The sequence below is a fragment of the Castor canadensis genome, chromosome 16 (genome assembly GCF_047511655.1).
Source record: "Castor canadensis chromosome 16, mCasCan1.hap1v2, whole genome shotgun sequence".
Taxonomy (NCBI): Eukaryota; Metazoa; Chordata; class Mammalia; order Rodentia; family Castoridae; genus Castor; species Castor canadensis.
The window spans coordinates 70,152,375-70,296,553 of record NC_133401.1 but is presented as its reverse complement, the minus strand read 5'-3'; the positions used below and the strand labels follow the sequence as shown (position 1 = coordinate 70,296,553).

Here is a 144,179-nt window from a genome sequence, read left to right as displayed (position 1 = left end):
GCACCCAGGCCAGAGGGGAACAATTTCCTTAGTGGCCCAGAAGAAGGCCTGTGATTAGTGCAAACAATCTTATTTGCATGAAGGACTATGCTATGATTGGTGCAAACACAGTCCTTCTTTTGCACAAAGGACTGTGCTGTGATTGGTGCAAACATGCTTGCTATACCCCCTTTCTGGCTTCATAAAAAGGCTGTTTGGCTCAACTTTCTAGTCGTATGGGTGGCACTCTATTGTGCTTTCCAATAGGCCCAATAAGGCCAAAAAGGCTTCTGTCAAGTCTTACTCAAGTGGTCTATACTTGTGTACTTTTGATCTTTATCATTGGTAGAGTGGACTAAGCTGGTTACATGAAAGAAGACAGAAAAATTGGCAGTACCAGCAGTGAAGGTGTTCATCACCCTGGTGATAGTAGCAGCAGCCATAGTAGTATCAAGAGGGCAGATGAAGAGTGCCATAAAGTGATTGGGGCAGAAATGATGAGTGGTAACAGAAAAAATGAGGTATGGTGAAATTACAGAGGAGGCAAAAGAGGACAGAGAACTGGGGTCGAAGACAGATGGAAGGCTATATAGAGCCAGAGATGCAAAACTTCTTGTCACTGGAAGAGTTTAAGAGAGCTGCTAGTCCTTAAGGACCAAAGGTCCTGACACCCTAGGCCTAAGAGCTATAACACTAGGCACTGTAGATGCTGAAGGTCCCAACACCCAAGACACATTCAGGCATTGTAATACTATCAGGAACTGCCTGCTGCTGCTTACTGCTGCCACTCATTTCTACTGGACCCAAGGACTACAATAGCTGCCAAGTGCCAGGACTGGCAGTAGTGCAAACCCAGAAACATAGCTTCCAACATGAGTACCTGTCTTCTAAAACTGTCATAGTCTCAGATAGATAGATAGATAGATAGATAGATAGATAGATATGCTGTTAATATGCACTGTTTGTCTGAATAACCCTGACTAATAGCTGATTCTCATATCTAGAGTGGCTTTTAGAAAAGCACAAAAATTAAGGATGATTATTCTGGACTTGTTTTTAATATGAATTGATTAAAAAATTTTATTGATTCTATTTCTAGTATTAAGAAAGCATTGTTAGTTCATGGCATGATCTGGCACTAGAGATTCATAAACTATTTGCATTGGAAGATCCTAATCAGCCACTTATAAGAAGGGACCCACATAACTCTGTTCATGATATTTTTGAAAATGGCATTAACTGGTTGCCCCTAATGTTGTTGGAAAAAGTAGTGGAAGACAAAGAAAAGATTAGGGGTTCAAATTCCCAGCTCAAGCATTGTATAAATGGTCTAAAAGCTTTTATATGTGCCCCCATGGACAGAAACTCATCCCATGATTGACTTAACTATATTGAAAATTGAACTCCCAGTCTTATACAATATCTACTGTTAAAGTGAGGACATTAATTGGGAAAGAATAGGAATGGGAATGTATGGGGAGACCCTGATGAAGCTGGGGACATTCAGCTATTAAATTCTGATGAATTTTCTTCTCCAGTGAAAGAATTTTCCATTCCCCTTACAAAAGAGGCTTCCCCTACCCCAGTGGTAGCAGCATCCCACACCTAGTGGCAGTGGTCTCCTCATCTCCACTGCTGTCAAACCCACCCACAGTGATGTAAGCCTATACCCATCACCATTTATATTGCTTGAGGAAACTGTAATGGTCTTAGAATGTTTCCATTCAAAACAATGCTGATTCTCCTTAGCACCCATCCCTGCCACTCTTCTTTACTTGTAGCGATATAATTATATTCAAGTCCTAGTGTTTACTGGAGCCAGGTTCTTGGGTCCAGAAATGATAGAGATGAGCCTGTACCTAAATTTATATAGGCAAGACTATTAGGACATCCACTGTAGATAGGTGGGAGATGCACTTCTGACCAACAGCAAATCAGGCCCATGACTTCCCAGGCAAAGGAAAAAAGGTACTATACACAGGAAAAATTGCCAGTAGTTCTTATCCAGGTTATCTCTTGCAAATGAGGGATTCAAACTTGTAGAGAGTATCTAGTCCTGACTGATCAGTGTCAGGTCCTTCATGCAAAAGTGGGATGGAAACTTGCAGAGGGTGTTTGCCCTGATGTGAACTGAACTGAGCTCAGTTGGTCAGCTTTTGTTAATGGCAATGGTACAGTCTGTGATCAGAAGATTTCCAAAGTCTGTGTCCCACATGGAAGAATCCATAGCAGTACACACAGGTGTAACTGAATTTTATTAAAAGTTAAGGAAGGGAAATACAAAAGGGAGCATGGTGGTTCAGGTGGAATCTGGAGGCAGAGAGAGTATGTTTCTCTTACCAGGTGCTTTTAAAACTACCCAAACCTATGGGAAGGGAAGAACCAGGTGATTCCCATCCAATAATCAATGAGTGGGAGGACCACAAATGGTCCCCTGGCCAATTGAGGGGGTCCCTGAGCCAGGGCATGATTCATCTGAAATGCAGTTATTAAGTTATATATTTTCTAAGAGTCCTGAACTTTCCCTAACTCTAGCCTGCCTCAATTTCCCTCTGAGAGAAAAGATCCCAAAAAATCTTTTTGAGGTTGTTGAGGGGCTGGAGTTTGCTTTTTCTTCTGAATCTTTGAGCTGACAAGGGGCAGCAGACTCTACCTACAAGGGGAAATTGTCTCTCCTACTTCTATCCCTTGAGGCTCATTTGGACACAAGGTGTCTGAATTGTTGTCCAGCAAAGTCAAAGTTTCTCATGGAGCTCTAAGTTGTTCATGGAGACTTTGTTCATTGGTAGACACTGACAGCCCTTTTGCCTCCTAATTTGGGTCCTAAGGGCTTTTATCCTGGAAGACATAAATCTGGTTTAGAAGGCATGACCCGAACATGAACATTGATAGGAGCAGGAGGGGCCCTGACAGGTGTAACAGGAAGGATAAAGAATCTAATTTTTTATTTTGAAAAGTGACAACCAGAATCTATTGGTTATTTTTTCAATAGGTGTCTATAACTGTAACTATTTATGACTCTTGGATGGCCCTCTGTTTGGATTATCCAGTAGCGGGCAGTTAAGGACTGATTATTTGGGGCAATATCTACATTAGGGGCCAGGTATACCGGGGACAGGTGCCAGTACAATTAGAGGATAAGCATCAATGAGCCAGTCTGTACAGAAAGAAGACTCTCAGTGTCCCCAAGCAGAAGTTAGGTACCATTGAAAGTAGAGTACAAGAGAGTATAAACAACTCTGAGTACTATTAAAAGGACAGATCTGGAGCTAGTAGAAATGGTAATACCATCTTTGCTTAAACAGAAGGCATTGGCCAAAGACATGATTTTGCCTTTTTTCCAGAAGCCAATAAGACTTAAATATTAAGAGCATACATAGGAGCCCCTTTTTAAAATCTCTCGGCTTTGGTTACTATTAGAAATCTGGCATAATTGACTCATTTTTATAGTCCTTTTGAACTATAGTCCTTTTAACCTGTTTCTCTGGACAGTTATCTCTGAAGATTTTGCCAATTTGGCAGTTTTGTCCCTTAGAACCAGAAATAGCTTCTCCTGGAAAGGCAGACTTTTCCCATGGTGGAGGGAAAGTAACACATCAGAAAGATTAGAAGTCAGTGCCAATGTGACATTTTTTTGGCCAAATTAAGCAGCAAAGAGATTTATTAAAAATGGATCTTAGGCTGGGCTTAATTAAATCTAATTGTCTGTCCCATAGAGAATATGCGGACATGCTTCCTTTTATATTTCTATTCCTAACTTTTAATAAAATCCAATTACACCCACGTGTCCTGCTATGAATTCTTCCATGAGAGACACAAAGACTTTGGGAATCTGATCACAGACTGTACCATTGCTGCTAACACTTTGAGTAGCAGGGTAAGGCAGATTCACAGGAAGCTTACCCTAGCTTATATATGTGTGGGTAGGACAGTTGTGTTTTTAACTCTGGGACTGCATCTGTGAGACTTGGGTTCCCAGTTGTGCCCTTGTTTGGATTTTCTCTGAAAAAGCAGACTAGGGATGATTCCTGCAGGCCCCTTTCTTGTATCTGATCATTTTATTCCTCTTTTGGGTAGTTTATAACTATCTCACCAACAAGCCTCCAAAGGGAGGTAGAATGTGTGACCCATGAGGAAGAAGAGTATACTGCAAATGAATTATTTGAATTTTCTAATTTATATACATATGAATTTGGGGTTGTATGTGGGAATAAATACTAAAAGTACAGAGTAAAGGTAGAAGGAACATAAAGTTGGGAAGCTCAAATTTATTGACTAACTTGCTGTCTTTACACATTCCATCCATGTTTACAAGATCCCATTCTTTCCCAACTAATGCCCTCACTTTAACAGTAGACATTGTGTGAGGCTGAGAGTTCAACTTTTTATTGACCTATATTAAGTTGTACATATTAAAGGATTTCACCGACATTTCTATACAAGCAAATGAACTTTGATCATAATCACTCCCCTCTATTGCTGTTTCTTTTCTCTGTTCATCCCTCCCCTTTTTTATTTTCATGACCTGGGATTTTTTTCATTTTTCTTTTCAGTTTCGTTTCCCTGAGAAAAACTGTCTTTATGGAACTGGCTTATCTCACTTAACATGATGATCTTAGTTCCATCTGTCACTGGAACCATCATTCAAGTGTCCTTTATGGGCTACCTTTAAATGTTGCTAGAACAATAACCTGTTCAAACCCAAGGAAGTTCCCACAGGACATGAACCTCAGCTCAGGGTGCCGAGCTTGCGCCATGTTTGTGGTTCCCTTGCCAACAAATTTCTTGACATTATCACAGAAAAGAGTTTAAGAATGGGTTTAGTTAGGTGAGAAGTTTATAGAAGTTTTATTTAGCAAAGCAAAAAATCAGGAAACAAAGCACATCCAAATAGGCTGTTGATGTGGACATATAAGAAGCAGCCACGTCCTTTGTGAAAGGCATATTTATAAGACTCAAGTCAATCTATAATTATATAGGCACTTATCTCTGTGTGTGCTATTTCACTTCAACCATCTAGCATGTCAATCATTTGCTGTGACAATGCTCCTTTAATTGCATCTTATGTTTTTAAATGAATAAATTTGAGACTTTCAGACATCAAGTCTTTTCGATTAACAGAGATAATGTATGTTTGAGTATCTTCTAGTTACTTTCTATTAGAAGATATTATTTAGGACAGAAAAGTCCATTCTTAGGAGATACTTGTTTTCCTTTAACAAGGTCTCCTGGGTCCAAGGGTGAGTTTTACTATGTTTTTCTTGAGATATTTACTCAGGATATATTCATCTAGCTCAAATCATTAACACAAGATTAAAAGTATGATTAGCCTAATGAAGAGTGAGAGACTTCAAATTAGTTCTTAGTATAGTGCTTATTTTTAAGTCCTGGCTCTTAGCTCACTTCACATTGTTAATGCCCTGAATTTTAAACTGCTTTTGTTTTCATGCCTCAATGTCCCTAATTTAGCTAGTCTCATATCCATTTTCCAGCAAATGACATAACTTCTTAACGGTTGAGTAAAATCCCACTTTGTGTATATATGTATACATATGTATGTCACATTTTCTTTATCAATTAAACTCATTTTGGGCTTTGGACTCAAGGCTTCATGCGTATTTGGCTTTATTTTTCACATAGGATCTTGTGCCTTTGCCTGGGGCTGGCCTTAGACCATGATCCTCTTACCAATGCCTTCCATGAAGCTGGGATCACAGGTGCATGCCACTACACTTGACTTATTGGTTGAGATGTGATCTTCTGAACTTTTTACCTGGGCTTGCCTCAAACCACAGTCTTCCTGAACTCTACCTCCTGAGTAGCTGGAATTACAGGCATGAGCCACTATACTTGGCTTATCAATTCAAGTGTTCAAAAGCACTTAAGATAATTCTACTATTTGCTATTGCAAATAGGGCCATAATAAACACAGGCATATACGTATCTCTATGGTAAGCTGACTTTGGTACTTTTGGGTGTATTCCTAGAAGTGGGATGGCTGGATCATATGGGAATTCCAGTTTTTTTTTTGAGAAATTGGGAGTTTAGCTTTATAGTAAGGAAAGTTTCTGCACTTTCTGTCATAGCTTGAGGAGTTAGAAAGAGTTCTAAAATTTTGTGAGTTTGGCTTGCTGAAAATGGAACAACAGGTGGTGGGTGACTTGGAAATGCCAGACATGACTTGGTTTAACATAGTGGAGCACATTCAAAGGATAAAGAATGATGTCAGCAAGATGGTGGAATACGAGGAGACCTACTTGTATTCTCCATGGAAACAGAAACCTTCACTCAAACCACAGACCAAAGACTGTTTGAAGAAGGTTTGAGGTCAGGTAGGATGTAAAACTCAGTGTAGCCAAAGAGCTAAGAAACTCATGGTGACAGTGCAGACATGCAATCAGAGGGCAAACTTGCCTGTCGTGATCTTGAGCTCAAACATGGAAATAACTGATTCTCAAAAGGACTTGGTTTTAGCCCCACTTACTCTTGGGCAACTGCAACCATCTGATAAGGGGTCTGGGAGGAATCATTCACACAAGTGCCTCAACAGAAAGACCTGTCTGCCTCATTGGTCTTGACAGTGGACCTGAAAATTACCCTGTAACTTGGACCCAGCCCTATTTGGCTGTGGTACCAGCTTACACAAGATCCCAGAGGGAGACTGGTCCACTTGAACTTCTGGGACAGGTGATCCCATAGCAGATTCCAAAGGGTCTCTGCCTCAGAGTCAGTCTCTCTTACCACAGTCAAGAAACTATCCCAAGGTACATATGAGGCACTAGGACAGGCTTGACAACTTCCATTCTGCAGTAGATCCTGAAGGGACCCTATTAGCTTCATCCCCTCTCACTGCAGCTTGGGAGCAATCCTGCCCATATAGAAAACTGCAGAAAGACTAGCCAGTTTGAGCCACCAAGACAAGCTTATCAAGCCTCCTGAGTATCTCGGACTATAGGTGTGTAGTACCATGCCTGGCTTAATATAGATATTTAAATTTTATAAATTCCCTTTATGTACTGCTTTAATTTCTGTATTACAATATTAATAAACTGTCAGGGTTTCATTGTTATTCAGCAGTGGTAGTAACAAGGCATACAGGCAAAGTGCTCTACCCCTGAGGTACATCTCCAGCAAACTTGTTTGTTGTTATCATTCAATTAAAATAGTCTAAAATTTCAGAACAAAAATCCTGCATCATACTAGAAGTCCTAGTTAATGAAACAAGTAAACAAAAGGAAATAAACTATATACACTATGGGAAGGAAGAAATAAACTTTTTTTTGACGGAAAACATGATTGTCAATGTACAGAATCTCAAAACTCAGCAATACCACTCCTAGGGACATAACCAAAGGAATGTAAGTTTGTTTACAATAAAGGCACCTGCAAGCCCATGTTTATTACAGGAACTGGAGAACATCATCTTAAGTGAAGTTAAAGCCAAAAGCCACATTTTCTCTCATATGTGGAATATAGACCTAATACAAATACAAGCAGTATTATGAAAAACAGATCATGCTAAGGAGAGGTCAATAACAGGAGAGGGAGGGTAAAAGAAGGAAGTTAAGAAGGTGAATATGGTTTATGTACTTCCTATACAAGAATGAATATAGAATTTTTAAACCTGTTGAAATGACCATGAGAAGGGGACTAAGGCAGAAAGGAGAAAAATAGAGATGAACCAATTCAAGTTATAATACATGTGTAAGTGAATTGTCACAAGTAAACCAATGTATATCTATCTTACGCAAACAAAAATATCATTTTTTAAACACAAACAGAGAACAGGAGGGCAGAACAGGTCCTGTCTGGGGGTTTGGTACCCCTGGCAGTCAGGAGGATATGGGAAGAAGGTGTAAGAGGATTCATATGTTGCAAATATTGTGCAACATGTATGTTAATGGAAAAATGATATCTGTTGAAACTATTCCAGAAATGGGGAGATAAAGGAAAATGATGAAGGGGTTGAATTCAACTATAAGAACTTTTGTAAGTGTCACAATACACCCCTAGCACAACAATAATAAAAAAACAGAAAATCTCCCAGGATTAATAAGCAATTGTAGCAATAAGGTGACAATAAATACAATGCTGTACTGTACATTTCACAAAGCTAGGTGAAAGGATTTTGAAGGTCTTCACCATAAAGAAATGGTAAATGTTTATAGGCTGGGAACATGAATCAAGTGATTGAGTGCCTCCCTAGCAAGTGCAAGGCCTTGAGTTCAAACCACCACCACAAAAAAAGGATAAATATTTGAGGAGATAAATATTTAACCTGACTAAACATATAATGTAGATCATAAAAACATTGTACATTTTGTATGTTGACCCATAACATTTCCTTTCTTATGCATCAGTTAAAGACAGATTTATTAAAAATCCCAAATACCACATGGTTGGCACTTTTATGAGGTATGTAAAATAGTTGACCTCATAGAAATCCAGAGGGCCTGGGAGTGGGGTTGAGGAGATGTTTGTCAAAGGACATAAAATTCCAGTTAAATATCAGGAATGAGTTCAAGAGATCTATGGTACAACATGGTGACTATAGTTAATAACAATATGTTGTATTTTTGAAAATTGCCATAAGAAAAATTTAAGTGTTCTCACTACATACAAAAATGATACAAATGTAAAGTAATACATATGCTAATTAGCTTCATTTCGTTATTCCACAATTCCACATGTATGAATGTTTCAGAATAACATTTTGTACATGACAAATGTGTACAATATTTTTGTAATAAAAATGAAAGTTCAAAAATAAGTAATTATAGTAATGTTTCAGTATTAAAAATTAACACAAAAATCAATTGCTTCCCTATACGAGTAATGAGCAATTGGAATTTGAAATTAAACACACAATACCATTTACTCAGCACGAAAAATAAAAATGTTATGTATTTCTCAGAAAATATGTATTGGACCTAAATGAGGAAAAGTATAAAAGTCTGATGAAAGAAATCAAAGATAATTTAAATAAATGGAAAGATACTCCATGCTTAATGATAGGAAGTCTCAATATCATTAAGATGTCAGTTCTTTACAACTCTATAGATTCAATTAAATTCCAGTGAAAATTCCACGTTATTTTGTGACTATCAGGAACTTCTAATTCATTACTAGTGGAAATGCAAATTAGTACAGCCACATAAGTATACAGCATGGCAATTTCTTACTAAGCTTAACATATTCTTCCCAATAGTACAGCAATCTTGCCCCATGACACTTACCAAAATAAGTTGAGAATTTATGTCCACATAAAAATCTATGCATTAATATGTATAGCCATTTTGCACCAAAACTTGGAAGCAACTAAGAGTCCCTTCAATAAATGAATGGAAAAATAACATGGTTCATCCATACACTAGAGTATTATTCAGCAATATAAATGATCTATCATCACAAAAAGACATGGATGAAAATTTGATACATATTACTAAATGAAAGCAGTCAAACCAAAAAGAGTTACACTAAGTGATTCCAACTATATGACATGTCAGGAAAGGAAAAACTGTTGAGAAAGCAAAAATAACAGTGGTTGCTAGACTCTACAACAGGTAGAACACAAGTGATTTATAGGACAGTGAAACTATTCTGTACGAAGCAGTAGTACTAGTCACTTCATGAGGCAGGAACCTTTAGGTACAAACTCCTATATTAATATACCTTCAAAGTGTCCTTTCCCTTTTTCAGCCAAAACTTTATGATGCAAACTGAGTGGGCATTCTTTTCCATCATCTGTATGACGCAAGCTGAACATGCCCAAAAGTGTTCTTGTCTGCCATTTTAAACTTGTGAACATGTGCTCCATGACCTTAAGCTGAACATGCCCTGAAAATGTGTGCCCTATCTTTCCTTCCTAAACTACAACATTACCTGAGCATGTTTTAGAATCTACTCCTTAACTGAGCATGCTCAGGAATGTGCCCAACCCTAAATTGCTTTCCTAATACAAATACATACAGGCTCCCAGAATAAATTCCTTTGCTTTGTAAATAACTCATATACTTCCCTTATCTCTTATAGATAATAAATATTTCTTTACTCTTATTTCTTGACCTTGCTTGTTTTGGCTTTTCACTCACCAAGATATAAATCCTTTAAATTTGGTTATAGTAACGATAAATATATGTCAATAAACATTTGTCAAAAGTACATAGTACATAGGCAAACTATGTACTTTATTAATAATGTGTTAATTCTTAATATATTATTGTATTGATTTATATAACCACCAACATAATCAATTAATACATTATTGTATTAATATTAATACAGTGTTTTGGTCCATTGATTGCAACAAAAGTACTACACTAATACAAAACTAAATTTTTTATATACACATTATATGTACATAATTTTATAGTTATATTTCCTAATCAATTTTTCTGTAAATCTGGGCTGGTGGAGTGGCTCAGTGGTAGAATATCTGCCTAGCAAGCATGAGGCCCTAAGTTCAAACCCTATAATAAAATGAATAAATCCAAAGTAAATAAATCCAAAAAATTGATAAAAAATTGAATCTACTAGTATAAAAGACAAAAAACAAAAAGAAAGGGGTTTCTTAGCCCCAATCAGATCTTGAATGTTCAGTCAAGCTTTCTGTATTACTAGGCTTTCTTTTCAATATGAACAGAGAAAACCCAGAGAGGAACTCAAAAATCTTTTTCTATATTTCTGCCTCTCTCTTTCTCTCTTAATGATACACATTCATATTCACACAAAATAACTCTGAGCATTGCAAATGTATGTGTATGCATATGTGTAGCCAAGGTCTTCTCTGAATCTTTCTTTTCCTCCCAGGAGCTAAGCTTCTGGCATCTCTTTCCAAGCACCCCTTGAGCTATTGTCTCCCTAGACAACCCCATCCACCCCCACACCTCACTATGTCTCTCTCAACCATCCTCCTTATTTATTAATCCCTGCATTTGACCAAGTCCTACTGGACCCCGGACTTCCTCTAACTCCTGGACTCAGTCCATTCTTCAGAACCTGCTCTGCTTCCTCTGCTTGTGGCTGTTCAGGAACCCTGCCTATTTCCTGTGGCACAGTGGATGGACCTGACTTTGACTCAGCCCTATAGCACTATTGCTCACTGCTATTCTAGGGAGAGAAAGTTCAGAAGGATGCCTCAGGAGAAAAGGGTCTTCAGGGCTTCCAATAATCCAGGTCTGCAGTTTGATTCCAACATTGTCCTGGACCTAAGTAACAGCCCTTAGCCTGCAGTCCTGTAGCTCTGGCTATTTTGTTTTACTCTAATCATCTTTATTATGAAAAGCAACATGATGGTTGGAATGAAGGTATAACCATACAACTATATTATATTAACATGAACCTTTTCACTTATTCATACAAGACTTTTCATTAATTATCTTAAACCTCATGTATTGTGGATTTCACAGTGAGTGGCATCCTGTGGTTTCAATTTGTGGACAACCATTATTCTTTTTAATACATATATAAATTTGTTTAAGCACCAATATAATCAAGATGATATCTATCACCAAAAAAGAACTACCTCATGCTGCTCTCTTATACCCACACTTTACCACCCATTTCTCAACCTGGAAGCTACAAGCTATTCTTCATTACTGTAATTTTGTCATGTTGAGGATGTTATACAACATTCTTGAGTGAATGATTATTCTGATATTCTTTTTTAAAATTTACTTATTAGGTTTTGTTTGGTTTAATACAAGTTCTCACTATGTATCCTAGAATGCCTGTCTCAGATCGCTAAGTACGGAAATCTTCAAAAGCCTTCTACATAACTATTATTTCATGTGGGCCAACACTAGCCAAATCTCTGAAACTCTAACATACTCTTATTTTAATTGCCATACATATTGAACTGCTTCCCACTGAACCACCTTTGTATAATTAAAATTCCTAATTTGAGATAATTATAGATTCACAGCTGACTTTTACAATGTTTTATTTTGAAATAATTACAGACTCACAGGAAATTGCAAAAATAATAGTTTGTATACCTTATATCTATCTTTTTCTAATGGTAACAACTTACATAACTATAGCACACTGTTAAACCAATAAATTGACACTGCTAAACCAATAAATTGACACTGCTACGATACTCTTAATTAAAGAAGACATTGTCAATAAACACTATGTTATTAACAAAATGCAAATGTTTCACAATCATTTTCTTTAATCTTTAACATGGCTCCTGAGGTTGGAGTCATCATCCTATTGTAACAGATTCAGACCCATGTGGCTGTGGCTGGACAAAGTCTCTTAACTGGATGAAGTTTTCACAAACTAAATCCGCAACAACCTTCTTTCTTCTCCACCTCAGACCAGCATTGAACCCTGACTCTACATGGATGGGCTTTTCTCACCTCATGTAGCAGCCATCACTGTGGCTACTGTAGAACTCTCATTTAGGGGAAAAATTAATATCTTAAATGAGAATGAGAGGTGTGATTATTGCCTATGGAGAGATCCACTCACTTGTCTGTATCAGAGCATGGGAACCCTTTGAGAAAAAGCTTCTCTTATTTCGGGGGCACTGGACAGAATGATATAGGATTTAAAAGGTCCTCTCCATGTATCTGAAACTGGATGTATGGCCTCAATAAGCCTTCAAATTGATGCTTCAGGGTAGAAATTAAAGACTGATCATTTATGTTGAAGAAAGAGATGGACCCACCTTCATAGTCTAGAAAGACCCCCACTCTGCTAGGGGGAGTTTTTACAGATACACTTTCTCTATTAACACCGACTGTGAAATACTGTTGGGCTGTCCACAGTCCAAGGACCCAGTACCCACTGTTGGAAGACAATTTCACATTTGTCCCCTTCCTGTCCACATCATCCCTGCATACTCCCAGATACCATCTTTTGTTAAATCCCACATCTACTTCCCAATAATGTTTCCCGTTCTGGAAACCCTCAGAAGCCACCACACATGTCCTTCTGAATCTCTTCTCTGAGAAGGCCACTTCCTGGGCAATAGTCATAGATGATTCAACTTTCAGATCAGAAGTGTAGATGTGAGGGTGAGCCGAGTCAGGGTCCAGAGTCACTTTCTCTGGGGCATAGTAGGGAAGAGCGGGAGCATGAGTTATTGGACTTTGCCTGGGACAGTAGGTTGACCCCTTTCAATGTTGATTGTCTAAGGTTGGGATCATGTAAGTCCCAGAGCTGGAGTCTCCAATAGACAGTGCACTGGGACTCTTCCCTCATTATTTGTGTAACCTCATTAATTACTGGAAATGCCAACTGTGAGGTCATAACTCCTATCTATCACCCCAACCCTACATCTTTCTCTATACTTAATCTTGTCTTTGGTTTGTGAGACCCAAGGGACCCCACTATCCACCATCCTCTCATCTACCTAGTCTGCCCAAATGTACTTTCTTCCCCTTATCCCTACCTTCTATTTCTTGAAGCTTTGCTTATGATACCCACACTGTCCACTTGGGCCCTGCTTTTTCCCCTTCTAGACTTGAATCAAGAATGTGTCTGAGATAAGCTGCACTCTGGGGTTGATGAGGAACATCACAGATTTCTCATCTGTAGGTCATGTGTTTCCCAAATCTGTTACTGGCCCACTCCCTCTTTAATGCCCACTGGAAGCTCTGTCCTACTGTCATCTCCTCAGGTGCTGGTACCTGCATATTTCCGGGCATCTCTCCATTCTGAAAACAAGCAGACAGATTGGGCAGTTCAGTGCTCACATGATAAACAGGAGGAAGAAAGAGGAGAAAAGACCAAGGGTGATCTCCCTTCTTTTTCCCATTAATTTTTTATTAGGATATATTTGTTGTATAGGGGGGAATTCATTGTGACAATTACAAATAGGTACATCGATTAGATCACCTCCACTGTCTCTCCCCATTTACCCCTTCCCTGTCTCACTTAAAAGTACTGTAAGAGATTTTACTGTTCTAGTTTGTATATGAAATCAATCAATCATATTTCATCACCTTAATCTACTTCATTCACCCTCCTCCCCCACAAGTACCCCCCTTACTGTATACCTATATTACAGTCCTTTCTTCATTATTAATATCTAAGTTGATATTCAAAGGGTATCCCTGCTGTGAGAATACTTTACTTTGGTCCACTTGACCATTTCCATTACTTTCCCTTACCCCTTTACCTCCCACCCCTCATTTTGCGGCAGCTTTCAGTACATATCCTTATTTCCTCTATGTTCACAGATGTTATGCTTCACAATATTGTTGCTGCTCTATTGTTCTCTTTTCCTTTCCCTCCTTCCCCAAGTTCCATACAGTAGTTCCCCTATTACAAACTTGTTCTGCATATGAGTTTGTGTCTGATCATGTTTGTTTTTATGTACATTTCTATCTTTTGGATCTATCTTCCACATATGAGAGAAAACATGCAGCCTTTGTGTTCCTGAGCCTGGCTAACTTCACTTAATATGATGTCCTCCAATTGCATCTATTTCCCTTCAAACCGCATGTTGTCATTATTGCTTATGGCTGAGTAATACTCCATTGTGTATATATACCACATTTTCTTGATCCACTCATCAGTTGTAGGGCATCTGAGTTATTTCCATAGCTTGGCTATTGTGAATAGTGCTGCAATGAACACTGGTATACAGCTGTCTCTATACTGACTTACATTTCTTTGGATAGATGCCCAGGAGTGGTATACTGGATCATAAGACAGTTCTATATTTAGCTTTTTGAGACATCTCCATACTGCTTTCCATTGATTGCCCTTTTGGGGTATTCCAGATCCATAAGAATTCTGATGAAGATTACGGTGCATCTCTACAAAGTGCACCTACCCATGTCTGCAACAATTTCAGGATCCCCATCAGTAACTAGCATCTGCAGGGACCCATGGGCCTGTTGTTAGATTCCCTAAACTATGGATTTGGAAGGGAAAGGTAAGTGGGGAGTGAAGGAAGAATATATTTCCTTACCTGCCTGTGTATGTCTTCTTTTCTGATCTGAAACCAAAACACAGAGAAGGTTCAATCCTTGGAATTGGGGTCCAGGGCAAAGTGTGGGAGGAAAATTATGAATGTGCTCTTACCTAGACTTTCCTGGAGATTTACTGAAACAAAAAAAAGAATATTCAGAAGTGATACAGATCTGAATAAAAGTTCAAAGAATCAAGCCAGGGAAATGTCCTGCAGCATTTTTACCATCCTGAATTCACATACCCTTAAAAAAACTCATGAATGGAGAGTTCCCTCCATAAAATAGATCAGCAGGAATACTATAGACAATTGTAAGGAGCTTAGAGACCCTGTTGCCCATCTTAAGCCCAAAACTCCTATTTATCTGGTAATAAAATAATTAGTTAATTGATGCAGAGAGTGAGTCAGCTCTTTGCATTTTCTGCCCAAGTTTCCCATTTAGTCTGGAGCCACAACTGCATATAGATGGCTCAACCAGTGGAGCAGAGAGGAATCCAGAACAAGTGTGAATGGATGGCTCAAAACATGAAGCACTCACCTAAATCTGTCTGCATCTTCCCTGAAACAGAAGCAGAATGTTTAATGGTCAACACAGAAGTGTGAAAGACGTAAATACAACCATGGCACCTTCCTCAGGTGGGATAATCTGTGATCTAAAGGACAGGGATCCCTTAGTACTCTTTCTGTGCTCCACCCAAACCCCAATTCCTTTGCCAGTGTCTCTACATGGGGTAGACAAGATATAAGGAACATTCACTGTGAAGAGAGAAACTGCTATCTAGGATTCTGTGGAAGGGAAAATTGAGGTTAGGGAAGGAGAAGGTGTGTGAGTAAAAGATACAGAGTTATGATATGCGTTCTCAAAAGGCTGTGTCACACTCCAGGAGGAAGAAATTGTTTCTTGAGGATAAAAACTCTTATTGGAATATTATTTGGGGTTTTGGTTTTGGGGTTTTTGTTGTTGTTAGGGTGAGGCATTTTCTGAAGGAGTCAGAAAGACTGTGGTCCCTATGACCCAAGTGAAAAGTCCCAGGATCCAAGATCTGGAATAAAAGACAGGTGCCTAGCAGCATCTGTGACCCCAGCACTGCTACAAGCATGAATTAGCATGGGCCCACACATCTCTCTCCCTCACTTACACTGAATTTTGGAGGACGAAATTTTCTGCCAAATGGTAGCACCACATAAGACAAAGAAGAAGATCAGCAGTAAAATAGAAACGAGTCTCCAGGGTGAGGGCTGGAAAAACTTCTCTGAAAAACAGTCACATAAACCCTTTAGTGATTGTTGAACAGCAAAGATAATTTAATTTTCATTTAAGGGCTCTCCTTATACCCAAAGAAGAAATAGGTATTTAACTATAATTTCTTCTTCAGGTTTAAAACTTTGTATTTTTGTATAAGTTTTGTACCGTCTGGATTTTATTTTACATATAAAAAATGAGGTAGAATTGTAACAGAAAGTTAGAGGCTAATTTGGCTAAAGGCATTAACTCTTCATTTGAGCCTGTGGATACCTGCTGGATAATTAAAAACAGGATAAAAGGTTGGCATGTCTGCTTTCATTTGCATCTGTATCCTTTTGCTACCTTAAACTCTGAGTCCAATTCCTGTTCACCTCTGCCTGTAGACATGTTAATCATTTGAGGAGTGTTCTTCTAAAAGTGGTAATCATCCCTCTCCAGGCTATAAACACCAAGATAAGAATAATTAAGATACTTTCAAGATTTGCAGGGATGCTATAATCAACAGATTGTCAATTGCCAGCTTTTACAATGTCCTGTTCCAGACTATCAGAGCAGCAGTTAGACATTGTTAATCATTACCCTAAGCTCAAAGTGGGGCACAATCATTGACCTAACTGACTCCATCTTACCTTTATGACTTGTTCTTTTTATAAGTTATTCTTTCCTGCAGTCTCCTTGGACCAGGAACAACAGGTCTCATTGATAAACATCTTGTGATAAGAATTTAAACTACCTCCCTAAGCAGTAACAACTTTCTTATTGCCAACAACGAAATGACCAATCTTGAGATAATGATTAACAAGACCTCTCCTGACCAAGACCACCAGGTTTTCAAACCTCCAACACTTGCTTTTATTACTGTCCTATACACCAAAGCCCTTGTCAGTATTCCAAAGACAGGGTTTAGAATGTTAGTAGTCCCTGTTCCTTCCTGGTATGGCCATACTGAATAAATACCTTTCCTGTATTGACCTGCTTGGTCAATTGGGGTGAGTGACTAAGACTGATAGGTTGGGATCCCCTAGAATTGGGCCTCTGTCCTAGGACCCCAGTCACATAGTTTTGATTTTATTCTCTTCTGAATGAGTAACTGTGACAGCGTCATTTATTGAATGGACTGTCCTTTACATGTGCAATTTCACCTTTATGCTTATGTTTAGGATTGGATTTGGTTCCTGACTCTCTGTTCTGTGCATTGTTCCATTTGTCTATCTCTCTGGCAGTAATTGTTGACTGGCTTATTCATAACAGCTCAGAGATATGTCTTTATATATCATAGACTATATATAACTTGTTCTTGCAACTGTGTCTTCCTATCACTTGGTCACTTGCTTTGTTACATAAATTTTGCAACTGACTTGTCCAATTCCAAAAAGAGGTCCTCTGACATTTGTCTTGGTGGAGTTGTAGCCCAGGCTACATTGATCCTTCTCACTCAGTCTCTCAAGTGGTAGATTACAGACATGTGCCACTGTGCCCAGCTCCTCTGAGATTTTGAATGGAATTTTAATTTATAGATCAATTCTGGGAGAAATGATAACTTTAAAATATGCATTTCTTTAAAATGTTACATCTCTCTTCCTATATTAGTGTCTTTAATAAAGTTTTATAATGTTCTTTGATAAGGGTTTGTAAATTTTATCAGACTTATTCTTAGTTAAAATATTTATGTTGGTACTGCAAATGGCATGGTTGTTTTCCTGTGTTTACAGATGCAATTTATTATTAATCTTATACCACATGTCACGATGAACTATTATGAACTAAATAAATTTATTTGAATGTACTTTATCTGAATATTCCTTAAGTTTATATATGTATATATCATATAATCTGTGAATAATGGCCATATTATTCGCACACATATTACTTCTTTTCTAAAAGTTACAACCTTTTTTCATTTTTTCTCTGATTACAATGGCTAGTGTGTTCATGTTGAACAGAAATGTTTAATACAATCGATTTATTAAATTCCTTATTTTAAATAACATGATTCCTACTATAGCTATTTTTATATATCTTTTTCCTAAATACTTGAGATGTTTCTATTTGTTTGTTTTTCAGTGCTGGAGATTGAACCCAGGATCTCATGTATGCTAGGTGAGTGCTCTACCACTGACCTAAACCTCAAGCCCTCTTTTACTTTTGTGTTACTATGTTTTATGCCATAAATAGGTATTAAATTTTCTCCTTGTTTTATTTATAACAATTAAGAAAATTAATGGTCTCCTTTAAATCATTAAGTTAATAATTATATTAGTTTATATCCCAGTGCTGATCTAACATTTCATTCCAGAATAAACTCAATTCAGTCACTATTATGGTTTTTACGTACTTTTGATTTAACTTACGAAAGTTCCAAGAGACAACTACATTTTTGTTTCTGAGTAAGTTTTGTCAACACTGTTTCTTTTTTTATCCCTCCTTATTTATTTTGTTATTAAAATTATATTAATAAAATAAAATGGATTTAATATTTCCTATTCTGCTTCCTATCAGATTTAGTGTAAGACTGAAGTTTTCTTTGTCTTGAACATTTGATAGATTTTGTATGTAAAATAATAGAGCTTCATTGTCTTCTTTGTTTAGAGACTTTAAAATACTGATTCAATTTCTATTGTGGTGATATATTTTTCCTTGCATTAGATTTGTATTTTATATTTTTCTATGAAATTTTTATGTTGTCACACTCAAACAGGATTTCACAGTTATTCTATACAGTTTCTTTTAAATCTCTATTACATCTTGATTCTGCACCCTTATTATTTCCTGTATTGTCTAATTGTGCCAACTCTCTTATTTTTTATTAGTGTTTCCTGAAGCTTATATATATATATAAATAGTATTTTGAAGCATTAAACTTTAGCTTTGTTAACCTGAAGTACTTCTCAATTTATTTTTGTAGCTCTCTGTATGATTTCTACCTTTTTTTTCCTTTTCAACTTATTCTGAAAAATTTTCAGTATAAACTATAGTCTTTTCATTTAATGATATAATGAAATAATACTTAATAATATAATTTTGACTCAGAAAACTTTAACTCCATCTTATACATAGTGATATATTGTGATTTCACTATCATTCAATCCTAAGAAGTTTATTACAACTACTATGCTTTTAATGACTTTTATTATTTTAAATGTGTTTACACATTTTTCAAACATACAAGATTTTTATTATTGTCAGTTAGTGCAACTATGTGGTCATTAGAGAGCATTGCCTAAGTGACATTAATTCCTTGAAAGGTTCACCAGTCACTCTATGAGCTTGTACCTGGTGAAGGTTTATAAATATTCACATGTGTTTCAAAATAATTTTGAGGGCTACCCAGTCTTCTAAAAAGTTCCACTAGATTAAGCTTGCTAATTTGGAATTCAAATTTCCCATAATCTTACTAATTTTCTCTACCTTTTTAATGTTTTGGAATGCATCATATACATTTTCCTACCAATATTTGCATTATATGATTTAAAGATATAAATATGGACATATTTAAAATGTTAATATTTTCCTGGTGAATTAACTTTTTTATTAATGAAATAAGCAGTGCTTTTTCTCTTCTATTTTTTATATTCTAGACAGTGGCATGTATGTTATGGTTCTTCTCTGACTAATATGTGAAATTTTTCACTTTTTCAATAGCCAATATATTCCCTGTCTTCTCTTCTTCCCACTATCCATACTTACCTCCTACCCACACTCTGGATTCTACCTCTTGGCTCTGGTCAGGGAGCTGAACAGAGCATGACACACTCCCAGAATTATCTTGAACAGTAAGGGAGGTCTCCACATCAAACCGGCCATGCATGTCTTCCTTCACCTTGGTGTCTAAGGGTAAATTAGGACCCTCTGGACCTTTCCACCTCACTATGGGTTCCGGAAACCATCCTGAAGTTTGACAGAGTAGCTGGATGCCTCCATCAACATATTCCATGACAGAAATGAGAGGAGTGGAGCCCAGTTCTGGGAAGAAAACACAATGAAATGAATGACAGCGCTTTTTTTGTGGTTCTGAGGATTGAATCCAGGTCCATGCAGATGCTAAGCAAGCAATCTGTCACTTGAGCCATGCTTCCAGCCCTTATTTATTTTTATTTTGTTTTTGAAGTAGGGTCTTATTAAGTTTACCTGGGCTGACCTTGAACTCACTATCCTCCTGTTTCTGCCTCACAAGTAGCTGGGATTATAAGTATGTACCACTACATCCTGTTTGACAGAGCATCTTCTAATGAGGCACTCACTCACTAAACTGGAAGACAATCTAAAAATATATTCCACTGTAGAAAGACCATTAAGTTGGCACAAAGGAAAGAATGATTATTTGGTCATGGTGTCCTGGAAGTGACATTTGTGCCTTGCTATGTAAAATAAACAGAAGCTTTTTAGAAAGACAAATGAACAATAAGGAGAAGCATACCAGGAAGAGGGGCATACAAAACCATCATGGGAAGAGTAACCTTAACATGGTCATTTGTTATCATCACTATCCCATCCCAAAGAGGACTTACCCATCATGTGCTATTTCTTGATCTATATTAAAATCCTAACTGCTCCATTACAGAAACTATTAGAAGTAGATGTCATGGTACACAACTGTAACCCCAGTACCCAGGAGGCTGAGGCATAAGGATTTCTAATTCAAGGCTAGCCTGGGATATGTGGTGAGACACTGGCTCAAAAACAAAGCAACACAAAAAACGATTAGAGATGACAACAAATTCAGCAAATTTATATTACAAAAAGCCAGTCATATTTGTATAACCTACTATTTCCTACCAGAGGAGGAAATCAAGAAAACATTTTCATTTGCAGTATCATTAATGTAAATGTCATAATGTACTCCCACTACAACAATAATACATTAATGTAAAATAAAACAAAATTTCATTTTTGATTTACCATGTATGAATAATACAAGGAATTTTATTTTCATAATTCAATGTATGTGTACAGTGCACTTTGGAAAAATTTAACCCCTCCTTTATATTCCCATTCCCCTCTCCTTCTTCAGTGGAGCAAATCATAAGGCCCTGAGTTCAAACCCCAGTACCATAAAAAAAGTCATTTTCAAAAGTCATGGGCTAGTCATGAGAGTGGCTCAAGTGGTAGAATGCCTGCATTGCAAGGCCCTGAGTACAACCCCCAGTGTAGTCAAAAAATTCTTTAAAAACATTGAAATGCTCATAGTCTCCTTATTCCTAAATCCCTTCAAGGCTGGAGATATGAATCAAGTATTAGAGCACCTGCCTAGCAAGAAAGAAGCCCTAAGTTCAAACCCCAGTACTGCCAAAAAGTTTAAAAAATTTTAAATATCTTGAGAGAAGACCTCCTGATTGAGACTGAGGCACTGGTGTGGAGGGGCTGGTATAAAAACAAAGTGCAATCACAGTTCAAGGTATCTTGAGATACCTGGCCACAGTGTATGCAAGGAGATGGCCAGGAGAGGCTCATCAAGAGAGAGAAGGTTTGACTTGGAGTGAGCTGAGAAGGATAGGGAGCTCGAGAAGGGAAAGGCACAGTGTTCTATTGACTTTTGACAAGGATGACTATAAATATTCAACTGAGAAAAGAGAGTCTTTTTAAGACCCAGTGCTGGGAAATTGGATATACACATGCAAAACAAAGAAACTGAACCTTTCTTTTATAACACACACAAAAATTAACTAAAAATATATCAGAGACTAAGATGTAAGGCTAAAATTATAAAATGCTTAAAGAAAACATAGCAGGGAAATTTGATAATATTGGATTTAGAAATGATTTCTTGGATGTGACAACAAAAGCCCACAAAAGAGAATGAGTAAATAAATTGTTTTTGTCAAAATTAAAAACTTTTGTAAATCAAAGGACAGTATCAAGAGAACAAATGACACAGCAACCTGCAGAACGGGAGAAGACATTTGTATATCATACATTTTATAAGGGATATATAAAGAATTATAACTCAACAACAAGAAAACCTTAAAATGGGAAATACTTTAGTACATAGTTCTCCAAAGAAGATATACAAATGTCCAATAATCAGAAAAAGATATTAATATCACTATTCACTAGGAAAATGCACAACAAACCATTGTGAAATACTGCTTCACATCCATTAGGATGACTATTCTTTAAAAAAATCAACAAGTATTGGTAAGGATGCACACACATTAGAACCACTGTGCACTGCTGGTACAAATGTGAAGTGGAATAGCTGCTATAGAAAACAGAATGGTTCTTTCAAAAATTAAAACTACAATTATACCATGTGATCCTGAAAATCTACTTCTTGGTATATATCAAAGGAAGTAAAAGTGAGACTTGAATAAATATTTGCATGCCACTGATTATAACAGCGTTATTCACAACAGCCAAATGTTTTTAAATACTTAAGTGTATATTGGGAGATAAATAAATAAATAAAATGGGATATATATATATATATAGTTATATACAAATATATGACTATTAATCAGCTGTAAAAATGAATGAGATTATAATACATTCTACTATGCTGAATGAACCCTGAAAATAGTATGCTAGGTGAAATAAATCAGACACAAAAGAACAAATACATGATTCTATCTATGAGAGGTAAGTAGAAGAGCCAAATTATAGACCCAGAATATAGAACAGGTATTACCAGGCTTAGGGAAAGGAGAAATGAGCATTGTTGTTTGGTGGGTACAGAATTCATTTGGGGCTAGGTAAAAGTTCTAGTAATGGTTGCACAAAAGTGCCACTGAATTTTATACTTAAAACGATGAAATTGTTGATTTTTCACAAATGGTATATTTTACAGTAACAATCTTTCTTGTAAAAAGGAAATCTATTCTCATTAAAAAACTGTTCAATTACAGTATTGGTCAAAAACGTAAAGAGAGATTTCATTGACAAGAATATAATGATACCCATAAACCCAGAAAAAAAAGATATCAATAACACCAGCCACTAGTGAAATGAAAATTGTAGTAATGGAGAGCAGATCAGTGATTTCTAGGGACTGAGGATAGTAGTGAGAAAGGAGGAGAGTGTGTGTGACTATAAAAGTGCAGTAGAGAGAGGTTTTTGGTGGGACAGTTTAACGTTTTGATATAAATGTTCATAAACTTGGTGCTGGTTACAAGAATCTATACATGCAATAAAATGCATATACACAAGACAGAATGAACTGACAGTGTCAGATGTATCTTCTAATTGGCTTAATTTATTATTATTTATTCATTTATTTACCTGTGCATACATTGTTTGGGTCATTTCTCCCCGTCTCCCCTCCCCCTCCCTCTCCCCGCCACTCCCCTCGCATCCAGACAGAACCTGTTCTGCCCTTTTCTCCAGTTTTGTTAAAGAGAAGACATAAGCAATAATAAGAAAGACAAAGCATTTTCTCTAGTTGAGATAAGGATAGCTATACAGAGAGATTCCTAGCATTGCTTCCATGCACAAGTGTATTATAGCCTGAATTTGATTCATCTCTGCCTGACCTCTTCATTACTTCCGAGTCACCTTCCCATATTGACCTCTGTCGTTTTAAGCTTTCTGTAGCTCCTCTGCAGTGGGGACATCAAACACTTTCATGTTTAGGGTTTAATTTTTAATCCCCTCATTCAAAGTTCAGGATGGTTCCATGAGACACCTCAGTTACAAGTTCTCTGAAATCAGCAACTGACCTGTTACCTCAAGTTCCCAGAAGGCCTCCTCCTCTTGAGACTGGGAACTGAACCAGCACCCATACAAGCCTGCATCTGAGGGAGTGACCTTCTCCAGCCTCAAGATGGCACGTCCTTTGTCAAGGGAGTCCCTCACAAACTCAGTTCTTCTTTGGTACTGTGGCATCTTCATATTTTCCTGGTCTTTCCTATCTCTGTAGAGATGGACCACAGCATACAACTGATCCTTGAAGAACCGCACTTCCATGGCTTCTGCACTTGTCTCAGGAGACAGGAAGCAAGAGAATGTTGCAGTCTCTCCAGCCAAGACCCGGATGGACTTATTTGGCCCAATCACTTTCCACTGGCCTGTTGGAGGAAACATAACAGATAACTGAGCAAAATCTATTTGGAGTTTATTACTCATGGCTAGAGAGTGGAAGTGATGTACAGGAAGAGTGAACACTTACCGTGATCTTCTTAATAAACCAAGTGAATTGAATCTATATATTCCCTCACACGTGATAGAAAATATCCACATATCACAGACATCCTAGAGCTCTCTCCTCTCTCTCTCTCTCTCTCTCTCTCTCTCTCTCTCTGTCTCCACCAGAAGCAGGAGACAAAAGTGGGCATTTTGTAAGAATGATGGCATGTGAAAACACAAAATAATATCCAACAAGGCTAGCAACACAGTATCAGTTATTTATCCTTGTGACGTCATGAATGACTGGGAGCTGCGGCTCACTGTCACTGTCCAGCAATACAAGAGAGTATCATAACACAGAGAGCCAGCCAGAGGATAGGTACAAATTCAGAATTCAAAGTATGGTTTCTACTCAATGCATATGGCTTTCGCACCATCATAATGTTGAGAAATTTTAAGTTGAACTATCATAATTCAAAGGCCATTTTTATTAGTGGTAGCTCCGTTTTCGAGATGAGGAAACTATGTCTTAGAGAACCTAAGTATGTTATTCACAGGAGTAGTGAAAGGCATTTTTTCAAATGTAGACCCTATGACTGGAGGAGATTTTATACTGATATTCCCACCCCTTTGCTTCACCAAAAATGCTTTACTGTCTTTCTTGGTAAACACCAAAGCTGACCTGGTTTCAATGACCCAGGGGAAGTGTACGGCCATAAAATCTAGACTTTAGGTTTCCTTGAAGCTCAAGATGGTTTTATAAATAATTCAGGTATATCATCAAGGAAAATACATCCTCTGGCCATAGATTAAATGTTTTTGCTTCCTTATTTTTCCATCTACTTATTCTGCAAAAATCTGAAAGGCATGCCATACCATTGTGTAAGGAGATTTTGCAGTTTTATTTCAGAGACTTACTCCTTAGAGCAGTCATGTTGTGACATATCCTTTCCATGAAATGTATCTTTTATACTTTGGACGTAATTTTCCTTTTCCACTTTATAATTTGCCTTGGATAATGGCTGAAGGTTTTATCAACATGCCTTAATTTCATATTGGTACAGCTTTGTCCTCATTTTCTTTGTGAAACTTTCTTCATCCTCTTGTTTCAAGTGGGATAACTATTTACTTTGTGGGGCTGCCCTGCACAACTCTTGGCTCTATGGAAATGGAGCCTGTTTTGCTCAGCACTGTACTGTGTCTAGTACAGGGCCCACCCACAGACTGTGGGCTCCACAAGCAAGAACTACACTTATTAATGGTGAGCACCAAGCAAGGGTTACAATTATTAACAGTGAGCACCAATTTATTTTCTCACTGTTCATCTATTTAATTATCTTTTTAGTAATTTTCTTGGCATAAACCATTGTTCAAAATCTATAACAATTAGATTTTTTTTCTTATGGAGTCCATAAATGGTGGAAGCCTAGTCCTTTCAACTGCTATGTACACACTGTTATTAAAAACCTTTTTTTGGAGACAGGGTCCGCCTACAACTCATGATCCCCCTGCCTCAGCCTACCTAGTGCTAGAATTACAGACATGAAACTCTATGCCCAACAATATTTCTTGATTAATTCACTTGAGCTCATTTGTAATATATGCATATGTGTGTGAATATGGCATACCCTTGTACATCAGAGGTAAAGTTGGTTCCATTTGTGGATTTCTAAATAAGCAAGTTGAAAATTCTCTGTTCCAATTATTTCTTACTTCAAGTATATTTTATAAATCCTTCTAAAATGAATTTAATTTATGAATCTTCAAGGAAAGTATTATTAAAATGTAATGTGACTTTGCTGTGTGATCTTTGATCAGCTGCTGACCTAGCAGAACAGACACTGATGCCCTGTCTCTCCCCTCCTCACTGCTGAGTCCCCTTGCAGTGGGATGGACACTTGCCCTGTCCAATGACAGCTCCATCCCAAGTCCACTGTTGAGCATTTTCTCCTGCTCAGTCAGTTGCAGACATTTTAACAACCCTGGAGTACATCTCAGCCAGTAATGGACAGAGCAGTGGATGATGGGACGATTGTGAGCCCTATATACATGGTTCCTCAGAATGTCCCAGTGGGACTGAGTTCCAGTTGTCCACACCTGTTACCTGTTCATTAGAACACTCTCTTCTCTGGCCTCACTCTCCAAATCAACCCATATGACACCTGACATAGGCTCCTGATCTCCAGTTCTAGAGCATTTGTTACAAGTGGCTCAGAATTGTGAATCTTTCCTCTGTCCCTGTAAGAAGTGTTTGTGTGTGTATATCATGCATACATATGCATGCATCATATATATGTATGTATCTGCTAACAAGCATCACATGTATCCATATATCACACATATGTAATATACATGCACATATCACACACACACACACACACACACACACACACACGCACACACACACACACACACACACCCCTCAGGAGTATCTTTCCTAAAATATCTGAAAGCCATTCCTTTGACATAATCACCAGGAATGCAGTGCAACTGTCTCCATGGGGGGAGGCAGTGGAATGGATAGAACCCTAACTTCTATGATTGCCACCTAGAAAACACAGCTGACTAATCATGTTTATATTGGCTAACCCTTCTTAATTTTTCATTTCCCTAACTACCGAGCCAACACTCCATACCCTTACACCTTCATCCTCACTTAAAGAAATCCAGTCACCTTTGTACAAATCAGAGTTCAGCTCACACTGAACTGTCTTCTCTGTTTCATTAGTTCTATCCATCTTTACCTTTAATAGTTTCCCTGGGGACCAGCAGGAAGGCTGTCTGTAGTTGAACAGTTAATATGCACCAGTGGATCTGTATGCTACATTACATATATAAGTCCTCACTATGAGCCCTATCAGGAATGTGATATTACCTCCACAGCATGATAAGAAAACTGACACTTAGAGAAGTTATAAACCACAAAGCTCATAAGCAGAGGAAATCAGATTTTTTAAATGTTTTTCTTCTGAAGCCATTTCCATGGTTCCCTGTTGCCTCTCCCCCAAACAGAAAGTAAAGAAACTCATAATAAAATGGATGAAAACTTACCTTAAACGAGAGGCTCTCTTATGAATAATGCAAGAGATTTTTTTTGTGGTATTGGGGTTTGAACACAGGGCTTTGCACTTGCAAAGCAGGCACTCTACCACTTAAGCCAGGCCTCCAGCCCATTTTGCTCTGGTTATTTTGGAGTTGGGGGGGTCTCATGAACTACTTGCCAAGACTAGCCTCAAATCATGATCCTCCTGATCTCAGCCTCCCAAGTAGCTAGGATTATAGGCATGAGCCACTAGCACCAGGAAATGCAAAATTTTGATGTAACAACAGGAAGCATATTTTGAATTCCCCATTTCTTGACCTTGTTTAGCAAAACATACATTGGTAGACAAGTAGAAATGGAACCTGCACAAAAGATCCTTTATAGCTGAACACTGTTAGAGACTAGAGTTCTCTTCCAGCCTCCAGCTACCTTTGTGAGTTTTATTCAATTATTCAACATCCTAAGCATCAGGTTTGTGTTGATGGTAACTTGCAGGAGAAAGAAGAGTGGATTTCTGTTAGAATATGCCACATTCCGTCTTATTAATGAGCTGTATACTCTCTCCTCTCCCCTCAGAGTTCACACCCTAAGTGTGTCTAACTCAGCATGTCCATTGGTGGACCTATTACCTTTTACCAAAATGTTCTAAACAGTGTTTCCTTCCAGTTGGAAGGCACCCAAATCAGAAACTTGGGTATTCTACTAAAGAGCTTCCCTACAGCCCCATAACTCATCTGGGACAAACATTTAATTTATTCTCCATAACAACCTTATGTGCATCCTCTCTATTACCATTGCCTTTTGTCAGTTCCCTGTCCCTACTGTTTTTGTAGTACTGTAATAGCTTTAATGTTGACTCAATCCTTCACACTGCTCTGTACATTCCATAGCTGTGGCATTGGTAAATAGCAGGCAAGGACTAGAAGAGGACGGGGAAATGCAGAAAAGAAAGAGAAAAGAGAGAAAGAGAGGGGGAAGGAAGGGAGGAAGGAAGGGAGGAAGGAAGGAAAGAAGGAAGGGAAGGAGGGAGGGAGAGAGGAAGGGAGGGAGGAAATAAAGAAAGGAAAAATTTCCATTCCATCGTGTTGTGATCATGGTAGGTAAATAATTTAACCTGTTACCAAGTGGGAAGGAGACAAAAGCAGTCCAGCCTGGAAGCTTACCTGACACCACATTAAGCAGACTGAGAACCAGAAGAACATGAGGGCCATGGGTGTACCTGAAGATCATGCTCATACTACAGAAACAGATGACAGCAGGGATGCACGGACTATTTAGGTTGAGAGAAGAGACAATTAGTCCAGCTGTCCTGGGTGCAGAAGATATGGAGAGGCTCAACATGAACTGATGGCAGACTGTACTATTCTCAATCTCTCTCAAGTTGGCGTGGCTGTGTATCTTAGGAGTGTGAGACTCTGGACTTTGAACCACTGCATTTATTGGCAGGCCATAACCATCTATCTCAGACCAGGAAAATGAAGATAGAAAGAGTGGGAACTTTGTCCTGGGTCAAAACTATCCTGGGTCAGTAGTATGAAAATTCTAGATTCCAGGGTGTTTTAAAGTCCTATCTTTCAGGCAGACCTATATGGGTGGTAAGTATCTAGTCTTGAAAGAGAAGTTGTCCAGCATAAGTTAATGAAGTATCCAAAGAAATAGATGGCACTCTACCAGGAGTAATCAAGAGCAGCTGAGACTAGCTGGGTGCCGGTGGCTCACACCTGCAATCTTAGCTACTAAGAAGGATCATTGTTAGAAGCCAGCTCCAGGCAAAAAGTTCATGAGATCCTATTTTGAAAATACTAAACACAAAAAAATGCTGATGGGGTGGCTTAAGTGGTAGACTGCTTGCCTAGCAGTGTGAGGCCCTGAATTCAAACCCCAGTACCACAAAGAAAAGAAAAGGAAAAAAAAAAAGAAAAAAGAGCAACTTAGATTGACAATTCCTGGCACTGAATGAAGTAATCCCTGCTCCTGTCTCCATTGTTATGAGTGCAGAGCCAGTACTGTGAAGAACTTGCTAGATCAACACAGTGCCTTGGTCACCACGAAATCTAACAAATTGGGAACTGTATCACAGCAGTAATTAAGGCAAGGGGGAAAGAAAGACAGATTCATTCAGTCATTCATTAGATACAGTAAGCCACAGGGATTCAGATGGATGTGTGCCAGCATGACCTGGCTGGGTGAAACTGCTCCCAGATTATACCTGGTGTGAGTGAGTGTGTGTGTGTGTGTGTGTGTGTGTGTGTGTGTGTGTGGAGGGGTGGGAAACTGAATTTCAGTACTAATTCAGGAACTTCTGTGAAATTAATGTTGTCAAGCCATACCTAGTGGAACCAGAAAGACTCCCAGCAATTCCCTATATGGGAAAGCTTGCTCACAGACCATGGCTAAAAGGGGATGGAGATGACATTTATGGTCCTTTCACAAATAGCAAGGGATAGAGGCTGAAAAATCTCCCTGGGTGCCTCTCCCAAAAGTTTGCAGAACCAGCAGGGTAATTCTGGGGCTTTGGAGGAAAAGGACTTTAGCTGAGACAAGAGCCCCTACAGTATCTGCTGTGGTTTGGAGGCCAGCATAACTGTCCAGTTGGGCACAAACAAGCACATCACCCAAAAGTTTTATGTGCCATCAAAACTTATCCCAGTCTATATCCTAGAATAGAGTTGAGCTTCAGAGTCCCTTCAGGATTTTCTGTGGGATAGAGGCTAACAAGCCTGTTGGAAGGCATAGTCAGAGAAAACTCTTTCACTTCCTTGTTCCCGAAACAGAAACAAAGCCCATTCAGGATCTTCTGTGAAATGGAGACTGGCATATCAGTCCTGGTGTCTTCCTACATGGGTAGGATAGTTCCTGGTTGTGGCTAAAAAGAACTGGAGCTAAGAAAGCACCCCATCAGCATCTGCTGCGGAGAAGAGATTGGTAAGTCTGTCGTGGAGGCTCAAGTGAGAAGTCTCCCAGCAGCTCTCTCCATGGGTGGGGTATCTCTTCTTGTAGAGAGGGAGAAAGCCAAGACAGGACCCTTTAAATCAGATGGGGATGGAGGCCAGAGAGTCTGTCCTCATGGCACAGACAAATGAATCTCCATCTAAGCATACATATGTTATGTACACATATAAAGCCAGGACCACTGCTGAGGGGCCTAGAGCTGAGTTACAGAGTAACTTTCATGCCACCTGCCAAGACCCATGTCAATGAGCAAGAGAGGCCATCTTCCAAGTCATTACTCCTGGACCCCGAGGCAGATGGTTTTGCTAGTGGGTTCATGGTCAAATGGGGTTGTAACAAAGCCCATTGGGAAGCACTGCCATTTCTAGTTTTGAGATCTGTTGGACGATCACTAGGTCTGCCTCCAGTACAAATTTAGACTCTCAAGATGACCTAGCTAAGTGTTGGCCTCCATTAGACTCTCACAACCTCCTGCCTGAGTCTCATGGCTCCACAAAGAGACTTTCGTCTGCTGATGCATGTTGTGGGGGATATGATTGTGTGACCTTGTATTATACCATCTTGGGAAATAAATTCAATAATTATCCTAGGAACCTTAGTGAATTACAAGAGAACACTGACAGCTGACAACTATTTAAAACCAGGAAATGATACATGACCAAAATGAAAAAAATCAACAATGGGAATTAAGAAGTCTGAGGGGCCAGATTGATGGGAAAAGAAAGGAAGTTGGGCAGGAGCTGAGGATGAGAGATATGGAAGATATGTGTTACTCAAGATTTCACAAAGTCCAATAGTGGATTTATGCAGGGATACATTGGTACAGTTGGGGTAATATACAACAAGAACCACTATCTTAATGAAGAACCTGGGCACATTTGTGTGCTGTGATGCCCAATACAGTGTTAGTGTTTCCCAGCATTGTCCAATCATTGCAGATAGTAGGATATTTGAGGACCTCAGAATCCACCTTTCAAGGATTGTGCTCCTTAGAACAGATGGAGAGAGCAGTTGTTATGGCCCCTGGATTCAAAGTTATTTCTCTAGGGTGTGAGTCAGTCACAGCACTGACCAGGAGAACAAGCCAAAGAGGCTGTGGCAGTCAAGCTGGCCAACAGCACCTCAGGATCTGAAGAAAAAGGTGCTTCACAGAGTCTCCATGTGTCCATCAGGGAGTAATAAATACAGAATGCCTAGGAACTGCCAGAACATGGTATTGAACATGGTAATGGAGCACTGAGTGAGGCTGTCTAAAAACAAATCGCTCATCCCAAGAAGGCTATGGAAGTGAGGTCAGAAGCCTAACTCAGAGCTGGGCTGGTTCAAAACAGCTCTGGGGAGGAACAGTAAGCATCATGGAAATCTGATTTAATCAGAAGCAAACAGAAAAACAATTGCTTAAAGGCTGTTGGATAGCTCACAGTATCTCTATGGGTCTAGAGAACTTGAGGCTATACTTCAAGGGAAAATGCACACACGATCAGGTGTTAAGCCACAGCTGCTACTGATGGACAAGTCTCTCTTAGATTCACATTGCAAATCTTGTTACTGTAACCTTCTCTGCCACTGCTGTGCCATCTCTCACAAGGGAAGTTCTTGATGTCAGGGACTCAAAGTGTGGGCAGGACCATCTGTCCCTGACCAAGCTTAATGAATGTTGGGAAACTGGCATTTTCCTCTTTGCATATGGATGGTGGTCTCTGACTTCTAAAAGGTAGGGATCCCCAAAACACAGGAAAAGGAATCACAAATGTCCTTATGTTTAATGAGCAATATGGTGTCTACATCTTTAGAGAAACACAAAATGAATGTTAGAGTGCACTGAGGTTAGGTGTGAAGTGAGTTTATGGGAACTGAAGATTTGTGGCAGGTAAGTTTGAGGAAAAGAAGGATGAGTGATATCAGGGGCACCTCCTAGGGAAAGACAAAACTAAAATAGGCTCAGGAGAGAGAATAGTTTCTGTTTGGAACAAAGATCACAATGCCCTTATCAAATAATTTACAATGAGCAAAGTGAAAGATAAGGTTAGAGAGGGATGGAATGGATCAGAAGGTTTTGAATAGCATGATGGGTCAGGAGATATGGAGGAGAGGCCACACCACACAGGTAACGCATCAGGACTTCAGTCTCTGCCTTGCACTTATGCAGCTAATCCATGAGTCACAACCACCCTGAGCGCAGTTTCAATTCAAAGGTATGTCCTTTGCTGGGTTTTTGCTTGATGGTTGCACTCTGAGCTTTTCATGTATTCATTCAACAAATAGTCATCTGATAGGAATTCAAAGATGAATAACTCACTATTCTGATAGGAAAAATTGACATACAAACACAATCACAAAGCATGTGGCAGATTCTGTAGCAGAATACGAGACCACAGAGGAGGAAGCAATAGTAAAGAGTCATTAGTGATCTATATAGATGCATCAAGAGATGCAATACCAGTGCAAGAATTAAACTGGGACCCAACTTTAATGATGACAGACCCTTACTGGGTCACTATCATAAGTTTGTCCTGGGAGGTACCTAAGCCAAGAAGGTAAATATATCTTATTTAAGATACAATGACTACAGCAAGGGATGACTGAAAACCTCTTACCCTGGTTAGAAAGACTATGCTAAACCTAAAAGAAATATGCTGGGTTAAACCAAAGTCCCCCCAATCATATGGATGGTCAATTTGACCTTCCTTGGGTAGACTGCATATGACATTAGACAAAATTACAGAAAATTGAAGGGACGGTGGGTATGAGCCCTAGTCAGTTGGGGCAAATAGCCCATTAGGTCTATAATGACTGAGAAAATTGAAAGGTCAAACAAGCCAACATCTTCATCCAATATACCCAGAGCTGGAAACTAGACGCCATACCTTAAAAGGAAAGAGGCTCAAAGGGAAGAATCATTCTTTATACTGAAGTGAGGAAGGGCACTGGAAAAAGCACTACTCCAAACTCTTAAATAGAAAAGGACCAGCTTGAGTTGAAGCATCAGATGTCAGGTATCATTGTGGTTTTGTGGAGCAATGAGGAGGTCCTGGGGCTACCGTGATTCTTTCCACTCCAATCATTATGCTGCACAGGAGTCCCAGGTACAAATGACAGTGGGGAACAAGTGCATAAACTTCCTTATCTATACTGGAGCTATGTAGTCAGTTTTAGGACCCCTTTAGCAAAGAAAGGATGAATATAACTGTGCCTATCACAGGATTATCAGGAAAATCCCAAGAACAGCCTCCAATAAAGTGGAGCCTGGGTGACCTGCACCTAACTCACAGCTTCTTGTATGTACTGGAGTATCCATTTCCCCTGCTAGGTCAATTCTTGCTCTGCAAACTCAATGTGAAAGTGACATTTTTCCAAGTAAAGCAGCAAATGCCAGTAAAAGTGTCACCTGAACAGGCACTTTATCTTCAACTAATGTTAACTCAGGTAAGTCATCAGAGGGTGAGTCAATGCCCACCCTGAAATCCACCAAAGGGTCAATGCAACAATATAGGCTGATGGGGCTACTCACTTAGAGCAATACTCTTTGAGGCAGGAGGCATTTTAGGGAATCTCACCCATTCTTCAAGAATTTTTAAAGTGCAATTTGATTCAGCCCTGCCAGCCACCTTATAATACTCCTAATCTGCCAGGAAAGAAAGAAAGGAGAGAGAGAGAGGAAGAAAGGAAGGAAGGAAGGAAGGGAGAGAGAGGCAGTGTGGGGAGAGGTGGCCTAAACAATGTATACACATGTGAATAAATGTAAAATTGATAAAATAAAGTAAAATAAAAAGAGAGAGAGAGAAAGGAAGGAAGAAAGGAGGAAAGGAAGGAAGAAGGGAGGGAGGGAAGGAGGGAAGGAGGAAGGGAGGGAGGAAGGAAAGAAAGAAACAAACAAAGAAAGAAAGAATCTAAGTAATATAGCTTTATTCATGACCTATGGTCTGTTATTGCAATAGTCCAGGACATTTTCCCTACAGTACCTAATCCCTACACTCCTTTGACAGCCTTACCAATAAAGTGTAAGTGGTTCATAGTTCTTCATCTCAAAGATGCTTTCTTTTGCATTCCACCTGAAAAAGAGTCACAATTACTTTTTGCCTTCGAATGAATAGTCCCTCAATCAAAAATTACTCTTTAATACTATGGGCAGTACTCACTCCCTCAGGGATTCAAAACCTCTCCTACCATATTTGGGGAAATATTGGCTGGAGACCTGAGAATCTTGCAATTAACTCAGCAACCCTCCTGCAAACTGTAGATGACTTGTAGATGGCCAACCTACCTTATGTGCATTGCCTAGTAAACACCATTCAGACTCTTAATCGCCTTGCTGAATGTGGGTATAAGGTGTCTTCTAAAGAAAAAATTTGCAAACAACAGATTGTTTACCTTGGATTCCAATTGCAGCAATGTCAATGAGGTCAAGTGGCTGAGTGGAAAAATGCTATTGCCTGCATTCTGTATCCCTGGATCCACAGACATTTGCAAGGGTTTCTGGAAATGGCAGACTATTGCAGGAAATGGATATCTAATTTCGGACTTTTAGTAATGCCTCTATATGAGGCTTTAATTGTGACAGAGCTTGAGCTTTTACTTTGATTAATGGGAGGTGAAACTGCTTATAAAACTTATAAAACTTGAGAGAACCAATTGATGTCTGCCCCCAGTTGGGACTGCCTAACCTTAAAAAACATTTCAATTGTAAGTGCATGAGCAACAAGGAATTGGATTGGGAATTCTTATTAAATTACTGGGTTAAGTTTCCCACACTGCAACATAATTCTTAAAACAATTGAACCCCACAACCAAGGGATGGCCTCCTTGTCTCAGGCAGTAGCAACCAGTTGTGATGTTCTGAAGGAAGGTGAGAAATTCTATTACTGTGCATGTGCCACATCAGGTCTTATATCTGCTGGAGCAGAAGAGCAGATGCTGGCTAACTGCTGGGAGGCTGGGGAGATATCAGGTTATATTGCTAGATGATCTTAATGCAATCCTTCAAACAACATCAGCTTCAAACCCAGCCACCCTGCTGCCTGCAGGACCTAAGCTTCTACCCCCACACCACAAATACATGGAAGTTCTTGATGCTGTCTTTGCTGGAGCTGATGGGCCAATCACTTGATCACACAGATTGGAAACTCTTCCTCAATGAAAAAGGCTTTGTGGATCATGGAAAATACCATGCTATGTACTCAGTAATGACTCTACAAGAGGTCATGAAATCAAATGCTCTCCTAGAAGATATGTCATCCCAAAATGCTGAACTAGTAGCCTTCGCCAGTGTCATTAAGCTTTCATAAGAGAAGAAGGGTGACAATTATACTGACACAAAATATGTCTTCTTGATTATTCATGCCCATGGAGCTATATGGAGAGAAAGAAAATTTGTAGTCTGTAATAGTAAGGACAAAAAGCATCCTCAAGAGATATGAAAACTGTCCACACACCAAAAGGTGGCTATCATGCACTGCCCTGGGCATCAAAAGGGAAACTGTAACATCTCAAGGCAACCACCTGAATCATCAATCTGCCAAAGCAGCTGTGTGTAGAACTGTGGTTTTCTCCCCTCTGCTACCTAAAATTGACTTGCCTTCTTTCTGCCTGAATATTCAGAGCAAGTAAGAGAAGAGCCCAAGAATGGAGCTTAAAAGAATGGGACTCTTCCTCTCACTGGAAGGTAAATTCTCAAGGAGTCCTCTTGTTACCTGAGAAGTTTATGTTAGCAATAACTACCTTCTCTGAGGCTCTAATTATGGGCGTGATGCACTAACTGAATTTTTCAGGCCATACCTCCCAGGACCAGGATTGTGTCAAGCAATTCAAGAGGTGACCCAGAGATGCCAACTTTGTGCCAAAAACAACCTGAAAACAGAAAAACTTCCAAAAACTCAGGGGACCCAGTGTTGTGAGACATACCTTTGAAGACTAACAAGTGGACTTCCCACTGATTCTAAAGGCTGTCGGAAATTACAAATATGTACTAGTTTTTGTTGACACCTTTTCCCTCTTGCTTGTATGCTTACCCAGCAGCCACTGCTCTGTGTTTTGTGGTCTCTGAGTGACAATTGTGGGATAATTTCTCCAGGAGAACAAGCAACTTTGCAGGTGCTGAAAACAGAATACTTCAAAGATGTCAAAGATCCCAGCTTCAAACTGCCAATCTGTGTCCATGGGTAATTTGCTTACTTTCTTTGTCTACCCATCTGCAGAATGGGAATATATAGTTTCACACACACACACACAGCCCCATAAAAGTTCTTGCTGTTATTATTTTAGATGCAAGTTTCAATCAGGACTTGTAAAAACAAAAAAGACACAACTCCTTTTGCACAGTTTTCAGAAATGAGGACAGCAGGAGGCTACTTTTCCTCTAGACCTTTCCTCAGAATTGTGACTTAGCCTTCCAGAGCTGCTGATGACAACTTTCTCACATCCATCCCTCTCTCCATTTCAGCTCAAGCTCAACAGCGCCACCTGCCATACAGGTTTTGCACAGCAGTGTAAAGCTTCCAGTTGTGAAAGGAAATCCACACTGAAGGGAAAGCAGTAAAGAGAACAGTAATACTTCTGCAAATTAAAAAAGCTGCCACAAAGGATGTGAGAAAGACCATTGCTTGACCTACAGTCAGGACAGACAGCCCCAGAGCAGATCATTGAATTGTATAACAGCATATTAAACAATCTGCAAATTTAGAGAAGAAAGCAAGCTACGAAACCCAATTTCTGGGAAACTCTTTAGTGGTTTGGGGCCTCAGTTTAACAATATGATCCAATTTAGGTTTATTACATTTAAATTTTGTTTTTGAATACATGGTATCTGCCCCTGGTTCAAAATGCAAGGAATAGAGGTAGGATACACATTGCAAAATCTCCTGTATACCTTCCTTACCAGAAACCCAGGTACTTCCCACAGCCAGCTATATTAGCGGTCTGGTGCAAACTTTAAGGACTTTTTTTAAGGGACATGAATATTCACAATTAGTTCATGTTCTTTTCAGACTTTCTTACATAAATTATAAAATATTATTACTTGGAACATTGCTTTTGGTTTGTGTGTGTGTGTGTGGTGATACTGGGGTTTGAACTCAGGGCCTCACACTTGCTAAGCAGTCAGTTTTACCACTTGAGCCACTCTACCAGCCCTGAATATTGTTCTTTTGAGAAAGAGTCTGGCTATGCAACCAAAGCTGTCCTTGAACTCTTGATCCTCTTGCCTCAGCTCTCCAAGTGCTAGGAATATAGACATTTGCTACCATACTTAATATGCATCTCAGAAATTATCCTGTATTTTTTGAGGCCAGATCTCACTATGCTGCCCAGACTGGCCTCAAAACTCCTGGGCTCATGGGATCCTCCTGCCATAGCTTATAGCTGGGAATACAGACTGGCACCATAGCACCTGGCTCCTATCATTTCATAGAGAGCTCTTTCTTTTTTTATGGCTAAAAATAGTGGTATATGTTGTATTGTTTATCTTCAAAATATATATGTTGAAGTCCTAACTCCAAATACCCCAGAAAGTTACTTTATTTGGAAACAGAGTCAATTTAGACGTAATTGGAAGAATGGAAGTCCAAATTATGCTGCCAGTTCCAGCAATGCTCTGAATTAAAGCAACAGATAAAGCAGTCAGTCACTTGAGCTGCCCCTAAAGCAAGCCAGAACAATGAATACAGGGCCCATCTTTCATTTCCATCCCGACTGAGGATCCCCAATGTGTGGGACACAGCACTGTGCTGTGTTGTATGTAGGGCCCAGGTGGTTGTAAAGTGCTCTAAAGTTTTCATTTTAGTGGGATGTTTTCTTGGTTTCACATTGGTCTAGGTAATATAGATTTTTCAACTGTTCTCTAGAGCTCTCACAGGGTATTCTGTTTCATAAATTGTCAACTAGGTGTCTCTGTGTGAGCAAGAGCTTAAAGCTTCATAGACTACCACCACCCTGATACCACTTCATCTTTTCAGCAGTTTCTAAGCAATGCTGACCATCTTTTTGGCACTCCAAGTTAGGCAACACAGAAACCAATACCCTGGGCACCTCCTGGACTTGCTAGAATGTGGGATTCACCAAGTAATCTTTTGTTTCCATCATAATGGAGTATGTTCTGTGTGGCACTTCATCCCAGTTTCACTGCATGAGGATGGATTGAGAGAGGGACACAGGTGATGTGCAAAACATCATGAATTTTCCTGTCTCTCTCACTGAATCCTCTCCTGGTTTTATGATGACCTGCATGCTATATTTCTAAAATGGACTTGAGAGATCTCACAGAGGCATTCTGATCAACATATTCTTTTTATCTTGTTATCTCTGTGGGAGAAGGGATGGGGGCACATCCTACTCTTCCATCATGCCGACACCTCTGTTTTATTATTGTTTTATTGAGTTACACTAGTTAAATCTCTGAAATGGTTTACTAATGCTTGTTTAATTGCTTGTATCCCAATAGAATCACTTTTTCCAATAAGCATTTTATTTTCAGACAGTGTAGGGTTATAATCAAATTTTTTGTTTAAAAATAAATGGCACAGGGAGTTGCAAAAATAGTAATCCCAAATACCTTCCAATGATAACATTTTATATAACTATAGCACATTCTAAAAGCAGGAAAGTAAACTTGGCATAATATTTAGACAGACATCACAGCTTCTTCATCCACACAGTGTGTGTATGTGCATCTATGCAGTTCTCTGCAATTTATTGCATATATATTTCATATCCATCATTTTGATCAAAACATGGATCCATCACCATAAATGATCTCCATCTTGATTTCTCTTTATGTGGACACCCAGCCTCTACTTTCTCAACCTTTTTGTCAATCACTTATCTGTTCTCCATTTATGTATATTTTGAGAATATTTTATAACTAAAATCATGCATGTATAACCATTTGAAATAGCCATTTTTTTTCACTTACTACAATATCCTTAAAAGCTATTCACGTATTCTTTGTATGATGATGCTTGTCAGTGTGGTGAATTATATTGGCTGATAGTGAATATTACTATACCTATTCTGTATTAACAGGTAAGTCACGCTCAGTAGTGATTCATTGGCCTTGAACAGACTAGTCTTTCTTTTCCTTCATTTTCCTTTCCTTTCCTTCTTTGCCTTTCCTTTCCTTTCTCCTCTCCCTTTCCCCTCCATTCTTTTCTTCTTCCCTCCCTCCTTCTCTTCTTTCCTTCCTTCCTTTTTCCTTCCTTTCTTTATTTCATCTTTTTTGAGAAAGAGTCTTGCTATGCAGCCCAAGCTAGCCTCAAACTCATCATCCTCGTGCCTCAGCCTTCTAAGTGCTGGGAATCAGGTGTATACCACTGTAACTGCTAAATATAGTGTTAAATATAATTTGCTAAAATTTTGCCCAGTAATGAGGTATTAATGTTCATTGGGGACATGGTAGTTTTCTATTCCTATAATATCTTTGGCTAATTTTGGTATTGTTAATGTGGATTTGATTGAATGAGTTAGGAAATGCTCACTCCTCTTCAATTCTTCTGCCTAGCACAGAATAGGTACTTAATACCTACACAGGTTATTTGAAAATTGTGTTAATGTGAGATAGAGGTCATTTAGGGTAAATGTAGTCTATGAATACATCATTTGTAAACATTATGCCATTAACAGAATGTAAGCATGATGCACATTTATTTTCTCTTTATACCTCACCGTGATTTTTGAGGTGCAAATCACTGTCCCAACTAACAAGTAAGGAGCATGAGACTCATCCCAGATCTCACAGCTGAATGGAGTTTTCACGAACTAAATCCTATTTCTAACTTCTTCCTTCTACACCTCAGGACAGCCTTGATCCTTAACATGGATGGATCCTCTTTCCTAAAACCCATCTCTTCTGGCTGTGCAGGGTTCTGGGTCTGGGAAAGAAAACATAGCACCTAAAAGAGAGTGTGAAGTGTGACTCTTTCGCAGATGAAAGGAATGGAGGGTTCTGTTTTCTAGGTGGGAGGGTGTGGAGACATTTTGAAAATAGGCTTCTCTCTCTGAGACATTGGTCAGATGACAAGGGGAGTTACATTTTCCTCATCATATGGATTATGCTGGATGTAGGGCCTCAGTAACCCTTCAATCTGATGTGTCAGAGTACAAATGTGGGACTGATCATATCCCATCCTCATAGTCCAAGAAGATGCCCACTCATGTGGGGATGTTTCCTAGAGACAGAATCTATTGGATTATTTACAAAATACCAATTTTCTGTCTCTTGTCCAATGATCCAGTACCCATTTATTGGATTCAGATTTGCTTACTGCTTCTTCCAGTCCATACTTACCTTCGCACACTCCCAAGCATGATATTTTATTGTGTCCAGCCAACACTTCCCAGAAATATTTCCCTGCTTAGAAACCTGGAGAAGTCACTGCATAGGTTATCAAAAATCTCTTCTCCAAGTAGAAAACACGCTGAAGAATATCCTTATAGGATACAGCTTTCGGAGCTGAGATGTGGAGATGGAGGTGAGCCATGTCTAGGTCCAGAGGCAACTCCATTAGTCACAATAAGGAAAGGAGAGAGATAATATGTTACTGTGAGGGAAATTCCGTTTCTCTTGAGCTAGGTACAGAGGTCACCCTATCTCCTAGCACATACTCAGGATGGTATTAAGTGAGGTCTAGGATACAGACTCCACTAGACGCTGTCTTTCCAGTCCCTTCTCTCATCTTTAGTACAGCCTGATGCCTCACTAACTCTAGAAGTCTAACTGTGAGGTCACAATTTGTATACCACCCTGACCCCACCACTGTCCCTAAATATAAATCCATTATTTGTTTTGTGAGAGCTCAAATGACTCTACTATCCAATTTCTTTCCATCTATAATTCCTTCCTAACTTTGCTTACTTCTCCATCAGCTCAGCAACCTGTCCAGTCACTAGTGCCCTCAATTTCCTGAAACTTTGTGATCACCACCCTGACTTGCATACCAGATCTGGATGGAGAAGAATGTCTGGGGGGAGGTGTGCCATGGGGTGAATCACAGATTCATCACATGAAGATCATGTGACCCTCAGTATCACTCAGTGATCCCATATCTGTTACTCATCAGCTCCCTCTCCTATGCCCATCCAAGGCTCTGTCCCACGGCCATCCCATCATCTCTTGGTACTGGCATATTTGCAGTCATATGTATATTCTGAAAACAAGCAGATGGAGCAAGCATGTCATGTGAAGAGCAGGAAACAAGGAGAGGGGAGAGAATGAGGTGGTTGCCCTCTTTGGGACACAGATTCATCAGAAATTTCCTGTGGCCAAAAAAACCTCTTTTCAAAATGTGCCTCACCCAATATTCACCAACAGCTTCAGGTCTCAACAACTTTGAAGCCCATCACAAGGTTGCTCTTTAGGAATACATGGACCTCAGGTGTAAGAGTTCATAAACCTGAGGACATAAAAGGAGGAGACAAAGGAGGGTTGGTGGAATGGCTACTCTTACCTTCCTGTCTCTCCAATCTGAAACCAAAACCATAGAAGAGAAGCAAGTCACAGAACAGGACCACAGTGAGTGTATGGGAGGAAAGTTCTGCAGGTGACATTGCTCCTACCCGGTTTATCCTGGATTTCTCCTGAAAGACAGAACAGAATATCCTGTGGAATTCAGGCCTGGATAAAGAAAAGCTCAAATAATCAAGGATGTGAAGGGTGACACCCCACAGTTTTCTCAGTGTTCTGGGTCCACATACCCTCAGAGTGTTCAAGAAATCTACTGTTCTTCTACTGCATGAAATATAGCAACAGACAAAATTTGCAGGCAATTGTAGAATGTTTCCATACCCAGATTCCCATACTAAAGCCAAAATACTTTTTTCTTAGGTCTGGGAGAGATGAATCAATTAGGGTTGTAATACACGTGTGCATAGAAGCAATGCTAGGAATCTCTCTGTATAGCTATCCTTATCTCAACTAGCAAAAACGCTTTGTCTTTCTTATTATTGCTATGTCTTCTCTTCAACAAAATTGGAGAAGAGAGCAGAACAGGTTCTGCCTGGAAGGAAAGGAGTGGGGGGGGGCAGGAGAGGGGGTGAGAGATAACCCAAACAATGTATACACATATGAATAAATGAATAAAAATACTTTTTTCTCTTTAGATCATATAAATCTTAGGCCTTTTACAAATGCTCCCAGATATGTAAGGATTGGTTTCTTATTAGTGGATGGTGAAACAAAACCAACTGCTTGTCTTTATTCAACCTTTCTGTCTGATCTTAAACACAATAGGGTATAGATGGCTCAAACCACCTAGGCCTTGGGAGAACTATGTATGGAAGGGTCCAAATAAGATACTTAACGCTTCTTTTCCGAATGTTTCCTGAAACACAAACAGAACATTTAGTGTTCAGCAGAGTAATGTATAAGGTACTAACACAAACATGGCTCACAGCTCAGGTGACAAGCTGGGAGTGTGAATGACAGGGCCTCTCCTGGAACTCTCCTTCTGTGCCAACTCCCCAGTCCCTGTACTGAACGTCTCTCTCTCTCTCTCTCTCTCTCTGGAATCAGACAGTATCAGGATTACCCATACTGAAGAGATGAATTGGACTCTAGGATCCTGTGGTTGTGATGATGGGGATATCAGAGAGAAGTTGCTGAGTTGGGGAGGGGGGATTAAAGCATGCACCCTCAGGGGAAGTGTCACCTCCAAAGAGGAGAAAATTGACTCCTGAGGATGAAAACTATTCTTGAGGCTGAATATTACCTCATCTTGTTGTTCACTTTTACTTCTGTGTACAAACACACACAAACTACAGTGAAAATCTCTGATCCTGACTCTGTTGTACCAGCTAGAGCCCCATTCGCTCTCTCTCTCTCTCTCTCTCTCTCTCTCTCTCTCTCTCCCTTTCCTCCCTCCTTTCCAGTTTGCCTCCCTTCCTCCCTCCTTTACTTACCAGAGGATTTGGAGAATAAAACTCTCTTCCAAATGAAATAAACAGCAATGCCAGCAATGCAGAAGATCACCAGAACAACAGAAACCATTGAACAGTGTGAAGTCTGAAAAAATGCCTGTGAAAAAACAGAATGAGACCTCTTAATGTTTGTTTACTGCAAAGGCCATTTGATTCTCATTTAAGGAATCCTCTTGCATCACAAGGATGTTTTTCTATAATTTCTTTTATATGTTAAAGTTGGCATTTCTGGCCACACCTGTGATTCCTGTACTGGGAAGGCTGAGGCAGAAGGATTGCAAGTTCAAGGCCAGCCAGGACTACATAGCATGACCCTGTTGCAACAAACAAACAAAAACCAAAGAAATAAAAAGTCTTTGGATTTCTGAGTAAGTCGATCTATCTAGATTTTATTTTCCTATCTAGGCAGGCTCTCTATGACTTGAGCCACTACACCAGCCCCTGAAAACCATTTTATGTGCTTATACATGGTGAAATGTTGTAAATGTTCCCTCTGTGATTTAAATTAATGTTTTGGGGGCCAGTGTGTGTAGCTCAGTGGTAGAGTGCTTGCTTAGCATAACAGGGTCCTCGGTTTGATCCCCATCAGCACAAAAATTTTATTTGAGGTGTAGCCTTTTCATGATTATTAGTTCAGGCTGATTTATTTGCAACTCAAACTGTCAATGTTCCTGCTAACTTTGTTTACCTAATCACTTTTGGAAGACACAATTTGCAAATTTTCTTTCTATTTCCATGGATGTTTGCTTCAGATGGTTAAATACATGAGGTTAACTTATATGTAAAATGTTTATATTTCCCTGGTGAATTAACTTTTTATATTTATGAAATAATTCCATTTACACTAATTTTTCTTAAAACTTTTTGTGGCACTAATATATATATATATATATATATATATATATATATATATATATATATATTTCTTATGGTTTTTCTGTGAATAATATTTGTCTCAAATATTTGTTCCTTTTTATGTTTCAGAAATAACTCATGTGCTTTACTTTTTGTCTTATGGATTCAACAAATGGTAATTTTCATGCAGTCTGATAATTTTGTGTTTTAACTGGAAAACTGAGCCTCTTCAATTCTAATTCTGGAATATTTAGGTTAGCACTAATTGTTCTATTACTTACTAAATCATTCCTGAAATTATATTTTTATTCTATTCTGTGTCACAGACTAATGGCTTTTTATAAAAATGAGTAACCAATATTTTTCTTGATTCTAAATTTAATTTTCTTATGTTTTGTATATATTAAGTTTGGAGAAGTGTTCCATGGAGTGATTTTTTTAGTTAATTTAATTATGCAAAGTGATCACTGCATATCTCCATACATGTGTGTAATGTACTTTGGTCATATTTGCCAACCATTTTACCTCTGCCTTACTCTTTCTACCTTTCTTCCCCCTTTTTAAAACAATTTTAATTGATTTCTTTATTCTATTTTCATACATAAATATACATATACATAGACCATATTCTCACCCATAACACTCCCCTTTCTGCTAGTTTATCTCCTAAACAGTTCCCATGGGGATGATCTTCTGATGAAGAAAATACTTAATTCTAATCCTAAGAATGGTAAGTCATTCTGTTTCCACCTAATCAAATGTTTATGATTTTCTTTTTATGCCTCATTTACTTTGACTTTTCAAAATCATTAAAATAAAACAATACTAAACAATCCAGAGATAATCTTTTCCTCCAAAGTGCTATACAGTACCTTCCCATTTTTAACTGACTTTCTGTCAATATTCTGGATTTCATTTCTGGACTCTGGTCAGTAAGTAGCATGGAACATGATATGATCCCAGAATTTTCTTGAACCACAAGAGAGGTCTCCACATCAAAACAACCATATGGGTCTTTATTCACTTTGGAGTCTGCAGGTAGTTCAACTCCTTCTTAGTCTTTCCACTTCACTATGGGCTGGGATAACCAACCAGAGAACTGACAGAGTAGCTGGATGCCTCTACCAACATTCCTCATAATGGAAATGGGAAGAGTTGAGCCCATCTATGCAGAAAAAACAGGGAAGGAGTGAAAACAAAGGTCATATCCTAAGGTCACAGCTATCCTAAAGTGGGTTCATCAAGCCCATCCACAAAACAACTCTCCCACTGTTTCTTGTTCTCTCTCTTACTCTTACTTTTTATTTATTAAAAAGAATGAATAACATTTAGGGAAAGTCATCCCTTCCTTGAGGAGACATTTGTACCTTGCTGTATCACATAAATGTGGTTCTATATGTAGACAACTAGAGAGATAGAGAAGCATTCCAGGTAAAGGCGCAAGTACATACCATGTAATCAAGAGTGGATATGCCATAGTTCTTTTAAGAAATAGCTACTAGCATGTGGTATTTCTAGATTGTAGTGTGCAAGAAAAGACGGATGTGAAATAAGATTTGAGACTAGCACAGGATCAGACTATGAGGTGAATATACTGACCCAAGGAATGTGGAGCACATCTTGTAAGCATAGTAGGCACTGAAGTCACTATGGTCCTGTTGACTAGTTTCCATCAGGTGGTAGTTATGACCATTATCTTACAGAGCCATTCTGAAGCATCATGAAATAGGATTTCAGGGAATCCTAAAGTGAAGGTGACCAGCCAGACACATCAGTGTCTCACTCAGATGAGAGAAGAAAAGGGCAAGAGATGTGGGAGCCTCTAAGAAAGGAGAGATAGGCACAGGAATTGTTTGGGAGTTTGATTTGAAGGACTAGTTAGATCCAAGGAGGGATTAACCTAACTTCCATTTATAATTTGGACGTGTTACAGAGTTAACACCTATTTAATTATTTGTTATTACCCATCGCCCTACTCCAGACAGAAATGTTCCCTTCTGGGTATTACTCAATTCACACAGTCTTAGAAATGATAATTGAGGAAATGGATGAATGAACCGTGTAGGTTGTAAGGAAGGGGTCCGTATAATACAGTGTAGACTCAACTCTCTTTTATCTTCTAAGTAAAATTGTAAACCCTGAGGTAACACAAGAGGCAACCACAGAAAAACTCTGAGAGGGCAAACGGGGAAAGTGAGTGTCTAGAGTCCTAGGATTAAAGGAAAACACTGCAGCTAAGATCTTTATTACCAGTCCCCCATCTAGAAACAGAAGTTGTCTCAGGCAGCCTCACTCCTCCCCACATCACTGACAATAACAGGGGGGACCCAGTAGCACTGGGAGAAGAATTGAGTATCAGCCTCACTGACAAGAAAGCAGGTAAGCACTTTTTTCCCCTGTGGGCTCACTTAGAGATACAGGGGGTCTCACCTGGAGAAACAGGTTCTATTTCCACAGGCAGCACAGGAAGTACTCAGTAGGAACCACAGGATTTGCAAATTATCCAAATATATGGAAACAACAAAAGCTCTTTTAAAAATTGTAACCACAACTGACAAAAGAAGACCTGAATCTGAGTATTAGACCTATAAGGGTGATCAACTGATTAAACAAAGGCTTTACATAAGATCCAGAGTATCCTGACATAATATCTAAAATATTCACTTTTTACAAAAAAAATCCATCATTTGAAAAACCAGGAAAATAGCATCTTCATTGAGAATAGACAATCAACTAACACCAAAACAAAAATTAATCAGATGTTGGAAATTATCTGACAAAGAGTCTTACATAACTACCACAAAAATGCTTCAGTAAATGATTATAGACCAGGTATCCAAACCTATAGTCCCTGTTATTAGGGAGGTGGATGTAGGAGGATGGTGGTTCTAGGCTGTCCTGGGCAAAAGCATGAGACTCTAGGTGAAAAACAAACTAAAGGTAAATGTGTTGGGGGCATGGCCTCAGTGGTAGAGCACTTGCCTCGCAAGCACCAAGCCCTGAGTTCAATTCCAGGTAGAGCTGAATAATAATAATAATAATAATAATGCTGGTGCTTATAATATCTCTTGAAACATATGACAAGATCCATATAAAATCATATGGATATTATATAACTGAAATATAAAATGACAAATTAAAATGTACTGAATGGGAACAACAGTAAAGTAGATTATGATAGAGAACATAATCCATGAACCTGAGTATAGAGCAATAGAATTCACTGAATTTTAACAAGGAATCAAAAGCATTTTAAGAATACACCTTCAGGGTCCTGAAGGACAAAATCAAAGTATCTGACATTTTATCATCAGAACCCCAGAAAGACAGGACAAACAATAGGGATTAAAAAATTTGAAGAAGTTTTGCCTAATAAATTCTCAATTTGATGAAAAGACATAAAACTACAGACCAGAAAAGCTGAGTGAATGCTGAATAAGGAAAATCAAGATAAATTCACATCTGATGTTCTATAGTTCAACTGTCGAAAAACTAAAGACAAAGAAAAAGTCTGGAAAGTAACCAGAAAGAAACCATGCATTACATATGAAGAAACTTCCTTTAATGACAACAGGTTTCTCATCAGAAATCTTGGAGGCCTAAAAGAAGTGACCCAGTATCTTTCAATTGCTGAAAGAAAAGAACTGTCAGGACATTCTCCAGAAGTAAAAAGAAAAAAAAATGGAGAATTTGTTTCAACCAAGCCATGCCTTAAAGGATAAATAATGGAAATTTCTCAAACAAAAAGGAAATGAAAAGGCAGGAATCTTAGACCATCCCTAAGGGATAAAAACCAATGAAAGGAGCAAAAAATAAAGGTACCTACAATAGACCACCCTTCTATGGATTTCTTAAATCATATTTGATGACTGAAACATAAATTATAACTCTTATCTGATGTGACACTGAAAGAATTTACAAAAAATTGACAAAACAACGTTAATTCAATTGTGGAGAATGTAAAAGGAATCAAGGGAAAGTAAGGTTTCCACATTTATGCAAAATGAAACATTAATAAGGTCAGTATCAATGACCTTATTATGACATGTATATGCCATAATACCAAGAGCAACTGCTAAGAAAACTATGCAAAATGATATGCTCAGAAACATGACATAGGGCATGGAGACATGACTCAAGAAGCAGAGCTCCTGCTTAGCAAATGCAAAGCCCTGAGTTCAAACCCCAGTGTGTATATACACAATGCAGTATTATTCAGATATAAAGAAGAGTGAAATTATGACTTTTTCAGGTAAATCAATGGAAATGGGGATCATCATATTAAGCAAATAAGCCAGGTTCAGAAGGACAAAAGTTGAATGTTCTCCTTCATATGAAATAGACCTAAAAGATAAAGATAAATCTATACATAAATACAGACATGATTTTATATAAAACACACACACACACACACACACACTAAGGGAACTAAAGGGAACTTACAGAGGTGAGAAAGGAAAAGAGAAGATGGTGAGTGAATAAAATAAAATTCATTGCTTCTGTTATAAAAATGTCAGAAAAAACACATTGAAAGCTGTTGGATAACACAGTAGGGGTAGATAGAGAAGGAGATAATAATAGAGGAAAGAAACTAATAAAGATAAAAGCATAAATCAATGAAATTTAAAATAGGAAAGCAATAATGAAATTCAGTGAAAATGTGTTTCTTCTAAAATTAATAAAAATTGACAAGCCTCTAGCAATATGAACAAAAATAGAGACAAAGAATATAAAAATATCACTAAAGTCAGGAATTAAACAGGAGGTATCACTGCAGATCATGCAGCCATTAAAAGGATAAGTCATGCTAGGAACAATTACATGCTCATATATTTGACAACATGGAAGAAATACACTAATTCCTTGAAAACCACAAATGACCTAAGCTCAGTCATGATGAAAAAATATGTAATCTGAGTAGTTTTATAACCACTGAAAAATTTTTATTTAAACTTAAAATTTAATATTAGAGATATTAAAATTTCCAGAGGGTTTGACTGGCAAGTACTAGAAAACATTTAAAGAATAGTTGTAAGCTGGGGGTGTGGTGCAAATGGCAGAGTTTCTGCTTACCAAGTGTGAGGCCTGGAGTTCAAACCTCATTACTACCAAAAAACACTTTTCAAAAGAAGGAAAAGCCATAACTCTCAAATAATAGGAAATAAAATGAAGAACTATTATAGCCAGCTTTACACAATTTTCCTAGCAAATAGTAGTAAATGTTTGGAATTCATTCCATAATGTCAAAGACCTTTGAAAAATATGAGTAAATCAATTTAAGCAGTGTATATAAAGAATTATAAACCATAACCAATTGGGAGTTATTCTAGGTATGAAAGGTGATACAACAGTCAAAAATCAGTTTATATAATCCAACACATCACAGAGTACAAAATAAATAGCATACACTCATATATATATATATATATATATATATATATATATGCATTAAAAAGTATTTGACAAATCTAACATCTCTTCATGATGAAATGTGATATAATACAGCAAATAAAGAAAGTGGTTATCTCAACTGGTGCCAAAAAAGTCATTTGATAATATTCAATAAATTGTCATCATAAAAAATACTTGACAAATAATGGATAGAATGAAATGTTGTTAGCATAACTAAGGCCATATATGTCAAACTCACAGTGAACATCATACTCAATGGGAAAGGACTAAAATTTTTCCCACTAAGATCAACAGCAAGAGAAAGATGAGCACTTTTCTGTTCAACAGAGTACTGGAAGTTCCAGCCAAAGCAATTAAAAAAGAAAAAAAATATGAAGAACATCTAAACTAGAAAGGAAAAAGTAAAATTATAATATGGGAGTCTGACTAGGTCAGGAGATTGGAGCCCTCATGAATGGGAATTCCAGGGAGTATTTGGGTCATCCATAGGTTGCGACCCAAATAAGGGTCTTCACTAGTACCTAAATGTACTGCATCCTCATATTGGATTTCTAGACTGTGAGAAATAAAATTTCTGTTCTTTACTAACTACACAGGTTATGGTATTTTGTTATAGAAGTGCAACCTGACAAAGATACACTATGAAGTGAAAGGGAAAAAAACTAAACATACACTTATCATACATCCTAGCCATTGTACTCATGTCCATGTTTGTGAGAGAAATGAAAACTTATGTCCATGCAAAAACCAACCCATGATTATACCAGCAATTGAAAGGAATGAACTAATGATACAAGCAATGAGCTGAATGGATCTCAAAGTTATTATACTAAATGAAAAAGCCCATCTCTAAAGGCCACATATATGTGATTCCATTATTAAATAACATTCTTATATTGTGAAAATAACAGTGATGGAGAACAGACTAGTAATTTGTAGGGTCAGGGATAGTGGTAAGAGAGGAGGGTGTGACTATAAAAGGGCAGCAGAGAGAGATCTCATGGTGAGGAGACAATTCAACATGAATGTACACATATGATAAGATGATAAAATTCTACGCACAAGATATAACAAAGTGGTCATGTAGGATACTGTCTGCTAAGAAAATGACATAAGAAAAAAGTCTTCTCTTTCATACAACTGTTTATAAAGCCCACGATGATTCCACAAGACAAGGCAGGTATAAGTTTTCTGAAATCAGCAACTGACCTGTTACCTGCAGTACCCAGATGGCGTTCTGTTCATGAGTCTGGGAGCTGAACCAGAACCCATACAGGCCAGCATCTGAGGGAGTGACTTTCTGCAACCTCAGGATCACATGTCCATCCACAATGAAGTCCTTCACCAGCTCTGTTCTCCCTTGATAGGCTGGCATCTGAATGTCTTTCCTGTCTTTACCATCTTGGTACAGGTGGACTAAGTCAGAGAAGTGATCATTTAAAGAACCACACTTCCATGGCCTGGGCATTTGCCTCAGGAGAGAGGAAGCAGAACAAACTACCTCCTCTCCTATAAAGATCCGGATGGGCTTGTCAAGCCCAACAAACTGCCACTGACCTGTGTGAAGAAACACAAATGGTAACTGGTCAAACATGATCACCATGTCAGTGTGGCCTATGCAGGACTAGGGTGAGGAGGTAAAGTGCATGGGTTTAGAACACTCATCACGATCACCTTACTACACCAAGGGAGTGACATTTCTTACACTTGACAGAACATACCCACATGAGTTACCTCCCTCATGCCTCAAAGACATCCCTGGAGGTGTATCTTATTAATATTCCCATTTTCAAGGTGAAAAACTGTGTTTCACAAACAGTAAGAACATTATCCATATGAATGAGAGGCACTTTCCAATACAGTTCCACATTATTTCCATCTACATATCTGCTTCACTAAAATTCACAAAAGCCCCTTTTCCATCTTCTTTATGAAAAACCAAAGGGCCACTCCTCGTCCAAAAACCCAAGGGAGATTAATATGACCATAAATCCAAATTTGGGATGATTTGTTTCCTTCAAACACATGAGTATGTTTCATAAATATTTCAAGGATGCAAGGAGGATGTATATAATGTAAACTCTGACTGCAGGTCAGACATTCATTTGTGCTCTGTTGTTTTGCTTACTTTGTGAAAATATGAAAGACTCCCTATGACATTGTGACAAGGAAATTTTCCAGCTTTGTATTAACAGATTTCTCCTTTAGTGCATTCACATTGTGACACAATCTTTCTACTTACACACTTGTGTGATAATATTTTTCTAGTTCATGACTTTGGCCATTCATAGTGCCATTTCATTCTTTTTAACATGCCTTACTTTCATTTTGTTCATATTTTCTTGATACACCTTGGCCCTCTCCTCCAATTTGAAATTGTCATCATCATCTGCTTTCAAGTGTGATAATGATTTGTTTTCTGGGAGTTTCCCCTGAACATCTCTCAGCTCTATGTGGACAGGGTCTGTTGTGGTCAGCATTGCTTTCCATGTCCAGCCTTTAGAGATGTTCTGTTCAACAGAGTACTGGAAGTTTCAGCCAAAGCAATTAAAAAAGAAAAAAGTATGAAGAACATCTAAACTAGAAAGGAAAAAGTAAAATTATAATATGGGAGTCTGACTAGGTCAGGAGGTTGGAGCCCTCATGAAAGGGAATTCCAGGGAGTATTTGGGTCATCCATAGGTTGCGACCCAAATAAGTGTCTTCACTAGTACCTAAATGTACTGCATCCTCATATTGGATTTCTAGACTGTGAGAAATAAAATTTCTGTTCTTAACTAACTACACAGGTTATGGTATTTTGTTATAGAAGTGCAACCTGACAAAGGTACACTACAAGGGTAAATGAGGGCTACAAGGGTAAATGGTGAGCACCATTTTCTTTCCTTACTTGCTCATCTGTTTGATGATCACTTCTGCAATGTTCCTGATATAAATCACACTTACCACTTTGTAATAATTTCTTTTTAGAGTGCTCACACATTGTGGGATCCCAACCCTTCAACTTTTCTGTACACTGCTTATTTGACTAGAGACAATTTCTCTTGATTTATCCATAAGGATTCATTGATGAATTTATGCATCTAAGTGTAGAGGGTGCATATGAATAACAAGCAAGACAGGTTTTATGTGTGAATTCTAAAAGAAGTGAAATTTTTTATTTTAGCACCAATTATTTCTAACTCAAGTATATTTTAGATATCTTTCTGAAATGAATTTCACACATTCTTGAAGCAGACTGTTATTAGATGAACTGTGACTTTGTAGTGTGGTCTCTGACTCCGCTGGAATGTCAGAGGCTGAGGCCCTGTCCCTTTATATGCACTCAGCCTCTGAGTACCCTGTAATAGGATGGGCGAGCCCCACACCTGCTGATGGCTCTACCCTAGGAAACTGACTCTCCAATTCCTCTGCTGAGGGCCATCTCCAACATTTGGTGCTTAGTGATCACAGAGGTAGGGAAGTTCAGAAGTCCTGGCATTTTAACAACCTTGAAGACCTATCTGTGATGATGGGAGGCAACGGATGAATTCCCAATGTCTCTTCTTTCTCAGAAGATAATGCTGAGCCACAGTCTAAATGATTCCTATAAAGGTTCCCCAGAAAGTCCTAGTTGACCTGAGTCCCAGTTGCTGTCAGCAATAGCTTGCTCTTTAGCACATCCTCCATGGGTTCAGGCTTCACTCTCCCACCTGCTCATTTGGTTTCTCAGAATCATCTCTTAAACAAACCCCCTGGAGATCAGCCCTTGTAACTGGATCTGCTTTGGAGAACCAGGTCTAAGTCAGCTGGGCTGCTCTTGCTGCATCTGACATTTCTCTTGCCTGTAGCAGAATCTTCAATGCTTTTACTGTTTCTTTAACTGGGGAATACCGGAAATAAACTGGTGTTGAACACTGCACCCAGGGACTTTGTGTTACAACCTTGTTAAGCTCTCTAATGGCTCTGTCAGGAATGTGATTCTAGTTCCATGCCACAACAAGCAAACTAACACTTTGAGAAGTTATGACCACAAAGATCCAATGCAGAGGAAAAGGGAATGTTAAAAACAAAGTCTTTCTGTCTCTGTGGTCATTTCCATGCTGCGCCTCTCCCTAAACAGCACGGAAGCAGAGAAGCTCATTAGAAAATGGGTGAGAGTGAAGTTAGATGAGAGGCACAGTATAGATTTTGTTGTAGAAACAGATTGTATGCCTTTTAGAATTATTTTTATTTTTGGTAGTACTGGGGTTTAGAACTCAGGGCATCAAATCTGCTAGGCAAGTATTCTAACCCTTGAACCACATCCTCAACATGTATACCACATTTTTATAAGTGATCAACAGGTGAATAAAGAAAATGTGATATAATTCACAGTATATTTGAATTTAGCCATAAAGAATGAAATTGTGCTATTTGCAGGAAAATGGATAGAACTGGAAATTATCCTGGTAAGAGAAGCAATTCAGAATCACAAAGCAAATATCATGTTTTTCTTTCATATGTGGACCTTAGAGTGCAAAAGTACATGAAAGTAAAAGGGGGACAATTATGAATGTGCAAAAGAAAAAGGGAAAGGGGGAGGGGGAGAACAAAAGGTAATACAGGGAGTGAATAGCATCAAGGTATGTATATGCACATAGGAAAATGTCAAATGAAACCCATTACTTTGGAATAACTAATATAAGCTAATAAAACAGCATAAGTTTTAAAATTAATTATTAGAATTTTAATTGTATATTTTTGTGGGGTACTCTGTGAGGATTTAATACAATTATATGCTATAAATCAGGATAGTTAACATTTTCCTCATTAAATTACCTTGTGTTTGGAGATTTTGTGTTCTTCTCTTACACTTATTCATAAAATATGTAATAGGTTGTTGTGAAGTATAGTCATACTACTGTTATGTAGAGCAAGTTTTGAATGCTTTTTGTTCCTATTTTCTTACTGTTGTTTAGCAAAACAGATATAGGTAGATAGGCAATGTATGGATCCTGCATAGAGGGAAAGGAAGTCTCAGCTGAAGCTTGTACTGCTGAATAGTGATTGCTCAGATACCTATGTCTACTCCAACTTCCTCTGTTTTTTGTTGAACATTACTTTGTGCCTTATAAGGTAGGTTTTAATGAGAAAGAAGAATGAATTTCTGCCCCCCAAAAGCTAAAAGATTCTGTGTCATCTTCCTATCCTCTGTTTATATAACACTAGTGTTTCCATCTCAGCATACCCACAGGTTGAAAAATTGTCTTTTCCTCAAGTGTCTCCTTCCACCCAGGTACCCAAATCAGAAAGTCAAGTTCTAGAGACTTTCCTGTTTAAACCCTCAGATCTCATCACTGACAGCATCCAATATGTTCTACTCAAAGTTTCTGGTGGGTCCCGTCCACTGTACTGTGGCTTCTTTAACACTTCACACATAGCATTTCTTGGCTACTTTTATGATATATAACTTACCTGAGTACTTCCCACTTCCCCATGCCTCCCACAACCCCCTGATATTAGCAAATGCCAGACTTGCACTGAGAGAAGCCAGGGGAATATAAACAACAAAGATATACTTACCCCATTGTTCTGCAGGATCAAGTAAAGAAATCAAACTGCTATTCAACAAAACATGGACAGAAAGAGGCTGTCCTGGATAGCTTACCTGACTCCAGCTTGTGGAAATTAACAACCAACATGAGCACGAGGGCCCATGGATGTGTTCCAGCAGGTTGATTTCATATTATGGAAACCAGCATAAGAGAGTAGACGAACTAAGGCAGCTGTTCCAGGATCAGGATCCATGGAGGAGCTCATTGTGAACTGATGGTAAAATGTGCTATTCTTCTCACACTATTTTTCACATGGCTGTATGTGTTAAAAGAATGAGGACTCTGTACTTTGAATCCTTGCACTTATTGGCAAGCCATAAATATTTGTCCATCCGGAGAAATCAATATATAAGTGGATGGGACAAACTAATAGAGAATCTTATCTTTGGTTAGGTCTCTACTGTGGGTGGTGTCAGAGAAATACCAGATGTAGGGATATTTTCATGACTAGTCTGGCAGGGAGAGGTTTGTGAGGATGGAGGTAGAAATTTAGTTCTGAAGGAGAAGTCATGCTGGCAGAGGGTAGTAGAGTCTTAGACAAAATATGGTACTCTGTGAGGGTAGTGAGGTAGCCCTGCCCACTCATTTCTTGTCTTGAGTTCAGGGTCAGGACTCTGATCGTGAGACCAGACATCATAATGTAAAGAGACTCAGTATTAGAAAATAATCCAATACCAGATCAGACACAGGGAAAGGGAAAAGATGCATTCATTAGCCATTCATTTCATACAGCAAGCCAGGTTATCCACAAGTAGAAATGATATGGTCTTTTTACACACATGAAACTCAAAATGATAAATCATTTACTAGATTGGAAAGTTAATTTCCAGGATGACATTATACAGAACAGTCTTTTATTGCAAAGCAAACAAGGATAAAAACAACTTAAAAAGAGGAACCCTATCTACTAGGAAATCATTTGTTAATCAATTTAAATAACTCATGGGTCTAAAATAAATTATAAAAATACTAGAGAGTGTTTAGACTAACACAGGAATACAAATACTATATTTGGCTGAATTTCAGAACATTGGCAATTCCAACATCTGTCCTGGATGTGAAGAAACAGGAACTCTCATTCCTTGCTGATAGGAATAAAGGCTATAGTCACTTTGGAAGACAGTTTGGCCATTTCAAAAAAGCTAAACATGCCACATGATTCAGCAAACATAGTCTTTGGTATTTATTCAAATGAGCTGAAAATTTATACACACAAAAACCTTGTACATAGGTGCTTATAGCCAATTTATTCACAACTGCCAAAAATTCAAGCAACGAACATGTTCTTCAATAGAAAAATGGAGAAACAAATTGTGGCCATTCATATATTGGAATATATTCACCAATAAAAACAAAGGAGCTATCAAGTCACAAAAAGATACGGAGGAACATTAAGTATATAGTGTTAAGTGAAAGTAAATAGTGTGCAAATGTTGCATAGGGCATGATTCCAACTATATAACATCTAGAAGGGAAAACCATAGAGACACAGAGATTTTTAAAAAATCATAAATAGCCAAGAGTGTGAGGGATGAGAGAGGAAGAACAATAATGAGTACAGAAAATAATTTGCAGCACCATTATATATATGTTGTAATGCTGAGTTCATGACATTAGAAATTTGTTAAACCCCATGAATTTCACAACACAAAGAGTTGCTTAGTTAACAGAATAAATTAACATTGGTTCATCAATCATAATCAATGTATAACACCAGTAAAAGTTATTGCTCCAACTGCCAGGAGCCTCCCTATGGCCAAGACGAGGGACTGGTTCACCAGGCCTGGGAACATAGGCATCTATATGCATTTTCAGAAACCTTCCTCACTTCTTGCACCTGTGTGCACACCTGGACTGCATGTCTGACATCTGGGTGCTACACAACTGCATATATGTCTCAAGACATAATAGGTGCAACTAGTTCCACATAACTTTCTTCCTGCACTGCTTGTACAACCCACCATTGATGGAATCCCAGCTTGACCAAGGTGATGAAATGCCATGGGTCATCACCAAATAAAGTTTCATATCAAGGAAATTTGACACTCCCACAGTTCTTAGGGGCAAGGATAAGACAGATGAAATTATCTGATTCTTCCCAGGGGTGCCTGGCTAAGAGAAGAGCACTGTAAATACTGCCAAAGCACATTTAGATACCATTGACACACTGTTAATGTTAATAATTGGCCTTTATTGTAAGAACTCTTTTAAATATTTATTATTCCTTAAAATAAACTAAGATGTTGGGTTTGGAGGTGATTTGACTCCCTCGTTGACAGTCGTTAGGCCTTACCTTGGCACCCCTATCTGCCCTGAGCTGAGAGTTGTAAGCTAAGCACTCAGTCACACTGCCCTAATGGCTTCAGGCTGTGGAGTACCACAAACGCCTTGAGGAAGCTACACAGCAACCATAGCTGATTGCCGCTACAGCACAACTCTGGCCTAGAAGGCACTATTCCAGCCATAGATGTTTTTAATAGCTTGTGAAGGACTTTTGCTATCACAAGCCTTGGTAAACTCTAGCAGCTATTTTAACCCAGGTCAAAGGGGAGCCCTTCCCCTGGTGGCCCAGCAGAAGGATGTGATGGGTGAAATTGCAATCTTCCATTTACATGAAGGGCCGTGGTATGATTGGTGCAAACACCCTTGCTATACACCCTGTCTGGCTATATAAGCAGGCTGTTTGGCTCACTTTTCCAGTTAGCTGGAATACACCCTCTTTTGCCACAATGGCTCCAACATTAAGCCTAATAGAAGGCTTCTCTCAAGTAGTGTTTTCTTGATTACTTTTGATCTTTGTCATTAGGAGAGCAGGCTGAGTTGGTAACATGAAGAGGATAGAGTAGAAATTGCGGTGAAGCAGAAGTAACACTGAAGGTGGTCACAACCTCAGTGGCAGCAGCAGCATTAGGACAGCTGAAGAGTTCCATAGAGAAAATGGGATATAAATAATGGGGAAGAGTATACTATACTTCCAGTATAGAAGTGAAAAAGTGCCACCTTTAAGTGTATGCCCTCAGCCAAAGTGTATAAATGTTACCTAAAGAAAGATAGAAAGCTGTGAAGAGCCAGCTATGAAAATGCGTGTGCTGGTCACTGGAAGTATTAAAGGGAGCAATCAAAACTTCAGGGACAAGGGTAACATCATAATCCTGAGAGCTTTAACAACAGTGGCTATCAAGGGGTAAGGACCTTGACATCCTATGCTCACAAGCTGTAACACTAGGCACTCTAGGAGCTGAGGGTCCCAACATCCAAGACCCACTCAGGAGCTCTAACACTAGCAGAAGCACCTGCTGCTGCCACTCAGTACTGCTGGAGGTCAAGGACTACAATACAGTTTGCCAAGTGTCAGGTCTAGTAGTAGTTAAAGCCCTGAGTAATAAGCCACAATTATGTCTACATAGAGTCATTAAGTCTCTGGCTTCTATACCTGGAAAACAGGCCTCCAGCATCCAGATTTAGAGCTGTAAGCCTCTAGTTCTGCCAGTTCAGCCCTCAGGCCTTGGGCAATCAAGGGCCCAGGACTCCTAATACTGTAAGAGTCTCTCCTTACCCACCCATGATTCCTATTCAAATAGCACACACAAAAAAAAAACCCCAACCTAGCTGATTGGTAACAAGAAGACTTGAAAACTTTGCCTATCCTCTGCCTTGAACAAATTTTGTTTGAATCATGCATTAGGAGGGGGCTGAAAGATGACTGATGGTCACATTGTTAAACTATGGATAGGATACTCCAATACACCACTCCAATAATGAGGGATGACTAAACTTGCTTGGAACTTAAACTTTGTGCCTATACATGTTATAATGCATCATTTCTTACTTTAAGTGTATTTAGAAGCTCTCTTGCTTACTTTATTCTCTAAGTTGTATAAGTATAAAATCTATAAAGTATTAATTATCTTGTTACCAATTTAAAAATTTTTCACAATAGTTCCCTCTTCTCTATTGTTTTATTAGCTCAGAAGTTTAGATGAGAGGTTCACTTTTGCCATTCTTCTACCTGTCCTGTGATTAGCACTTTCTCTGATGTGCTTTGAGGGTTGATCCATGAATTTCTTAGACTTTCTGCTGGAATTCATTTAAGTGTGCATGAATGGATGGTTAACAATAAACTAAGACAACCTTCATGTGATAATGTCATTGTTTTCTTGCTATGTCATTAGCTTGATGGTTAAGGTACAAGTTTTGGGTTGAAGCCAAATAGCTTTCATTATGTTTTCCAATTATTTTAGTTAATAATTATTAAGGAAATATTTAAAGAAATGTGAGGTCATACAAAACTGAGTAGCATATATGCTGTGTAGTGGCAATTATTAAGCTAATGAAGTTTATTTTCATATGTTTAATGTGGGTAATTTTTATCTCCACTAAAAAGGAATATTAATTTATTGATTAAAGGTGAAAATGATAGCTAAGACACCAATTCTATTTCAACCCTTTGACTATGTGATGTGCTGCACAATGAGTTTCTTTTTTTATGAAAGTCTTAACATTCCTACTCATAAAAAATGTTGCTATTGATACAGAAGATTCGTGTCAATCTGAAAGCCTCCACTTAACCTTGCTGACTTAGGTGTTTATCCAGATGGAGGGAGGTCAGCATTTCAGGTTCATATCTCACAAAGTTAAAGAATGAACTTCATGGACAGTAAGAGTGAGTAATTGGGAGTTTATTGAGATAGAAAAGAAGGATACAGTAGAGCTCCCAAATCTGGGAGGAGTCTCAAGAGAGGGTGCCAGAGAAGTGACATGGTCTGAGGTGTTAATCCATTTCTCTGGGGCATTGCTCAACCTCTATAGTAATTAGGTGTATAGAAAGCAGAATTCTGGTTGTCTGTGACTGCAACGTTCTGATTGTCCATGCCCTAATCCTCATACCATCCTTATTCTGGTCCAGCCTGCTTTTCCTTCTTCCTTGTGACCCTTTAAGGTCACAGGGAGTCATAATGGAGGGTTCCAGGAGTCTTTCTGTCTTATTTTTCCCTCTGAAAAAGTAACCATAACTGCCTTTAGGGGAAAATGGGCAATGACCACTCTTCGACTGCTGTGAGTTAGAAAAGGTAGTGGACAGCAGTCAGGGTCTTCTCACAGAGGCCTATATAAGGGTCCCCCATAGATGGAGGCTTTTGTTTGAGGCTCCCATTTTTATTTTAAACTGAAGAGGTAACAAAGGAAATTTAGTTGGCAGGAAATTTAGTTCTCAGGAAATTTAGTTCATCATTAAAACATTAAGGAAAATGTATAAAGTCTACTGAAAACATCTGCCCTTCTTAGAAACAGCATAGTAGATTGATAGCTGCTAGTTTGCTATATTAATAGTTTGCTTTGCTTTAGGCCTTAGAACAGTTTGTCGCTGGTGGAGAAAGCTGTAGGGTCTCTAGAATGGATTTTAGCAGGGGTGGCATCAATTGTTCGGCCTATTTCACCTTGAGTGGCCCATACTTCTGAGCTCACATCTATCTCCATTAAGTGTAGACACAATAATTGCCCTGGTGCTGTGGGAATAGTAGTGTGCATATGAGCCAAAATGTCTCTCCCCAACAGTGGAATTGGGATTTTTGGCTTGATTAATAAGGTGTGTGTCAAAAGGAAGTCATCCCATTCACAACTGAGAGGCTGAGAGAAGTATCTGGTTAGAGGCTTTCCTGGTACACCTGTTATAGTTACTTGTAGAGAAGAGTCCAGGGTTTCGGAGAAAGACTGAATAACTGGCTCCTGTGTTAAGGAGTCAATTTAAAGGCATTCTCTCTATTTTTAAAATCACCCAAAGTTCCAGTTCAGAGATGTCAGTCCAAAGAATGAGAGCTAATTGATGATGTCTCAGGCTCCCTCAATCCTGTTGCTGAGCTATTTTGAGGAGTCTAGACCAGAGACCTTCATCACTGGGAACAGTGAGACCGCCAGTGTTCTCCCTTATAAATGCAACAGAGCTTTGGGGATTCCTTTGTCCAGGTACATTTTCACTGGAAACGATTTCCAGACTGCATTTAAAGCAGGCTCACCAGATCCTCCCTCCCTTTTGATAGTGGTATGTGTAGAGGGTGCTGCCATTTATATTAGCCTCTCTCAGGGCAACTAGGGTCTGCCTTTTTTCTTTTTGATGGCATTCACTCTCAGAACCTTGTTTCTCATCCATGTTATAAAATATTTCTGTAGCAATTTTTTAAAGACTGTTTAAGATATTTTCAGGTACTAATGGAATCTTTTGAAGTTTCATCCACGTATCCAGAGCAGAGTGCATTATGAACTTATCTCTCTCAGTATTAATTGTCCCTCATAGGTGTCAGAGGTCATGCCAGTATATTTAATCAAAGCTTCTCTCAGTCTTTCCAAAAAAGACAATAAAAGACACACACACATCCACACAATAACACACAAAAACACTATATTAATTTCAGTGCATTCTCAGACATTGTCTTTTTCTCTTTTAGTAGACTAGTCAGCTAGAATTCCCTAGTGGGCAATATGAATTTAGTGCTTTTCATTCTTAAACAGGGACTTCTAACACAAACACTCTGTGTTTTCTGTTATCTTCCTTGACAATTGCTAACACAAAATTCTCAAATGACCACAAATACTCAGAGAAGGCTAGAAGAAGATATCCAAAATTCCTCATCAGATGAACAGCAAATTTCCAAAGTGTTCATATGAACCCCAAATGTCTCAGAAGAGCCTCTGGACAACAAGGAAAAAGAAGGTGAAGCCCCAAGGTATACAGATTGAGGAGAACTCACCAAGGTCAGACATCAGAGCTTCATAAGTACAGAGGTTCATGTTTGTGTCTCACCAGTTCATGATAAAAAGCAGTCAATACTGACCAGTGTAGAAAGATAAGAAAAGAGGTCCTTGGAATAAAAGCAATTTCATCAACTGTGGGGAACTGAATTCATCTTTCCTCTCTGTCTAGGATTGACTATTTGAGGGTGGCCAAGTGATAACGTCATTGTTTTCTTGCTATGTCTTTAACTTGATGATTAAGATACAATTTTTGGTGTAAAATCAAATAGTATTCATTATTATGCTTTCCAATTATCGTAGTTAATAATTATTAAGGCAGTATTTAAAGAAATGTGAAACATACAAAACTCTCAAGCTTTTATGCTATGAAGTGGCAGTTATTAAATTAATGAGGTTTATTTACATTATGCTTAATATGGGTAATTTTTCACCTTTATTAAAAAGAAATATTCATTTATTTATTAAAGGCAAGAAATGATAGGACACCAATTCTATATCAAGATCTTTGACTAGATGATGTATTGCATGCATAATGAATTTCTTTTTTCTTGAAATATTTAAATTTTCCCTCTCATAAAATAAAGGCAGCTATTTTTAAAAAAAGAAATAGGAAGAAAGGGAGAGGTTTATTAGTTAGTGTAGACTCGGCAGTTATGTAGCTGCTTTATGTATGGAGATATTTACTTTTGTTTCCCAAGGAGTCTTGAGAAGGTCATCAGTTTGGCATGAATAGCTTTTGATCACGTACACAGGCTGACAGAACTCTGTCTTTTTTAACAATTGCATTCTGTGATGACTAATTTTATGTGTCAACTTGATTGCACCACAAGGTACCCAGATTAAGCGTTAGTTCTGTGTCTGTCTTTGAGTGTATTTCCAGATGATAGCATTTGAATCTGTGGACTCAGTAAAGATTTCTCTTTCTTGTGTGAGAATCATTTGATCTATTGAAGGTTGAATAGAACAAAAGACAAAGGAATAAGGACTCCCCCCCCTTTTACTTCCTGTCTAGCTGGAACATCAACCTTCTCTTTTGGAATGGGATTTACAATTTTAGTGTCTATTCTAGTTCATATGCTTTCCAGACTCAGACTGGAATTATACCACTGGATACTCTGAGTCTTCCATTTATAGTGGATAGATCATGGGGCATTTCAGCCTCTGTAACATCATGAACCATTTCTCATAGATATGCTGTTTATATATAGTGCTTCTCTACAGAACGCTGACTTATACAGATTTCAGTACCAAGAGTGGTTCTAGAAGAACAGAAAATTAAGGATATTTTCTGAATTGTTTCTAGTGTTTTGGAACTCTCTAATATAACTTGATTTTAAAATGATATCGAGTCTATTTCCAGTAGTAAAAAAAGCACTGATGTTCATGGCATGATCTATCAATAGAGATTTGCAAAGTGTTTGCATTGACTGATTCTAATCAAGTTTTGTTAAGAGAAGATCTGAATGACTTTCTGATCTTTAAAATTTTTTGAAAAAAACCAAGAAGGTAGGACTGGAGCTGTGGTTCAATTAGTAGAGTGCCTGCTTTGCAAGAATGAAGCCCTGAGTTCCAACCCCAGTACGACCACAAAAAATTGTGAGAAATAGCAAAGAAAATGACATTGGATGCTTGAAAAAGTAGTGCAAGAAAGACTCAGTGGTTCAAATCAATCATTATATAAATGACCTGAGAGCTTTTATATGTGCTCTGAAGAACAGAAATTCCTTCCATGATCAAGTTAATTACAATGTAAGATAAACTCCCAGCCTCACATAATGTCTACTGTTAAAGTGAGGGGGCATTGATTGGGAAAGAATGGGACCTTATCATTAGGGATGGGAATGTATAGGAAGACGCTGATTAAGCTGGGGACATTGAGTTCCTAAACTCTGATAAATCTTTTTCCCCAGTGGAAGAAGTTTCCACCTCCCCAGTGGCAGCAGCATCCCACCTTTAGTGGTGGTGTCCTCCTCATCCCTAGTGCTATCAACCTCCCAACACAGTCACACAAGTATATACTCACCTCTTTCTGCATTGCCTGAGGAAATGGTAATGACCTCCCCTCAGGCATTTACCATGAAACACAGCACTGAGTCTCCTTGGCACTACTCCTCATTCCATTACTCTTCTTTACTTTTAGACCCATAACTGTTACTGGATGGGTAGTCTCTGGAAAGCTGCAGTCAGAAGATGTCTAGCCTCTTATGTCCTGTGTGGAAAGAATCCAAACATGACACATAAATGTAGTAAAGTTTATTAGAAGTAAGGGAAATTTATCACAGAGAAATCAGTGATGGACTCTGGCCAGGTGGGATAGAAGCTTGAGCTGTTCTTTGTCCAAAACACCTTTTATAAATTCAAAAGACAAATGGTGGGGAAAATCTGGGTGGTCTCTGTGAGAAGTGCTATGGTGATTGACAATTTTGATTTACTCTGTCCATGCACTCAAACTAACTCTCAAGTATTTAAATTACATGAATGAGGTGCAATCAGTGTTCATGTTTCAAGCAAAATGCTTTTACCTGAGAGGTAAAGGACAGTGGGGAAGAATGGCCTTAAGGTATTCTGTCTTATAATCTTTAGAATTTACAACTGTAAGGGATATCATTGGGCTGAGAGCATGAAATGCACTGGGAAAAGCCATGCCTCATGGCACAGCAGACCAGAGTCCCAAAAAATCTCTATAGCCAACCTGCCTCAACGAGACTCAAGAGCCAGTGTTACCAGAGCCAGGTTCTTAGATCTAGAAATGGAAGAAACAAGATTATACCCAAATGTATACAGGCAAGGCTTTTCTTAGGATATCTATTGGAGCTAAGAGGAAGGTTAACTTCTGACCAAGAGCAATTCAGGCCTGTTCCTGAATAAAGGAAAAGGGATATCCTCTATAGGAAAAATTCTGACCAATGGTTCCCATCCAGATTATCTCATGCAAATAAACTTACAGAGAGTGTCTGGTCCTGACTAGTCAGTGCCAGGTCTTCTATGCAAAAGAGAGACTGAAACTTTCAGAGGTTGTGTGGCCTTGATTAGTCAATATCTGAGCTCAATTCTGGGCAGGTCATTGGTCAGCTTTGACTTGGAGTGTGTTGTAGGCTCATGCATTCTCTGATCAGAAGATTCCAAAAATTGTTTGTGTTTTGCATGGAAGTGTGAGGGAGAGAAATAACATAAGTGACTTTACCTTAGGTAAGGGAGACAGGAAGGCATCTTCAAAGGTACGCATCTAAGGAGACATGGGAAGGAGGCTCCTCAAAGAAGTAAAACTTCTGGCCTCTCACCCAGATAATAAAATGCAGCTGCCATTATCTTAGATAAGGAGACAGGGAGGCATCTTTGAAAACAAACATCTAATGAGACATGAGAAGCAGGTTCACAAATAAGTAAAACAGCAAATCTCTCACCAAGATAACAAAAGGTAACTATAAAATTTAAACGGTGGCACTCACAGCCAGGAAGAGCTGACCAGACTCTCCTGGAATTTCCAGTTAGATAAGGACGGGAATCAAATTTTTCCAATAAGCATTTTATTTTCAGACAATATAGGTTTACAAGAAACAAAATATTTTTTATTTAAAAAACAATGTCACAGGGAGTTGCAAAAATACCCCCCACTGGTAATATTTTACATAATTGTAGTACATTATTCAAAGCAGGAAATTAACATTGGCACAATACTTAGACAGTATTACAGTTCTATGCAATTTTATTATTGTATAGTCCATAGCCATCATCTTAATCAAAATATGGATCCATCATCATAAAAGAACTCCTTCATGATTCCTCTTTATGTGGATACCCACCGTTTACTTTCCCAACATTTGTCAACCACTTATCTGTTCTCCATTTCTGTATATTTTTAGAATATTTTATAAATAAGACCATGCCATGTATAATCATTTGAGATAACTATTTTTTTCACTCAATACAATAACCTTAAAAGCCATTCAAGTGTTCTTTGTATCATGGTGCTTGTGAATGTGATGAGTTATACTGCCTGATATTGATTATTACTGTTCCAATTCTGTATTAACAGGATAAATTAACTCAATAGTAATTCATTGTCCTTGAATAGATTGGGTTTTCCTTCCTTCCTTTCTCTCTTTCTTATTTTTTTAGAAAGAATCTTGCTGTAGAGCCTAGGCTGACCTCAAATTCATCATCTTCATGCCTCAGTCTTCCAACTGCTGGGAATCAGGTGTGTCCCACAGTAACTGGTGAATATATCCTTAAATATGATTTACTCAAATTTCATTTAGTAATGTTCTATTCATGTTCTTTGGGGACATGAATCTGTAGTTTTGTTTTCTATTTCTATAATGTCTTTGGCTATTTTGGTATTGTTCATGTGGATCTTGTAGAATGAGTTAGGAAATGCTCACTCCTCTTGAACTCTTCTGCCTGGCACAGAAATAAGTGCTTAATACTTACACCATAAGTTATTTGAAAATTATTTTAATGTGAGATAGAGGTCATTTAGGGTGAATGCACTTTATGAATACATCATTGGCAAACACTATGCCATTGAAAAAATGCAAGTATAATTCACATTCATTTTCTCTTTATACTTCATTGTGATTCTTACTGTCTCCAACTAACAAGGAAGAGGTATGAGAAGTTGTGACTCATCCAAGATCTCTTAGGTGGATGGAGTTTTCACAAACTAAAACCAATGTCTAACATCTTCACTATACAGTTCAAGAAAGACATGATCCCTGACATCGATGGACCAGTCCTCTTTCCTAAAACCCATCTCTGTAAGCTGTGCAGGGTTCTGGGTCTGGGAAAGAAACCTTAGTACCTAAAGGAGAGTGTGAAGTGTGACTCTTTTGGGACATATTCCTGCAGATGAAAGGAATGGATGTTTTGATAGAAGGTTTGATTTTCCATGTGGGAGGGTCTGGAGACAATTTGAAAAAAAGGTTATTTCTCTGAGACACTGGACATATGACAATGGGAGCTACATTTTCCACCTCATATGCATTATGCTGGATGTAGGGCCTGAGTAACCCTTCAGACTGATGTGTCAGAGTGTAAATGACTGACTGATCATCTGTATTAAAGAGTGAGAGTGTCCCACCTCATAGTCCAGGAAGACACCTACTTGTACGGGATTGACACTTAGGGAGAGATGGATTCTCTTGGGATTGTTTACAAGATACTAATTTTCTGTTTCTTGTCCAAGGATCCAGTACCCATTGATTGGATTCAAATTCATATACTGCTTCTTCCTGTGTGTGCTTATCCTCACACACTTCCCCGCATGACATTTTACTGTGTCCAACCATCACTTAGCAGGTATGCTTCCCTACTCAGAAACCCCAAGAAGCCACCACACATTCTCAAAGGTCTCTTCTCCAAGTAGGAAACACACGGAGGAATATCCTTATAAGATACAGTTTTCACATCAGAAATGTGGAGCTGGAGTGGAGCTGTGTCTGGGGTCAGCTTTGACTCCACTAGTCACATTAGGGAAAGGAGAAAGGGAATATGTTACTGTGAGGGACAGGAACTTGAACTAGGCCCAGAGGTTACTCTGCCTTCTAGAACATACTCAGGATGGTATTAGGTGAGGTCTAGGAGATGTGTCCATTACAAACTATCTTTCCAGATCCTTTCCTCATCTGTAGTACAACCTGGAGCCTCATTAACACTGAAAGTCTGGGAGGTCATGCTTGTGTATCACCCTAACCCCACCATGCTCCCTAAATATACATTCATTATTTGTTTCGTGATACCTCAAAGGACTATTCAGTTTCTTCCCATCTATCCATTCCTGTCCACTTTACTTAATTTTCCATCAGTTCAGCACCCTGTCTAGTCACTAGTGCCCTTAATTTCCTATAACTTTGTCTGTGATCTCCACCCTGAATGATCTTGCATACTAGATCTGGACTGAGAATTATGTCTGGGGGGAGGTGCACCATGGGGGTGAATCACAGATTCATCATATGCAGATCATGTAGCCTTCAATGTCACTCAGAAACCCCACATCTGTCACTCATCAGCTCCCTCTCCTATGCCCATCCAAGGCTCTGTTCCACTGCCACCCTGTCATCCCTTGGTACTTGCATGTTTGCAGGCTCTGTCCATTCTGAAAACAAGCAGACAGAGCAGGCATGTCATTACTTATGTGGAGAGCAGGAGACAGGGAGAGGAGAGAAACCAAGGTGACTGCACTTTTGGGGACACAGATTCACGAGAAATCTGCTGAGACCAATAAGACCTCTTTTCAAAACATGCCTCACCCAGTATTTACTGAGAACTTCAGAGTCTCAACAACTTTGAAGCCCATCACAAGGTTGCCATTTTAGGGATCCATGGGCCTCAGGTGAATTCATAAACTCAGGGATATAAAAGAAAGATAAATGGAGGGTGAGGAAGAATGGGTTTACTTACTTTCCTGCCTGTGATAGTCTTTCCAATCTGAAACCAAAAACAGAAGAGAAGCAAATCACAGAACAGGGCCTCTGGAAGTAAGTGAGAGGAAAGTTCTGCAAGTGACAATGCTCTTACCAAGTTTTTCCTTGATTTTCTCTGAAAGAGAAAGCAGAATATTCAGTAGTGATTCAAGCCTGGATAAGGGCTCAACTAATCAAGGGAGAGGGGAGAGATACCCCATAGGTTCCTCAGCATTCTGGGTCCACATGCCCTCAGAGTTCTCACCAAATCTACTGTTCTACTGCATGAAATGTAACAATAGGCAAAATTTATAGACAGCTGTAGAATATTTCCATACCTAGATTCCCATCCTAAAGCCAAAATACTTTTGTTTCTCTTTCTCTGTCATGTCTCAACCTTTCTCTCCAGGGTTAAACACAGTCGGGAACATATGGCCAAACCACCTAGGCCTCAGGAGAACTGTGTGTGGAAGGGTCAAAACATAAGATACTTACACTTTTTTTCCAAATATTTCCTGAAACACAAACAGAGCATTCAGGGTTCAACATAGTAATGTATAAGCTACAAACACAAACATGCCTCACAACTGAGGTGGGACAAGCTGGGAGTCTGAATGACAGGGTTTCTCCTAGAACTCTCCTGTGCCAAATTCCCAGTCCCTGTACTGAGCAATTCTATCTGGAATCAAACAAAATATGAGAATCATTCACACTGCAGAGATGCATGGACCTCTCGAATCTTGTGGTTGTAGTAATGGAGGATATCAGGGAGAAGTAGACTGAGTTGGGGAGGTGGGATTATGGCATGCACCCTCAGAGGGGAATATAGCCTTCAAAAAGGAGAAAATTGACTCTTGGGGATGAAAACTATTCTTGAGGCTGAATATTACCTCATCTTGTCCACTTTAACTTCTACGCACCTACACATACACATTCTTTTCAAATATAGTGAACTCTTTTTTAAGAAGACTTGGTGTCATCCTCAGAAATATTTATCAGCCTTGTAGCTTCTGAAAAATCATTCTTTCCTTACATCTGGAAAACGCAGGAAAAGCCTGGTAATACACAGAAGAGGATAACTAATCTCTGTGGTCAAGATGATGCAACTCTTGAGCCCAAAGCTGTCACCTTCCTTTCTTCCTCCCTCCCTCACTTACCTAAGGATTTGCAGAATGGAATCCTCTTCCTATTCATATAAATAACTACAGCAAAGGCAGCAATGGAGTTCTCCAGTATAATAAATGTCACTAAACTGTGTGAAGTCTGGAGAAATGCCTCTGAAAAACAGTGTGAGAACTCTTAATGTGTGTTTAACCACAAAGGGCATTTGACTGACATTTAAGGAAACCTCTTACATCCCAAAATATTTTTCTATAATTTTTATATTATTATATATTTTATATGTTAAAAGTTTGCATTCTGGCCACCCCTCAGCACTCAGAAGGATTGCAAGTTCAAGGCCAGTCTAAGCTAAATGGCCAGTCCCTGTTGCAACAAACAAAAAGCAAAGAAATAAAAACCTTTGGATTTCTGAGTAAGTCTTGAACTACCTGGATTTTCTTTTTCTATCTAAATAAGATAGAGGATCTATTTCATTCTCTCCTAAATGAACAACTGTGCCAGCATCATTTATTAATGGACTTACACACTGTGTCAATCTGTCTACATCAAGTTTCTGTTTAGGCTCGCACATGTGTTCTGTGCCACTGGTCCATGTGTCTGTCACTTTTTCCATAATTGTGACAGGCTCTTTCATCACAGCCATAGAGTGTGTCTTGATATATACTAAACAAAAAATCTCATATTTTTCTTATTTGGCTGAGTCTAGGAAATTCTTGAACAACTTCTATGTCACATAAATTCTTTATTTGTGGTGGGGTTGTAGGTCAGTGGTATGCACTTGCGTAACCTGACCAGTGCATTCTCTGCTGTATCTCTGCATTTAGTTTTACCTCTTCCAAGTTATTTTTTATGCTAGTTAATGAACAATACTTTGAGACATCTAACTTTAACTGTTAGTCTGCACTGTCCTTTTGTTTCTGTAAATCATTCTCCTTATCATTTCCATCTTTCTGTTCTTTTACAGTTTGTTCTGGGTTAAACATCAAAACCTAAAAGATAAAAATTCAGCCTTTTCATTTCTAATATGAACATTTCATAATATAATTTTGACTCAGAAAACTACTTTAGCTGTACACATTATAGATGCAATTGAATTACCATTTAGTTCTTAGAGTTTTCTAATTACCTTCATGATGTATCCAATGATCCTCTTTTATAACTACATTTAAATTTTTACAAACACATATTAATTTTATTGCAATTTAACTTATTTTTACTAATTGTAATTAGAGAGCACCGTCTCAATGTCAGTATATACAGGAAAATTGGTGAAAATCATTGTTTTGGTAGTACTAAGGTTTGAACTCCAGACCTCACACTTTCTAGGCAGGCACTCTACCACTTGAGCCACTCCACCAGCCTCTGAAAACTATTTTATGTGCCTATACCTGGTGAAATTTTGTAAATGTTCCCTCTGGGCTTTAATGTTTTGGGGCCTTGGGGTGTACTCCACGGTACAGTGGATGCTTAGCATACACAGGGCTCAGGGTTTGATCCTCAACAGTGCAAAAAACTTTTTTGAGGTACAGTCTTTTAATGATTATTAGTTAAGGCTGATTCATATGCAATTCAAATTGTCAACACTTTACTAACTTTATGTTTTCCTAATCACTTTTGGAACACAAAATTTGCCAATTTTCCTTCTATTTCCATGGATGTTTGTTTTATATGTGTTAAATATCTGAGATTAACTTACAATTAAAATGTTTACATTTCCCTGGTGAATTAACTTTTTATATTTATGAAATAATTCTATTTATAGAAATTTTTCTTAAAATTTTTTGTGGCACTAACATATCTCTTATGGTTTTTCTTTGAATAATATTTGTCTCAAATATTTATTTTCATTTTATGATTCAATAAATAATTCAAATGTTTTACCATTTCTCTTATGAATGAAACAATTAGTAATTTTCATCCACTCTGACAATTTTGTGTTTTAAAGGGCAAACTAAGCTTTTCCACATTGATTGTAATTACTGAAATAGTTCAGTTAGCGTTAATTGTTCTATTACTTTCAAAATCATTCCTCAAATTATGTTTTTATTCTATTCTGTTTTATAGACTAATGACTTTTTATAAAAACAAGTAAGTAATATATTTTTAAGTTAAATTTAGTTTTATTAAGTTTTGTACATATTAAGTTTGGAGACATGTCCCATGGAGTGATATTTTTAGTGTATATTAATTATAAAAAGTGTTCACTGTGTATCTGTATACATGTGTATAATGTACTTTGATCATATTCACCACCTCTGTTAACTTTGTGTCTTACTCTTTCTCATTCCTCTCTCTCCTTTTAAAAACCATTTTAATTGATTTCTTTGTTATATTTTCATACATGCACATAATATATTTAGATCATATTCCCACCCATCACCCTCTTCTTTCATCCCCCCCACCCACTTTTCTGCTAGTTTCCATACCAAACAGCTCCCATGGGAACTTATGGTGAAGAAAATATGTAAATCGAATCCTAAGAGTGGTAAGCCATTCTGTTTCCAACTAATCGAATGTCTATGATTTTCTTTTTACACCTCATTTACTTTGACTTTCAAAACTTAGGATTGAGTTTAGACAACTGTCTAAACAATACTAAACAATCCTGAGTCGAAGACTTTTTTCCTCAAAAGTGCTACATGTATCTGCCTCTTTCTACTCACTTCCTATCAATATTCTAGATTTCACTTCTGGACTCTGGTCAATGAGTTGCATGGAACATGGTATGATCCCCAAATCTTGAACTGTCAGGGAAGTCTCCACATCAAACAGACCATGTACATCTTTCTTCACTTTGGAGTCTGCAGGTAATTCAAGTCCTTCTGGTCCTTTCCACTTCACTATGGGCTGGGATAACCAAACAGAGGACTGACAGAGTAGCTGGATGCCTCCTCCAACATATCCCACAATGGAAATGAGAGGAGTTGAGCCCATCTCTGCAGAATAAACAGAGAAAGAGTGAAAACAATGGTCCTATCCCAAGGCCACAGGTGTCATAAACCAGGTTCATCAAGCCATCCACAAAACAACTTAGCCTCTATTTGTTTTTCTCTCTCTTGCACACATGAAGCAAATGAATGACTATTAGAGTACATCATAGTATCTTTGAGGTGACATTTGTACCCTGCTGTATCACATATATGTTGTTCTCTAGATGGAAAAGAAGAAGAGATAGAGAAGCATTCCAGGAAAGTAGCAAGTATTCACCATGGAATCAACAGTGAATATGCTAAAGTGTTTTCAAGAAATACTTATTAGCATTTTGTATTTCTTGACTGAAGTGTGCAGGAAGAGAAGGATTTGAAATGATATCTGAGGCTAGCACAGAATCATACTAAAGCATGGAATGAATGCACTGACCCAAGGAATGTGGAGCATACCTTTTAAGCACTACTATAGGCCTATTGACTCATTTCCATCAGGTGGTAGTTATGACTTGATCATTATCTTAGAGAGCTACTCTGAAGCATCATGAAATAGGTTTCAGGGATTCCTAAAGAGAAGGATGGCCAGCCAGCCATGTCATTGTCTCACTCAGATGAGAGATGAAAAGGGCAAGAGATGTGGAAGACTATTAGAAAGGAGAGATGGGCACAGGAATTGTTTAGGAGTTTAATTCAAAGGACTAGTTAAATACAGTGAGGGTTTAGCTTAACTTCCATTTCTTATTTGGACATTAAGGATAGCACTCGTTATAGAATTAAAACCTATTTGATTATTTGTTATTATCCATCTCCCCGCACCAGACAGAAGTTTGCCATTTTAGGCAATTCCCTATGACTTGCACAATTCACACAGTCTTGTAAATGTTAATAGAAGGAATGGATGAAGGAGTCATGTAGATTGTAAGGAAGGGGTCCATTTAACACAGTGTAGACTCCTCTCTCTGATCATTTAAGTAAAATTGTAAACCCTGGAAATAACACAAAGGGCAACCATAGGGCAACTATGAGAAGGGAAAGAGGAAGGTGAATGGCAGGTGTCCAAGGATGGAAGGAACAATACTGCAACTGAGAGCTTATTATCTGCTCCCTACACAAGAGTTGTCTCAGGCAGTCTCACTTCTCCCCAACAGGACTCACCTAGAGATACAGGAAGTCTCACCTGGAGTAGCAGATCCTATTTCTAAGGGCAGCAATAGAAGTACTCAGTAAGAATCCCAGGCTTTGCAAATTATCCAAGTATATGGAAACAACAAAAGCTGTTTAAAAATTGTCTTTACATGATCCTATACCTCAAAGACCCAATAAACTCTACCCAAAAAATCCTACACACCATAAACAGCTTCAGCAATGTAGCAGGATACAAAATCAACTTACAAAAGTAAGTAGCCTTTCTACACACTAACAATGAACAAATTGAGAAAGAATATAGAAAACAATTCCATTTACAATAGCTTCAAAAAAATCAAATACTTAGGAATAAACTTAACAAAAGATATGAATGACCTCTATAAGGAGAACTACAAACCTCTGAAGAAAGAGATTGAGGAGGACTACAGAAGGTGGAAAGATCTCCCATGCTCATGGATTGGTAGAATCAACATAGTAAAAATGGCTAGAGTACCAAAAGCAATCTACATGTTTAATGCAATTTCCATCAAAATCCCAATGACTTTCATCACAGAGATTGAAAAATCTACTCTAAAGTTCATTTGGAAACACAAGAGACCACAAATATCCAAGGCAATATTCAGCAAAAAGAGCAATGCTGGAGGTATCACAATATCCAACATCAAATTATATTACAGAGCCATAGCAGCAAAAACAGCATGGTAATGGCACAGAAACAGATATGAAGACCAGTGGAACACAAGCAGGACCCGGATATGAATTCACACAGCTATGCCCACCTTATTTTTGACAAAGGCACCAAAAACATACGATGGAGAATAGACAGCATCTTCAATAAATGTCACTGGGAAAAGTGGTTATCTGCCTGCAGAAAACTGAAATTAGATCCATGCCTATCACCCCATACTGGTATCAACTCAAAATTGATTAAAGACCTTAATATCATACCTGAAACTCTGAAGTTAGTACAGGAAAGATCAGGGAATACTCTGGAAGCAATGGATATAGGAAAGGACTTCCTCAATAGACTCCAGCAGCCCAGAAACTAAGAGAAAAGATGGAAAAAAGTGGGACTACATAGAATTTAAAAGCTTCTGTACAACAAAAGAAATAGTCTCTAAATTGAGGATACCACCCACAGAGTGGGAGAAAATATTTGCTAGCTATACATCACAGAAAGTTCTGATAACCAGAATATACAGAGAGCTCTGAAAACTAAGCTCCCCAAAAATCAATGAACCAATAAAGAAGTGGGCAACTGAACTATACAGAACTTTTTCTAAGGAAGATATCTAAATGGCCAAAAAACACTTGAAAAAATGCTCACTATCCCTGACCTTAAAGGAAATGCAAATGAAAACTGCACTAAGATTCCACCTCATTCCTGTTAGCATAGCTATCATCAAAAACACCCAAACATGAAAGTGTTTGATGTCCCCACTCCAAAGGAACTAATACAGACACCTTAAAGCAACAGAGGTCAACACGAGAAGGGGATTAGGAACCAGTATAAAGATCAGTTAGAGATGAATCAACTTGGGTTGTAACATATTTGTACATGGATCAATGCTAGGAATCTCTCTGTGCAGTTATCCTTAACTCAACTAGCAAAAATGCTTTGTCTTTCTTATTATGCTTATGTCTTTTCTTCAACAAAATTAGAGATAAGGGACGAACAGGTTCTGCCTTGAAGCAAAGGGGAGGGGGGAGAGAGTTGGGGGGGGAAGGGGGAGAAATGACCCAAATAATGTATGCACATGTGAATAAATAAATAAATAAAAACACCTCCAACACACATATTGGCAAGGCTTCTGGGAAAAAGGACCACTCATACACTGCTTGTGGGAATGCAAGCTAGTGCAACCACCCTGGAAAACAATATGGAGGCTTCTTAAAAATCTGAACATAGATCTGCCATATGATCCAGCAATCCCACTCCTGAGGATACACCCTAAGGAATGTGACTCAGGTTACTCCAGAGGCACCTGCACACCCATGTTTATTGCAGCACTATTCACAATAGCCAACTTATGGAAACAGCCAAGTGCCCCACTACCAACAAATGAATTAAGAAAATGTGATATCTATACACAATGGAATTTTACTCAGCCACAAAGAAGCATGAAGTTTTCTCATTTGCAAGCAAATGAATGGAATTGGAAAACATCATCTTAAGCAAAGTTAATCAGGCTCAGAAGGCCAAAAAAATCACATGTTCTCTCTCATTTGCAGATTACAGACATAAAACAAATGCAGAAATATTATTGGATATGGTCACAAACTAAGGGGAGAGCACACACACACACACACACACACACACACACATGGGAGGAACAGGGTAAGGAAAGGAAACATAAAGCTTGAAAGTGTTTGATGTGCCCACTGTAGAGGAGCTCATACAGTAATCTTAAACTGGCCGAGGCCACTATGGGAAGATGACCAGGAAGTAGTGAAGAGGTCTAGTAGAGATGAACCAATGTGGGTTGTAATACACATGTGCATGAAAGCAATGCTAGGAATCTCTCTGTATAGCTATGTTTATCTCAAACTAGCAAAAACTCTATTTATTTCTTATTATCTCTTATGTTTTATCTTCAACAAAATTGGAGAGGAGGGTAAAACACGTGCTGCCTGGAAGTGAGGGGGGCTGGGGTGGGGGCGGGGGGCAGGGAGAAGAAACGGCCCAAACAATGTATACACATATGAATAAATGTATAAACAAGTAACAAAAAAATTGTCTTTGAACCACATCTGATAAAAGGAAAGATCAGAATCTAAGTACTAAACCTAAAACAGTCATTTGCTGATTAAATAAAAGCTTTAAATAAGATCTAGCGTATTTTGCAAATACCCCTATGCACCCCCCACCCAGTATAACAATAATAATAATAATAAATCCAGTGTATCATGACATAATATCTAAAATGTCCACCTTTCAAAAGATATCATCCATTGTTCTAAAAACCAGAAAAATATCAACTTCATTGAGAATACACAATAAACTGATACCAAAACAAAATTATTCCAATGCCAGAAATTATCTGACAAAGAGTTTAAGTAACAACAAAAATGCTTCAGTAAACGATTATAGACCAGGTGTGGTGGTGCATGCATGCAGTCCCAGCTATTTGGGGGTGGATGTAGGATTTTGGTCCTTGGCTATCCTAGGCAAAAGCATGAGACTCTATCTGAAAAACAAGTGAAAGCTAAAAGGGCTGAAGACATGGCTTCAGTGGTAGAGCAATTGCCTAGCAAACACTAGGTCCTGAGTACAAAACATACTAAGAATTATTATTATTGTAATTATTAAATAGTAATCATAATTATAATTATTATATTAGTAGATAAATGTATTGATGATTATAATAGCTCTTGAAATATGAAAATTTAGAAGAGCTTACATAAATATTAAAATAAAAATCATGATATTCTATAACTAAAAAATAAAATAACAAATTAAAATGTGCTGATTGGGATCCATGGTAAAGTAGATCTGATAGAGGAAATAATCTGTGAACTTGAATATAGAGCAATAAAATTTACTGAATTTTAACAACAAGGAATCAAAACATCTTTAAAAATATGCCCTCAGGGGACTGTAGGGAAATATCAAAGTATTCAACATTATATCATCAGAATCCCAGAGGACAGAACATACAATGAAGAATTCTAAAAAAAAAAAAAAAAAAAAAAAAAAAAAGCAATTATTGAAATTGTGCCTGACAAATTTTTAATTTGGTGAAAATGCATAAACTACAGCTCAAAAAAGCTAAGTGAATACTGAATAAGAAAAATCAAAATTAATTCACACCTGGACTTAGTATAGTTCTACTATGAAAAACTAAAGATAAGGAAAAAGTCTGGAAAGCAACCAGAAAGAAACTGAATTATATGTAAAGAAATTTCCTATGGAATGACAGAAATCTTGGAGGCCTAAAAAAAAAACAGCCCAATATTTTTAAACTGCTGAAAGAAGAGAACTGTCAGGACATTCACCTGTTGGAGAAAAAGAGAATTTGTTTCAATCAAACAAGCCTTAAAGGAGACTAAAGGAAATTTCTCAAATTGAAAGGAAATGAAAAAGAAAGGAATTTTAGAATATCCTTAAGGAATAAAAACCAATGAAAGCAAGAAAAATAAAGGTACATACAATAGATCACCTTGAATTTCTTATGATTTTGATGAATCTGATACTGAATGTATGTATATCTGATGTGATACTGAATGTATATATAAGAAATTGTCAATACAACATTAATTCAAAGGTAGAGAACATAAAGGAATCAAGAAAAAGTAAGGCTTCCACATTAACACAAAGTAAAATATTGATAAAGTCAGTATCAATAAATTGTGATAAATTTTATGTACCATAATATTCAGAGAAACTGCTAAGAAAACTGTACAAAGTGATATGCTCAAAAACATGGCATAGGGGATGGATATATGATTCAAGAAGTGGAACTCTCGCTTAGCAAATGTGAAGCCCTGAGTTCAAACTCCAGTATATATATATATATATATATATATATATATAATGCAGTATTCAGATATAAAGAAGAATGAAAGTGTGACTTTTGCAGGTAAATAGATAGAACTGAGGATCCTCATATTAACAAAATAAACCAGGTTCAGAAGCACAAATGTTGAATGTTCTCCCTCAAATGTTGAATTTAGACATGAAAGACAAAGATAAATTTGTACACAAATAAATATTTGATCATATATATGCATATATATATATATATAGTGGAACTGTTTGCAGAACTTAGGGATGTGGGAGAGGAAAAGAGAATGATAGTGAATAATATCCAAATGTACTGCTCCAATGTATAAAGATGGCACAGTGAACACACTGAAAGCTCTTGAATAATACAGTGGAGGTAGAGAGACACAGGGATAATAATAGAGGAAAGAAACTAATAAATATAAAAGCAGAAATCAACAAAATTTCAAATAGGGTAAAAATAAGAAAGTAAGTAGAAAAATATGGTTCTTCTTAAAATCAGTAAGATTGGTAAGCCTCTAGGAAAAGTGACAAAGATGAAAACAAGACTATAAACATTGCAAATGTCAGAAATAAAACAGGAAACTTCACTACAGATCATGCAGTCATTGAAAGTATAATAAGATATACTAGGAAAGATTTTATACTCATATATTTGACAACTTGGAAGAAATACACTAATTCCTTGAAAACCACAAACCACCAAAACTTAGTCATGTTGACACATGTAATCTCAATAGTTGTATAACCACTGAAAATGTCTGATTTATAACTTGAAATGTCATTTTAAAGATTTTTAAATTTCAAGATTGTTTCAGTGGCAAGGACAAGAAAACATTTAAAGAACAGTTATGTGTTCAGGACATTGCTCAGATGGTAGAGTCTTGAGGCAGTCTTGAAGTCTTGAGTTTAAACCCCAATACTGTCTAAAACTAAAAAACAGTTTTCAAAACAAAGAAAACTCATAACACTCAAAGACAATAAGAGGTAAAATAAAGAACAGCTATTGACAAATTTACACAATATTTCCTAACAAGTAGAAGAGAAGAAAATGCTTGCAGATTCATTTTGGAAGGCAAAGTCTTTGAAAAATATTAATAAATCAATTTAAGCAGTCCATATAAAAATTATGTAACATAACCAATTGGGAGTTACTCTAGGTATGAAAGGTGATGCAACATTCAAAAATCAATTTATATAATCCAACATATCACAAAACTAAAGAATAAAATGTATACAATCATTTTATGCATTATAAGTATTTTTCAAACTTCAATACCTACTCATGATTCAATGTAAGATAATACAGCACATTAACAGAAAAAAGGAAGAAAAACAAGTGGTTATCTTATCTGGTGCAAAAGAAGTCATTTGATAATATTCAATACATTGTCATCTTAAAAATACTCAACAAACTAGGAAGAGAAGGAATGTTTCTTAACATAATTCGGGCCATATGTGTCAAACCCACAGTGAACATCATGCTCAATGGGAAAGAGCTAAAATTTTCCCTCTAAATCAGGATATTGATAATGATGAACACTTTTTGAAATTTCTGTGCAAGAGAACACTGGAAGTTTCAGCCAGAGCAATTAAATGAGGGAAAAATATGAAGGACATCTAAAATATAATGGAAAGCTTAAAATTATAACATTGGAAGTTAACTAGGTCATGAGGTTGGAACATTCATAAATGGGGATTCCAGGGACTTAGTGCCTTATAAAATTACAATGGAAAGTCCATAGGTTGCAACCTGAAATAAGGGTTCGCACCATAATCCAACCTTACTGCATTTTCAACTTTTAGACTGTGAGAAATAAAATTTCTGTTCTTTACTAACCACACAGCCTATAGTATTTTGTTCTGTAATCTCAAAGTTGCAAAGATATGCTTTGAATTAAAAGGAAAAAATCTTAAACATACACTTATCATACTTCCCAGTAATTCACACTTGGCCATTTTTCTGAGAAAAATGAAAATTTATGTTCACGGAAAATCCTACTCATGATTGTATTCAGCATCTAAAGGGTGAAGTATTGATATAAGCAACAATTTTGATGGATCTCAAAGTCACTAAGCTGAATGAAGAAGCCAGTCTCAAGAGGTCACATGCAGTATGACTCCATCATTAATAACATTCTTGAACTGTCAAAATTACACTGATGAGCAGATTACTGATTTGTGGGGTAGAGGATGGTGGTGATTGAGGAGGGTGTGACTATAAAAGGGCACCAGAGAGAGAAACTGTGGTGAAAATTTGTTCAATGATGTGATGTGGTAGGTACATGAATTTACACACATGATAAAATGATAGATCTCTACATACAAGACATAAGAAAGGGCTCACAAAGTATACTGTCTGCTAAGGGAATGATATAGAAATCATCTCTTTCTGAAAACTGTTTATAAATTCCAGGATGATTCTACAAGACAAGGAAGGTATGAGTTTTCTGAAATCAGCAACTGACTTGTTACCTGCAGTTCCCAGATGGCCTCCTGCTCATGACTCTGGGAGCTGAACCAGCACCCATACAGGCCAGCATCTGAGGGAGTGACTTTCTGCAGCCTCAGGAACACACGCCCATCCACAATGAAGTCCTTCACCAGCTCTGTTCTCACTTGATAGGCTGGCATCTACATATATTCCTTGTCTTCCCCATCCTGATAGAGGTGAACTATGTCAGAGAAGTGATCTTTGAAGAACTGCACTTCCATGGCCTCAGCATTTGTCTCAGGAGACAGGAAGCAGGAGAACACTACATCCTCTCCCAGAGAGACCCTGATGGGCTTCTCTGGTCCATTTACCTGCCACTGTCCTGTGGAAAGAAACACAAATGGTAACTGAGCAAAACCCATGTCAGTGTGTCCTGTGCAGGACTGGGGGAGGAGGTGACATGTAAGGGGTAGAACACTAATCTTGATCTCCTTACCACACTGCAGAACTTGTACCAGAGTATGTCTTTACACTTGACAGAACATATCCACACGAGCTACCTCACTTAGTCCTCAAAGATCTCCCTAGACGTGTATCATATTAATATTCCCATTTTCAAGATGAAAAACTATGCTTCAGTAAAACTGTCATGCAGATGAATGAAGGCAGTTTGCAAATGCAGACCCACTGACTAGAGGAGATTCTGTTCCCACATTCTCTTCCTCCTAATATCTGCCTCATTAAAATTCACAACAGCCCATTTTCCATCTTTACTTAAAACTAACAACCATCCCTCTTCTAATGATGCAATGAGGTTTGGTATGACCATAAATCTCCAGTTTTGGGCAATTAGTTTCCTTCAAATGTGAGTATGTTTTGTAAATATTTTATAGATACAAGGAGAATGTATATAATGTACATCCTACTCTGACTGTAAGTCAAACATGCATTGATGCTTCCTTGTTTTGTTGTTTACTTGGTCTGTCAACATCTGAAAGCTGTACTATACACTATGTCAAGGAAATTTTCCAATATTTATTTCAGAAATATTTCTTTTGGTGCTTTCAAACTGTGACATAAACTTCCTATAGCATGCACTTTTACACGTGTGTAATAAGAGCTTTCTAGTTCGTTATTTTTGTCTAATAGTGCTTGATTTAATCCTTTACTGACATGCCTTACCTTCGTTTTGCCCATATTTTCTTGACACATCTTGTATATCATCTCCAGTTTTAAACTTTCCTCATCATCTGGTGTCAAGAGTGATGATGATTTGTTTTCTGAGAGTTTCCCTGCACATCTTTCATCTCCATGTGGACAGGGTCTGTTTTGCTCATCATTGATCCCATATGCAACACAGAGTATGAGTTTCACAAACAAGGGCTACAAGTGTGAACAGTGAGTGCCGTTTTCCTTTTTCACTTGCTCATTTGTTTGTTGATCATTTTAGCAAGTTTCCTGATTTAAATTATACTTACTGCTCTGTAATAAATTCCTTTTTAGAGAGCTCACATATGGTGGGGGCCCACAGCCTTCAACTTCTTTGTACACAATCTCTTTGACTTGAGACATTTTTCTCATTTTAATTCTCAAGTATTTATTGACTAATTTATGCATCTAAGTGTAGGTGGTGCATATGAACAGGAAGCAAGACAGATTTTATATGTGAATACAAAATAAGTGAAATTTTTTATTTTACCACCAATTATTTCTAATTTAAACATTTTATATATCTTTCTGGAATGTATTTCACACATTTTTAAAGCATCAAAATCAACTTATTAGATCAACGTTGGCCTTGTAGGGTGGTCTCTCCCAACTAACCTGAAATAGAGGAGGCTGAGTCCTGACTCTTAATATGCACTCAGCCTCTGATTTCCCTGAACTGGGATGGACAAGCCTCATACCTGCTAACAGATTCATCCTAGGAAACTCGCCTCTCCCCTCACTCTGCTGAGGGCATCCTCTCCTATTTGGAACATATTGATTCCAGGGGTAGAAAAGTTCACAAGTCCTGAGATTTTAACAACCTTGAGGGCACATTTATTATAATGAGAGGCTGTAGATGATGCTGAGCTGCTGTCTAAATGAGTCCTCTAAAGGTTCCTCAGAAAGTCCCCAGTGGGCCTGAGTCCCAGTTGCTGTCAGTAGTAGCTTGCCTTTCAGCACATCCTCCATTGCTTGAGGCTTCATGCTCCCACCCTTTCATTTGGTTTCTCAGAATCACCTCCTAAACAAACTGCCTGCAGATCAGCCCTTGTCATTGCATCTGCTTTGGAGACATCACACGTGGTGTGGGCCCATACCTGTCAACTTCTATGCGCACAATCTCTTTGACTTGAGACATTTTTCTCTTTTTAATTCACCAGGATTTGTTGACTAATTTATGCTGGGCTGCCCTTGCTGCACTTGACATTTCTCTTGACTGTGGCAGCATTCTCAAGTCTTTTACTGTTTCTTTAACTGAGGAGCTCTGAAAAACACTGATGTTGAACACTGAACCGAGGGAGTTTTGTGTTACAAAGTCATGTAATTCTCTAACTTTCCTGTTGGGAATGTGATACTAGCTCCATGTCATAACAAGCAAACTAACACTTTGAAAAGTTCTGAGCCACAATGTGGAAATGTGGTCGTTTCTATGCAGTGCCTGAACTGAAAACAGCAAGGAAGCAGAGAAGCTCATTAGAAAATGGGTGAGAATGAAGGTAAATGAGAGGCACCCTTAAGAGTAACATGTAGATTTTGTTGTGAAAACCTATAAATTGTTATAGCATTATTATTATTTTTGGTTTTCTTGGGGTGTAGAACTCAGTTCCAAGCCTGACAGGCAAGCATTCTCACACTCAAACCACATCCCCAACATTTACACCAAATTTTTTAATTGAAGCCCACCAACAGGTTAATAGATAAAGAAAATGTGATGTATATTCACAATATATTTGGGTTTACTCATAAAGAATGAAGTTATATTTTTTGCAGGAAAATGGAACTGGAGATATAATGTTAAAAGAAGTAACAGAATCAAAAAGGCAAATATCATGTTTTTCTCTCATATGTGGAACTTAGAGAGGAAAAGAACATGAAAGCAAAATGGGGAGAATTTTTAATGTAGAAAGGGAAAAGGAAGAGGGAGAGTGGGAGAAAATTGGTAATAAAGGAAGTGAATATGATCAAAGTATGTTATGTGCAAGTATGAAAATGTCATAATGAAATCCATTATTTTACATAATTAGCATAGGCTAATCAATCAGCATGTGTTTTAAAATTAATTTTTAGAATTTTAATTGTATATCTTTATGGGGTACCATGTGACAATTAGGCTGTACATCAGAATAATTAATATTCCTCTCTGTAAAATTACCTTGTGTTTGGAGACTCTGGGTCCTTTTTTATAGTTATTCATAAAATATGTAATGGGTTATTGTGGATTGTAATTACACTATTGTTATGTAAATTAAGTTTTGAATGCCTTTGTTCCCATTTTCTTACTCTTATTTAGTAAAAGAGACACAGGTAGACAGTCAATGGATGGATCCTGCATAGAGGGAAGGGTAGACTCAGCTGAACCTTATACAGCTGAACACTGACTGCCCAGAGTCCTGTGGCTACTCTAACTCCTCTTTTTTTTTAATCAACTACTTAGTATTTCATCAAGTAGATTTTATTTTGAATGGTGACAGGGAAGAGAAAGAAGACTGGATTTCTGCCCCAAATAAGACACATTGAGTCAAATTCTAGACGTCTTTCCTACCTGCAGGTTACATATCACAAGAGTTTCTATCTAAGCATGCCCAGTTTAACCATTGTCACTTTTCCTCAAGTGTTTTCTTCTACCATGGCACTCAAATTAGAAAGCTAGGTATTCTAGAGAACCTTCTTGCTTAAACTCTTAGACTTCATCATTGACAAGATCTAATTTGTTCAACTCCAAGTACCTGGTGGGTTCCCACTACAGTGACCTCTTTTCAACACTCTACACATAGCATTTTTCAGATACTTTAATGGTGTCTACAGTGCCTAAATCCTTCCCACTGCCCCATGCCTCCCACAGCCCCAGGCATTGGTAAATTCCAGGCTTGAACTAAGAGAAGCCAGAGAAATATAAACAACAAAAAATGCATCTACCCCATTGTTCTGCAGTATCAAGTAAAGAACTCAAAATGGACAAAAAGAGGTTGTCCTGGATAGCTTACCTGGCACCTGCCTGAGAGACTGACAATGAGCATGAGCACAAGTGCCATGGATGTGTTCCAGTGATATGATTTCATGTTTTGGAAACCAGACACAGCAGGGACGGATGAAAAATTTAGTTATAAAACAGTTCAGGTGTACACACCTGAACTGCCAATAAATGTTACAATGTAGTATTTCTTAATTCAAGCATATTTTGAAACTCTCTTGTTTACTTTATTCTTTAAGCTGTACAAGTATAAAATCCATAAAGTATCAACAATCTTATTAATGATCTTTTAAAATTTTTCACAATGGCTCCCTCTTCTCTATTGTTTTATTAGCTTGAAGTTTAGATGAGAGGTTCATTTGCCGTTCTTCTAGCTGTCCTGTGCATTAGCACTCTCTCTTATGTGCTTGTTTGATCAATGAATTTCTTAGACTTTCTGCTGGAATTAACTTAAGAGTGCGCGATTATTGTCATCAGTAAACTAAGTCAATCTTCAAGTGGTAATGTCATTGTTTTCTTGCTATGTCATTAGCTTGATGATTAAAGTACAAGTTTGGGTTAAAACCAAATTGGCTTTCATTATTAGGTTTTCCAATTATTTTAGTTAATAATTTAAAGAGCTATTTAGAGAAATGTGAGGTCATACAAAACTCACTAACTTTTATGCTCTTAAGTGACAATTACCGAATTAGTGAAGTTTATTTTCATTATGCTTAATATGGCAATTTTTCACTTCTATTAAAAAGGAATATTCATTTACTAATTAAAGGTAAATGACAGATAAGACACCAATTCTATTTCAAGAATTTTGACTAAGTGATATGTTGCACAATGAGTTTCTTTTTTAATGGAAGTCTTAATTTACTTACCTTTTTTTTAAAAAAAAGGCTGGTATTGATATGGAAGATTTGTGTAGGTCTGAAATCCCCCACTCAACCTTGCTTGCTTAGGTGATTAGCCAGAGGGAGGATTAGTATTCATGAAGCCAAAGAATAAACTTCATGGACAACAAGGGTGAGCAAAGTGGGAGAGTTTACTGAGATAAAAAAGTCGGAAATAGTAGAGCCTCCAGGTCTGGGAGAAATCTGAAGATAGGGTGCCAGAAAAGTGATGTGGTGTCAGGTGTTTGTTCATTTTTTCCGGGGCATTGCTCAATCTCTATGCTAACTGAGTGTATAGGAAGCAGCATTCTGGTTGGCTGTGCCTGCAATGTTCTGACTGGCCATGCCCTAATCCTCATACTGTCCTTATTCTGGTCAGTTCTGCTTTTCCTTCTTTCCACTCTTTAAAGTCACAGGGAGGTCATAATGGAGGGTTCCAAGGGTCTTTCTGTCTCATTGCCCCCTCTGAAAAAGTAACTCTAACTGCCTTTATAGAAAAAGGACAATGACCACTCTTTGGTTGCTTTGAGCTAGAAAGGGGCACTGGTAGGGGACAGTAGTCAGGGTCTTCTCACAGAGGCCTATCTAAGGGTCCCCAGTAGATAAAGGTATTTATTTTAGGCTCCATTTTAATCTCAAACTGAAAAGCTGAAAAGGAAATTTAATCATTAAAACATTAAGAAAAATGTATAATGTCTACTGAAAGCATCTGCCATTCATAGAAACAGTATAGTAGATTGATAGCTGCTAGTTTGTAATCCTTGCTTTGCTTTAGAACAGTTGCTTTTGCCTTAGAACAGTTTGTCACTGGTGGAGAAAGCTGTAGGGTCTTTAAAGTGGATTTTAGCAGGGGTGGCATCAATTGTTCAGCCTATTTCACTTTGAGTGGTCCATACTTCTGAACCCTCATCTATCTCCATTAAGCGTAGACACAATAATTGCCCTGGTGCTGTGGGAATAGTAGTGTGCATATGAGCCAGAATGTCTCTCCCCAACAGCGGAATTGGGATTTTTGGCTTGATTAATAAGGTGTGTGTCAAAAGGAAGTCATCCCATTCACAACTGAGAGGCAGAGAGAAGTATCTGGTTAGAGGCTTTCCTGATACACCCTTTATAATTACTTGGTGGATAGAGAGGAATCCAGGGTTTGAGTGAATGACTGTATAACTAGCTCCTGTGTTGAGGAGGAAATTTAAAGGCATTTCCTCCAAATTTAAAATCACCTAAGGTTCCAGTTCAGAGATGTCAGTTCAAAGAATGGGAGGTAAATGACAATGTCTTGTGTCCCTTCAACCCTGTTGCTGAGCCGTTGTGAGGAGTTTAGACCCAGAGACCTTCATCACTGGGAGCAGCCAGACCTCCAGTGGACTGCCCTGTAAATGTGACAAGGCTTTGGGGGTTCTTTTGTCCAGGTACATTTTCACTGGAAACGTCCTTCTGGACCACATTTAAAGTAGACTGTACTGGATCATCTCCTCCTGTTGGGAGCGGGGGAGTGCCAATTTATATTAGCCTCTCTCAGAGTGGCCTCTAGGGCTGCCATATTTTTTATGGCATTCTCTCTCAGAAGCTTGTTACTCATTCATGTTATAAAATATTTCTGTAGCCATTTTTTAAAAAACTGTCTATTTTCAGGTCCTAATGGAATCTTAAAGTTTCTTCCAGATATCCAGAGCATATTGGGTTATGAACTTGTATTTCAGTACTAATTGTCCCTCATAGGAGTAAGAGGTCATTCTAGTAAGTTTGGTTAAAGCTTCTCTCAGTCTTTCTAAAAAGGACAATAATAGACACATACAAAATCTACACAATGACACACAAAAACACTACATTAATTTGAGTGCACTCTCAGATATTGTCTTTTTCTTCTTTTTTTAGTAGACAAGTCACTAGAAGTCTCCCTAAGAGGCAAGATGAACTTAGTGCTTTTCATTCTTAAGCGGTTTACAACAGAGGTCTCCAACACAAACACCCTGGGTTTTCTGTTATCTTACATTCCTTCCCTGCCAATTGCTAGGACAAAATTCTCAAATGACCCCAAATACTCAGAGAAGCCTAGAAGAAGATTTCTAAAATTCCTTATCAGATGAGCAGTAAAATGGTTTCACCCCAAATGGCCCCAAAGAGCCTCTGGACAACAAGGAAATGGAAGGTGAAGGCCCAAGGTACACAGATCAAGGAAAGCTCACCAAGGTCAGACGTCAGGGCTCTAAAGTACAGAGGTTTATTTCTGTGTCTCAGAAATTTTTAGTAAAAAGTAGTCAATGCTGGCCAAGCAGAAAGATAAGAAAAGAAGTCCCTAGAATAAAAGCAATTCCAGCAGCTGAGGGGAACTGATTTCATCATTCCTCTTCATTCAGAGTTGATTAGCTATGGGTGGTCAAGTGATAATGCCATTGTTTTCTTGCTATATCTTTAACTTAATGATTAAAATACAGCTTTTTAAAAATAAATGGCATTCATTATGCTGTCCAATTATTTTAGATAATAATTGTTAAGGAAATAGTTAAAGAAATGTGAAGCCATACAAAACTCACAAGCTTTTATGCTCTGAAGTAGCAATTATTAAATTCATGAGGCTAGTTTACATTATGCCAAATATGGTTAGTTTTTTCACTGATATTAAAAAGGAATATCATTTTTTCATTAAAAATGAGAAATGATAGGACACCAATTCTATTTCAAGATCTTTAACTAGATCATTTGTTGCACAATGAATTGCTTTTATCATGAAATGTCTTAGATTTCCTACTTGCAAAATAAAGGCAACAATTTTAAAAAAAGAAAGAAAAAGAAAGGGAGAGGTTCATTAGGGTAGGTCAGGTCAGAGATACATAGCTGCTTTATGCATGCAGACACTTGCTTTGTTTCCCAAGGAGTCCTGGCAAGGTCATCAGGTTGGTCAGCTCTTCCTCAAGTCCACAGGCTGACAGTGCTCTGACTTCTCTAACAATTGTGCTCTCTGTGTGTCAATTTGATTGCACCACAGTGTCCAGAGTAAGCATTTTTTCTGTGCCTGTCTTTGAGTGTATTTCCAGATGGGATTAGTATTTGAATCATCTTCAAAACGTCCTTTCCTTTTTTTTCATCTAAAACTTTATGACACAACTGAGCAAGCCCCAAAATGCTCCTGTCTCCCATTTTAACCTACCGAACATGTGCCTCCTGACCTTGAACTAAGGATGCCCAAAAATGTATCTTTCCTCCTTTTTTGGTTTAAGATTGTATTAGCATATAACACTATGATAGTTGTGACTGTGTTTAAAGTATATCTTAGTTGGATTTACCCCCTCCATCGTTCTCACTCTTCCTCCCCCTCCTTTTAGAACAATTCATTCTTCTATTTTAATATATGGATATAATATGAATCCATCATATACACACTCATTCATCCTTTCCTTGTGCCCACCCCCTCACACTGGCATCCACCCCTCCGAAAAGATTTATTTTTCCCTTCTGCCCTTCATTTATAAATAGGTGTATATTGATAGTCCAAGGGGGTTTTGTCTTGGTATTTCATGTGTGTATATTTCAGGCTTTTATCAAATTAAACCCCTCCTCTCCATTATTTATTTTTTCTCTAGCCCCCTCCCACAAGCACTTGCCACAATATACTTATTTATGTCATGTTTTTCATTACTAATTTCAACTCAGTATTCAAAGGGGTTTCACAGTGTATCCATGCTGTGAGTGTACTTTGCTTTGCTCTGTTCAACCCCTTCCATTACTTTCTCTTACCCCTTCCTCTCCTCCATTTTTCAACAGCTTTCAATAGAAATCATTGTATCCTTGACCTCCCAGGCTAAGTGCTCTTTCTTAGGATCTCGGGAAAATTGGTTTCATCTAATACATACAATCAGAAACCAAAAATTAACATAAGCACCTGCTTAGAATACCCCTTGTTATGTGATAAGATTAAGTAAACCCACCAACCACCCTACCTCTTCCATAAGGACTGCCCAGATTTTTCCCACCTTACAATTTATGAATTGTTCTTGAACAAAGAAATCAATGTTTCTCTGCCACCTGGGAGGGGCCATTGCTTCCCTTATGGTGCTTTCCTCCTACTCTTTCTTTTTCCTTCAATAAAGTTTTGCTACTGTTTTGCAATCCATGTCTCTGTCTACTTCTCTATTCAGGTGACACAAGAATGTGAAATCTTCTGGATAAGAAGCTTTTTAGACCACTCAGCCTGGTAACAGTGTAATTCAAATCAGTCTGGAAAGCCTGTAAACCAGGATAGACAATGGTATAAATCCCATTCGAAGGGAGAAGGCTAATGTCTCAGATTAAGCAGCTAGGCAAGAAGAAAGAGAGGAGGTTTCCTTATTCCTTCCATGTTGTTATAGTCAACTTTGAATAGACAGATGGTTCTCACTCACATTAGAAAGAGAAATCTTTACTGCGTCCACAGGTTCAAATGCTTATCCCATGTGGAAATACACTCAAAGACAGACAAAGAAATAATGCTTAGTCTAGGCACTTTAGAGTTCAATCAAGTTGACACACAAAATTAATCATCACAGAAGCCAGTTGTTAAAGAAGACAGAGCCCGGTCAGCCTGTGTACTTGATCAAAAGAGCTATCGCTGCCAACCTGATGACCTTCCCAGGACTGCTTAGGAAACAAAGCTAGTATCTTCATACATAAAGCAACTATATAACTGTGGTCTGACCCACACTAACTAACAAACCAGTCCCTTTCTAGTTTCTTTTTAAAAATAACTGCCTTTATTTCATGAGTAGGAAAATTAAGACATTTCATGAAAAAAAGAAATTCATTATGTAACACATTATGTAGTCAAAGATCTTGACACTGAATCAGTGTCCTAACTATCATTTCTCACCTTTAAGTAATAAGTGAATATTCCTTTTTAATGGAGGTAAAAAAATTACCCATATTAAGTGTAATGAAACAAACCTTATTAATTTAATAATTACCACTTCAGAGCATAAAAGCTACTAAGTTTTGTAAGGCTTCACATTTCTTTTAATATTTCTGTAAATTATTAAGTAAAATAATTGTGAAGCATAATAATGAATGCCATTTGGTTTTAAATCAAAAATTGTACCCTAATCATCAAGCTAATGACATAGCAGGAAAACAGTGTCATTACCACTTGAAGATTATCTTAGTCTACTGTTAACTATCTAATCACTCCAGTTTATTCCAGGAGAGAGTCTAAAGCACATCAGAGAGTGTGCTAATGCACAGGACAGCTACAACAATGGCAAATAAAGCTCTAATTTAAACTTCTGAGGTAATAAAACAGCAAAGAGGTGGGAACCATTGTAAAAAAATTTTAAATTTCTTTTCTTAAAAGATCATTAATACTTTATAAATTTTATATTTGTGACATCCTGTACAACTTAAAGAATAAAGTAAGCAAGAGAGAAACAAAATACACTTGAAGTAAGAAGTTGTGCACTGTAACTTTTATAAGCAAAAATTTCTTTAAGTTTCAAGCAAGTTTAGCTCCCGTTCATTACTTACTAGCACCACTTTAAGTAGGCCAGCTTACATGATTTTTACTTCTTTTACTTACTACATAGTTCTGAGGATATGCTTATACTTTGACCAAATGATGTTGATATTATAGACATGACAACAGTACATCACTATTCAGTCAAATCTTTTGCCTTTCTTTGTGATTTCTTCAGCCTTACTTTTTTTTCCAGTCAGTACATAAACGCTTTCCCCAAAACTCTGAGTCTTCTACTCATATTTAGGTAAAAGCTGGAGCATCCTATCAGTAGTTTAAAAATGTGACTGTCAACCTTCTTTTTCCCCCTCCAATTGCATGATCTTAACAAAATTTGTGCAGAGAGACAGGCAAAGTTTTCAAGTTTCTTACTACCAATCAGCTAGCTGGGGTCTTTTGCTCTACTTGGTTAGGAATCAGGGGTGGGAAAGGAGAGGCTTGGCTAGTACTGGCAGTCCTGGGCGCTTGAGTCCCCAAGGCCTAGGGACTGAACTGGCAGACCTAGTAGCTTATAGATCCAAATCTGAGAGCTAGAGGCCTATTTGTCCAAGCTATAGAACCCAGAGTCTTAATGGCTCTACAAAGTCATATAATGGTGGTTTATTGCTCTGGACTTGAACCATTACTAGAACTGACACTTGGCAACTTTTGTAGTCCGTGGCTTCAAGTAGTAGTGAGTGGCAGCAACAGACATTTCTGCTAATGTTAGAGCTCCTGAGTGGATCATGGATCACTCAGTTCCTAGAGTGCTTAGTGTTAACAGTTCTTCAGCATAGGCGGCAGGGTCCTTGATCCATGACAGCAGCTAGTGTTAAAGCTCCAGGGGAAACAATGTTAGGAGCCTGACTCCTTAAATTTTGGCAGCTCCCTGCAACTGATATCATACTGGATTTTTGCTCCCCCAGCAGTCAAAAAGTTCCAGACAAGCAGTTAAGAGTTAAAGCAAATTTATGCCACAGACCAGGAGGTAAGAATAAAGCAAGAACAAAGTTTATTGAACTTTGTTTAATAGCAAAGCACACTGACAGGTGGGAGTTAGTGAAAAAGCTAAGCCAAAGGATGGCTGAAGTTTATAGGATTAAACAGGGGCTGTCTTTAGGCACCCCTCCCCACTCTACTTTGAAGTTGTAGCTATAATTGGCTGTTTGAATAACTTCTTGCCAAACACAACCATCTGGCTGCCCCCTCCATTCTTATCAGGCTGGACATTCCAAGAGAGTCTGGTTAGTTCGTCTTGTCCTTACAACCTGTCATGTACATTTATTACTATGCTCATTATTCTACTGAAATTTACTTATTTCTCTCTCTTTCTAACTCTTTCCCCCAAACTCTCAGCTAGTTGTGATTTTTAAAAAATCTCTATGGTTTTCCCTTCTAACTGTTGCAATTATGCTGTATGTGGCTTTGCACACTTATCAACTTTCACTTAGCAGTATACACTTAATGTTCCTCCATGTCTTTTTATGGATTGATAGCTCATTTCTTTTTATTTCCGATATATTCCAAAATATAAATGAATCACACTTTGTTCATCCATTCTTCTATTGAAGGACATGTTGATTGCTCCAATTTTTGGCAGTTATAAATAAACCTGCTATAAACACTTGCGTGTAATGTTTTTGCGTGTATAAATTTTCAGCTCATTTGGGTAAATATCAAAGAGTATGTTTGCTGAATCATATAGCATGTTTAGCTTTGTTTGAAATGGCCAAACTCTTCGAAAATGACTCCATCCTTTATTCCCATCTGCAAGAAATGAGAGTTCCTGTCCCTCCACATCCTCTTTAGTGTATATTTATTATGCAAAGGGATCACTGTGTATTTCCATACATCCTTCCCTTTTGAAAACAATTTTGATTGATTTCTGCATTCTCTTTTCACACATGCCTGTAATATACTTAGATCACACCTCCCCATCACCCTCTTTTGTCTTCCCCCTTTCCTACTAGCTTCCCTCCAAACAGTTCCCATGTGGGTATATCTTCTGGTGAAGGAAACATTTAATCCTAATGCTAACAACAGTCAGCTATTCCATTTTCCCCAATCAAATGTTTATTACGCATTTTATATCTCATTTATTTTGACTTTCAAAACTAATCATTAAAATAAGACAATACTAAACAATCCTGAGATACTCTTTTCCTCTAAAGTTCTACACAGCACCTGCACTTTTCTACTCACCTCCTATCAATATTCTCAATTTCACTTCTGGGCTCTGGTCAGTGAGTTGCATGGAACATGATATGTTCCCTGAATTTTCTTAAACTATAAGGGAGGTTTCAACATGGAAATGACCACGTATGACTTTATTCACTTTGGAGTCTGTGAGTAGTTCAAGTCCTTCTGGATCTTTCCACTTGACTCTGGGCTGGGATATTCAACTACAGGACTGATAGAGTAGCTGGATGCCTCCACCAATGTATCCCACAATGGAAATGAGAGGAGTTGAGCCCATCTCTGGGAAAAAAAGATAAGTGAAAACCAAGGTCATAACCCAAGACCACAACTCTCCTAAGCCAGATTCATCAAGCCTATCCACACAACAGTCCTCTATTTCTCTCTTTCCCTCTTACTCACATGGAGAAAATGAACAACTTGTAGGGGAAGACATAGCTTCCTTGAGGTGACATTTGTACCCTGCTGTATCACATAAATGTGTTTCTATAGCTAGAAAAGTAGAGGAGATAGAGAAAAATTTCAGGCAAAGGGGTAAGTACATTCCATGGAATCCAGTGTGTATATGCCATAGTGCTTTCAAGAAATATCTAGCAGCATTTGGTATTTCTGGATTGTAGTGTGCAAGAAAAGGATGTGAAATGAGGTCTGAGACTACCACAGAATCAGTAAATGCAGGGCCTCAAGGAATGTGGAGCATACCCTGTAAGCATAGTAGGTACTGAAGCCACTATAGGACTATGACTGGTTTCCATCAGGTGGTTGTTATGATTTATCACTATCTAGAAAATCACTCTAAAGCATCATGAAATTGGGTTTCAGGTACTCCTAAAAAGAAGGGTGCCCAGTCAGACAATCAATGCATCACTCAGATGAGAGATGAAAAGGGCAACAGATGTGGAAGAGATAGGAAAGGAGAGGTGGACACAAGAGTTGTTTGGGATCTTGATTCAAAGGACTAGTTAGATCCAATGAGGGTTAAGCTTAACTTCCATTTATGATTTGGACACTAAGGTCAGCAGTCCATATAGAATTAAAGCTTATTTGATTATTTGGTATTACCCATCTCCCCACACCAGACAGAAATTTGCCATTCTGGGTAACTCCCCACATCTTGCCCAATTCATGCAGTCTTATAAATATTATTTGAGGGAAATGGATGAATGAATAGTATAGGTTGATATAATATTTTAAATGTTCACCTTTTTACAAAAATTATCTAATCATTCTGAAAACCAAGAAAATGTCATCATTGAGAATAATCAACTAATACCAAAACCAAAATTAATCAGATGTTGGAAATTAACTTACAAATAGTTTTAAGGAAGTACTACAAAAATGCTTCAATACATGATTATAGACCAGGTGTGGTGGTGCATGCCTGTAGTCCCAGGTATTCCAGAGGTGGAGGTACGAGGATTGTTGTTCTAGGGTGCACTGGACAAAGAGAGTGAGACTGTATCTGAAAAATAAGCAAAAGCTAAAAGAGTCTGTGGCATGGCTTCAGTGATAGAGCACTTGCCTAGCAAGCACAGGGACCTGAATTCAATCCTCAGTACAGACAAATAATACTAATGATGATGTTGATGATTAGAATATCTCTTGAAACATATAACAATATGGAAAAACTTAACACCAAATAGATTTGCAAAAAAATCATATGGATATTATATAACTGAAAAAATAAAACAAATTAAAATGTACTTAGGGGATCAATAGTGAAACAGATCTGATACAGGACATAATCCATGAATGTGAGGATAGACAAATAGAACTGACTGAATTTTAACAACAATGAATCAGAAGATTTTTTAAAATATACCCTCAGGAGCCTGTAGGATAATCTCAAAGTATTCAGCATTATATCATCCGAGTCGCAGAAGGACAAAATATACAATGACGAATTCTTAAAAAAAGAATTTGATGAAATTCTCAAATTGGTGAAAATGCATAAAACTGAGTGACCATAAAAGCTGAGTGAATGCCGAATAAGAAAAATCAAAATAAATTTACACCTGGACTTACTAAGGTTCATCTGTAATAAACTAAAAACACAGAAAAAATCTGGAAAACAACAGGAAGAAATCTTGCTTTACATATTAAGAAACTGTTTTTTTAATGTCATCAGAAATCTGGGAGGCCTAAAGGAAGTGGCCCAGTTTTTTGCAATTTCTGAAAGGAAAGAACTGTCAGGACATTCTCCTTGGTTTGGTATCAACCAAACCAAGTCTTAAAGGATCACTAAAGGAAATTTCTGAAATTGAAAGAAAGTGATAAAGGAAGGAATAGTAAAACATCCTTAATGCATAAAAACCATTGAAAGTGGGAAAAATAAAGCTACATACAAAAGATCACCCTTATATTTCTTAAATCATTTTCAAGATTCAAATAAAACAATAGTTTTATCTTATCTGGTGTGATACTGAATGTCTGTAAAAGAAATCCTCAATACAATGTTAATTCAATTGTGAAGATCATAAAAGGAATCAAGTGAAGTAAGGTTTCTACATTTACACAAAGTAAAATATTGATAAAGTCAGTATCAACAAATTGTGATAAATTTTATGTACCATATATTCAGAGCAACTGCTAAGAAAACTATACAAAGTGATAGGCTCAAAAACATGGCATAGAAGATGGAGACAGGACTCAAGAAGTGGAACTCTTGCTTAACAAATGTGAAGCCCTAAGTTCAAACTCCAGTATATATATATATATATATATACAATGCAGTATTCAGATATAAAGAAGAATGAAAGTATGACTTTTGCAGGTAAATAGATAGAACTGAGGATCCTCATATTAACAAAATAAACCAGGTTCAGAAGCACAAAGGTTGGATGTTCTCCCTCAAATGTTGAATTTAGACATGAAAGATAAAGATAAATTTGTACACAAATAAATATTTGATCATATACATGCATACACACAAATAGTGGAACTGTTTGCAGGACTTAGGGATGTGGGAGAGGAAAAGAGAATGATAGTGAATAATATCCAAATGTACTGCTCCAATGTATAAAGATGGCACAGTGAACACACTGAAAGCTCTTGAATAACACAGTGGAGGTAGAGACAGGGACAATAATAAAGGAAAAAAACTAATAAAGATCAAAGCAGAATTCAACAAAATTTCAAATAGGGTAAAAATAAGAAAATCAGTGAGAAAAATATGGTTCTTCTTAAAATTAGTAAGATTGACAAGCCTCAAGGAAAAGTGACAAAGATGAAAACAAGACTACAAACATTGCAAATGTCAGAAATAAAACAGGAAACTTCACTACAGATCATGCAGTCATTGAAAGTATAATAAGATATACTAGGAAAGGTTTTATACTCATATATTTGACAACTTGGAAGAAATACACTAATTCCTTAAAACCCACAAACCACCAAAACTTAGTCATGTTGACATATGTAATCTGAATAGTTGTATAACCACTGAAAATGTCTGATTTATAACTTGAAATGTCATTTTAAAGATTTTTAAATTTCAAGATGGTTTCACTGGCAAGGACAAGAAAACATTTAAAGAACAGTTAAGTGTTCAGGACATTGTTCAGATGGCAGAGTCTTGAGGCAGTCTTGAAGTCTTGAGTTTAAACCCCAGTACTGTCCAAAACTAAAACAGTTTTCAAAACAAAGAAAACTCATAACACTCAAAGACAATAAGAAATAAAATAAAGAACAGTTATTGACAAATTTACACAATATTTCCCAACAAGTAGAAGAGAAGAAAATGCTTGCAAATTCATTTTGGAAGGCAAAGTCTTTGAAAAATATTAATAAATCAATTTAAGCAGTCCATATAAAAATTATGTAACATAACCAATTGGGAGTTACTCTAGGTATGAAAGGTGATGCAACATTCAAAAATCAATTTATATAATCCAACATATCACAAAACTAAAGAATAAAAAGTATACAATCATTTTTACGCATTACAAGTATTTTTAAAACTTCAACACCTATTCATGCTTCAATGTAAGATAATACAGCACATTAACAGAAAAAAGGAAGAAAAACAAGTGGTTATCTTAACTGGTGCAAAAAATTCATTTGATAATATTCAATACATTGTCACCTTAAAAATACTCAATGAACTAAGAAGAGAAGGAATGTTTCTTAACATAATTTGGGCCATATGTGTCAAACCCACAGTGAACATCACGCTCAATGGGAAAGAGCTAAAATGTTCCCTCTAAGATCAGGACCAAGACAGCAATGAACACTTTTTGATATTTATGTTTAAGAGAACACCGGACGTTTCAGCCACAGCAATAAATGAGGGAAAGATATAAAGGACACCTAAACTAGAATGGAAATCACAAAATTAGAATACTGGAGGTTAATTAGTTCATGAGGTTGGAGTCCTCATGAATTGTGATTCCGGGCACCTAGTGTAATTGTAAACTTACAAAGACAAGTCCATAGGTGGCAACCTGAATACTGGTCTGCACCAGAACATAACCTAACCTTGGATTTCCAGTTTCTAGACTATGAGAAATAAAATTTCTGTTCTGTACTAACCACAAAGCCTATGGCATTTTGTTATAGAAGACAAAACTGACAAAGACATGATATGAATTAAAAGGAAAATCTAAACATACACTTATCATACATCTCAGAAATCACATTGCTGGCCATTTTTCTGAGAGAAATGAAAACTTACGTCCACAGAAAAACCTGCCGATGATTGTATAAAACAATTTAAAGGAGTGAAGTAATGATACAAGCAACAACTTGGATGGATCCCAGGGTCATTATGCTAAACAAAAAAGTCAATCTCAAAAGGTCACATGCAGTATGACTCTATTATTAATAACATTCTGGAATTGTTGAAATTATAATGATGAACAGATCACTGGTTTGTGGGGTGGTGAGGAGGGTGAAAAAGGGCACCAGTGAGAGATGTTTGTGGTGAAAAGTTTGTTCAATGATTTGATGTGGTAATTATAAGAATTTACACAGGTGGTAAGATGATAGAACTCTACACACAGACATAACAAAGTGGTCACAAAGGATACTGTCTGCTAAGGGAATAATACAAAAATCAGCTCTTTCATAAAGCTGTTTATAAAATCCGGGATGATTTTATGAGTTCTCTGAAATAGGCAAGTAACCTGTTACCTGAAGTTCCTAGATGGCCTCCTGTTCATGAGTCTGGGAGCTGGACCAGCACCCATACAGACCTGCATCTGAGAAAGTGAGTTTCTTCAGCCTCAGGAACACACGCCCATCCACAATGAAGTCCTTCACCAGCTCTGTTCTCACTTGATAGGCTGACATCTACATATCTTTCTTGTCTTCCCCATCCTGATAGAGGTGGACTATGTCAGAGAAGTGATCTTTGAAGAACTGCACTTCCATGGCCTCAGCATTTGTCTCAGGAGACAGGAAGCAGGAGAACCCTACATCCTCTCCCACAGAGTCCTGGATGGGCTTCTCTGGTCAATTTCCCTGCCACTGTCCTGTGGAAAGAAACACAAGTGGTAACTGAGCAAAACCCATGTCAGTGTGTCCTGTGCAGGACTGGGGGAGGAGGTGACATGTAAGGGGTAGAACACTAATCTTGATCTCCTTACTACACTGCAGGACTGGCACTTGAGTATGCCTTTACACTTGACAGAACATATCCACACGAGCTACCTCACTCAGTCCTCAAAGATCTCCCTATATGTGTATCATATTAATATTCCCATTTTCAAGATGAAAAACTATGCTTCAGTAAAACTGTCATGCAGATGAATGAAGGCAGTTTGCAAATGCAGACCCATTGACTAGAGGAGATTCTGTACCCACATTCTCTTCCTCCTAATGTCTGCCTCATTAAAATTCACAACAGCCCATTTTCCAACTTCTTTACTTAAAACTAACAACCATCCTTCTTCTAATGATGCAATGAGGTTTGGTATGACCATAAATCTGCAGTTTTGGGCAATTAGTTTCCTTCAAATGTGAGTATGTTTTGTAAATATTTTATGGATACAAGGAGGATGTATATAATGTACATCCTACTCTGACTGTAGTCAAACATGCATTTATGCATCCTTGTTTTGTTGTTTACTTGGTCTGTCAACATCTGAAAGCTGTACTATACACTATGTCAAGGAAATTTTCCAATATTTATTTCAGAAATGTCTCTTTTGGTGCTTTCAAACTGTGATATAAACTTTCTACAGCATGCACTTTTACACTTGTGTAATAAGAGCTTTCTAGTTCATTATTTTGGCCTTAATAGTGTTTGATTTAATCCTTTACTGACATGCCTTACCTTCGTTTTGTCCATATTTTCTTGATACATCTTGGCTCTCATCTCCAGTTTTAAACTTTCCTCATCATCTGGTGTCAAGAGTGATGATTTGTTTTCTGAGGGTTTCCCTGCACATCTCTCCACTCCATGTGGACAAGTCCTGTTTTGCTCATCATTGATCCCATATCCAACACAGAGCATGAGCTTCACAAACAAGGGCTACAAGTGTGAATGGTGAGTGCCATTTTCCTTTTTCCCTTGCTCATCTGTTTGATGATCATTTTAAAAATTTTACTGGCTTAAATCACACTTACTACTCTGTAATAAATTCCTTTTTAGAGAGTTCACATACGGTCGGGGCCCACAGCCTTCAACTTCTTTGTACACAATCTCTTTGACTTGCAACATTTTCTCTTGATTAATTCATAAGGAGTCATTGATGAATTTATGCATCTAAGTGTAGATGGTGCACGTGAATAGGTTTTATATGTTAATTCCAAAATAAGTGAAAAATTTTATCACTAATTATTTCTAATTTAACTATGTTTTATATATCTTTCTGAAATGATTTTCACACATTCTTGAAGGAGATGGTTATTAGATCAACTTTGACCTTGTAGCATAGTCTATGACCAAAAAACCTGAACTAGCAGAGGCTGAGCCCTGCTTCTTAATATGCACTCAGAATCTGACTTCCCTGCAGGAGGATAGATAAGCCCCATACCTGCTGACAATTCCATCTTATGAAACTGGACTCTCCCCTTCCCCTGCTGAGGGCCTCCTCCAACATTTGGAACTTAGTGACCCACGGGTGTGGAAACTTAAATTCAGAGATTTAACCTGATGGAAGGCAACAGATGAATTCCCATTCCTGCCTCATTCTCACTGAGATGATTCTTAGCCACTGTCTAAACTATTCCTCTAAAGGTTCCCTAGAAGGTGCCTGTTGCTGTCAGCTGCAGCTTGCTCTTTAGCACACCCTCCATGCCTTCAGGCTCACTCTCCCACCCTCTCATTTCATTTCTTAGAATCATCTCCTAAATCCATTACCTATGGAACAGCCCTTGTCACTGGATCTCCTTTGGACTCCTCGATCTAAGCCTGGTGTGCTGCACTTGCTGCACTTGTCATTTCCCTTGTCTGTAGCAGCATTTTCAAGTGTTTTACTGTCTCTTTAAATGAGGAACCCTGGAAAAAACTGATGTTGAACAATGCACCAAGGGATCTTTATATTAACTTCATCCAGTCCCCTAACAGTCCTGTCAGGAAAGTGATATGAGCTCCATGTCATAACAAACAAATACTTTGAGAAGTTCTGAGCCAAAAGCTCAAATGCAGAGGAAAGGGGAATGTTAAAAATGAAGTCTTTCTGTCTCTGTATTCATTTCCCTGCTGTGTCTCTCTTGAAACAGCACAGAAGCAGAGAAGTTCACCAGCAAATGGGTGAGAATGAAGCTAGATGAGAGGCACTCATAATAACATGTAGATTTTGTTGTGAAAACATACATTTTTAGTATTATTTTTATTTTTGTTACTCCTGGTGTTTAGAACTCAGGGTTTGAGCCTGCTAGGCAAGTGTTCTAACACTTAAGGCACATCCCCAACATTTTATATCATATTTTTTATTGAAGCCCATCAACAGGTGTGTAGATAGAGGAAATGTCATATATAGTCACAAAATAGTTTAATTTAGCCATAAAGAACTAAGCTGTATTATTTGCAGGAAAATGGATGGAATTGGAGATCAGCATGCTAAGAGAAGTAATCCAGTATCAGAAAGACACATGTCACGTTTTTCTCTCATATGTGGAACTTATAGGGGAAAAGTACATGAAAGTAAAAGGGGAACAATTATGAATATGGAAATACAAAAGGGAAAGGGGGAGAAAAAAGGGTAATAAAGAAGTGCATGCGATCAAAGTATGCTACGTTAATGTATGAAAATATAATGAAACCCATTACTTTGTATAATTAATATAGGCTAATAAGTCAGCACATGTTTTAAAATTAATTTTTAGAATTTTAATTATATATCCTTATGGGGTATTGTGTGACAATTTAATATAACTGTTTGCTATATATCAGGAAAATTCACATTACCTCTCTGTAAAATTTCCTTGTGATTGGAAAATTTGTGTTCTTCTCTTTCAGTTTTTCATAAAAAATGTAATAGGTTATTGTGAATTATAGTCATACTGCTGTTATGTTGAGTAAGTTTTGAATGCCTTTGTTCCCATTTTCTCACTGTTGTTTAGCAAAACAGACATAGGTAGACAGGCAATGGATCGATCCTTCATACAGGGAAGGAAGACTCAGCCGAACCTTATACGGCTGAGCACTGACTACCCAGATACCTTTGCATACTCAGACTTCCTTTTGTAAACAATCAACTACTTAATGCATTATAAAGTAGGTTTTATTTTTAAAACCTACTTTAAAAATAAAAGTAACAGGAAGGAGAAAGAAGACTGGATTTCTACCACAAATAAGCTAGATTCTGAGTCAAATTCTGGACATCTTTCCTACCCTCTGGTTACATATCACACGTGTTTCCATCTCAGCATGCCCGCAGTTTGACCATTGTCTTTTCCTCAAGTGTCTTCTCTCACCCCGGCATCCAAATCAGAAAGTGAGATATTCTAGAGACCATCCATGCTTAAACCCTCAAACCTCATCATTGAGAACAACTAATTTCCTTCCTCACTACTTTGACCTCTCTTCAACACTCCACACACAGCATTTCTTTTTTTTCTTTTATTATTCATATGTGCATACAAGGCTTGGGTCATTTCTCCCCCCTGCCCCAACCCCCTCCCTTACCACCCAATCTGCCCCCTCCCTCTCCCCCCCACCCTCTCAATACCCAGCAGAAACTATTTTGCCCTTATTTCTAATTTTGTTGTAGAGAGAGTATAAGCCATAATAGGAAGGAACAAGGGTTTTTGCTGGTTGAGATAAGGATAGCTATACAGGGCATTGACTCACATTGATTTCCTGTGTGTATGTGTTACCTTCTAGGTTAATTCTTTTTGGTCTGCCCTTTTCTCTAGTTCCTGGTCCCCTTTTCCTATTGGCCTCAGTTGCTTTTAAGGTATCTGCTTTAGTTTCTCTGCATTAAGGGCAACAAATGCTAGCTAGTTTTTTAGGTGTCTTACCTATCCTCACTCCTCCCTTGTGTGCTCTCGCTTTTATCATGTGCTCAAAGTCCAATCCCATTGTTGCACACACAGCATTTCTTAGATATGCCTGAATCCTTCCCGCTGTCCCATGCCTCCTGCAGCCCCTTATATTGGTAAACTCCAGCTTGAAGTAAGAGAAGTCAGGGAAATAGAAACAACAAAGATGCACCTACCACATTGCTCTGCAATAGCAAGTAAAGAACTCAAACTGCTAGTCAACAAGAAGTGGACAGAAAGAGTCTGTCCTGGATAGCTTACCTGACCCCAGATTGAGGAGACTGACAAGCAACATGAGCACAAGGGCCATGGATGTGTTCCAGTAGGATGATCTCATGCTTTGGAAAGCAGAGACAGCAGGGATGAATGGAAGATTTAGTTAGAGAGCAGGAAAACTTTTAACATATAGAAGAACTGATATAAATATATCCTTGCAATAAAGATTCTTTAAATGAAAATCAAGTGGCCTTTGCAGTTAAACAAACATTAAGAGTTCTCAGAGAGGCATGTTTCCAGAATTCACCCTGGTACCTGCCTTCTATTGTACTGGTGTACATCTTCATTCCTGGATTTGTTGTTTTCATTTAGAAGTGTATTTTATTCTTCAAAACCTTGAGTAAGTGAGGAAAGGAGGAGGGGAAAGAAGAAGGGAGGGAGAGAGAAAAAGAGAGAAGGAGAGGGGAGTGAAGGGATAGAGGGAGGGAAAGAGGGAATTAGAGGGAGGGAGAGACAGAGAGACATAGAGAGAGAGAGAATGGTTCATTGATGACTAATGGTCTCAGATTGTCAGGATCAGGGAGTCTGATTTCTTGGATCTGTTCTTACAACCCTGGGCTCCAGATCCCTATCATCTTGTCCACAGGGATCAGCTTCATCATTTGTGTTGACCTGAAATAACTCCCTCAAAGAAACATCATCAAAGCATTTCTTACATTATGGAGGATGTAGATGTGGGAAAGAATGATTTTCAGAAGCTATAGAGTTGCTAAAATACTCTGAGGGTCATAAAAAAATTCATGCAAAAGGGTTTAGTATAATTGAAAAGATAAATATACATGTATATGCATATGTACATATGTATATATAATACATATACACACACACATATGCATATATGTAAAAGTGAACAAGCGGAAGTAATATTCAGCCATGAGTTTTTATCCCCAAGAGTCCATATTCTCCTCCTTGGAGGTGACACTCCTCCTGGGGATGCATCCCATAATCCCACCTCCCCAATTCAGTCAACATCACCCTGATATCCTCCATCATTACAACCACAGGATCCCAGTATTCTATACTTCTCATCCTGCTATCTTGTTTGATTTCAGATAGAGATGCTCAGTATAGGGAATGGGGATTTGGCACAAAGGAAGAGTTCGAGCAGAGGCCCTGTCATTCACACTCCCAGCTTGTCTCTCATGAGCTGTGAGCCATGTTTGTGTTTGTAGTTTGTACATTACTCTAGTAGTATTGAACACTAAATGCTCTGTTTGTGTTTTAGGAAACATTTGGGAAAAATGAGTACGTATCTTGTTATGTGTGGACCCTTCCATACACAGTCCTCCCAAGGCCTACTTGGTTACACCCATCAGCGCTCTACTGTGTTTAACACTGGACAGAAGGGTTGAATGATGGCATCAGTTGGGTTGCTTTTGCCATTCTTTAAAAAGGAACCAATCCTTAGATGTCTGGGAGCTTTTGTTAAAGACAAAAGATTTATGTGCTCTAAAGAGAAAACAAAATATTTTGGGTTTAGGATGGAAATCTAGATTTGGAAACATTCTACAACTGTCTACAAATTTTGCCTACTGTTACATTTCATGCAGTAGAAGAAGAGTAGATTTCATGAGCACTCTGAGGGTGTGAGGACCTAGAATGCTGCGGAACCTGTGGGTGTCTTCCTCCACTCCCTTGTTTATGTGAGCCTTTATCCAGGTCTGAATCACCACAGAATAGTCTACTATTTCTTTCAGAGTAAATCCAGGGTAAACTGGGTAAGAACATTTTCACTTGAAGAACTTTCCTTCCACACACTCTGCTTGGTCCTGCCTTATGATTTGATTCTCTTCTGTGTTTTAGAATTGTGACAATGTCACAGACAGGAGGGGAGAGAAGCCATTCCTCTTCACTCCCCATTCATCTCTTCTTTTTCTGTCCCAGGCATATGAACTTTTATACCTGAGGCCATGGATTCTTGAAAGAGACAACCTTGTCCTGTGTAGCTATCATAATCAAACAAAAATGTCATTTTTTTTCTTTCACAAAATCAGAGAATAGGAGGGTAGAACATGTCCTAACTGGGGTTGGAGGGTTAGTACCAGTGAGAGCAAGGATGAGGTGGGGAAAGGGCATGGGAGGGTGAATATAATGCAAATAGGATGTACATATGGATGTTAATGGAAAAATAATACTTGTTGAAACCGTTCTAGAAATCAGGGGATAGGGGAATAAAGGAGAATGGTGGAGGGTGTGAATTCATCTATGACATATTTGATATATTGTAAGAACTTTTATAAATGCCACAATGTACCCTCACACAACAACAATAAAAAAATGAAAAATTGTGATGAGCTTCACAATTGTCAAGACTCCAAAGCTGTCAATAAATACTGGGTGAGGAACATTTTGAAAAGACGTTCTATTGGCCTCATCCGATTTCTTGTGAGTCCATGTCCAAAAATGGCAATCCACTTGTTCTATCCCCTCCCTGTTTCCTGGTCTCCACATGAGCAATGACATGCCAGATTTGTCTGCTTGTTTCCAGAGTAAATGGATGCCTGGAAACATGTCAGTACCAAGGGATGACTGGGTGATGGGGAATAGAGTCTTTGGTGGGCACAGAAGAGGGAGCTGATGAGTGACAGACATGGGGTTGCTGAGTGACACCAAGGGCTACATGATCTGCATATGATGAATCGTTGATTCACCTCATTGTGCACCTCTCCCAGACATACTTCTCCATCCAAATCAAATTCACTTACTGCTTCTTCCCATGCATGCTTATCCTTGACACTCCTAAGCATGACATTTTATTGTGTCACACTGTCACTTCCAAGCAATGTTTCCCTGATCAGAAACGCTGAGAAGCCACCATACACATTCTCAAAAATCTCTTCCCATGTAGGAAACACATTGAGGAATATCCTTATAGAATACAGTTCTCAGATCTGAAATCTAGAACGTGGGGTGAGCCGTGTCCAGAGTCAAGTCCACTAGTTGCATTAGGGAAAGGAGGAAGAGAATATGTTACTGTGAGAGAAAGGACCTGGAATTGGACCCAGAAGTCACCCTATCTCATAGCACACTGATTCAGGATGGTATTAGGTGAGATCTAGGAAGCAGTCTCTGTTAGAAGCTGCCCCATCAGAACCTTCCGTTCCCTCAACTCTAGTGTTCCCTGGGGCCTCACTAACACTGGAAGTCTAACTGTGAGATGCCAGTTTGTGTATCACCCTGACCCACCACAGTCCCTAAAAATAAATTGTTTTGTGAGACCTCAAAGGATTTTACAATTCAATTTCTTCCCATCCATCAATTCCTTCCCAACTTTATTTATCTCTCCATCAGCTCAGCACCCTGTGCAGTCACTAATGCCCCGAATTTCCTGGAGCCTTGTCTGTGATTCTCCTCCTGGCCCCCCAACTCATCTTCTTGTATACTACATCTGGACTGAGAAGTATGTGTGGGGGAGGTGCACCATGGGGTGAATCACAGACTCATCATCTGCAGATCATACATAGAATACGTACATAGTATATACCCCTGGTTCAAAATGCAAGGAGTAGAAGAAGGATATACCCTGAAAAATCTCCTTTGCACCCCTCTTTTCCAGTAACCCAGGTACTTACCCACAGCCAGCTATGTTAGTGATTTCAGGTGCAAATTATTAGGGACTAATTAAAATGAATATACATAGATACATTCATGCTCTTTCACACATTCTTATATGACCTTTGTTCTTCTGAAAATGAGTCTGGTTATGTAATCAAGTCTGGTCTTGAACTCTAAACTCAACTACCTCAGCTCCCCAAGTGCTAGGAATATAGGCATGTGCTACCATGGCCAACAGCATGTTAATTACTAATTAATGTTAATTATTAATTATGCATCTTAGAGATTTTCTTGTATTTTTTTAGGCCAGGCCTCAGTATTTTTCCCAGGCTGGCCTTGACGCTCCTGATCTCTGGAGATCCTCTTGCCTTAGCCTCTGGAGTAGCTAGGAATACAGACTGGCATCATAGCACCTGGCTCCTATCATTTCATAAAGAGCTCTATCTTTCTATATTTTGGCAGAAAGTAGGAGTATGAGTTGTATTGTTTACTCCTCAAAATACATGTGTTGAAGTTCTAACTCCAACCCCAGACAATTACCTTATTTGAAATAGGATCAATCTATGTATAATTAGAGGAGTGCAGGTCCAAATTATGCTGGCAGTCCCAGCAACACTCTGAATTAAACAAGAGCTAAAGCAGTCACGAATGCAGGGCCCATCTTTCACTTCCATCCATATTAAAAAACAAGAGTGTCACACTCTCATAGTCCAGGAAGATACTCACTCATGTGGAGTTGTTTCTTAGGGAGAGACAGATTCTATTAGGATTGTTATCAGCACACCAATTTTCTGACTCTTATCCAATGATCCCGGATCCTCTGACTGAGCAGAAATTCACATTCTGCTTCTTCTTGTCCACACTATACAGGCACACTCCTAAGCAACCACATTTTATTATGTTCCACAGTCACTTCCAAGGAATGTTTCCTTGCGTGGAAACCCTGAGAAGTCACCACACACATTATAAAAATCTTTTCTCCAATTAGCAAAGTACAGCTCTCATATTAGAAACTTCAAGCTGGATAGTGAGCTGCATCTGGCTCCAGCGTCACCTCCACTAGTCACATTAGGGAAAGAACAAAAGGAATATGTTACTGTGAGGGTAAGAAACTTGAACTAGGCTCACAGGTCACCTGTTCTCATAGCACACTGTTTCAGGATGGTATTAGGTGAGGTATAGGATGCAGTCTCCATTAGAAGCTGCACTTTCAGAACCTTCCCGCATCTCTAGTATTGCCTGGGGACTTAGTAACACTGAAAGTCTAGCTATGGGGTCATAGCTTGTGTATCACCCTGATCCCACCATTGTCCCTAAATAAAAATCCATTATTTGATGTTTGGAGATCTCAATGACTCTACTATCCAATGTCTTCCCATCTATCAGTTCCCACCCAACTTTTAACCTGTCCATCAGTCCAAACTCTAGTGCCCTCAACATCCTGGAACTTTGTGATTCCCAGCCCAATTGATCTTCTTGCATGTTAGATCTGGACTGAGAAGGATGTCTGGAGGGAGATGCACCATGGGGTGAATCACAGATTCATCACATGCAGATTATGTGGCTCAGTGTCACTCAGCAACCCCATATCTGTTCATCATCAGCTCCTTCTCCTGTGCCCATCCAAGACTTTGTCCTACTGCCATCACATAATCCCTTGGTACTTGCATGTTTACAGGCTTCCAGTAATTCTGAAAGCAAGCAGACATAGCAGGCATGTCATTACTCTTGTACAAAGCAGGAAACTGGAGAGGAGAGTGACCAAGGTGGATACCTTTTTAGGGACACTGATTCAATAGAAATCTGCTGAGGCCAATAAGACCTGTTTTCAAAATGTGCCTCATTAATGATTTACAAACAACTTCAGAGTCTCAACAACTTTGAAGACAGCGTTGCCTTTTTAGCAATCCATGGGCCTCAACTGTAAGAGTTCATAAACCCAAGGACATAAAAGGAAGAGACAAATGGAGGATGAGGAGGAATGGCTTCTCTTACCTTCCTATCTGTGATAGTCTTAACGATCTGAAACAAAAAGCACAGAAAGGAATAAAATCACAAACCAAGGCCAAGGTGAACGTGTGGGAAGAGAGTTCTGCAAGTGACAATACTCTTACCCAGTTTATCCTGGATTTTTGGGTGTTCCCTAAAAGAGAAAGCAGAATATTCAGTGGTGATTCAGAACTGAATAAAGAAAGGCTCAAGGGAGTGAAAGAAGACACACCACAATGTTCCTCAGCATCTGGGTTGACACATAGTCAGAGCTCACACAAAATTTACTGACTTTTACTGCATGAAATGTAACAATAGGCAAAATTTGTAGGCAACTGTAGAATATTTCCACACCTAGATTTCCATCTGAAAGTCAAAATACTTTGTTTTCTCTTTAGATCATATAAATCTTATGCCTTTTACAAATGCTCTCAGATATCTAAGGGTTGTTTTCTTCTTAACAAATGGTTAAAGCAAACTGACTGCAGTCCTCACTCAACCTTAGTGTCCAGTGTTAAACACAATAGAGAACAGCTGGCTCAAACCACCTAGGGCCCAGTAGAACTGTGCATGAAAGTGTCCAAGTATAACAAGGTATTTATACTTTTTTTCCAAATGTTTCCCTAAAACACAAACAAACCATTTAGTGTTCAGCAGAGTAATATTTAAAGTGCAAATATAAATATGGCTCATAGCTCAGGTGGAACAAGCTGGGAGATTGGATGACAGAGCCACGCCTAGAAATTCCCTTTGTGCCAAATCTTCAATCCTTATACTGAGCATCTCTATCTGGAATCAAACAAGATATCAGGATCATTGACAATGCAGAGAGAATGGAAGTCTAGGATCCCATGGTTGTAATGATAGAGGATATCAGGGAGAAACTGACTGAGCTGGAAAGGTGGGATGATGGCATGACCCTGGCCCTTTTGTATCATGAATCAACCAGAGACATTCTCAATCTTTCTCTCTCTCTCTCTCTCTCCTTTTTTTCCCTCCTTTTCTCCCTTCCCTCTCTCCCTGTCTCTCTCTTTTCCTCACTCCCTTCTGGCCTCCTTTCCTCACTTACTCACGGATTTGGAGAATGAAATCCTCTCTCAAATGGTATATCCAGCCATGGCAGTAATGCAGAAGATCACCAGCACAATAGAACCTTTTAAATGGTGTGAAGTGTGGAAAAATTCCGCTGAAAAACAGAGTCAGATCTCAACGTTTGTTAAACTGCAAAGGCCATGCAATTCACATTTAAGGAATCCTCTTGCCTCCCAAGGATGTTTTTCTACAATTTCTTGTATACATTAATACTTTGCATTTCTGGCCACACGTGTGATCCCAGCACTGGAAAGGCTGAGGCTGAAGGATTGCAAATTCAAGGGCATCATGGGCTACACAGCCTGACCCTATTGCAACAAACAAACAAAAATCAAAGAAATAAAAACCTTTGGATTTCTGAGTAACTCTCGATCTATTTAGATTTTATGTTTCTATCTGAATAAGGTACATGTTCTATTTTATTTTCTTCTAAATGAACAACTGTGCCTACATTATTTGTTAATGGACTTTTCTTACACACAAACAGTGTCAGTCTATCTACATCAAGTTTCTGTTTAAGCTTGCACGTGTGTTCTGTTCTATGTCATTGGTCCACTTGTCTGAACCTGTGCTCATAATTCTGACAGGCACACTCATCACAGGCATAGAATATGTCTTGATATACTAAACAGACTCTCAGTTTGCTTTTATTTGGCTGTGTCTAGACAATTCTTGAAAATTTTCTCTGCCACATAAATTCTGGAATTGGAATGGGGATGTAAGTCAGTGGTATGCACTTGCCTAGTACAATCAATGTACTCTTTGCTGTATCTCTGCATTTAGTTTTACTTCAAAGTTTTTTTCCTATGCTACTTAATGTACAATACATCAAGACATCAAACCTTAACTGTTAAACTGCACTGTCCTTTTATTTCTGTAAACTATTCTCCTTTTCACTCCCATCCTTCTGTTCTTTTACAGTTTGTTCGGAGGTAAATATCAAAACCGAACAGATAAAAACAACCCTTTTCATTTCTAATGTGACATTTAAGAGTATACTTTTGATTTAAAAAACTACTTTAACTTTACATATTAAAATATATTGTGATTGAATTACCACACAGTTCTAAGAATTTTCTAATTGCCATTGGGATACATCCAATGATCCTCTCTTTTATAAGTACATTTAAATCTTTTGAAACATATAATAATTTTAAGTTATTTTTATTGCAACTTAACTTATTTTTATTTATTGAGATTAGAGCGAATTGTCTCGATGTCAGTATATCCTGAAAAATATCTGAAAATCTTTTTTTTTCTTTTGGTAGTACTGGGACTTGAATTCAGGGCCTCGTCTTTGCTGGGCAGGCACTCTAGCACTTGAGCCACATTGCCAGCCCCTGAAAACCATTTTATGTGCTGTATATATAGTGAAATTTTGTAAATGTTCCCTTTGTGCTTTCAATTAATGTTTTCAAGGCTATGGGGTGTAGTTTAGTGGTAGAGTGCTTGCTTAGCATATATAGGGTCCTCGGTTTGATCTCCAACAATGCAAAAAAATTTCTTGAGATGCAGCCTTTTAATGATTATTAGTTCAGGCTGATTTATTTACAATTCAAATTGTCAATACTCTTGTTAACTTTATGTTTACCTAACCACTTTTGGAAGACACAATTTGCCAATTTTTCCTTCTATTTCCATGGATGTTTGCTTTACCTATGTTAAACATATAAGGTTTACTTATATTTAAACTGTTTCTATTTCTCTGCTAAATTAACTTTTCATATTTATAAAATAATTCCATTTATAGTAATTTTTCTTAAATTTTGTGACAATAATATATGGCTTACAGTTTTTCTTTGATTATATTTGTCTCAAATATTTATTCCCTTTTATGTTTCAATAAGTAACTCATGTGTATTATCTTTTGTCTTATGGGTACAATAACTGGTAATTTTCATCCCACCTGACAATTTTGTGTTTTAACTAGAAAATTGAGCTTCTTCACATTGATTGTAATTACTGGAATATTTGGGTTAGCACTAATTGTTCTCTTACTTTCTAAATCATTCCTGAAATTACATTTTTATTCTATTCTGTTTCATAGACTAATGACTTTCTATAAAAATGAGCAGCCAATATTTTTTCTTGATTCTAAATTTAGTTTTCTTAAGTTTTGTATGTATTATCTCTCCATGGAGATAATTATAATTATAATTATTAATGGAGAGATTTTTGTGTACTTAATTATGCAAAGTGGTCACTGTGCATCTCCATACACATGTATAAAGTACTTTGGTCATGTTTGCCAACTCTTTTACCTCTATCTTACTCTTTATTATTCCTCTTCCTCCTTTAAAAATAATTTAATTAACTTGTTTATTCTATTTTAATACAAGCATATAATATACTTATATTCCCCCCCATAATCCTCTCTTTTCACCCCCACCTTTCGGCCTCTTAAACAGTTTCAGTCTTAATCAGATCCCATAGGGGTGATCTTGTGGTGAAGAAAATAATTAATTCTAATCCTAAGAATGGTAAGCTATTCTGTTTGCACCTAAACAATAGTTTATTGATTTCTTTTTATATCTCCTTTACTTTACTTTGAAAACTAATCATTAAATAAGATAATAATAAACAATCCTGGGGTAATCTTTTCCCAAAAGTGCTACACAGTACTTGCCCCTTTTCATCTCACTTTCTATCAACATTCTGGATTTCATTTCTGGGCTCTGGTCAGTGAGTTGCATGGAAAATGATATGATCCCAGAATTTCTATAGTGAAGCATGCAGGTAGTTCAAGACTTTCTGGACCTTTCTACTTCACTATGGCCTGGGATAACCAACTGGAGGGCTGACAGAGTAGCTGGATGCCTCTACCAATGTATCCCACAATGGAAATGAGAGGGGTTGAGCCCATCTCTGCAGAGTGAACAGAGAAAGAGTGAAAACATGGTCATATCCCAAAGTATGACCCTGTCCTAAGCCAGGTTCATCAAGCCAATCCACAAAACAACACGTCCTTCTATCTCTTGTTCTCTCACTTACTCACATGAAGAGAATGCATGACTTTTAGGGGAAGTCATAGCTTCCTTGAGGTAACATTGGTACCCTTTATCATATAAATGTGGCTCTATAGCTGGACAAAAAGAGGACACAGAGAAGCATTCCAGGCAAAGTTGCAAGTAAAAACCATGGAATCAAGAGTGGATATGCCATAGTGATTCCAAGAACTACCTACCAGCATTTGGTACTTCTAGACTGTAATGTGCAAGAAGAAAAGGATGTGAAATGAGATATGAGACTAGCCAGGATCAGACCATGAAGTAAATGCACTGACCCAAGGAATGTGGACCATTCCTTGTAAGCATAGTAGGTACTAAAGTCACTATAGCGAGGAGATCCAAGATGGCAGCAAAGGTAGAGAATAAGAAATCTTAAGTTCCCTGACCCCATAATACTCCTTGAGACGTCAGAGTTTCACCTGGGTAGTTCTGATTGCTCCCAGACAAAATAATAACTGCCATCACATTAAGTGCAGGGAAAATTCAAAGACTGGCCCTGAAATCAGCCCTTAATTGCATGTGACAGCCTTGAAAATCCCATGTGGCACAACCAGCAAGGCAAGTCCAGCCTTGGGAAAAGAAGCATCCCAGCTTTTCTCTTTTCTTTTCTTTTTTCCTCCCAACAAGCAGAAGACAGAACATCAATCAGAATCAAACTCTGTGACATCCTGGACTGCTAGCCCATGGAAAGCCTCCCTAGACTGTACTGAAAAAGCAGGCCATTTCTCTCCAAACTTCTCCTGTGCTATAATCTATTGTTCTCTTCTCCAACTACTCTTTCTGCCCCTTCTAATCCACTCTTTCCTCCATTTTCACCTCCCACCTCTGCCCTTCCCCAACTTCTCACCACACTACCCCTCCCTCCTATACAATCACTACCCACTGACTAGACTACTATACCAACTGTACACAACCCCAGCCCCATTCAATCCCTGACACAAGCACCCTCCACTTCAACAACAGAAATACACCCAAATACACACAAGGGCTGCAAAACTCAGCAGCCCCATACCTCTTCCCCGATCCATCCCCCCTTTTCCCAACCCCCTTTTGAGTGTCACCTTTACCAATTCCCCAAAATTATAAACAACCTAATAACCATTTCCAGCCCCAACTCCCACTGTTTATAGATATTATTATCAAAGGGTTTTCTATATAATATGTAAACAACTGGTCTGGCATTGAACCTGTGAATTTGTTATTGCTAAATTATACCTCCTGGCCAGGGACAGAAAGAGCACATCAACCTAGTTAACAATGAAGTCAGTCACAACACAAAAATTAAATCAAGGAAAGAAATCAGGCAATCAAACCACCAACTAGCCTATCAAAACCATAGTTGCACAACCCCAATTGGAGTGATGGGAAGAGTAGTCTCACTATGTCTTTCTTATTATCTCCTATGTTTTCTCTTCAACAAAATTGGAAAAGAAGAGGGAGAACAATTTCTGCCAGCCAGTGCGGGGGGTGGTGGTCAGGAGGAGTGAGGAGGTGGCCCAAACAATGTATACACATGTGGGTAAATGTAAACATGATAAAATAAAAGACAGGGAAAAAAGTGAGGAAAGGCAATTTGTTTTTTCTTATAATTTACATAATGTATTATATTATCAATGAAAATATCTCATAATAAGATAATATTCAATCAAAATATCTTATAGTATCTCAAACCAATAAAAATATCTCATACCATTCAAAATGTCTCAGAATGAGTTATTTTCTTTGTTTCACAATTTAGTAAACTGAGATTCACAGATGTGAATATTTCAGGACAGATGACACAGCAAGTCTATGGTGGAGCTGATTTTAGGGACCTTATATGGATTCTAAGGCTTTAACTCCCTCATTGATTCATTGTTCAGTAAACTTGTCAAAAAGGGAAATTAGCTAAATAGGCAAAAATGTTTTATACTAAACATATGCTAGAAACTTGTTTTCTACACTGAGGAGCTCAGAGACTGACAAAGACATGTAAAAAATATTTCAATGAGTGGACAAGACCTAGAAAGAATCTACAAAGATATCTTGGGTAGAAAGCAGAGAACATGTTTTTCTGTGGGATTGAATAAAGAGATTTGTCAGTTGAAAAAGTGGGGGACAAAGTTGCCCTCACTCATCATGAGGAAGACTTTTGTTGCTAACTTTTCCCCCAAAACTATGAATCTACACTCTAGTCTGTCCTTTCTGACAGATGCAGCTGGTATGAATGAGGTTGTGAGGATGGGGGCACTGACCATATGCACTGAACAGAAGGAAGTAAATAAGCACAGTGGACTCCAGCTTGTGACCCTAGTCCTGTGACGCAGGATGGAAATCTGGAATAAATTACCTAACAGACCATGAATAGGAACACAAGAGAATACTAAGGCTACATTTTTACACCTTACATTGTTAAAAGCAGCTCTCACATGACTGGGTTAGGTCCTCATCTCAATCCTATGAGGGCAGAACTACATCCCTGCTTTCAGACATTGAAAAACACATCCACAGGATTTAGGTGCCTCTCTAAAGTCCTGGATACAAATGCAGCAGAGCTGTCAGATTCAAACAAAGACAACCTCATTCTTAATCCAGAAATTACCCATTTAAAGAAGAGTAAAGGAGAAGACTGAACAGAAGTGAATATCAAAATACATAATAAAGTGCCTGACTTAATGACTACTTAATGAATACTGGGAACAGTGTTTTAATCTGTGCTCTTCATAGGTGGCATTAAACTGTGTTCTGCTCTTTGGGCTGGTGAAAAGCTATAGGAACATTGAACACAAGTTCAGGACAGGGTTTCATTTTGGGGGGCTTCTCAGACTGACCTCAATTTGAACTTATTCTGATGATGGCAACACAACAATCATCACTCTCTCACACCTGGACTTTCGATTGCACACACCCATGTACTTCTTCCTCTGCCACCTCTCCTTCCTGGACCTCTGATACACTACAAGCACAGTGCCCCAGCTTCTAATTCACCATCAGGGACATGACCAGACTGTCAGCTATGGAGGGTGTGTGGCCCAGCTCTTTCTTGTCCTGGCCCTCAGTTCCACTGAGAGTATGCTTTTGGTGGTGATGGCCTTTGACAGCTCTGCTGCTGTGTGTTGTCCACTCCACTACATCACCATTATGCACCCTCATCTCTGCTTTTTTTTTCTGTTCTCTTTTGGTGCTGGGATCAAACCCAGGGCCTCACGCATGCTAGGCAAGTGCTCTACCACCGAGCTACATCCCAGCCCTCATCTCTGCTTTTCACTGGCCATTGCTTCCTGGTCAGGAGGACTTGTGAACTCTCTGATTCAGACAGGTCTCGTCATGGCCATACCCCTCTATGGCAATCACCTGAATCATCTGTGAGATGCCTGTATTCCTGACGTTGACTTGTGAGGAGACAGGAGGAACTGAGGCCAAGATGTTTGTGGCCTGAGTCACAGTTGTTGCCATTCCAGGAGCACTAATTCCAGGCTCTATGCACACATTTCCAGGGCAGTGCTGAACTTCAAGTCAGTGGCTGGGCACAGAATGGATTTTGGCACTTGTGGGTCTCACCTCCTGGTGGTTTCTCTGCCTTATGGCTCAGCCATGTATCCATGGTTACAGCCCAAGGGTAGTTATTGTGAAAGCAAAGGAATGTTTCTACCCTTTTTTCTACAATCACTCCTGTGCTCAATCCTCTCATTTATATGTTTAGAAACAAGGGTGTAAAGGGAGCTCTGGAGAAGGGATGAGGGAGAGGCAGAGACTCAGGGTAGGAGGGGAAGGAGGGCCAGTAAACATTTCTATAATAAATCTGACACTTAGAAAACCTTCCTATCCTTGCAAGGCAGTTAATTACTAGAAAATGATCCTCAGAAGGCCTCCGATATTTAGTGCCTTCCTTGGTTGAAAGTGACAAGTTGCAATGTGTAGATACACTTTCAAGTTCAGTGTCTATGATCAATGTGAGCAAGTATTGATTTGTACCACAAATTAATGCTTGGCAATTGCATGCATTGTGCCCATTACTGAAGAGTAGGGTTGGGTTCTAAACAAACGTTAGAGTCAGAGGAGCATTAATACAGAATCACAATACCTTTCCATGTTAGCATGGTGCATTGTAGATTATGCTATGACAAAAGACAAGAGACAAAGATTAGGTTGACACCTACTCTTCCAATTTCCTATGACCCTGGCCATGTCCACTTAAATCTCAGGGCCCCTTTTAGGGTCTCTTATAGTGGTGACCCTTCTATGACATTTTGAGCTCTATGAGAGGTATCTCCTGGAACATGCAGAGTTTCACACATGAATGCCATTTAGCTACCAGAGGTAAAAAGCAAAAATTTTAGGGAGGCATTCAGTAAATAGTGCCATTAATATCTCATCAATTACAGTGTCGTGATTTGCTGCTAGGTATTATGAGGAAGGAATTCTCAGTAAAAGAGAAGCAAGGAGAGAAGAAATGATAGAACAATGACTCACAAAGAAGTGATATAGGAAAGAAAAGTAGTTTAGACTGTCACAAGTGTGTGTGTGTGTGTGTATGTGTGTGTGTTTGTATGTGAAAGAGAGAGAGAGAGAGAGAGAGAGAGAGAGAGAGAGAGAGAGAAGAGTGTTTTTTTGGGAAGGACAAGAATCATTAGAACAAAGTGTGAAGGCTGATTTTCAGAAATACAACACTACCATTTCATTCAATGTGCTTAAACAAGTTTCTTGTCAAAAATGCATGTATCTTTTAAAATAACTTTTTGTAGTTTCACATTGAGTGAATCATCTTTTATGTCAATAGCAATCACTCTATTTCTTTAATACTTCAAAAACTGTTTTGCAAAACTCATTAATCCTACAACAATATAGTGAGTTAGTTTTGTTATATTCTCTGCTTATTCATGATAGAAGTTCAAATGATTTAAACAACCTTTAAAGTTCACATATCAAATATAGGGTGAAGCTGAGACATGGGCTTGTAAAGCCCTAAATGGAACCATTACTGCAAATGATCCCATTTTTCTTTTTCTGAGTGTTAATTCTTAGTGGAAGGAGATTTAGGTTGGAACAAAAGCCGATTGGTAGGGAATTAAATGTACTTCATAGCTTTGCTTTGGTCAATTCTGGCTAGTGTTCTAGACTCTCATGAGTTTCTCATTCTTTGTTTACAGGACACATTCTCATCCAAATATATAATATAACCCATAATGATAGCTCTAATTTCTTGAACCTTTATTATTGCTGAAGCACAGAGCTATACATTATTCTACCTTTTACATTTCATCCTTTTCCTCATTAGCTTAATTTCTCAACAGACTGACAATTTTCTTTGTGTTGACTTATTTCAAATTACCCAGATACTAAGTGGTGAGTCAGGAATTGAATCTATTTTACTCCAAACCTTACCCATCTACAACTATCCAAGAATCCATATTTTTATTAATATATTGATTTGTTCAAGGAATTAAACCATAGGAAATGAATGTATTTAGTTCTCTGTATCCATTAATATCAAAGTATAAATAATTCAATGATATGCATAATGCAATAGAAAAAAGGCTTTATTTGAACATACAGAACAGAATTTAATAGATTGGGCTGACTGTGTTATCACATCTCCTATTACAGCACTTTTAAGAGGCAGCTGGAATTGCTGGGCACATAGTTGTGGCCTTTCAACTCCAGTCTTGTAGGAGGGAGCCTGCATTTCCCTGGGGAACTCCACTCCTTCGAGTCTCACTAGAGCTTCTCATCAGGACAGTGACTAACTGATCATCTGAGGTGGTCATTCTCTATAATCACAGCAGAGTCAGGCTCATTCTCATTCCATTACAGAGGTAGTCCAAGGTGACTTCCCTGCATGTAGTAAAATATTAAGACCTCCTTTGCCTGTTCTTTTTTTATATTACTAATTTTTTAAATAAATTTATTGTGTATATTTGAGGATCAAAGCATGATTCATGGATTCATAGAGAAAATAGTCATCACTCTAGTGAAGCTGATTAACGTGCTATCATTTCACAGAATATATCCTCACCTCACTCTTTTGATCCAAAGTGTTGAATAAAATCCACCCCACTAAACAAATTACCCAACACAACCCAACTTCACTCACTACAGTACTCATTTTGTACATTAGATCTTTTGTTTGGTCTACATATACTCTGCTTTATATCCTTTGATTGATAACTCCCTATTCTCTGGACATTACCAACACTGTTTTCTTCTTCATCTCTGTAATAATGACTTTTAAAAATCCTGCACACATGAGCTAATGCAATAAATTTCAATGTCTGGGTTATTTTATATACTTTAATGTCCTCCTGGCGTATTCCACTGTCCAGGATGAAATTTGAGTATGCCTCAGAACTTTATCTTTATTTCATCACTTACATATAGTAGAAAGTCCAATGGACACTCTAAAGTCACAAACACAGAATCATGTCATAAATGGCCTGAGAACAAGAAATTAGTGGTTAATACAAGCCATAGCTGAAATGAAATTCCTTTGGATTCTGCATGTGAAAATTTTTCCCACACTGTACAGAAGTATACAGCAAAAGGGATAAATATGAGGAAATGAGCAATAAGTAAAAGTATGTGTCTCTGGTCTCCTGAGATGGTGTTCCCCTGAGGGGAAGGATTTGGGAGTTTATTCATTTAAATTGCTTTATAGAATTTCAATGGCATCGACATTCACCATTACATTTGAAGAACACACTACTGTATTGTTTCTTCAGACACTGTGGCAATGCACATATCTGTATCTAGCTGTTGTCCCTGTGTGCAGGAGTTTCTCTACAGATTATCACAGAGTAATGCCCTGGCTCAGAGGAAATGAGATTCTCCAACATTGAAAGATAAAGTTTCTGTAGCTTGTTTTATTCCTAAAAATGGAAAAATATACAAACATTTAAATGTTTGCTAATCTAATGGGTCTGAAAATTTATCTTGTCCTTTTAAATTGTGTTTCATTGATTATGAGCAAGGATGATGATCTGCTTACATTGTTTATTTCCAAGTTTACTTTGGAATCATCTACTATTTTTTTCCATTTTTACTAGAGTGTTTTTTCTTTGTGAATGATCTGAAGTTTGCACATCACATACTGCCTTTTTTCTAACTCCTTATTTGTTATGTACATTGTACCTCCTAATCTCTAGCTTGATTTTTACTACTCAAGAGGAATGTGTGTGTTTGCATGTATGCACAAAGGCTTTAATACTAATCATTTCCTTGATGGTATGAATTTTATCAAAATATATACCTTTAAGATAAGACCATGAAAATGTCCTCTATGCTTTTCTGAAAGTCATTTAGGCCTTGACTCAACTTCATTTTTTTTTCTACTTTCAAAAGAGATTTTATTTCACATTGGTCTACAGTTACAGTACATATATTTTTGGCATAAACACACAAAGCTTTTGGAGTTTTAAATAGCCCCACTGCAAGATTACAGTCATGAAACTCCAATGATTATTTATGTAATAGTAGATTAAATAATCAGATTAAAATAGCTACATTATCTAGAATAAAATGAAAATCAATATATCTAAATAAAATAAATTCACATTTAAATCATATATTTATAAAATATTATATTGAGAATAAAATTTTATTAAGCTTCAATATAATGTAATATAGAATGACTAAATAACAGTAGTAATTTAAACTGAAAATGAGAGAGAAGTCACAAGAATTTAAATAGACCTTACTTTTACAGTGGTCTAAAATTATAGTAAATGCATTTTGACATAAATATACAACCTTTGGAGTTGAGAAGCTCATTGCAAGATTTCATACATAACACTCCAATTATTGTTTATGTAATAGTGGATTAAATAATCAAGTTAAAATAAATATACTATCTAGAACAAAATGAAAATTAAATATACTATCTAAATAAACTAGAATGGAAATAAAATAATAAGATTCCTATTTAAATCACCTGTTCATAAAATACCATCAATACTATCTGGAGAATTTTACTTGTATTAAATCTTAAATTTAAGGTAAATAATAATGACCAAGTAAGAGCAGTTCATTTAAACTGAAAACAAGAAAGAAGTCAAAAGTTATGCAAAGAGATAAAAACACTGCCAAGTCTCTTCTTATCATTCTAAAGCTTCTGCCACAGGATCATCTGAAGGTAGAATCGACCCTGAAGAACTCACTTCTACTTCAAGAATGGCTACAGCGGGGGATATGCAGATCTTGGGGGAAGATAACTGGGGAAACCCCCCAAGGAATGGAAACTTCTCATTGGAACTGGAGGATACGGTGGGCCACGGTAATCCCTTGGGACAAAATATGGTCCAGGGCTTGGATCCACTGGGAAGAATGGACCTCAGACAGGAGGAACCGAACTAGGACCCACTACTTTCCTTTCAACAGGCAGAGATGAAACAGGCACATATGAAGTGTGCCTCTGTGGAGGAAGAGCTGGAGGGACCATCATTCTTCCATCCCAATTGCATGGAGGAGACAGGGACCCAGTCTCAGGAGGTGCTCTACGAGGGCCAGTCACCCTCTGGATTGTCTTCTTTCATTGCTAATGTGATGCCCTACAGGATTCTCTGGGCCTCTTGAGCCTTGTCCTCCCTGAGGAAGAAAAGGCAGAGGTCTGAATGGACCTTCCAAGAAAACTGAAGGAGACAGGAAAGCTTTCCTTTCTGATGAAGGTTCACCCAATGGTGAGGGATCACATGGAAAATGCTCTCTGCCACATGCTGCATTTGAAATACCACATTTCTCTAAATGTTCAAATTCCAACTACATTTTAAGTAACTTTTGTCTCTTGCTGGCATTGACTTTCCTAAAATACTTGAGTTGTTTTTCAGCAGCCTGGGCTTCCAATGAATTAAAGTGAGCTTTTTGTTCACAGGAAACAATCTGCCTTTCATAATAATGATTGTTTCTCTCTAATTTTTCTTCGAGCTCTCTGGCTGCATTTTTATAGGTCGCCTGGTCGTCAGCTGCCTGTCTCATCTTCTCTTCTGCTTTGGAAACTTTCCTCTCTAGGTCTCGCTAGTAATGATCCTCTGCCATAAATTTCCTGTAGAATTTCATTCCGATCTCTTCATACAGTTCTTTAATTTCTTTAATATTCTGCCAAAGTTTCTTATTCTCAACTTCCAACTGTGTATTTTCAGACCGTAAAATTTCTTGTTTACACTGGACATTTTTAATACACTCTGTCATATCTTTGCTTGCTCTCTCGACATCACACAACTGTGTATAAACTTGTTCCTTTCTTGTTCTAAGGATTTTAAAGACCCATTGAACTTCACAGCATACATCAGCTTTCTCAAAGCTTCTTCTGTCTGGTTATGTAAGAGACTGCCATTTCCTGATCCACTCTTCATTGCTGATTGCAAGTGACCATTATGTGTCATGTGTTCTTCAAGAATAGCCCAGACTTTCGTCTTTAGCAAGCATTCAGTTAGAGACCTGATGTGATCTTCCTTGGCATTTACAAGTTGTTCTGCATGTGCCACAGACTCTTCAACTTTAATTTTCTGTTCATTAAGTTCACTCACTTGTTCCTTGCATGCTTCAGCATCTTGTAAAAGCTGCTTCCTTGGCATTTACAAGTTGTTCTGCATGTGCCACAGACTCTTCAATTTTAATTTTCTGTTCATTAAGTTCACTCACTTGCTCCTTGCGTGCTTCAGCGTCTTGTAAAAGCTGCTTACAGCTTTCTTGAAGTTTGGCGTTTTCCTTCAAAACATCTGTGGTTGAGTCCTTAAGATGTGCTTCATTGATCTGAAGTATTCTTAAGGTTATTTTGGTGTTAGCTACTTGTGATTTGAGAAGTTTTGACTCATCCTCCAGGGAATGTATCATTTTTGACATTTCCACATTCAATTCAACTTGTTTACAATGTTTAGATTTCTCTTCTATCAGCTGGTTTCCTAGAAGGAGAACTTCCTGGAGTTTGGACTTGGATATTTCCAACATTGCATAGGCTGTATCCTTTAAAGATGACTCTAAGGCATCGTGCTGTTTCTGAAGAAGACTAAATTTTTCAAGTAACTTACATTTTTCTTCAATTAGTCCAGAAAGCTTCCCAGCAAGATGTTTTTCTCTTCTTGCATAAAGTCGGCTTCGAACAGATTCAAAACTTCTCCACAAAAGCAACAGAATAGAAAAAAGTCCAATAATAGCTACATATATCACTAGCTCCCAAGGAAAATCACAGGGCTTTGGTCTCGGTTCTTCAGGATCTGCTGTCACAACCCCACAAAATTCCTTTAGGACCAGCCCCAAGTACATCTGATGGACAGTCTTGGGCCAATCCATGGCTCCAAGGCTGCTTTGGCTGTTGCCAAGGCCTGGCTGAGCCTCAACAGACAACACTCAAAGTTCTGCCTAGAACTCTTATGCTGGAGCAGACCATTGCAGAGTTGGCTCTGGTGGGGTGGGGTTGGTTAATGGGCAGTTTCCTCCACCCAGAGGGGAGAAGCTTTACATGGTCAAACTTTTTCCAGAAGGTCCCACCCTCTTAAATAAAATAGAGAAGGATTTCCCAGATGTCCTAAAGCTCATCTGAGAACACTCATAAATAGAGTCTGAGAAAAATACTATTCTGTTTCTCGTGTGTGTGTGTGTGTGTGTGTGTGTGTGTGTGTGTAGGGGGTCCTATTGTTTATTACTAAATCCAGACTGGGATTTTGGTTTAGACATATCACAATTTATTCATCTCTAAAACACTAGTCTTAATTCCCTTTGCTTGAAAGCACAATTGCTCTCATTCTGTTGGCACTTCTTAAAAATGTATAGAGACTTTCCTTTTTCTTATTCTGCCTTTCATATTTTCTACTTTTTTCCATTTTTCTATTTTCTATTGAACATTGAAGGCTTCCAATTTCATTTTATTTTACTTTTATTCATGTATTACTTATTTTATTGTTATTGTACTGGGGGTACATTGTGACATTTACAAAAGTTCTCAGAATATATTATCCTTCAATTTAACTTGGTTTTTGTTTCCTTTTGGATAATTTCTCTCTCTCCATCTTTGGTTTTCAGTACTGGGGTTTGAACTCAGGGCTTCAAGTTTGCTAGGGAAGTGCTCTACCACTTGAGCCACCCCAGCCCAGTACCAGAGAAATCTCTTCTGTCAGCAACATTTCCTGGAGCACCACGTTTACCCCAATGTTCTGGCCTTCATCACGTATAAAATTTCAACATATTCATGGATCTGTTTCTAATGGTTCTTTGCTTCTGCTCTTCCATTTTCTCTCCCTATGAGAACACCCTCTGTTTTGAATACATGCATCTAGAATATATTCGAGTTTTGCAGTCCAATTCAACAGACATGTTTTTCTTTTTAAAAGTGTCCTTTTCTTTTTTGGATATTTTTGTTCTTTAAAATTCCATAAAACATTTTGTTGAAACTTTATTATGAGTACATCAGAGAAGAATTAGAATTAGTTCAGGGTAAAATATACATTTCTTGTGGCAGAGAATCCTAACTATTCATGAATATGGTAGACCTCTGCAATCATTCAGGTATTATTTCATTTTATACAGTAATATTTACAATGACAACGGAGTCATGCTAACCTTTTTTTATTACATTTTCTTCCTGATTATTATTGATGTTTATAAATGCGAAGTGTGAAACTCTATTTCATATTGTGGTAAAATAGATAACAACAAAACTTCCTAACTGAGCTGTAACAAACAGGCAGATGAATGTGATTCAGTATGTTCATGTAACTCTGTGGCAGGTCTTCAGAGCTTTTAAATCTGAATGCACCAAACACACCCCCATGATCCCTTCCACTCACTTGGAAAGCACCACTGTGCTCTCTGGCTGTATGGATTCCACCATTCTAAATAGGTCATGTAAGTAGAACCACACAGTATTAATTCTTTGTTACCAGCTTGCTTCACACAGCATAATATTTTGAAGGTTCATTCATAGAGGGTATGCATCTGAATTTCCTTCCTTTTAAAGCTGAGTTGTATTCCACTACATGTACATGCCACATTTTTAATCCATTCATTTGGAGATGAACTCTTGGGTTACATCTGGTCATGGTAAACAATGCTGGTATGAACATGGGTGTGAAAATATCTTCTGGAAGCCATGTTCACGTCTTTTGGATATATAACCAGAAGTATAATTGCTAGGTCAGATGGTAATCTAATTTTGTGGAACCTCCATACCATTTTTCATAGGAGTAGGTTCAGTTCCTTTATTATTTTTCTTATTGATAGCATTTTCTACCACAATGTTGAAAAGAGGCGAAGAACAGATAACCTTGTTTGTTATATTAAAGAGGCTATCAACTCACCAGTAGAAGGCCTGGTGAAAATTTTACAACTTTAGTTTGGCTTATCTAGACATGGTTATCTATTCTTAGCTTGTGAAGACTTTATCATGTATCAAGGTTTAAGTTTTACAAACAACTATACCATCTGAGGTATAGATTTGATATGATGCTTATCTTCCAGTCTGTTAGTGTGGTACAATACATGTATAAAGTCACCAATGTTGCAATGTGATTTTGTTGCTCTGATAAATCCAACTTACCTATGGTTCATTATTTGCTTATATCCATCTGAATTTAATTCACTGATACTTTATTTAGGACTTTGTTTTGATGGTTTAAAAAGATTGATCTATATGTTTTGTTAGTAACATCCTTGTGTTTTCATACTGAAAGTATAAAGAAAACTTTCATTTTCCATTATTTGATGTGATTGGAATAGGATAGCCATGTATTTACCTTACAATTTTGATAAAATTGATCTGTTAGTTCAGGTGGGATTGCTTATTAGAACAAGAGTCATTCACGATACAATCCTAAATAGACTGGATGATTTTTACATTATTGTAATTTATTTGGGTAGGAAATCTATTTAAATATTTTAAATTTGAAATATATGACCATAAAATAGGCCAGAACAATTTAATCCCAGGTATTCAGGAGGTGGGTTCAGGAGGATGCTGGTTGGAGGCCAGCTTGTGAAAAAAGTTAGTGAGTCCCCGTATCATTGAATAAGCCAGGAGTGGTGGAACACCTGTGCTGCCAGCTACATAGGAGACCATAGATAGGAGGATCTCAAGTCAAGACCATCTTCAACCTAAAACAAGAGACCCTACCTGAAAAAGAGCTAATGCAAAAAACTCTGGGGCCATGGCTTCCATGGTAGAACACCTGCCTAGCAAGGACAAACCTTGAGCTCAAATCCTAGTTTCAAACCCTAGACTCATCAGTTTTAAATCATGACATCTGTTAATAGGGAGAGTAATATTGCTTTCAAATCTACATAATTTTATTGCCTTTTCTTGTGCTGTTGTACTAGATGTATTACATGATTTTGAAGAAAAGTGATGATAGTGGACATCCTTACCTTTTTTCCTGATCTTAGCAGTAAAGCATTCAGCCTTTCAGCATTACATGTGATGCTATCTGTTAGGTCAGTTTTTGCAGAAATCTTTATGACAATAAGTAAGTGCCCTTATATTGTCATTATGCTGTGAATTTTTGTCATGGGTGGATTATTGATTTTATTCTTTTTCTTCATCAATTGATATTGTCATCTGTCTATTCTTCTTGCACCCTTTATGATCTGGTTATGAAATGTCCTCAAAAAACTCATGTATTGTAGGCTTGGTTCCCAGTGAACAGTGTTCAGAGGCCAGGGAGGGCTGGGGAGGTGGTTGGATCATTAGAGGCCTGAATTAGTCCATTGATGAATTCACAGTTCAATGGGATTTGGGGAAGTTATGGAAATTAAGGAGGTGGAATTTCCTTGGAGGATGAAAGTCACTGTGGACCTGGTTTTGAAAAGTAAATTTTTCTCTGGCCTCTTCCCTTCTTTGTCTGTGGTTACTTGCCACTATGAGGTGAGCAATTAGGATACCCAAAATGACATTCTTCCTCACCCATGGCCCAAAAACAACAGAGTAAAGTGACCATGGTCTGAAATTTGTGACATTATGAATCAGGTGTTCTGACTAGTAGACACTTAATATGATCAATTATTTTAATTCATTTTTAAACACTGAACCAGCCTTCCATTCCTGAGATGAGCCCATCTTGGTTATGGAATATTTGTATTTTATGTATTTTTAATTCAATTTGGGAAGATTTTGATGAAGATATTTCATTTTCATACTAATAAAATATATTGGTCTGTGTCATTTTTATGTAAGTTGTTTGGTATTGATAGAAGTTTAATGCTGATTGCATGAAATAAATTGAAAAGTATTCCACCTATATTTTTAAGGTAATCATGAAATTTGAATTTCATTATTGGTGCACACACATTTCAGATTTTTATGTTTTCTTGTGAAATAAAGTTTTTGGTTATATACCATCTCACTAACCATGGTAATTTTCATTCTTCTCACTTCTATAGGGATATAGCTTTGTGGTAGAGCACTGGTGTAGGCTCTGGGTTTCATCCCTGTTTAACTTAGAAGTTAAACAATAAAGTATATTTTGTCTAATATTAATTGATATTAATGTAGTCACACCAGTTTTTCTTTTATTTATGTTTAGTTTTCCATCTTTGTACTTTAACTTACCTATATGATTATATTTTAAAATGAGTTTTTTCAAGTACAGTTAGGCACAATATAGACTGAAGTGTAACCCTATGAAGACATAATGAAAATGTGGCAACTCTAAGCCAAAGGCGAGGCCTCAGAAGAGGCCAAACTTACCAACACCTGATCTCCAATCCAGTCATCAGAATTGTGAGAAAATAATTTCAGAATGAAACTTGACTGGGCATGGTGACACACTGTTGTATTCTCAGGTGCTCATGAAGCAGAGGTCAGGAGGATCATGCTTCCAAAAAAGTCTAATAAGCTTGGTGTGGTGGCACATGTCTGTAATTCCAGTTATGCAGGAGGAATAAATAGGAAGATCCTGGGACAAGGCTGTCCATGGTACAAGTATGAGATGCTACGTGAAAAATACTAAAATCAAAATGGACAAGAAGTATGTCTCAAGCAGTGCAGTATCTGCCTAGCAAGCATGAGGCCCTGAGTTCAAACCCCAGTATAGCCAAAAAACAACAACAAAAAAGTTAAATGAAGATTTTCTCAGTTAAAGATAAAGTAAAGAAAGTATTGCTGGCAGACTGCCTATATAGCAGTTGTTAAAGGTAATTCTCCAAAGGGAGGGGATAAGGCCAGTAGGAATCTTGGAACATGAAGAAAGAAGGAAGAGCAATAGAAATAGTAAATATCTGAGTAAATAAAATAAATTATCCCAAACATATCAATTAAAGGACAGATATTGTCAGAGCCAAAACAAATAGCAAGTGTAAGAGGAAAGCCTGCAATGATTTGACTATATTTACCTGGCAGCTTTGGCCACTCCCTGGTCATACCTTACCAGGTGTAGAATAATGTCACAGATTCCAATTACCTCTCTTTCAAAACATATCATGTATCCTTTCTTGTTCTCAAATAAAACACCAAATTTTCTTTAATCCTTAAACATACTCAAGGCCACTCCACCTGGGTGTGTCTGTCATGGATTGAATCCTATTCTGTGCTCATTTCCCCCAAAAGATCCATATGGGAGATTCCTTCCTATATTTTTGCATGTTTATGACATTATGTAGTGTCAGAAGCAGGTACTAAAGAAGACTCCCCTCAAAAAGACTACAGTCTATAGATTTATCAAATGAGTTACCCACAAATGACCCAGAAAACCCATGACACAGAACCATAGGGTGATTCTCTAAATACATAAAAATGGCCAATAGACAAGAAAAATGGGCTCAACACCAGCAGTTATCAGGAAAATGGAAATTCACACCACCACGAAAAGGACAAGAGGGCAGATTAGAAGTGTTCATCATTTTGATTCTGGAATGAGAAGAGTCACGTAACAAAGGAGTGATTGTTAAGAAGGGAAGAACAATAAGAAGCTAAAAAGAGTTGGCAGGACAGCAGAAAAGCAAAGAGAAATAGAGGAAACAGAGAAAAGCAGAAAACGGTTTCATATCCCTTCCTTCACTATCCAAGAGCAGGAGAGAAAGCTGAAATCACAAGGAAAATGCAAGCCAAATGGCCCTGGCAACAGACTGGAAATTAAAGCTGTATGGTAAGTCCACACCTGCCACTAATCTTAAACTCAGTGTGGGGCTTGGGTGAGACTGCTCTGTAAGCCAGCCTTGGTGAAGAAAGACATTCTGTCCCTATTCTCAATGCTGAGTGCTACAGTAAGATGCCATCTTGAGTCAAAGTCTATTGGTTGAGACGAAGTTACCCTGTCTGATTGAAGACAAGGAGCACCATGACTTGGGGAGTCTTGATATACCCTACCAAGTGTGTGGGTGAGGGATGGCCACAAGAGCTGGTTGTGGAAAGGGAGAGGGTCTGACGGGGACTTTCAGAAAAATTCAAGCACTGGGGAGCTCCAGTAGTCAAGGGGTGTGCTGGTAAGAAGCCACACCTTCTATGGTGAGAGGACCATCCCGTCACCAAAGGGTTGCAGTGGAAACTGACTATCAAGTACGTGGTTGGCATAGTATTGGGCTCAAAAACTTGCTTCCTGGCTATGTGTATTGGCTGTCAGGTGGGCCCAAGAACCCCAAACCTAAGACTTCTGAATCCTGTGATATCAACAGCCTTCTTCCCCCAAACCCTCAGAGAGTGGAGAATTCCTGGGAAGGGTGTGAGAGTAATGAATCTTTACCTTTACCAGCTGCACCCCAGCATATGTTTTCTACCAGGTAGGACTGAGGGCCTTGACTCCAGACCTCCACAGCCTTCTCCACACACACAAGGAGGTAATCTGCTCTTGCAGTCTCCAAGTAATGTGAGAAGTAGGTCTTTGTCTCTCAGTTCCCTGTCATTGCAGAACTTGGCACTCGTTTTGCTCCTCCCACTCTCTGATACATTTGGGAGTCACATTTACATTGGATGCATCTACCCCTGAGCAAACAGGGGCCTTGTGAAGCAAGTGAGAGCCTATCCAGCCTGCAGCCTGTAAATTTCCCTGAGGCCAGCAATGGGTCCCAGTATACAAAAAAGGGAAATTTCTACAGTGAAAGTAGCCCAGAAGGTGACATCTGATCCTTTTACAAGAAGCTATGGCTAGTTTCCATTTTCTGTGTAATGCTGGGCTCAGGCCTGATGGCATGAGCATGTTGCAAATGCTTGATTAATGAGCCATAAAGCTGGTCCAGTGGTGAGAAATAGCACATCAACATGGCCACTACACTGTTCTGCCTTAACATTGAAAATATTTCAAGTGAAAGACTATACAGGGATTGAAACTTCAAACCAATGACCAGATGTACAAATCCCAACGTAGAAACATAAGAAACATACAAAAAAATTCCAGGCAGCATGTCTCCTGCAAAACTCAAAAACATCAAGACACAAACACTAAAGATAGTGAATTGGATGAAATCTAAGACAAAGAATGTTTAAAATGATTGTTAAGAATGATTAATGAAATAAACACCTGAATGAATTCCAGGAAAATTCAACTGAAAAGATGAATGAAATAAAGATGACAATGTAGGGCATGAAATAGGAATTCAATGTAGATAGAAATTCAGAAAAAATTAAATATAAATTCTGGTAATGAGAACTCAAACTCAAAACAGAACCTCCTCAGTAGACTGGCAAAAACTGAAGGCAGAATATCTGGGTTTGAAGACAACATATATGTATTAGAACATTCACCTGCAGATTTTGGGGAAAATAAAGTATGAATGAAATAAGCAAACTTCCAGGACATGACTAAAAGATCAAAGCTATGAATCATGAGCATTAAAGGAAAAAACAGTGCAACCTAAAGACATAGAAAATATATTCAATAAAATGATAGTCCCAAACTTCCAAAATCTTGAGAAAGAGATGTTTAACAAAGTACAGGAGAACTTGAGGACTCCAAACAGACAAGACCAGGAAAGGACCTCCTCATGCCATATTATACTTAAAACATTAGGCATAGAGAATGAGGAAGGAATGTTGAAAGCTGCAAGAGAGAAGCTCCAAGACACCAATAAATGCAAACCAGTCAGAAAAACAGCATATTTCTCAACACACGTTTTAAAAACAAGGAAGGCATGGGATGTATTCAAGCCCTGAAAGAAAATGATTGCCAACCTAGATTACTGAACCCAGCAAAGCTATCATAGACAATTGAAGGAAAAATTTACAAACCTTCCATGATAAAAAAAAGCTTTCATGACCATTAAACCAGCACTGTGAAAGAAGCATAAAGAAACACTACACAGAGAAGAGGAAGATAACACCAATGCAACTATGAACATATAGAAAAATAAATCTCACTAGACAAGAAGATTAGAGAAGATTCAAACCCTATGAAAATAACAAAATAGTAGGAATTACTGCATACTTTTCAATAATAACTCTGAATGCTAATGGTCTCAATTCTCCAATCAAAAGAATAGAGTGGTACATAAGATTGAAATGACCTCACTGGCAAAGACAAATATGACTAAAAAATGAGATATGGTTTTCCAAGCTATTGGAGCTGAAAAGCAAGCAGGAATAAGCTATTGAAGGCAACTTCAGGACAAAATTAGGCAAATTGAAAAGGAGATACTTTAAAGGGCAGAGATATACCTCAAGTAGTAGAACACTTGCCTAGATTACAAGGCCTGAGTTCAAATTCTAGTATCACCAAAAGAAAAGTCCACCTATACTGATAAAGGAGGACTCCAGTATATAACAATTAGAATCACAAACACACCAAACATTTGTGCACCAAATTTCATAACCCAAACTACCAGGCAGAGAAGCACATATGGATCTCAACACCATAATAGAGCGTGATGATATTACCCCACTCTCATCAAGAGATAGGTCAATGGGACAAAAAAATCAAGAGGGAAACTTGAATATTAAATGACAGTGGAGATCAAATGGACTTAAAAGACGTATACACAAATATAACAATTAATAGCCACAGAATATGAATTTCTCTCTATAGCTGATGGAAATTTCTCATGATAGAGTATATTTCAGGTCATAAAGCAACTATTATCAAATACAAGAAAACTGAAATTACTTTCTGTATTTTCTCAGACCACAATGTGGAGACTAATGTATGATACAAAGAATCAAAGAAACAAAGTGTTGGCTCTTGTTAGAAAACCTTAGCCAAACTAACCAAAAGAAAGAAGTAGAAGACCCAACTTATTTTTCATTTTTCATTAAGATATGTTAGTTGTATAGAGAGGATTCATCGTGACAATTCAAATAGAATTTATACATTGGCTTTACACATAGGTTTTATACACAGGCTTTACATATTGTCTATTCCAAATAGACTTTATACACTATTCTTTGGTTAGGAGTCTGCCCCACTTAAAACTGTTGTAAGAGGTGACTTTGTCCCATTTTGTATAACTATGTGAAGTTCATCAACCATATTCTCTCACCTTAATCTCCTTCTTTCACACTCTCCCCTCCCTCCACACTGTACCTATTTTATACTCCTGTCATTCATCATTAATATCTAAGTCAAATGGTTTCTCTATGTATACCTATGGTGAGTATATTTCATTTTTGCCCATTCAGCCCCTTCCATTGTTTTCCCTTACCCCTCATTTTCAACAGCTTTCCATACATATCCTTATATCCTCTACTTTTACAGATGCTATGCTTTATGATAATAATCTGTTTTCCTTTCTCTCTTTTCCCCAGTTTCAGAGAGTAGACAGCCCCACTATTACAAACATGCTCTACATGTGAGTTTGCCTATGACCATGTTTGTTTTGTGTGTATGTTTATCTTTTGGATCTACCTTCTACATATGAAAGCAAAGACAGCCCAAAACACACAATGGAGAAAAGACAGCATCTTGAAAAAACTTTGGTGGGAAAACTGGGTATCTGTATGTAGAAGACTGACACTAGATTCCTGTATGTCACCCTGTCATGATACCAACTCAAAGTGGAACAAAAACATTAATATAAGGCCTGAAATTCTGAAACAACTACAGGAAGTAGTAGGAAATATACTGGAACATACATGGATGGGAACAACTTCCTAACAACTCAGCATCCTAGAGAAAGAATGAAAAAAATGGGACTGCATCAAACTAAAAAGCTTTTGCACAGCAAAAGAAGCTGTCACTAGATTTGAGACTGCTCACAAAATGGGAGAAAATCTTTGCCTCCTATTCATTTGATAAGGGACTAATATCCAGAATCTACAGAGAAATCAAAAAACTCAACTCCCAAAGAATCAACATCCCTTTGAAGATAGGGGCACATGAATTAAATAGAGAATTCTCAGAAAGAGGTATAAATGGCCAATAAATACATGAAGAAGTGTTCGACTTCCCTAGCTACAAAAGAGGCATAAATCTAAACTATGCTAAGATTTCATCTCATCCCACTTAGAATGGCTATATTCAAGGCCAAAAACAGTAAATGCTGGTGAGGGTGCAGTGAAACGGGAATCCTTGCACACTATTGCTGGGAATGAAACTTAGTGCAACAATTATGAATAGCAGTATGTAGAGTCCTCAAAAATCTATAGAAGACTCAATTCAATTAAATTGAGATGTGAAATTAACGCTAAGGAAATTCAGAGGGTGATTAGGGAATACTTTGAAAAACTATATTCTAATTAACTGGAATATCTAGAAGAAATGGACAAATTTTGAGGTGTTTATGATCTATCAACATTGAACCAAGAGGTTATAAACCACCTAAACATATGTATAACGAGCGATAAAATTGAACCAGTAATTAAGTCTCCCAAAAAAGAAAAATCCAGGATTAGAGTTCTTAATGATGAATGTTACCAGACCAAAAGAAGAAGTGACATCAATGTTCCTGGAACTCCTATATAAAATAGAAATGAAAGTAGTACTGTCCAACTCATTCAATGAAACCAGTATTATCCTGATACAAAATGAGGATGAGGTCACAAACCAAAAAAGGAAGCTATAGAACAACTACTTTGATAAATATAATCACAAAAAGTCAATAAAAATACTTAAAAACTTAATTAAACACTTTTAAAAAAATCAATGATCACAGTGACTTTATTCCAAGGCTAACGAATGGGTCAGCATATGTAAATCAATGAAAATAATATAGCACATAAAAAGAATGAAGAACAATGATCATATGTTCATCTCAATATCCTTTCATGACAAAAGCCCTTAAGAAACTAGGAATAGGACGAATATACCTCAACATAATAAAGACTATATACAACAAACCTATAGCCAACATAATCCTAAATGGGAGACACTTAAAAAACAATTTCTTCTAAAGTCAGGAATGAGACGAGTATATCCATGCTTTCCACTCTTACTCAATATAATACTTGAATCCTTAGCCAAAGAAACAAGGCAATAGAAAGAAATAAAAGGGCTTCAAATAGGAAATGAAAAAGTCAAATAATCCCCATTTGAAGATGATATAATCTTATACTGAAGCCATTAGAAATTCTTAGAGAGGATAAATCTTTTAGGAAAGTAGCAGGACACAAAACATACAAAAATCAGTAGCTTTTCTATATACCAAAAACGAGCAGGCTGAGAAAGAAATCACAAAAACAATCATATGGAAGGAAGCCTCAAGAAGTTAAATACCTAGGAATAAAATTAAAGAACAAGGTGAAAGAAAGTTCTTTCTGAATAGGACTCCAACTACTCAGGAAGTGAAAGCAAAACTGACAAACAGAATTGCAGCAAATTAAAAACTTCTGCACAGCAAAGGAAGCAACCCCCAGAGTCAACAGACAAAGTACACAATGAAAGAAAATCTCTGGCATCTATTCATCAGATATAGAATTAGTATTCAAAATAATTAAAGCACTCCAAAACCTAAACACCAAAAGAAAAAAAATCCAATTAATAAATGGGCACATCAATTGACCAGGCAGTTCTCAAAAGAAGAAATGAAAATGGTCAATAAATACATGAGGAAATGTTCAACATTCTTAGCACCAAAGGAAATAAAATCACACAAAATTGCCAGAGAGGATGCTGGGAGTAAGGAACTTTTATACCCTGTGGTGGGCATGTAAATTAGTATAGTCACTATGGAAATGAGCATGGAGGTTCCTCGAAAAACTAAAAACAGAGCTGCCTCATGATCCTGCTATACCACTTCTAGCAATGCATCCAAAGGACTGGAAGTCACCATACAACTTTGATATCTACAAACCCATGTTTACAGATGCACTATTCAAAATGGCCAAACTATGGAGCTTACCTAGGTATCCATGAACAGATGAAGAAAATATAGTATACACAATGGAGTATTTTCTACCATAAAGAAAGGTGAAATTATGCCATTTGCAGTAAAATGAAGAGAACTGGAAATTATCATGGAACTCATCATAGCTAAACTGAGAAAGACAAATATCACGTGTTTTCTCTCATATGTAAAATCTAGACCTTCAAAAAAGAATGACATAGTGAAAATTACCAAGACCAGGCATGTGAACCAGAGGAAGGTGGACAGGTGAAGGAGGCATAAAAGGGGGTGAATATGACCAATCTCTCTCATGCACACGTTCAAAGAGTAATAATGAAACCCATTAAATTGTTTGGAAAAGCAGGGAAGAGGTATAAGAAAGAATAATAGAGGGGGTGAATTTGATCAATGTACATTGTAAGAATGTATGGAAATATGCAGTGAAAACCCTTAGAACAAATAATATATGCTAATTAAAAGAAACAAAGAAAATAACATAATAAAAATTAATTTTCTATGTAGAAAAAACACTGAGATATCTTCTCCTACACTTTAGGATAGCTATTACCAAAAAGAAAAGAGATGTTGGCCGGTTATGGGAAAAATGGGGACCTGCTACACAGTGGGAATGTAGATTGAGATAGCCATTATGGAGAATAGTACAAAGGTTCCTTAAGAAATTGAGAAATGAAGCCCAGAAATCCTTCTCCTGGGTATTTACCAAAAGTAGATGAAATAAACACCTTGAAGGATATGTAAAATTATAATCATACACATAGCATTATTCATAATAGACAAGTTGTGGAATTGAACCTGATGTCTGGTAACAGAGGACTGGACACGAAAAAATGATATATATTTAAAATGAAATACTACTATTCGGACTTAAAAAAAAGGGAGACCCTGTCTTTCACCACTATGCGGATGGCCAGAAAGACATTATGCTAAGTGAAATAAGCCAGGCATAGAAAAAAAAACATTGCATTAGCTCACTGTTATATGTAGAAATTTTAGAAGGCAAATATACAGATTGGAGAATAAGACAGTCATTATGGTGTGCATGGAATGGGGAAGAAATCAGTAGATGTAGGCCAAGGATACAAAGGAGAAAATAGGTAGGATGAACAAAAGGTCTAATGTACAGAATGGGGATGGTAGTTAGAAAGTTGGATTGTCACAGAGATTTTTGTTAAATGAGTAGTTTTTGTCTACTCTTGTCATCAGAAAGGGAGATGCGGGACACAGATGTCATGGGAGATGATAGACGAGCTCATTTGTGACACTATGGTGATGATGTTACTACCTCTATGAATCATGTAACATCATTTCCTTAACCTGAAACACAGACAACACAATTTGTTTTAGCAATACAATGAAGTAAATATGGAATTAGTGAAAAAGGCAAAGGAGCTGTTAATATTCTCCTGCATGTGGGGAGTGCCTCTGACTACCTCTATCAGACTGACAATAGAGGGAATCACTAGCTTGTTCTGACATGGCTTTGGGGACCCATGGTCTCTGATGGTTAACTAACCACTTTCTGAAATGAGAAGTTCCAATTAGGCTTGGGTGGTTCCCTGGAGAGGCCATTTGCCTCCCACAACACAGAATTTGTGAAAATCTATGGCTGTGCCTCCCAGTGGCCTCTTAAAATTGCTTAATATAATACTTGCTCCCATTACTGTAATTGAGTAGTTATATTCTCTACAAGCTAAACAGAAGAATAACACAATAAGTGCAAACTATTTTCATTAAATTCTATTTTGTGTCAGAAAAAGTCTTCTTTCAATTAAGTTATGCATGTGCCTGAATTATTTAGACCTTGATATACAAGGAAACAGAGAATTACAAACATTTATTTCCTATGGGTTGTTTGTTAGTGCCTTGACCTTTTAAATACAAAAATATGAATTCTTCAGTAGTAGTAGGTGGATGGGGTTTGTACAAAGACTGGAAAATTCAAATCCTGATTTTCCACTTTGTGTCTGGGAACTTGAAGCAAGACAATACAAAAAATGATCTAACTTTCAGTCTCTTGATGGGTAAAATTAATGGAAGGAAAGAGAATATGCTTATATTTCATGTTATAAGAATTAAGTGCAACAAAGTAACATATTATATAGCACAATGCTTCAACTATACAAAAAGTTCAAAAAAGTGGAGCTATATTTTCAAGTTATATTTGCATTATGAATGGAAAATTGTGGCCTCTGACCAAAAAACAATATAAAGAGAAGAGTTTAGAACCCTAACCAGAATCACCAAAGTAAAACTATGATGCATATAAAAATCACTATTAATTCCCTCTCCAATCATCATTCTTTTCATACAAATCTTCTTCTGCTAAGAATTCACTCTGAGAAAAAGAGAACTGGCAGTGAGTTATTTTAAGGGTTACATATGGGACTTCAGAAAACAAGCTGTTGCTTTATGCCATATTTGCTTGTGAACTTGGGAAAGTTGCTTAAATCATTTGAACCTTTAATTATGAAAGAGCACAGAATATAATAAAACTCTTCCAATGGTATTTTAGGATTAATGACAATTTTTGTAAAACAATTTTTAAAATATTAAACAAATACTGTGATTATTATTGGAAGGCAACACATTCAATGTGAAATGTAGGGAGATTGCAAAAGGCAATTAACAGAGATACCTTCATTTATTTGTTGGTACTGGTGCTTTGGAATCAGGGTCTTAGGAAAGTGCTCTACCCCTCCATCCATCTTCTATCTATTGGCCTCAACACACCTTTAAAGAAAACAAACTTTACCTGTAAAATATCACTTTCTTGCTAATCATCTTCACTTGGAATCCACCTGAGCACACAAATTTAGCATGTATAATATTAACTAATGCTACACCTCCCCCAAAAAAAATCCTTGCCAGTTCTCCTACTGCACATCTATAGTGTTTACCTATCCAGAAAAATTGCTCTGGCCCCATACACCACAACTTTGTTAAAGCATACCTTACATGTTACTTCATCTAAGACAGTTTCTTTACCAGGGGTGATGTTACCCATCAGGGGACATTTTCAAAATTCTATACTCATTTCTAAGGGCTGCTATACCTTCTACAATGTGCAAGGCAGCCCATCCTTGACACACAAACAAGATTTATCTGGCCCCATAAATGTCAATGGTGCTGAGGTTGAGAAACTCTCCTGTAGGCCATACTTTATCTCTTCTTGTCTTAGCTAAAACCCTTTCTGTACGATCCTATAGGGCACTGCTCCCTCCCAAATGCAATTTACCACCCTTGACATTAATTTCGGAAATTTGAAGTCTCCTATTCTATTATACCCATGCTTACAGATAACAGAGCTGTGTCTATCTTTGTGTCTTTACAGTTTCAGTATATAGAACAGGGACTAACACAGTAAAACACTCAATAGTTAAGTTCCTGTTGACTCCATCAGTTCTTTAGCAATCCTTAGAAAGGCATGAATCCTTGGTACAACTTCAGCTGTGGTTAGACAGTACAATGTGGAGGTCATTCAGCTACTTTGGGTTCTAGACCTTCCTAGATGTGCCAGAAGAGAGTCCCACTGCAATGTTCTAAAAGGTTAATGTTTTTTCTACATCTACTCGGTCACCTTTGACTCTCTTCTACCTGAGACTTTAATGTCTTTCTGTTCTCTTGTTTATCATCTTCCCAGTTACATCCTGATTTCTAACATCCCTCACACCAGGGCCCTACTAAGAATGGAGTAATCTCCAAAGCCTTAATGTCCAAGTCAACCTGAGGTGTCACAAGGAGCACCAGTTGCTCCTGTGTTCAGCAAAGCTTATCTTGCTCTCCTTGCACTAGAAATGTATCTGCCACTTGGGATCTACTTGTAGTTATGATACTTTCCCAACACCCTCATACAGCTGTTCTCCATTCTTCCTCTGGGCATGTTTTTGGGGTCTGTTCATGCCCACATCTGGTAATCATTTAAAGGAAAATTCTTCTTAAATATTATCTGGGAGCACAAGAGGGCAGAACAGGCTCTACCTGGATCTGAAGGGGCGTGGGATGGTGGAGGGGCAAAAGGGAGGAGATTGGGGGGCAGGGGAGAGAGGTCACTGGCCCAAACAATGTATACATATATGGATAAATGTAAAAACAATAAAAATAAATAAATAGAAAATTATCTGGGAGCCTTTTACATCTGAGTAATTTGTAAATTCTTGACACTACAAAACTTGGATTCAAACCTTGACAAAATATATATAATTAAACCAAATAAGACCAATTAAAATGCATGAAAACATCCCGCATGAGAAAAAGGTGTTTTAACTTACATTTTAGGTGGTAAAAGGAAATACTTACAGGTAAGCGCAATAGCTTCTCTGTATGTTTGAACATCTGTGTCGTAGAAAAGGTTGCAAGCTTGCTCCTCTCCTCTGAAAAGGCTAAAACTAGGACCAACTGGTGAATCACACAAGAAGGATGAAGAAGATAACATGAAGAAAAAAAGTTAAAAATCTAAAAACAGACTTCCTGGAAAGCTTCTTGTTCACTAAGGGGCAGAAACTGAAACTTTTAGGATATTGTAAAAATGTTCCAGCATTAATTGGAAGACTGGGGTAAATAGTTTTGAGATCATTCCCAATCATATATTCTACTCTTAAGTTAACCTTTACTAGGTAACTCCTATTACCCTTGTCCTAACCAAAGGATGTTAGCATTTTCATATTTGACACTGCTGAATTTCTACAATAGAAAGAACCCTGTCTGTTTGTGTCTCTGTGTTTCTGCCTGTATGTGGATGTATCTGTAGAGTTATTCATGAACTTTTCAGATAATAAAGTTTTTGAAATTGGAAATCATGTTCCAAACTTTCCCAACAGCAAACACTCCTACATCCCTCAGGCTGGTCCATACTTTAATAATGTTCTTTGCCTATGGAGCCACATTCAAGCCAGAAAGTTCAAATCACCTATCTCAGGAAAGGAGGTTTTAAAATCACCTTCATTGGTAGATTACTCCATAAATTTTAATCTAATTCTCTTCCTCTTATACTGCATGAATTTGTATGTTTTGTTATTAGTTATTGGAACACTAAGCTCACTATCAAACGTTACTAGGCACCAAGGCATCTTTCTATCTATTCCCCATCACAGCCTCCCCTATACACACTCCATCATTCCTTACCTGACCCAATCCATAGCAGAATCACCCCACATTGCATGGTATCCTACAACTTGTCACTGCAACTCAGCAATCTTCTACCACATACTTACAGGTAACCTACCAACATTTTCTAGCACAAAAATAATACTATTGATAGTCTGGATGGAAAATGCATTCAATTTCCCACAAAAATTCTGATAAACTTTACTTTGTATGATATCTAACAAAAAGCAAAGCAATCAATGCTGTATTATTTAATACATTGCGACACAACAGCATTTCCATTTTGACTAGATCTAATGAGAATTGATTGCTCAGCATTATACTTTTACAACTTGAGCAATTGGTAGAAATTTTACCAACTAGTAAAATTGGCAAGCAATGTAAAAAGAGTTAGATTACAATTCTTTTCTCTTAAAGAAAATACAGCAGGCAATCTAGACAGCTACTGAGCATAGAGGTTCATGTCTTTAATACTAACAGTCAGGTGGCTGAGGCAGGATTGTGACATCAAGGTGAGCCTGAACTACATATTAAGACTCTGTATAAAAAAATGAGAAACAGTATGCAGCCAAAAAATATAGAAGAAAAAAGTATTATAGAGTTGTGTCAGGCAGTTAATTAAAGGATAATACTTCCGTCACCCCAATTTCAAAATACTTATTCTACGTGTCCACTTTTTAATATTTATAATGCTATCACTTTTCTTTAAATAAATATAAAAGTTCATTCTACAAAAAATTACAAAATCACAGATTCCTTAGACTCAATTTAGTTAACATCCAAAGGCCGAACTCACAAATTTTTTAACTCTTCGTTTAGAACATTGTCCCTACTATTCCCTTCTTCCTGTCTACTGCTCCAAGAAGTCTTCTTTGATGAACCTTTAACATTTCTGATCAAGTCTCTATTCTTGTGTGCTCGTTCTGCTGTACACAACTTACTTTGCATATTATTTCTTGGACATCAAAGAATGTGAGTTTTGGCAGAGATATCAAAATCATTCTAAGCCACCCATCACACCTAATGAGAACACCAAATATTGTATCATGTTTATGCAAGTAGATAATAAGTCATACAGATGAGACTATTTGGAGTTGTTCTGTGTGTTCTTGGATGGTTTATACACCAGGTGGAGAAAGAGACACTCAATTAGGGATAAAGTATCTTCTTGCATTAGTGTAACATTTCTACATTGAAACCAGGTAGCAAACACAATGGAACCCAGTTATAAATGCCAAATGGAATGAATTTTACTCTCTACATTGTGACTGTGAGGGCAGAAATGCTCACACAGTCAGTCCTCACTCAGAGCTGCACAAAAGATAACTACTGTATGTTCTTCCTTCAGTTCTCCTCATATCAGTGGGGCTGTGAGACTAGCTGGACACTGGTGGTATGTACAAATAACTCAAAAAAACCACTGATCACTTGGTCTAGATTTCTTCCATGGTGTAGAAGTCTTAGATTATATATCTGGTCCAGAAGAAATAGTGATAGCACATGGAACCCTCCCATCACAGGGGACCCTACCGAGACCCTGAACACAAGAGGATGGAGCATCCTCTTCCCTGTACTTTATGCACTTACCCTCAACAACTGAAGAACCATTAGCCACCTTCTGATCCTGAAGCTCAGCACACCAATTCTCCCCTCAGGGCACTGCCAAGAATTCTTTAAGAGCACTGAAGGGAAAGCTGTTTACCAGATGTGGCCCTAGAGACCTCTAGACCCCAATGTGGCAATTATAACTAGTGGGCACCCCAAGATTCACCTTGCAAACCACATTTCTCTCCATTTGCCATATACTCCCAAACCAAACTGGTCCCTTTGGTGTCCTCAGACCACACCTTTTTCAGCTCTGACAACTCTGCAGTCTGGGGTTCTTCCAATTTCCACTACTTTGATGCAAGTCCTCACAGCCCTTTGCCAATCAGACCAAGTTCAAAGTTCACTTGAAGCCTACCACATTCACTGCCTCAAGTCTCTTCCTTCTCTGTACTCTTCGTATATTTCTCATATCCTCATTTATGTCTCACTTATCCTACTAGATATTCATTTCTTCAATGAAATTTTCACATCTCATAATTCTCTTTCACACAATATTGGCATAGCAATATTTCTTATTTCATTATATCTATTTTTATCCACAACAAATATAAAAATAGTAAGCACTCATTTATCAATTCATTTAAAAATTATTGAGCTATAAGCATTGTTCATTTTTATATGATTTATACACAAGAAAATGCGAAATTCAAAATTATCACTGTTCAATTGAGGAGTTGCAATATAGAGAAAATGATTCTGCCATTATTAGTTTTGTGGTTCTGAAAATCTTTCTTGACAATCTTGAGCCTCAGTTTCCCCATCAGTAAGATGACGTTAATATGATCTATCCTATATCACTGTATGTAGACTAATGACACAACGTATGTGAGGTGCATGGGGGGTGGCAGACATCAATTCAAAGGTATTTGCATTACTCCAGTACATATATTTATTCAATGTCTTCTCTTTGTCTGAAACAAATGCCAAACATAGATTCTTTGACTCCATAAAAATCCCCACTTTAACAAGAGAGAGATGACACTTGAAACAATTGTAATCAATCTCCTAAGAGCAATAGCTTCAGTCTTCCTTCAGAAAGCTTAAAACCACTTAGGAAATCATTTAAAATAAATGATTAAAAGCATGGAAGAAAAATAACATCTATAACTGTGTTCTGTTTACACGTTGTGAGGCACTATCCTAAGAACTCTGCACATATTCACCCCATTAATCTTTGCAGTTGCACTGCAGAATTATGATATTTGATAGCTTTCTTTTACTGTAATAGAATAACTGTGCTAAGCAACTTAAAAGAATAAACACTTGTTTGGATCCCAGTTTTGGAGGTTTCTGCCCACAGTTGTGTAGACCCATTGTCTTGGTGCCAGGGTCAAGGCAGCATATCATGGTGGGACATGGTTAGGGGAGCAAAGCCATTCACCTCATAGGTGGATGAAAGATACCAAGAGGAAGAAACCATGGTCCCACATCCCCTGGAAGGACACACCCCAAATGTCCCAAGATCTCTCCCAGTACACCCCACATCATGAAGTGTTCAAGTCCTTCCAATATTGTCAACCTTGGGTCCAAGCCTTTCACACATGGGTCTTTGGGGGACATTCATAAACTACAGTGCTAGTATCATTTTTATTCTAAAGAGGGCACTGGGACATAAAAAACTTAAGCAAATGTTCCATAGTCACACATCTATCTTTTGCCAGTACCACACTTGATACAGGTGTGAATGAGCAGGGCAGGTTCCCAGGCATGTGCATTGTTATGTTATGTCTTTCTATTAGGGCTTAGAGATGAACAACAAATCCACATGCATGTATAAGAGAAGATTCACCTCAAACTAATCATGGTACATAGCCTGTTAGAGGAGGGCCAATGACTACAGCAAGAGGATGAAGAGACTGATGGATTTTTCCTCATACAAGAATAGTTTTGTTTACTATATAATTGATATAAATTGCCATTAACAACTTTATTCAGATATAATTCAGACATTTAAAGAATATGATGTGGATTCCAAGATGGCGGCTAGAGGGAGGAAGCAGAAAGCGAGTCTCCTTTGGTGAAAACTTGGAGAGACGCTGGAGACACACTTTGCAGGAAAACCACAGAGAAGAGGCAAAACTTTGACCCCTCCACACCTCCAGCCGGCGCAGTGAATCTCCACTTCACATTAAACAGAGAAACAAGGAGGGCCCCTGGGCCACCAGTCACCACGCCCAGATGGCTTGGGAAGATGCGGACAAGGTGAGCTTTGTGGTGCCGTGGTACTCCCACAGACAAGCCTGGGCCAGATCAGCATAGCCCCCTGGACAGACTGACCTCCACCTGGGAAAAAAAGAGAAAGTGACTAACAAGCAATAAGAACAATAAAGACACATGGGAAAGAGGGTGGGGTGCCCTGAGCGCCAAAGATTGGGGGAAGGGAAGCCTTCCCAGGACTGTAAATAAACAAGCTGTGTGGGCAGGAGAGGCTCCGGCAGGAGCGGGGGCACATGCCCAGCAACCAGGAGCGAGAAAGCTGGTGAGAGTGGCGGAGGGAGGAAAACTCCACAGGAGAGAAGGGAAGACCCACTTCCCATGTGAGCTGTAAACAAACATGGTGGCTGCAAGGAGCAGCAGCACCGCCCAGTAATCAGGAGCAGGAAAGCCTGTAAAAGTGACGGTGGGAGGAAAACTGCACAGGAGAGGGGGGAAGACCCACTTCCCACATGAACTGTAAATAAACATGCAGGCCTGAGAAAGTTGATGCAGTGTCACCTTCCCCAGTGCTTGGAAAGGAGAAAGCTTGTAGCAGAGGTGCACAGGAAAACTCTGAGTAAACAAAGCCTGCAGGGCCAGGTGAGTGCTAAGCTCACCACAGAGATCTGCATAAATAACGCCTCCAGCAACAGCAGGATGACAGCAGCAGGCAGGCAAGTCACAGCTGCAGAGACCATTCACAGAAGTGTCTCCAGACTCTTTTATTTTTTTTTCCTTTATTTCCCTACCTTTGATGAGAGAACAACCGAATTACACCTGCATGTTGAAAAACTTACTGAAACTGTATTG

At 37.9% G+C, this 144,179-nt stretch overlaps 2 protein-coding genes and 1 pseudogene across 2 annotated transcripts; all 3 read right to left on the bottom strand.

Moving 5' to 3' along the window:
• Positions 1-12,286: 12,286 nt before the first annotated feature.
• LOC141417946 (butyrophilin-like protein 3) lies at positions 12,287-24,183 on the bottom strand. Its single transcript, XM_074057407.1, has 4 exons — positions 23,807-24,183; positions 19,842-20,117; positions 15,447-15,467; positions 12,287-13,036 (listed from the first exon to the last, which is right to left on the bottom strand). Exons 1-4 carry the CDS (start codon positions 24,168-24,170, stop codon positions 12,501-12,503), a joined length of 1,197 nt encoding a protein of 398 aa, XP_073913508.1. The 5' UTR covers positions 24,171-24,183; the 3' UTR covers positions 12,287-12,500.
• Positions 24,184-39,947: 15,764 nt separating this feature from the next.
• LOC109679452 (butyrophilin-like protein 8) lies at positions 39,948-102,691 on the bottom strand (annotated as a pseudogene).
• An 18,765-nt stretch (positions 102,692-121,456) lies between these two features.
• Positions 121,457-122,561, bottom strand: LOC141417945 (melanoma inhibitory activity protein 2-like). Its single transcript, XM_074057406.1, has 2 exons — positions 121,872-122,561; positions 121,457-121,759 (listed from the first exon to the last, which is right to left on the bottom strand). The coding sequence occupies exons 1-2, from the start codon at positions 122,559-122,561 to the stop codon at positions 121,457-121,459; spliced, it is 993 nt and encodes a 330-aa protein (XP_073913507.1).
• Between the last annotated feature and the right edge of the window lie 21,618 nt (positions 122,562-144,179).

Excerpts from the sequence above, each read along its gene's own strand:
- LOC141417945 (XM_074057406.1), bottom strand. The coding sequence starts at position 122,561 with ATGGATTGGCCCAAGACTGTCCATCAGATGTACTTGGGGCTGGTCCTA. Across the intron at positions 121,760-121,871 it reads AAATTAAAATTGAAGAGTCT|TCTGTGGCACATGCAGAACA; the intron begins GTGGCACATGCA and ends AAAGTTGAAGAG.
- LOC141417946 (XM_074057407.1), bottom strand. The coding sequence starts at position 24,170 with ATGTTTCCTCCAACAGGCCAGTGGAAAGTGATTGGGCCAAATAAGTCC. Across the intron at positions 20,118-23,806 it reads CTGGGAACTTGAGGTAACAG|AACTGGGCTCCACTCCTCTC; the intron begins GTCAGTTGCTGA and ends TTTTCTTCCCAG. Across the intron at positions 15,468-19,841 it reads ATCCAGAGTGTGGGTAGGAG|GGAAGATGCAGACAGATTTA; the intron begins GTAAGTATGGAT and ends CTTCTGTTTCAG.